This window comes from Papio anubis, chromosome 9 (genome assembly GCF_008728515.1).
Source record: "Papio anubis isolate 15944 chromosome 9, Panubis1.0, whole genome shotgun sequence".
Classification (NCBI taxonomy): Eukaryota; Metazoa; Chordata; class Mammalia; order Primates; family Cercopithecidae; genus Papio; species Papio anubis.
Genome location: NC_044984.1, coordinates 113056688 through 113200866, shown reverse-complemented (window position 1 = coordinate 113200866; position 144179 = coordinate 113056688). Strand labels below are relative to the sequence as shown.

At 42.5% G+C, this 144179-nt stretch overlaps 3 long non-coding RNA genes across 3 annotated transcripts; all 3 read left to right on the top strand.

Annotated features, from left to right (window-relative positions):
• Window positions 1-94906: 94906 nt before the first annotated feature.
• On the top strand, window positions 94907-101822 carry LOC110740770. The gene is made up of 2 exons (XR_002515885.2): window positions 94907-100369; window positions 101554-101822. It is a non-coding gene; the product is annotated as an uncharacterized LOC110740770 (long non-coding RNA).
• Window positions 101823-112728: 10906 nt separating this feature from the next.
• Window positions 112729-116254, top strand: LOC110740769. The gene is made up of 2 exons (XR_002515883.1): window positions 112729-113363; window positions 115920-116254. It is a non-coding gene; the product is annotated as an uncharacterized LOC110740769 (long non-coding RNA).
• Window positions 116255-122304: 6050 nt separating this feature from the next.
• On the top strand, window positions 122305-133942 carry LOC103876106. The gene is made up of 3 exons (XR_002515882.2): window positions 122305-124908; window positions 126338-126441; window positions 132766-133942. It is a non-coding gene; the product is annotated as an uncharacterized LOC103876106 (long non-coding RNA).
• The last annotated feature ends 10237 nt before the right edge of the window (window positions 133943-144179 follow it).

Sequence of the window (144179 nt, the reverse complement as noted above, 5' to 3'; positions counted from 1 at the left end):
TAATCAACACTTAAAGTATCATTATTAGCAATACTGAGCTAACCAGAAGGGAGGGGCCAGGATTAAGAGAAGACAGGCAGGCTAGGCGCAGTGGCTCACACCTGTAATCCCAGCACTTTGGGAGGCTGAAGCAGGTGGATCGTGAGGTCAGGAGTTTGAGACCAGCCTGGCCAATATGGTGAAACCCCGTCTCTACTAAAAATACAAAAAAAAAAAAATTAACCTGGCATTGGGGTGCGCGCCTGTAGTCCCAGCTACTCAGGAGGCTGAAGCAGAAGAACCGCTTGAACCCGGGAGGTGGAGGTTGCAGTGAGCCAAGATTGCACCATCACACTCCAGCCTGGGTGACAGAGGGAGATTTCTGTCTCAAAAAAAAAAGAAGAGAAGAAGAAGAAGACAGGTAGGTCTCACAGGTAACAATAGTGTAGGTAGGCAAGATGTAAAGTCCAGAGAGGTCACCCGTGGCACGTAGAAGAAACACTTGGTCCTGAGACTAGGTAGGGAGCAGAGCCCAGAGGAGGGGAGGGGCAGGTGAGTCCTCCTGAGGGAAATCCCCGTCTTGTCCTGCAGTTGTTCTCTGCACCCAATCAGCCTCCTGCTAGTCAGCAACACTCTGCAATCAGCACCCTTCAAGAAGGTTTTACATACACTCATTACGTTGGTGCAGAAGTAATTGCAGTTATTACCATTGAAAAACTGCACCAATCAATATATGAACTTTAACTACAGACCACCTCAGTGAGGCCATTTTTGAGGGTTCCCAAAATGCTGAAGTCAAGACAGGAAGAAAGAGTCAAATCTGTGCCTGGCATACCCTTGCTGTTTGTTCTTGCTCAGCCTTCACCTCCTCCTCTTCTCGTAACATCATAACATTTCGCTTGTGAAATGGCTCTCCTCCAGCCCCAGTCAGTGTGCAGCCTGATCAAGATCAGGAAACTGAGGCTCATACACAAGTGAAATAACTTGCTCAATGTCGCACAGTGTGGTAAAGCCTGACTCAAATCCATGACTTCAAGGCTACAGGGGTTAACCACTCTGCAAGTCCTCCTAGTCTAAGCTGCAATTCTAAGCTGATCCTAGATTTCAGAGGAGGGTCAGCTTTGGGATGAAGTTCAAGCAGAAACTGGGATTTGTTGGCTCACCTTTGGCCTCAGTCTTTTCTTCAGTCAGTGAGAAAACACTTGCATAGCACAAGCAGGGAGAGAACTGAGTTCATTAAATCGCTAATTCTCTCCTTCCTGTGCCATCCCGAACACAGCCCCCACAGTCAGCAAAACCTGCTATCTGCTTCATCTGATCTTACTCCGTGCCACAATTTATTTTTGAACTTTTTTTCCTTGTTGGATAATGGCAACATCGAAAAGGCTCTATTGATTTCTCGACTGCAGGTTTATTGGGGCTGAGTCAGCCCAGCCCTCCACCTCCACTGGAGTCTCCATTCAGATCCTTATCTCACCTTTTCATAGCTTGAAAGACTAAGTTTAGTTAAGACCATAGGGATGGGTCCTGAGGGTTGCATTCATAGTCATAATGAAACAAAATTAGAAACTACTTTAGATCTTAACATCCTCTGTATTCGCTGTGCTGAATTACACACAGAGGAGGGATGAAAACGGAGGTGAAGTTGGTACTTCGGATAAGCTTGTAGTCTTGCTGCAGTCACATAATTTACAGGAGGGCAAAGCAGACGAAAACTTGAACTTTGCTTTGATGCAGACACCAGGCATCTAGAATAAATGCTCAGTCTCGCTAGGTCTGTTCTTCATCCCCAAATGGGGGTAATATCATCTACCTTCCAAACTACATTACAGACTTATCAATAAAATTAATAGTCCTCGGTAGAAAAATACTTGAGAATAAATCATTATTATTTACATGCCCTCCAGACTCAGTCTTCATACACTGAAGGGAGTCTTAAAATCTTGCTTCCTCCAAGAACCTTTCTGTCTTTTTCATTCATTTATTCAGAAAACATTCATTGAGCAGACACTGGAGATACGAATTATTTTCACTCACCCTTATGCTCTCATAGACAACCTGCTCCCATGCTAGACAATTCATATGCTCTACCTTATATCTTTTTTGGCCCACCTGTCTCGCTGCAGCCATTGCTACATCACTGTTTGCAGGTGTATTTTCATAACATCTTGCTTCCGTGGCGCCACATACTGCTTGCTTTCTGCTCTGGGGCTTGATCCAAGAGCCTTGCCGGTGTATATGCAAAACTGGAAATGTAATGGAGTCAACACCCCTTAGGGCAACCCTTGCCCAAAGGAGGACAGGAGCTGGTGGATAAATTTTCCCCTCACCCATTCTCAGCAGGCCATTGAAATGCATTTTACACAGTTCTCAGAGGGACTCTATTGAATATGAGCCCTAGTTGCCCACATCTTAGCTCAGTAACACACCTTTAGACAGGCTTTCTGTATTTCACTTTTCCAAGTCACCGTTCCCTGTTCCTTGGCAACTCTTCACAACCAATATACCTGCATACAAGCTCTTTTCTCAAGCTCTCCCTTCTGGGGAAAATCTGAACTAAGACTCCATTTTTTCAAAGAGATATTTCTCGTCTCTGCTAGTTAAGCCCCAGGCCACACGATCCCATCCATTCTCCCCACCCCCTGACTCTAGTTGATTGGCCCAGGCGTGAATGATTGGCAGGAGCTAAAGCCAATCAGGTTTTTTCTTCCCTGAGACTTCAGAATGCAAACTATTCAATCTCTGTGGGATGATATTTGAAGCAGAAGGGATTATAAAGCCTGAGCTGGGAACAACCGTGTACCCATGGAGGGGAGAAAACCAGTTTGCAAAGAAAAAGAAACGAAGATCACACAACTTTGGAGAGACACAAGAAAACGGCTAGGTTCCTGGTCACTTTTTGGTTTCTGGTTCAAGTGCCATAATTGAACACTCCCCCCTCCTATTGTTGGGTTCTCTGAGACTCTTTTATTCTTCTGATAAATACATTTTTTTTCCTGCTTATACTAGCTTGAGTGAGATTCTGCTATTTGTAACCCAATAGTTTCTAAATCAGAACATCTTATTATGCCGGGCACTCTGTTAAGTTCTGGTTGTATAATAATGAACAACACACAGTCCCTGCCTTCAGAGAGTTTAGCATCTAACTGATTAATAAAAAATGAGATAGTGTTTCAGTGTCTCACAGCATTTTCTATGTGTCAGAGAGCTAATCTTTTTCATCATAGGTCTGTATATTCCTCCATTCATAATAATCATTTATTAATTCATTCATAAACATTGCAACCATTTTCTAATCCTTATCCTGTATAGGGGACTGCACTAAGTGCTTTATGTGTATCAGATTGCTTCGCTTTTTACTGAAATGGTTCATTTCTTTAGTGTTAGGGATAGAGCAGTAAATAAGATCATTTCAAGTTATGATAAGTGCTGTGAAGGAAATAAATCAAGGGATGTGATAGGGAGAAAGTCACCAGGGTGGAGAGAGTAGAGAGAAAGTGTTTTAGATGGAGAAGGAAGATAGTCAGTGAGGGCCTCTGCATTTGAACTGAGACTCAAAGAATGAGAAGCACAGAGATGTGCAGAAAACCAAAGGAAGAACATTCCAGGCCTAGGGAAAGGTAAGTGCAAAGGCCCGAAGGCAGGAATGAAATGAAGGAATAAGTGAATGACTGGACTCCAAGTAAGACAATGGCCCCTGACCCTTGAATCACATCTGTGGTTCTCAGGTGCACAATGAATTTTTCTTTTTTCTTGAGACAGATCTTGCACTGTCACCCAGGTCAAACTGCAGTAGCACAATTAGTTCACTGCAGCCTCAATTTCCTGGGCTCAAGCAACCCTCTCACCTTGGTCTCTTAAGTATCTGGGACTACAGGCATGCATCACCAGTCCTGGTTAATTTTTTTCTTATTTTTTGCAGATATGGGGTCTCACTATGTTGTCCAGGATGGTCTTGAACTCAAGCAATCTTCCTGTTTCAGCCTCCCAGAGTGCTGACATTAGTTGTAAACCCTGGCCCACAACGAATTTTTTAAACTCACTGCACAGTGAGTTAAAACAAACAAACAAAACAAAACAAAACAAAACATGAAAACTACCCAACCCTAAACCTACATTTAGGCTACTAGTGCTAGCTAGTAGCTAGCTGCTTTAAAGTAGCCAGGCTAGAGGAGTAGCCTAAAAATGGGTATGTTTTAAAAACAGTTTAAAAAGCTATTTTTAACAGTTTAAAAACATGGGTTTTTTTTTAAAAAAACAGTGAGTTTTTAAAAATACCCATGTATAAGCTATTCCTCTAGAGATTTAGATTCTATCAGTCTAGGTGGAACACAATTATCTTTCTTTTTTTTTTTTTTTTTTGAGTTCCCAGCAATTCTGATACAAAGAAAGGGTGGAGAACAACTATACTTGATGGAAATTAGTACAGTAGAATTTAAATAAAAAGGAAACAAGCAACAGGGAAATGTGACGGCTGGGCATCTCCCAAATCTGGGTTCAATTCCTTGGTTCCTGAGGTCATAGTCTGTATCCAGGCAACAGTCTCCCAAATGTGGAATTGTGGAGACTGAGTGAAAGGATGTGGACGCATCCCAACAAGGAAGTGCTTCATTATAAGAAAGTTTGTCAGTGTTACCAGACCCTCCCCAGGCTGGGTCAGGCCCCTACTTCTCTGCTCTTCAGCCTCCTTGCCTACCCCACTAAAGCATTTATCACATGGTGTGATATATGCCATTCCATGAAGGCAAAAACTGTCTTCTTCCTTGTGGCATCCTATGTATCTCTCAGGCCTCCACTTAGATGCTGCTTCCTCCAGGAAGCCATGCTTGACTTCACCCTAAGATGGTTTAGGTGCCTCCATTAGGAGTTCCTTATAGAAATTATTGCCCTATTTTTAAACTGTATTTACATATGTCTCTGCCAGTCGTCTGGGAACTCTTCAAGTTTGCTATTGTACTCTTTATCTATTTCACTGAAGAAAAATGGATCTGGCCGGGCACGGTGGCTCACACCTGTAATCCCAGAGTACTTTGGGAGGCTGAGGCAGGCAGATCATGAGGTCAAGAGATCGAGACCATCCTGGCCTACATGGTGAAACCCCATTTCTACTAAAAATACAAAAAAACTTAGCTGGGCGTGGTGGTGCGCACCCGTAGTCCCAGCTACTCGGGAGGCTGAGGCAGGAGAATCGCTTGAACCCAGGAGGTGGAGGTTGCAGTGAGCCAAGATCGTGCCACTGCACTCCAGCCTGGCAACAGAGTGAGACTCTGTAAAAAAGAAAGAAAGACAGAAAGAAAGAAAGGAAGGAAGGAAGGAAGGAAGGAAGGAAGGAAGGAAGGAAGGAAGGAAGGAAGGAAGGAAAAGGAAAAAGAAAAGAAAAGAAAAGAAAAGAAAAGAAAAGAAAAGAAAAGAAAAGAAAAGAAAAGAAAAGAAAAATGGACCTGCTCTCATGGAGCTATGTCACCATGATGGGAGGACAGGCAATATGCCCACAGTGTGTCAGGTCAGTGCCCTTGGTGTGATGGGAAGACATGGAGGCCATTGGATGGTTCTGAACAGAGGCATGGTGTGACATCACCTTGCTTTTGAAAGCATTGTTGTGGACTCTGTTAAGAAGAGAGTATGGGGGACCTGGTGTGGTGGTTCACACCTGCAATCCCAGCACTTTGGGAGGTGGAGGCGAGAAAATCACTTGAGGTCAGGAGCTCAAGATCAGCCTGAGCAACATGGTGAAACTCCGTCTCTACTAAAAATACAAAAATTAGCAGGCGTGGTAGTACGTGCTTGTAGTCTCAGCTACTTGGGAGGCTGAGGCATGAGAATTGCTTGAAACCAGAAGGCAGAGGTTGCAGCAAGCCAAGATTGCACCACTGCACTCCAGCCTGGGCAACAGAATGAGACTCTGTCTAAAAGAAGGAGAAGGAGGAGAAGAAGAAGGAGAAGGAGGAGAAGGAGAAGGAGAAGGCAGCATGGGGAAGCAAGGGAGAGTGCTAGAAGAGCATGGGTTAACCAGGTGAGAGATGGTGATAGTTCGGATGAAGCAGTAGCAGCAAGGATGGTGAGAACTGGTCAGATTCTGGATAAGTTTTTTAATGGCTTTGCCTGGTAGAATTGGCATATTCATAAACTGTACATACTTGAGAATACAACTTGTCAAGTTTTGATATATGTGTATACCTCAGAAACTACCACAATCCAGGTAATGAACATACCTACCTCCCAAACATCTCCTGTGCCCCTTTGAAATCCTGCCTGTCTCTGCCCATCCCCAGGCAACCCACGATGTGCTTTCTGTCACTATAGATTAAGTTCTAGAATTTTCTATAAATAGCATCATGCAATACTCTTTCATGTCCGGCTTTTTCCCTAAGTACAATTATTTTGAGATTCACTCATGTCGGTCATGTACCAATCATTTGTTCCTTTTTATTTCCGAGTAGTATTCCATCATATGGAGGTACTACATTTGTTTATCCATTTACCTGTTGATGGACATTTGGGTTATTTTTCATATTCTTGATGTATTTTGAAGGCAGTGCTGAAAGAATTTGCTGGTGCATAGGCCGTAACATATTGCAGAAAGAGTAGAGTCATGGATAACTCTGAACTTCTTAGTTTAACAACTGGGAAGGTGGAGTTGACAATTACTGAAGTGGGGGACATGGCCAGCTAGAATGAAACACCTCGAACATCCAGCACATTGCCTGGCACACGGTGAGCATTCTATTGATATCTGTCAAAGAAAGAATAAGCGCAGAGAGAACAAAAAGAGCTACACATTCAGTTTTGGAAGCTGGCAATTGAAATCATAAGCTTCAGGCCAAGCTTTATGTATTCTCTCCCTTTATCCACATCCCCCTCACCCTCCTGAAACCCACGCAGTCATCATCATAAAGAGACTCCTTGGGCACAAAAGAGGTAGAAGGCAGATTCAGTTAGAGCAGGATCCCTTGTTCTCAAATGGCCTCCGGTCCAGGAAGCATTGTTTTCACCCCAGCATGGGGCTCAATGCACCACTCTCCTCTTTGGTTTCTGAACAATAAGCTTCCAAATTACTTTCGGTCTGGCAGATCCACTTGAGATCTACGAGCCTCTGAGAAGTCCCCTCCTTCTCCTCCATCCACCCGATACTTCCCAAACACTCCAACATCACTAACTGATGCTTCACCATAGCCAGGCACTAAGGTGAACTGTTATTAAAAGGCACATACATCAATTATTTCAATAGCAAAAAGATGTAAAAAGGATCAATACACAAATGAATAAATACAAATGGCCAATAAATGTAAGGAAGGGAGGTGCCCAGCCTCACTAGCACTCAAATGAAAATTTCTACAATCTTGAGACAACATCCTTTTCTTGTCAAATTGGCATAATTAAAACAAATGCAAATAAACTGAGGTTAGCAATAGTGTGAGGACACAGAGAGAAATGTGCTTTGCCGGTGGAAGTGCAAATTGGTAAGCCATTCTGGAGGAAGTTTAAAAAGTAGCCATAGTCTTTGATCCAAAAATTCTGCATCTAGAAGTCTGTCCTATTTGAATTGTTAAGGATGTCTGTAAAGATATCCATGCCATCATTATCGATAATAGAAAATGTCGCTAACAACCTTAACGTGTTGTAATGTAAGAAAACACAAACTCTGTTTTCTCTTACTATACTCTCACCACATAATCAACATAATACTTATGGTATCAGATATGTGTGTTTTTATCCCTACACATAAAGTAAGCAATCAGTTCTGCAAGGCACACCAGCTGGGTGTCTTCTAATTCATTTCTGATGCTATCTACCTGGAGATAGCATCTGATCCCATAGGCTGAGGGCTCAGTTGCACAAGACTGCCCCTAACTTCAGATGCCAATTTCGAGTACTAGGTTGCCACCTATGCTTCTGACCAATCAGCTTTAAATCAGAGTTTCCATGATTCTCTCCCTTGGGTTCAATTAATTTGCTAAGACGGCTTACAGAACTCAGGGAAACATTTACTTATGTCTACTGGTTTATTATAAAGGATATTACAAAGGATACAGATGAACAGCCAGATAGAAGAGACGCATAGGAGCAAGGTGTGTAGGAAAGGGCATGGAACTCCCACGCCCTCTCCAGGCACTCTAGCCTCTGGAAACCCTTGTTAATCTCTCTGGAAGCTCTCTGAGTCCTCTCCTTTTGGGTTTTTATGGAAACTTCTTCACATACACATGATTGATTAAATCCCTGCCCATTGGCGATCAGCCCCTCTCCCCTCTAAAGAGGTTGTGGAGTGGGGCTGAAAAGTCCTAACCCTCTAATCCTGCCTTGGTCTTCTCTGCGAGCACCTCCCACCCCCACCAGTCAATCTATTAGCATACCAAAAGGCACTCATCTCTTTGAAGATTGCAATGATTTTAGGAGTGGTATGCCAAGAAAGGGAAACCAGAACAAAGACCAAATATATATTTCACAGTACCACAACATGTAAAGAAATTATGACACTGCCTATCAACAGAATAGATAAATGCATTGTGTATATTCATACAATGACTTACACAGCAATAAACATGAATAGACTAGAACTATATGCAGCAACATGGGTGAATCTTTCAAGCATAACAATGAATGATTCTGATAACGACAACCATTTGTTAAGGATTCACTACAAACCAAGCTCTCTATGCTTACTGCTTTATTCCTATTATCTCATTAACATCTCACAAGAAACCTGCAAAACAGGTACAATTATTAGCTCCATTTCATAGATAAAGAAATTGAGTTTTATGGAGTTAACGTGATGTTCTTAGGTTACATAATTGGTAAGCTGTGGTTTTGGAATCTGAACCCTGATCTATCTTTTTCCAATGGTTCATGCTCTTAGCATTACAAGATACTGCTTCTTAACTCAGAACAGTTAGTTCTGAAATGAATTTAGTAGATCCCAGACATTTAAAAATGAAATAGATGAGAAGAGGAGGGGAGGGGAGAAGGGAGGAATTATCAGAGGACATTGGGTATAATGAAATGTGAGACAAATATCAAACAAATATAAGCATTTATCTCCCACCGTGTGTGTGTGCACACATGCATCACCAGTTTTGCCAAGTAAAATGTATTTTACATGGTCCAATTGCTTTGAGAAACACGGCTTTAAGCTCTTAGTGTCTTCATTCTTTCAACAAAGTTCCAAATAGATGCGAGGTGCTGCCCAAAGTACCAAAAACACAGGTATTAATGCATGAGCCCTGTCCCAAAGAAATCCAAGTCCAGCAGAGGAGACAGACTTAAAGAACGCCATATGCAAAGCCCTATGATGGAGGAAGCTCAGGGGGCTGAAAGGAAAGCTGAATGCAGGTTAGGAGGATGACAACTCCCAGGAAAAGCCTTGCAGAGGAGGGCCCCCCACGAGCTGAGTCCTGAGGTTGTCAAAGCACATAGGTGATGAAATTCCTGGAAGAGAGCATTGCTCCATCATCCACACAGTAAGTGAGAAGTAAGACTGCATCCCCGACTGGGCGCGGTGGCTCACGCCTGTAATCCCAGCACTTTGGGAGGCCGAGACGGGCGGATCACGAGGTCAGGAGATCGAGACCACCCTGGCTAACACGGTGAAACCCCGTCTCTACTAAAAAATACAAAAAACTAGCCGGGCGAGGTGGCGGGCGCCTGTAGTCCCAGCTACTCGGGAGGCTGAGGCAGGAGAATGGCGTAAACCCGGGAGGCGGAGCTTGCAGTGAGCTGAGATCCGGCCACTGCACCCCAGCCTGGGCGACAGAGCAAGACTCCGTCTCAAAAAAAAAAAAAAAAAAAAAAAAAGACTGCATCCCCATACTTGCTTCGTGAGAGTGACAGAGGATACTTATTGAGCACTTACTATGTGCCCCACTTTACAATCACAACAATCATACGAGGAGGGTCCAGGATGATCATCTCCAATTTATAGATGAGGAAACTGGGCTTCAATAAGGTGAAGTGACGTGCTCAAGATATCATAGCTGAAAAAGTTAGGGACAGAATATATAGTTAAACAGGTCACTCCAATGTGCATGTTCTCAATCACTGCTATATTCTTCCTCTCCCACCTATCAATAAAGAATTTAGAAAGGGAGAAGAAAAAGCAAAGGGGACATTAAAGGAATAGGGTAGAGGTCACAGGATCCTGAGGTCGTGACTTTATATACATAAGCCCAACAAGCCTGGGAGGTAGGTACAATGATCATTCCACTATACAGATAAAGACAGTGAGGCTCAGAGTAACAGGGTGATGTCCTTCTCAGCAGCCACATCCATGTAAACCCCGGTTCTGGGTCTGCACTGCCCAGGCTCCTGACTTCCTAATCCAGAGTTTGGGAAACCCTCTTGCCTCCTAGACATTTGTGGGGAAGCCTCCACTGCTAGTCTAGCTGATGAGGCATCCCATCCCTGCCTGGGAAATGTGGGAGCCATGCACCAGTAGCCCCGAGCCCCAGAGGAGATGAGACTTCTAATTAGATGACTGTGTTCTGGTGTCTGCCCAGACTCTAGCAGACAAATGGAGACGAGATGAGAATCCCAAATCACTCTGTCTTTTAGGGCCTGGCATTTGGGCAGAGAAGACAGGCTTTGCAGTCTTATTTCCCCTCCCAGCAGGTATGTGCATCCTCTTCCATAAAATGGATGTAAAAATTGCCACACCTAGCCCTGATATAGAGTTCAGGGTATGCCAGATTTTGTTCTAAAGTGCCACTTTTCATAATTAATTAGTTTAATCCTCAAAACAATTCTTTGCGGTAACTATGTCCATTATTCCCATTTTACAGATGAGGAGACTGAGACTCAGTAGTAATTTAGGTTATAAATGGAAGAGACAGGGTTTGAACCCCAAATGTGGGTCCTTAGCTGCTATTTTATGCCCCCAGAAGAAAGAAATACATTATTGTAGATGGTGCTGCTTACTGAGCACATTCCATACCCATGTGCTCTCATTTAATCCCCGTGGTATCGGTTTCATCAGTCCCATTTTACAGATGGGCCAGCTCTAGGGCTTGGAGAGCTGTAGTAATGTGTATACCGTCCTAGAGAGGCCAGGATACGATCCCAGCTCAGGTTGATTCCCAATCCCAGCTACCTAGCCACCACACTGGTGGGCCCCCTTTTGGCTGATCCTCAAAATCACCTGGAAGAGTGCTAAACATTCAGATTCCATTCGTATAGCCTTTCTGGAGTAGGGCTTAGGAACGTGTATGTTTAAAGTATACCCAAGGGGTTTCTAATTATGAGTCACTTGCAAAATTACATAAAATAATACAGAAATGTGTTGGCAAACTGCAAAGTGACATAAAAATGCTATGAAGTATTATGATAATAATAGCACCTGTCCTTACTATTAATGACAAGCCATGGCAAAAGTGTGCAAAGCTTTAATGAAAGTGGTACCTGAAAAATGGAAGACACACTTCCTGACCTCAAGAAGGTAGAAGTTTATCAATTGAGATGAAAGTTTGTTTGTTTGTTTGTTTGTTTGCTTTTCAGGAGTGAGTTGCTAATAGAACATGCCAAGAAATAATAAGCTAATCCATGCTACTGCCAGCATAGAAAGCTGGTGGGCTTTTAATTACCTGTGTTCACAGAGCAAAAGGAAGCTTTTGTTTGAATTCCTTGAATCCATTCTGTCAGAGGGTGGGGAAAGGGGCCGAAAATATTGTAACCAGCAGGGAGGGGAGCTATATCACACTCTGGGTGCTGTGTCTGGGCATAGAAGTGGGAGGTTCTATCAGAAATGTGATAGAGCCAGCAAAAGAACATTATTGGACTTCCTAGCTCTCTCTGTATAGAAATCACCCAATTGTCATCAAGATAGAAATAAGAACACACTGCAAGCAGTCTAGTACTAACTCAAATTGAACCCTGTCTACTCAGCTAGGGTTCTGCTTATGATGTTCAGGACAACCATGACTTAGCATTCTTACAAACAAACATTTCTCTCTCTCCTTCCATTGCTCAATGTTTAATACTGTTTGCTCATGTTTTCTTTCACTCCTCTGTGATTCATTGAAAACCAAATTAAAACGAAAGATTATCTTTGCCCCTGGTCCTCTCTGGGCGCCCTGTTTATTTCTAACCCTGGCAAAAAGGACCTAGTGGTTTTCCCAGGATCCACCGATATTTTGCATCTGAAAATCCAAGAGGAGGGTTTAGGAAGTCTGTATTTATTTTTTAAGAAACAGGGTCTCACAGTATTGCTCAGGCTGGTCTTGAACTTGTGGGCTCAAACCATCCTCCTGCCTCAGCTTCCCGAAGTGCTGGGATTACAGGTGTGAGCTGCTGCACCCAGCTGAGGAAAGCTGTATTTTTAAAAAGACTCCCCAGTTGAATTTTATGTGTAGACAAATTTGAGGGACACAGGGAACATCAGACTCATTCATTCATTCGGCAATGATTTGCAGAGCACCTACTATATGGCAGGGTCAAACTAAGACCAAGAGACATACTGATGAACAAAACCAGACAAGGTTCCCATCCTCATGGAGCCTAGAGTCAAGCAGGGACAATGGAAGTGTCATAGACAGTGCAAGAAATGTTTAAGGTCAAATTACACGGGAGCTAGAAAAGGGAAAATCAGGGAGTTATGCTGATCAGCCTAATTCAGATGGGAGGTGGGTGATCAGGCGAGGTTATCACCAGATGCACCATTTAATTAAATATTTAGAAGTAAACAAGGAAGAGAATGAGGCTGGGGTGAGAATACAGCTGAGAAGGGAAGAAAGAGCTCCAAGGAAGGTAATAACACATGTGAAGCCCATAAGACAAGAGGCAGAGACGCCCCAAGAAACAGAAGGCAGGCAGGTGGGGCTGCAGTATTTTGATCAATGTATCACAAAAATCAGCATTTTGATCCACGTGTCACAAATTCAGAGTGGAGTGGACGCAGGGCCAGGTCAGCATGTGTCAGGAGTTTAGATTTGACCCTAAGAGAGGTGAGAAGCAGCTGGAAGGTTTGAAGTGGCAATTGACATGATCTGAATTTACAACCTTTCAAAAACAGCAGAGGGCCTCCTCCCACCCCTATAATGCTTTAATCATCTAATGTCCGTGGATAAGACTGCCCTTTTCAAAACTGAAGAGTTCATTCCATTCTGGAATCCTGGGAAGAAAATTAGCCAGGAATTGTGCTCTCCAACCTCCAGCCTGCTCCCGTGGCCACTCTCCCAGAGAGTGAACAGAAGTCTATTTTGAAATTAAATGTGGGGTCACGAGAACAGGAAGGAAAAACCTCTCCATATGGGTGTGTGCTCTGCTCCCCTTCCTACCACCTTTTCAACTGTATACATGCTGGAAACAAGTATCTCTGCTGTGTTCTCTAGAGAGCAAAGTTATCAAAAAACTCCTTGCATAATACACACTAAAGAAGAGTCTATGAAGGGCCCTAGAGGAATGACATGCTGGGCTGGGAAAGGCCTGATTGCCCCAGGACTGACCGAGCATCTGGGAGGCTGCACAGGGCATCTTGCAGTGTCTGCTCAGCATCCAGGACTCCTGGTTTGGGTGGGTAGGGCTGACTCCACACCTGTAGATAGGATAGCCCAGAACTGGCCAATCAGGTGTTCACGTCACCCTGGTCTTACTGATTGACTGAATGAAAGGATTATGAACCAATCACAACCAACGAGACTCTATCCTTTGAATTTGGGGGAAATGCTAGGAAAGGAAAATACCTCCATTTTGTTCTTTGGGTTTTCTTTTCTTTTCGAGACAGTCTCACTGTTGCCCAGCTTGTAGTGCAGTGGTGCGATCTTGGCTCACTGCAACCTCAGCCTCCCGGGTTTAAGCAATTCTCCTTGCCTCAGCCTCTCGAGTAGCTGGGATTATAGGCTTCCTCCACCATACCTGGCTAATTTTTGTATTTTTTAGTAGAAATGGCATTTCTTCATGTTGGCCAGGCTGGTCCTGAACTCCTGGCCTCAGGTGATCCATCCGCCTTGACCTCCCAAAGTGCTGGGATTATAGGCGTGAGCCACCACGGGTTTTCTAAAAGAATAGGATATGAGCCTGGAGCTGCTGGTTATCTTCTTGTTATCACAAAGGGAGAGCCTGCCTGAGAATGTAACCAACATGTAGTAACTAAGAGCTGAGACAGGGGAGGGGGAAAGGATGGGAGGAGACAGAGAGGAACAGAGAGAGGAGGCTACAGAGGATGTCATTTGACCCAAGGGATTCAGCTGGAATAACCAGTGTTTCCGTTGTATGAACAAATATAAATCATTTTGGGGGTCCTAATTATCTTTGAATTAGGTTTCCGTGTCTTGCAACCCAGAGTGCCAAGTCTTGCAGATGCATTCTCCCTTCCTCCTCAAACTCTCACTGCATCTCATTCCAGCAAGCTTTGGGAATGTAGGAGACAGAAGTGGATCATGCCAAGGGCTATCTGCACCAGCTGTCTCTCTTTAGACCTGAGCAACAGGACAATTCGAATGCCCATAAATGGGAGAAGAAATAAAAGTATGACATAATTCAGTTGCAGCATGCAGGATTCAAACTAGACTCCTGGAAAGACATCCTCAACGGAGAGAGTCTCTTGAAAGAGAGTATTCCTATCAATAGTTTCTCCATGATCATTCCTTTAATTGGAGCAGACGGCTGTTTCTCAATTCACCTGTCTGCTTTCGGGATCTGTGTTTCAAAAAGTGAAGGGAAAGAAAAATGAGGAAAGAGAAAAAAAGAGGGAAGGGAAAAGGAAAAAAGGGAGGTACAGGGAGGGAGGGAGGAGGAAGGAAGGAAGGAAGAAGGAAGGAAGGAAGGAAGGAAGGAAGGAAGGAAGGAAGGAAGAAAGAAAGAAGAAAAGAAAAAGAAAAGAAAAGAAAAGGAGAGGAGGCAGGAAGGAAAGAAAAGAAAAGAGATTTCTTAAATCAGCAGTTCTCAATCCTCACTACATGTCTGAATCACCTGTGGAGCTTCTGAAGACAACTCATATGCAGGTTCTACCTCCAGAAATTCTGATTTAATTCATGGTGGGTGGGAAGAAAAGTTGGCATTCTTTGAAGACTACGTAGGGCTGGTATCTTCCTCATGGAAGTGTGGTCCATGGATCTGAAGCATCAGCATCACCTGGGAGTGTATTAGAAACGCAGGTCCCACCCCAAACGTGCAGAATCCCCGTCTGTGTTTTCAGATGATCCCTAGATAATTCAGATGGTTCATGTGCACATTCAAGTTCAAGAAGTGTTAAGAGACAGGAACTCACCTGAATCTAGCTTCCATTCTGGGGAGAAGACATTGCTGTGTGCCCTGTGACACTCAGTGTCTTCAGAGGAGCAGCCTGCCCTGGTGGGGAGGGGCAGGTGTGACTCTTCAAATAGAGAGGAGAGGACCACTTCAGCCAGGGAGATGGAATTATCTAGAGCTCCCATGCCTCTCTATTGCCTCTGCCTTCCAGGAATGACACGCCGTGCTGTGCAACAGGCACTTCAATAACCCACAAACAGAGCAGCCCAGAGTTACCACTCCAGAGCAGCATCCCACAATGACAACCGAGGAAATCATTTTTATGTTTCATTAGTGTTCCTTAATAGAGACAATCTGCTCCCAGGTGTGACTGCCTCGGTAACAAGCTAGACCAGCCGCTTCCCCTTTCTACCAGCCAACTCTGATGTAAATGTGAATCACCAGGGAGATTCTGATTTGGTTCTTCTCGGGTGGGGCCGGGAACCTGCATTTCTAATCAGGTGGTGCTGATGCTGCTGGTTCTTTGAGTCTTGAGGAGGCCTCAGCCTCCACACATATGTCCAGAAGACCCACTAGGAAGCATTCCTGTGCTAAGAGTTTTCTCTAATGCAACCTCATTTACTTCTAATAATGCCACAAGGTGGTGGAATAATTATAAATTATACTCATTCTTCATCGGAGGCAACTGAGACTCAGAACCCACTTGAACACCAGACCTGACCAAGCATTAGAATGGCCTGGGGACCTTTCCAAAATCCACTCCCTGGGAGACTTTGATTCTGGGGTGGGTGCAGGAATATGTATTTTTAAAAGGTCTTCAAGTCATTACAGTGTAACTAGTATGTGGACTGACTTGCTTTGGGGAATTACAAGTAAGACATTACTACCTGTCTAGAGCAGATCAGAGCAATCTTGTCCTTCCTATTTCCTTTAAAGAGTAGCTGTATCTTATTTTCTTTATGTCTTTGACACCTAGCCCAAAACCTGTCAAAAAACAAGAGCTTAATAAGAGTTATTGATTGGCTAAAGGGATTGAGAAGTGGATAGTAGATGGATGCATGCATGCAGGTATGTATACAAGGATAGAGGAGGAAGGGTGGAAGGGAGAAACAAACAAAGGTGGGAGGGAGGAGAAATCAATCTGGGGTCTCCTATAGCTTGCTGTTTACACACAAACTTGCATCAAGTTCTCAGAAGCATTTTTTTAAAAGTCATAGATATAAAACAAGGGGTAGTACCGTAGCAGGTGAGTAATGCAAGATGCAATGACTATATTCACAGGATGCACCAAAATCCATGCCAACTAATGGGCAAAGGAGGGAGGGAATGGAGAGCCTGACTCTGCTGGAAGATGTGAAAGGACTGTGTCAGCATCTGTGCCAACCAGCATGACTGGCTCCCTAGGTGTCTGTGATTAACCTAAAGCCACAGCCTATTTGCAGACACAAGCCTCCCTGGGCTCATTTTTGCCAATTTGAATATAACCTAGTCCTTCTTCTTCTTCCACTTTTCTTCCTGACCTGGCCTCCTTTTTTATCTTGATTTCCTGCCTTTCCCTCTGTCTTGTTCTCAGGGTCTTATTGAACCTTCTGTTCAATGCTCAGTGCTCCTCATCGCTATCTTTCTCTAGAGGTAAAATTGGGACCACTTTCTCATCAAGATCTATCCCACTATCATCAAGCATATAGAACCAGCCTGTCTTCAGCACAACTACAAATTAAGTGAAGGTAGTCTTCATATTCTTACTATCCCCCAACCCCACTGAAACTCAAGCCTCCCTTCTCCCAACCCCACACCAAAGAGTCATTTTCCCATCCAGTGCCATAGCTTTCAAGAGCCTCTATACACTGATGACTCTGAGATATATATTTTATTTTATTGTTTTGTAGAGACAGGGTCTTAGTCTATGGCCCAGGATGGAGTGCAGTGATGTAATCATAGCTCACTGCAGCCTCATATTCCTGGACTCAAGTGATCCTCCCACCTTAGGCTTCCAAGTAGCTAGGACTCCTGATGTGTGGACCATGCTCAGTTACTTTAAATTTTTTTTAAAGACAGGGTCTTGCTGTGTTGGTTAGGCTGGTCTCAAACTCCTAACCTCAAGCAATTTTCCCACCTCAGCCTCCCAAAGCACTGGGATTACAGGCATGAACCACCGTATCTGGCCTGAAATTTACATTTTTAATCGCAACTTGTCCCCTTACTTCCAGGCTTCTATATCTAACTGAGTGATTAGGATCTCCCCTTGGGAGTCTAACAATGATCTTAACCTATCTACAACCAAACCTCTAACTCTCATCCATTCTTCTCCTCCCATGGTCCTCTCCACCTTGGTTGTGGGATCACTATTCACCCAGTCTCAGTCATCCTTGATCATTTACCATCTCTCACTCCCAGAGCTAATTCTCTGGGAAGTCCTGAGAGTTCAACCTTCACCATATATTCTGAATTGGAACCCACATCATCCCCTTCATTACCACCCTGGTCCAAGCCACCACTGTCTCCCTCCTGGATAATTTCATCACCCTCCAAACTGGTCTTCTGGTTTTTATTATTGCTTTCCACTGTGTTCACCCTCTTTACAGAGGCCAAAATGAACCTTTGCAAACTGACATAAGCTCATATCACTCATCTGCTTAAGCCTCTCTTAAAGCTCACCATCCCTTCACCATTTAGCCATTTTACTGTGACCTTCAAGGTCCTAAGCAATCTTGTCCCAGGCTACCTCTTCGACTACACTAACGTTCTTCCTGCTCACGATGCTTTTGAGTATTCCTAACATATCTACAAACAAACCTAACTCTCCTCCACACTTCTCCTCTCATGGTCGTCCCCAGCACCAACCTCCTTCCCACCTCCTTTGAACTTGCTGCTGGTTCACTCTTCACTCAGAGGATGCAGAGAAAGGGGAACTCATATACTGTTGATAGGAATGTAAATTAGTACAGCCACTATGGAGAACAGTATGGACGTTCCTCAGAAAACTAAAAATAGAACTACCACATGATCTAGCAGTCCCACTTCTGGGTATATGCCCAAAGGAAAGGAAATCAGTATGCTGAAGAGATATCTGGACTCCCCTATCTATTGCAGCGGTATTCACAATAGTCAAGACAATAGAATCTACCTGTCCATCAACAGATGAAGAAAATGTGGTGTATATACACAATGGAATACTATTTAGCCATAAAAAGAACACAATTCTATCATTCACAGAAGCATGGATGAGCTCGAAGGACATTATGTTAAGTGAAATAAACCAAGCACAGAAAAATAAATATCCCATATGCTCACTCATATGTGGAAGCTGCAAAACAAAACAGATCTCATAGAATTAGAGAATAGAATAGTCGTTACTAGAGGTAGGGAAGGATGGGAGGAGAGGGGATAGCTAAGGCTAGTTAAGGGAAACAAAATTACACCTAGTAGGAGAAATAAGTTCTAGTGTTCTCCAGTACTAGGAGGTGACTATCATGAACCACAATTTATTGTATATTTTCAAATAGCTAGAAGAGTGAATTTTAAATGGTTTCCACACAAAGGAATGATAAATGTTTGAGGTGATGGATATGCTAATTATCCTGATTTGATCATTACACATTGCATCCATGTATGGAAATATCACATTTTCCCTCTTAAATGTGCACAATTGTTATGCATCAATTAAAAATGACAAAAGCAAAACAAAATAAAATAATGTCTTGTCATTGCTCATTCTCTCTCCTGAACCCATCTTATTTTCCTTCATACAACCTATTACCAACTCATATTTATAAACACACACCCATCTACTCACATTTATTTCCTTATCATCTGTCTCCATCCAACAATAAAAGAGCCTCATAGACCTTTTCTATACTGATCTCAGCTGCATCCATGATTCCTTGGACAGTGCCTGGATCATAGCAGATATTCAATCTAGTTTCGAACAAATAAGAATTGTCTGCCTCTGCCTTGCTCAGCAGCATGATAATCTGGATTATAAGAACCATGCTTTATCCATTCATGTATCCATCATTGTCCTGGCATTTTGCTTTTCAACAAATAAGCTCAGTAAATGCTTGCTACCATATGGCTTGTCAAGTAAATGACGATACATTCACATCATGGAATTCTGTATATTCTTATTCCATTTTTGTAAAAAAAAAAAAAAAAGTCATAATGCTTATAGAAAAGAAGACAAGAAGGTTATACCCCAAAATGAAAATAAGATAATCATTGTATGGTGACAGCTAAAGTTTTGTTTCTTTGTTGGCCTTTCTCCATTTTCTGTTTGTTTGTTTGTTTTTGTTTTTGTTTTGTTTTTTGTTTTGAGATGGAGTCTCGCTTTGTTGTCCAGGCTGGAGTGCAGTGGCACGATCTCGGCTCACTGCAAGCTCCACCTCCCGGGTTCACGCCATTCTCCTGCCTCAGCCTCCCGAGTAGCTGGGACTACAGGCGCCCGCCACCACGCCTGGCTAATTTTTTGTATTTTTAGTAAAGACGGGGTTTCACCGTATTAGCCATGATGGTTTTGATCTCCTGACCTCGTGATCTATCCGCCTCGGCCTCCCAAAGTGCTGCGATTACAGGCGTGTGCCCGTAATGTGCCCGGCTGGCCTTTCTCCATTGTCTAATTTTTCTGCAACAAAAATTTACCACTCGCACAACCAAAATCTAACTGCAAAACATTTTAATGTAATCCTGTTTGAAGGTAAAAACACTAATCATCTAATACTCTGAGAGTTTATATGCTGAGACCTGGATTCTCACCTCTGCTCCTTAGGTTGCTCCCAGACAAGTCACTATCTTCTAGGACCAAGACTCAGTTTATGCCTCTGAAAAATGGGGACATTATTTGTTCTTGATATGGAAATGTGATGAGGCTCAAATAACAATGTCTACGTGCAAATATTTTGAAACAGAAATAGCAGTACATTTTGAGGGCTTATCAATAATGAATCCTTACAGAGCATTGGTAGATATTACAGAGTTTGCTGCCTTGTTAACAAAGACATTTGCATAGCCATGCTTCATCCCAAGGGGGTACCTCATGGTGGAAATGCTAGTCACTGTAGGGAGGTAAATGGAGGAACTAGTTTTTCATCAGGCCACCCTTTGGGCTCCCCTAGATTCCCATTACTAAGTGACCACATACTGTTTACTTGCAAGACTTAACATTTCAGGGCATTCTACTGAAATGACCCCTCTGGGGAGGAGGGACACAGCAAAAGCTAAAAGCAAGCAATTGGACCATGAAACCCCTTTCCTTTCCCTTTCCCTTCCAGTCATACCCAGATTACCAACTATACCCCATAACCTGCCCAAATATGCCAACACACACGAGCATGCATATGACTAAACAGCCTTCATTTAAGTTTTGACAATTCTGCCTTTAAAAATAAAAGTGTGTCTGAGCGTCTGTGATATTTTACCCAAATGGAGCTGAGGGCTGCAGACCAAGGATGATGGCAGACACGAAGGGTTGGCTCATTAACCTTGCCTAATGTCTCCTACCACAGTCTCACAGAAAAAGGCTCATTGAGCAGCCACCAGATGAAATCTCCATTAGGTTCCTTCCCGCTGTATAGGCCTCAGTTTCCCCATCTGTAAAATTAGGAGGATAGCAGGGAACAGGGAAGCGGGTAGGTATCTATCTTACATACATCACCTTGTAGTATTTTTAAAATTCAAAAGAGATTAGCCCAGACCCTCATCCCACACGCAGCAGAAGACTCAGGTTCTTTTCCAAATTGGTCCAGGGAAACTTAAGGGTGAAGGTGGAGCTTGTATTTCTTTATATCCAGATTTCTCTCTCTCTCTCTCTCTCTCTGTCTGTTTCTCTCTCTCTCTAAGACAGGGACTCTCCTGTTGCCCACACTGGAGTACAGTGGCCTGATCCTTGACCTCTCAGGCTCAAGCAATCCTCTCACCTCAGCCTCCAAATTAGCTGGAACCATAGTGGTGTGCCACTGTGCCTGGCCATTTTTTTTTTTCCGGAGAGACAGATCTCACTATGTTGCCCAGGCTGTTCTTGAATTCCTGGGCTCCACTGAAGCTCCCACCTTGGCTTCCCAAATTGCTGGGATTGCAGGCATGAGCCACCACATCCAGCCTGGATTCTCTGTTTTGCTGAGTTGGTTCCTTTTGTGGATCAACACTTCAGCACCTTACACGCTCTCTTCTTTTCCCTTATTATGTCATCTCATACTGAACACTGCTCCCATTCCTTTATTTCCCCAAGTGCCACCAACACGAGTCTCAGCATGTATGAGAGACTAGAATTGTCAGTTTTGATCAACAAATTGGAAATGAGGTATTCTGACTTTTGAAATCTGTGTCTGCTCCACCATAAGGAATTTCCCATGTTCTCTTCCATTCTCTTTGAAGTTCCACTACCCAGCATGCAGCTCAGCCTCTTGTCTCCTACACTTCCCTTCTCTTTTCTGCCTCTCCTGCTCATCCATGATCTTGAATTCTTATTCATTAGGCAGAACAATTGACCTCTTATTTTGTTTTGCTGTTTTGTTATAGCTTATATCCTTCAGGCCCTGTCTTTAATACCTAAAACAACCTGTAAAAATATATCTAAGACAAAGATGGTTTTCTCTCTAAAAGGACCTCTGGATGCCAAAGAGTTGACAGTTTTTTTGATACCTGCCACCAATCTCTGATTCCATGCCCAAAACAGACATCACTAATCAATCTCACCACTCTTGGCTACTAATAGGGCAGGTAACTGTAGGCAGATTGTATTAGTCTGTTCTCATGCTGCAAATAAAATCATACCCAAGACTGGGTAATTTATAAAGGAAAGAGTTTAACTGAGTCACGGTTCAACATGGCTGGGGAGGCCTCACAATCATGGCAGAAGGCAAACGAGAAGCAAAGCTACATCTTACACGGTGGCAGGCAAGAGGGCATGTGCAAGGGGACTCCCCTTTATAAAACCATCAGATGTCATGAGTCTTATTCACTATCATGTGAACAGCATGGGAAAACCCCACCCTCGTGATTCAATTACCTGCCACCGGGTCTGTCTCTCCCATGACACGTGGGGATTATAGGAGCTACAGTTCAAGATGAGATTTGGGTGGGGACACAGCCAAACCATATCATAGACGCTACGAGTTGACAACAGCTGCCACATGAGTTGCAATCTTTGTGCGCTCTCTGATGCCCAGATGACATCCAAGTTTCCTTCTAATTTTGATTTTCTAAGGTTACTGAGAGCAGAATATTCACTGCAAAAAATCAACTGACGACCTCATAGTCATGTGCATGGAAATAGTCCAGGTGATCTGAACAGGACATATTCTTGCCTCAAACGATTCCTTTCCCTTGGCTCCAATAGTGTGCCACAGACCCTAATGTCACCCATATTTGATTACACCTTTGGACTAAAATAGGAAATATCCTCGTTAAATAAGCATAACATACCTTGTTCTCTGCTCAGAATGTTCTCCCCCACCCTTTTCTTTGGTTTGACTTTCTTCTACTCAATCCTCCAGGCTCAGCTGAAACGTCATTTTCTCCAAACAGACATCTCTGATAACCCTTCCCCCAAAATAGGTTAGGTCCCCCTTCCTTTACTAGGTGCTCTTACAGCACATGTACTTTCCCTGTCTAACTCTCACCAACATTTAATTATATCATTTTACTTATATTCTACCATCCCAACTAGACTTTAGCCCTAGCACCAAGACATGCCCGAGCATAGAAGATACTCAGTAAATATTTGCTAAATGATTGACTGGTGATTGATTAATATCTACTTACCAGGAAGATTGTGAGACTTAGAGATGCATACTTTATATAAAATACTTAACAAAGTGCCTGGCACACAGTAAGTGCTTCATAAAGAACAATAATAAGAATATTACTAATAGAGGATCTGTGTTCTCTCTCGCGCTCTCTCTCTCTCTCTCTCTGTATGTATTATCTCATATAATCCTCACAACAACATTTACAAAGGAACTGGCGTTGTTCCCAGTATAAAAATGAGGAAATAGAAGCTCAGGGAAGTGAAATGACTAGCCCAATGCTGTTAAGTGGCAAACTCAGAACCTCTGCCTGTGGGCCATCCTAGAGGGATCAGAGAAGGGGCATTAGGACAGGGACTTGAAGGTGAGTGAGGTCTGCACTGCAAGGAAAGGGTGAATACAGTAGAAGGGCTAACTAAGGCTAGAGCCTTAGAGTCAGAACAACCTGAGCTCCAATCCCTCCCCACCCATTTCTTAGCCCAGTGGCTTGGGCAAGTGACTTTATCCCTCTGAACCTCAGCGCACTCCTCTATAAAATGGAAATAATACCTCTATCTGTAATTGTGATGATGAGACAAGATCCCACAAGTGAAGCACTTGACAACTTGGCACACTGTGTGAATCATTATGCAATACTCATAGAGATAAACATGAAAATTTTTCTTTCTTCTTGATTTTCTTCTCCTCTCTCCTCTCTCTCTCTCTCTCTCTCTCTCTCCCCCACACACACACCCACCCTTTGATTCTTAGAACATTTTTAAGTGAGTAAAGATACTGAGCAGAAGCTTCCCTACCCATTGCTCAGTAGAAAGATGTGTTTTGGGGAGAACAGGGTATTTTCCCTAATGCCCGAAAACAAAGGGAGATTATTGGGTACAATTAATTGTTCAAACTGCCAGAGATGTGAAAGTAGAGGGAGTAAACAGATGCTGCTCTGAGCTCTGTGCTCATTAACTCAGAGAAGGGATTCATTTCCTATGCATGATTAACTCCCCATCGTCGGTGATTTACACAGCAGATGATCAAATGAGAATTCATTATCCCTCAGACAGAGGGTCTGAGAACTCGGCATTCAGCCTCCTGAGACATCTCTGTCCCCTAAATTCCTAGGGTGTCTGTGATTAGCGCCTTGACCCAGGAATATGCTGTGTGTTTTGGTCAAGTTCTCCCAGGGGCTCTAAAAGCGCAGTCGTCAAAAGCAGCTCTGGATGAGCCACAAGACCTCTCCCACGGCTGGAAGGGACCCAGAATTCAGCCACCTTTAGCCTCCACTGCATCTTGCCATTGTTTAAAGGAACAGCTGTATTCTGCAATATAATGCCAACAATGGCAAGGCTCATGTTCAGCAAAGAAAGCTCTCAGGACCAAAAGGAAGAGCTAACATCACAGTCCAAGGTCGAGCCATAGAGACTTGAGAAGTATTTATTGAGCCTACTATAACATGAAAAATCAAGAATATCGTAGTCGCTTTTCCCCACTTTGGACAGAAAATGTCTTCCTGGAAGGCTCAGTGATTACCTTTAGTGCTAAGTAAGTGGCACAAAAATGCAAGGGGCTCTACAATGCCCTTACCTTCCGGAAGAGGGTAATTATACTCTAAGGGCTTTCTTTAGCCATCAATGGTACAGAGATCAAAGGATGAGGAACCAAAACTATTTGAGAGAAAGAGCAGGATCTCTGCCCTGCACTGTCCTGTATCAAATAATCTTACACCACTCACCATGAGACAGGATTTGTTGGGGAGATGGTGGTGATTCAGATACTTCAGAAGCTCAGGCTAGAAGTGGTAATGGGAATATGAAACAAATTTTTCATATTCCTCTCTCTAGATCAGGGCTTCACTGTGATGAATTCTTTACTAGGACTCAGAAACAAGAGAAAAATAAGAATCATCCTTGTAATAATTTTTCATAGAACTAAATTGGTTTGTTAAAATAATTCTTTATTTTGAAATCATGCACTTCCTTCCCTTTCTCTCATGTTTAAATAAGTTTCTTGTCTGAGTGCAGTGGCTCCTGCCTGTAATACCAGCACTCTGCAAGGCTGAGGTGGGAGGATCACTTGAGCCTAGGAATTTGAGACCATCTTGGGCAACACAGTGAGACTCCCATCTCTATTTAAAAAAAAAAAAAAATCTTTAAAAAATAAATATTAAAAAATAAAATAAAAGATAAAGAATTAAATTTCTTTTAGAAAATGAGGGTCATGACAAGATCTGTTTGTTTCAAAGGCTTTTTAGCAAAATCCAAAGTTGCCGAATCTGTGTCAGACATCTTCTTTAAAAAAAAATCATGAAATTTCCAAACCAGACAGCCACAGCTATAAATAAAGGCAGTATAGATAAAGCTCTATGGAGGCTTAGCAAGGAGGGCGATACGTCTCCTCACTCGGGTGAAACCAGAAAAGGCTTCAAAAGAGTTGACATTTGGGTTGAGACTTTAAAGATGGATGGGCTTTGTATACATCGCGTTTGAGGTGAATTCGAAAGGGCATTCCAAGTGGAGGACAGAGCCAGAACAAAGGCACAAGGATGGGAACAGAATCCCAGAATGAATCACGCTGCGGGAATAGCAAAGACCTAGTTTAACCAGAGCAGTGGTATCTAACCGGCGAGCCACCGCCTCCTAGAGGGCTGTAGAGGTATTGCAAGGTATCTGCTAACGTCTCATCCCCAATGCAATTACTTGCCAATGTCTGTATGTCCATCCCTTTGAAAGCATTACTGAATGCGTAGATATATGTGGTTAACAAATGGCTCCTCAAACAAAATTTATTCAGATAGCTGCCATTTTAAAAATCCATGATTTTTTTAATGTCAAAAAGAGATCCCTATGCTCATTCCCTATCCATTCATTCAACCAGAATTCATTGAGAACCCACTATATGCCAGGCACTGTACTCAACAAAACCTGCTTTTCTGAGCAAGATTTGGACCAGGGACACCAATGAGGAGGTTCTTGTAACCTGGGCGAGGGATAGGGAAGAGACAGGCTGGGGTGATAGCAAAGAAAAGGACAGAAAGTGGGCAGATTCGGGCATAATTGAAAGTAAAATGAATCAGACTTGCCAGTGTATTTGATGTAATCAGAGAAAGAGAGGAGTCAAAAATCATTCCTAGGATTTTAGCCTGAACAATTAGGTATGATGTATACACCTACTATGTACTCACAAAAATTATTTTTTTAAAAAAATATAGAGAATGGCCAGAAGTTAAAAGCTCCTTCTTGGGTGAAATAACCCAAGATCAAATTCTCCCCTCATCACTCACTGGCCGTGTGACCTTGTGCAAGTCACTCAACTTCTCTAAGCCTCAGTTTCCTCATCTGTAAAATGGTAATGCACATAAAGTGTGACATACAATAAATAATGATACTACACTATGATGAAAAGGTTGAAAGCATCGGACATTAACATGAGGCTTGTAAAGGTGGGCAAGAGGGTCACAGAGCATAACCCTGGAGGCTAGAACATGACTGTGAAGGGAAGGGGGAGGACCTCAAATGCCAAACCAAGAAGCCTAGACATTCATAACTTAAGGTGTTTTCTCTATTTACTCCAGAAAGTCAACAGCTTGGGATTCCTGAGAATACCCGGGGAAGATGCTCTTCAATCAGCCAACACTTGCTGAGCACCAACTCTCTATAAAAGTTCACCATGCTTGGCACCATGGGGGATGCAAGGGAAGATAAGATATCATTTTTGCCCCTGATGAGTCAATTAAATCTCAAGAGTCACAGATCAGAAGTGTTCATCTTCAACAGTGTTCATCTTTGAACAGCAGCATACTATAAGATAGATCCTGGTGGGAAGCTGGAAGTTGTCGAGATCCTTATGAGGACTTAGCTGGAAATCTCCTGGGTGATATCAGCGTGGGTCTTCCCTTAATCTCTGCATCAAGATGTTCATCCTCACGCTACATAAGAACAGAGGTGATATGCTCACTTTGAGTTCCCATTCATCATCCTTCACCCTGACAACTGTTGGTGTACCCAACTCTGATCCACTTTACTAGCCCAGGACATCCATACCCTAGACGTTGTGAGTATTGGCTGCAAGGCTGACATCTGCCCTAGAGGAAAATTGCTGTCAGCCAAACAGGAGCTGTCTCTCACCCAGAAAGCTCGCTTTGGATACACAACTTCCCCCAAGACATCCTGCATCCAATAACTGACCGACCTGGAGTTTTAAAAGGCTCACCTCCTTGCTTTAATATGGGATCAATTCTGCACAATTCATGCTCCAGAGCTCCCTGTGGGACCAGGCCATAGTTTCCAACTGAGGCCATACCCTTGCTTGGCTGCTTCCCCTGATCACTTCTGCTTCTTTTCCTCCCCTTCTCCTTTTCTTTTAAGGGTCTTACCTCAATATATTACATTCATGAGAATCTCAGTCTCATATTCTTCTTCTATAGAACCTAACCTTAAATCTCAAGCTTGCACTCTACTCTCTAACCCAATGTTATTATTAATAATAGATAATATTTTTGAACTTCTACTATGTGCCAGACAACTCTTTATACACCGCATCTTGTATTATCTCACGGGTTCAGTGCTATTACCCCATTACAAAGATGAAAAAAAGAACAGAAGCTCTAAGAGGTTATCATGTGTGGTATGCCTAACAAGTTTCCTCTGGCCTCTGGGAAAGAAACTGGATCTCCTATGGGATTGCACTCTTCATTCTGCAAAACGATTCTTTCCTCCCTTGCAAATGCTCCTCTGAGCTCCTGTGAGCTCCTCTTCTTTCCGCCTGCCTTTTTACTTCTCATATCCGCCCACCCCCTCTGAAAACCAGTGGTCAATTATGTGGGTTTCACAGCTCAAGATCTCCTAGGGCAGAAAATTCAATTTATTTCCATCTGCTTTAGTTTTCTCTCGGAATGCCTTTTTTTAAATTGGCAATAAGCACTTTAGTCCTCCCAAGGATTGTTCACTCAACATGTTCCTAGCATTTTTAATAGGTATGTGTTGTGGGAGGAGGGACCATACATCCTTCTTTTCCAAGTGCTTAAAATAATTGATGAGATCAGGGTCTACTCTAGAAATCACAGAGGGTTCTCTCCCCCCAAAAAAGGCTAGTGCCAGCAAAGTAAAAAGGTAAATATCCAAACCCTTCCTGGAGGAAGGGACATAAGAGAGTGAGGATGACTTTAAAAAAAAAGAAAGAAAAGAAAGAAAGGACAGGGGTGTGGTGGATATAGCTAAAGGAAGAAGGAAAAAATAAAAGGAAGAAGCCTACATGCTTTAGATACACTGTTCCTTCTGCATGGAATGGCTTCTCTCCTGCTCCAATTACTGTACTCTTATTCATACTTCAAAACCCAGTTGAATTTCATCAACTCTAAGAAGATTGATATGAGCTTCCCAGCCTCCCCACACAGTCCCTGCTGCCTGTGGACATACAGTACACAACCCATTCTCAAAATGTATTAATAGAATGAATGGTTAATAGGTACAAAAAAATAGTTAGAAGGTCGGGTGCAGTGACTCATGCCCATAATCCCAGCACATTGGGAGGCTGAGGTGGGTGAATCACGAGGTCAGGAGTTCAAGACCAGCCTGACCAATATGGCGAAACCCCATCTCTACCAAAAATACAAAATTAGCCAGGTGTGGTGGCCCATGCTTGTGATCCCAGCTAGTCGGGAGGCTGAGGCAGAAGAATTGCTTGAACCCGGGGGGTGGAGGTTGCAGTGAGCCAAGCTTGCACCACTGTACTCCAGCCTGGACAACAAGAGCAAAACTCCATCTCAAAAAAAAAAAGTTGGAAAGAATGAATAAGACCTACTATTTGATAGCACAACAGAATGACTATAGTCAATAATAACTTAATTGTACATCTAAAAATAACTGAAAGAGTATACTTGGATTGTTTGTGACACAAAGGGTAAATGCTTGAGGGGATGGATACCCCATTTTCCGTGATGTGATTATTTCGCATTGCATGCCAGTATCAAAGCATCTCATGCACCCCATAAACATATACACCTACTATGTACCTACAAAAATTTAAAATAATTTTTTAAATATAAAGAATGTCAAGAAATTAAGGGCTCCCTCTTGTGTGAGATACCCCAAGATCAAATTCTCCTGTCACCACTCACTGGCTGTGTGACCTTGTGCATGTCACTCAACTTCCCTAAGCCTCAGTTTCCTCAGCTGCAAAATGGTAATACACATAGAGCACCTCACGCCATGTGTCTGGGATACAAAAAATGCTCAATAAAATGATACTATATTTCTTTATTACTATCACCATCAACACTCCCTCCTCTGAATTCCCTAAGCACCATTTTCCTATTGTTCATTCCATTAATTTGCTATTTACCCTAGATGGCCTTGCTTTGTTAATTAACATTCCGTGTGTGCATATCTCTCTTCCTTAACTACATTGCAAGGTCCCTGGGGACAGGAAGTGCATCTTATACTTTTATATCCTGCACATCTGTGAGAACAGGGCCAAACACATCATACATGCTCAAATATTTGCTGACTAAATTCTTAAAGCTTTGGCTATAAGTATAGGTGCTTATTTTGCTTGGCAACAGGGCAAATAACATTTGTATTTACACTCTTGTTTCCAAGGCTAATTGATGTGGGTCTTAAACTCATAAAAACCCTTTAAACTCTCCCCTAATAATGGCAGAAGCCATCAATTAAACAAATCATTAGATGTATCAACAATCTATTAATCCACTCTTAGTGGAGGTACACTGGTTGATTTTGAGCTGAATGGCTGCACAGTGGAATTGGACTTAACTGGAATATTCTGTTTGGTTTCTAGCTCTTAATCAGCATTGCTTACTCTATGAAATGAGGACTAAATGATAATGTAGCCATACAAATATGGATATAGATAGGGATAGGCAGATAGCATCTCACCCAATTCCTGGCATAACATAAATCCTTAATACATGATGGCTTTAAAATTTTAAATTTAGGAGGGAGAGCTGAATAATAGGAGGTTCAAGCCCTAGCTCTGCCTCTTGCCAGCTATTATGTGGTCAAATCATTTTATCTCTTTGATCTCTTAATTTCCTCATAAGAAAAATAGGAATAAAAGTACTTGCATTGAAGAGTCATTATGAGCATTAAATGAGATTGTATATATAAAATGATAGTGTCCCAATCTATTTCACTCAACCGTCCTGCCTTCAGGCATCTTTTTGTCTATTTCTACCATCCTTCATTCATTCAACAAATATTTACTAACCACGCACTGTGTTCCAGAAACCATGCTTGATGCGAGAGATATAGTGGGGAAAAAAGAACAGAGTGCCTGTCCTCATGAAGTTTATAGTCTAGGGAAAAATACAATCAGTTAGTATAAGAGAGTAGCAAGTGACCTTACAGAAGGTGGTGCTGGGGACCAAGGGTACACATTGGAGACTGAATGAAGGAGGAGGCCACTAAAGGCTTCCCCAAAAGAGGTGAGTGTCAGCTATCACGCTACCAACACTCAGCTTCCACCCACCCTCTGATCATCTGTGTGAGGATGCTGGCCATCCTGCCTTGCTTCCCTGGTAGATTCTGTAAGATAAATGGCTCCAGAGATGACTTCAAGGATGGAGGAGGCTGTATTAGTTTGCTAGGGTTGCCATAACAAAGTACCACAAACTGGGTGGATTAAACAACAGAAATTTGCCATCTCAGAGTTCTGGAGGCTTGAAGTCCAAGATCAAGGTCAGCAGGGTTGGCTCCTTCCTAGGGCTGTGCGAGAGAATCTGTTCCATGCCTCTCCCCTAGCTTCTGGTGGTTTGCTGCCAATCTTTGGCATTCCTTGGCTTGTAGAAATACCTTCTGGCCTTCCTGTTCCCACTGTCTTCTCTCGGTGTGCATGTTTGTTTCCCAATCTCCACTTTTTTATAAGGACATTAGTTGTATTGGACTGGAATCCAACTGAATCCACTTTATCTTAACTAATTACATCTGCAACGACCCTATTTTGAATGATGTCTCATTCTTAGACACTGTGGGGTAGAGCTTCACCATATGAATTTGGAGGGATGCAATTCAACCCATAACAGAAGCAGAATTCTGCATCCTGTTCTTGTCAGTGCCAGATGGCTGAAGAAGCAGCCATCATCTCCTGTTTCCAGGTGTTTTTTTCCTTATACTCCCGGAAACAACCTCATTGTACCCTGTCAGATTTACCAGTATTAGCTGGCCAGGGCCACCTCCTCAGAGTCAATCTCAGCCCCATGGGAACCCTTCTCCAAACATCTAGATTCTAAAGCCACAACCTTTCCTCTTTGTTCTTCCAGCCCTATGGGATTTATTAGTTTCTTTCTGCCTGTGAGGGGCATCCTCTGAGCTGGTCCTCAGTGACCCGTGTCCCCTGATATTCATGCCATTGGGTAATACTGTCACAGTCCTTGAGGAGTCACTTTTCCAGCCAGAAACCTTTATGGCTGGTGGCATCTTTGCCCGAGTTTTGCTCAGGCCTGCTGAGCTTGTCCCGCCCACTTGGCCCAGCAAGCTGAGCTCAGCTCACACTACCAGCCTGGATCCCATGCTTGCCAAGGGTGAACCAGGCGTGGAACTTCGACGGGTGTGTGAGTGAGCACAGGGTCTGGCCACTGCATACACCCAGGCATGCCGACTGTGGCAAGGCAGTTAGCTCCAGGCATTGGTGTAGCTCCAGGCACTGGCACAGGTGCCAGCTCTGTGTGAGGCTGTGGCTGGACAAGGCATACCATGCATGGCTTCCACTGTGGGCACTGGGGATTGTGGTGGCATCTAGAAACTTGGAGATGCCAGAAGCTGCAGAGTCCCAAAGAGAGTGTCACAGCCCTGGCTTAGGGAGCCCCTAGGTCTGGGCTCCCCAAAAGGCCACAGCTCTTCTGTCCTTCTCACCGTTCACAGTGGGGTGAGCAGGGGGCGTGTTTCAGCCCTGTTTGTGTTACAGTTCTTTCAGTCCCACCATTTGGTGGGTCCGGAGTTCTTGTCCCACATCCAGGAAGAATGAAGTACACGGACAACCAGAGGGTGAGCAAGGTAGAGGGGAACTTCACTGAGCGACAAAATAGCTCTCAGGAGACTTTAAGTGGGTCCTTTCTCAGGCAGGTCTTCCCTGACGAGCATCCATCAGTGAGGAGACCCAAAGTGGGCAGCGCCTTCCCACAGTTGGTAAGTCCCAACATCTGTGTGAACCTGGCTAGGGGAAGGGGTCGTTTTATGGGCTCAGAAGGGAGGAAGCGTGTGCTAATTTGTCCATGGGCGGCCATGGGCAGCCCAGAAAAAAATCACCATAAGCTCTCACTTGCAGCTGTGAACTCCACCCAGAACTGGCAGCCCCGTCCCCAGGTTTCAGGCCGTCCCTGGCTTGAAGGGAGGCTTTCACTAGGAATCTGCCCCTTCCCACCCAGGAGCCTGTCTGCCTCCTGCCACCATCAACATGCCATCCACAGCACCCAGGCTGTCCGTGCTGAGGAGTGCCTGCAGTCCTTAACACCTCCCACCTATCCCACCATCTCCCTCCTGCACTCCTCAGCACCCAAAGTCTGGAGGGGCCTGAGGCAGCAGGGGCTGATGTGTCAGCACCACCCCAAGCATGTGCACACCTGGCTGGGATGTGACAGTACCTGGGCTTGGCCACTACTTTGCTCCACCCCAGAGTGGGCACCAGGAACTGGGAGAGGCCAGGGAGCAGGAACAGGCATTTCAGAGCCTACAGGGGCAGGGGGTCTTCCTGAGTCCTGGAGAACACAGGGATACCTGGGTCTGCAGCCGTGGCTGGGAGACTGTAGCTGCGCCCAGGAGCACAGGGCTCCCACCCCGCCAACTCGGAAGGGGACAGAGCTCCTGCCGGTTCCTGGCTCCCGCCAGTTCCATGAAGCACACAGCTCCAGCCACATCTCCCCCACTGCAGCTGGTGTCTCAGCAGTGGCTGCTCCAAACAGGCTGCCTCTGCCATCAATCCCATTCCCTGGAAAGGAGGATGGACTTACCGACTCACTTCTCATAGCACAAGTGATGGGAGGTTACTTCTGAGATTAAATAATAAAACTGCGGCCTCCATCATGGGTTTTCTCTCTTGCTTACTCACTCTGATGAAGCCAGCTGCTCTGTTGCCAAGCTGCTCTATTGAGAGGCCCTTATGGCAAGGAACTGAAGGGGGACTGCAGCCAGCAGACTATGACAAACTAAAGTCTTCAGTCCAACAGCCCATGAGGAACCAAATTATGCCATCAATCACTTGAGAGAGCTTGGAAGCAGCTCCTTCCCTAGTTGAGACTTCAGATGAGACAGCCCCCGCTGATCCCTCAGTTGTTGTCTTGTGGGATATTCTGAGGCAGAGGATCCATTGAAGACATGCCCAGATTCCTGACCAACAGAAAATATGAGATAATGAAAGTTTGTCGTTTTAAGCTGCTAGTTTTGGGGTGATTTGTTATGCAGAAGTGGATAACAAATCCACCACAATTACTACCGGTTGTCTCAATGTCCCCTCTTTACCTTTCCATCTTCCAATAGGTATTTAACCAATTCCCTATATTAAATGCTCTCAGTTAAATTAATTGACATGATTCCTTTTTTCCAGATTAGACACTAACTGACCCAAGATGGCATTTAAGCTGTGAAAGAACTGGCGGTTAGTTAAGTAACAGGAAGGGAAGAGTGTTTCAGGAACCGAAAGCAAGATATGCAAAGATCTGGGCACCATTTATTCTTTAAATATATTTATTAAGCACCTACTATGTGCCAGACTTAAAGCTAGATGTTGCAAATAAAGCTATAAATGAGAGAGCAAGATCCTGGCCTCATGGAGTTTGCCTCAGCAATGAGACAAAAGCTAAGACCAGTACATCAGAGACAGCTCACACTCTAGGCTTCCTCATAAAGGACATCGACACTTGATGTTCTTAATATAGGCATGAGACGAGTAACCACGTTTCAGCATCAGCTTCTCATCTGTAAAGTGAAGAAGACAATCTCTTCCTCACAGGAATGTAGCACTGATCAAAGGAAGTTTGAGGCCTTAAAGCAGCTTTATATAAGAGACAGAACTCTACTGCCGTTAAGATAAAGTAGTCCTATTTTAACAGCTAGACTCAACTCGGAACGATCAAAGTCTCTCCTCTGTCTAACTGGCCAGCATCCCTCTGCTGGCCTGGGGCTGGCTACGGCCAAGGCCTAGGTTAACAGGATTAAACAAAGAGCCTGTTGCTTCTGGCCTCAGCTAGTGGGTTGCTGGCCATTGATTAAAAAAACAGGCTGTAATACAAAGAGTAACCTCCCTGCGGCCACCCACCCCATAAATCATCTGCTACCAAGGGCTATTGAATTACCTCTGGAAGATGGATGACACTGGGCTGGAAGGCTGCTTGATAAGGTTTCCTTTTGAATAATTTCACGTAGAAAGCTGGGTTTGAGAAATAGGGTCTTTCCACCAGTTCAGCCCCATCCATGTCGTCTCTGCCAGGTGCTTTCAAGATAAACACGTTTCCTTACAGGCTGCCGGAGTGTCTGTGATGAAGGAAGAAAACATACTGCCAAGCCTCTGGGAAGTATCTACTTCCACCTGAGGTAAACATGGTAGCTTTGTTTTATTATTATTATATGACATTTATTGTACTAACTTATTAATAGTATCTGTCATTTATTAAGCATATTTTATGTGCCAGGCAATGTGCAAAGTATTTGACGTTGCTAAGTCCTTGAACAATCATATAAGAGAGGTCCTATTACCCTCTTCATTTGACTGATGAGAAAATTAAAGCTCAGAGAGGTGACATGACTTTCTCATGGTTACAAAGCTAGTCAGTGTTGGAGGTGGGACTCAAACCTATGCTCTTAACAGGAGTTGGCAAACTTTCCGTAAAGGGTGAGACAATAAGTGTTTTAGGCTTTGCAGGCCACACTATCTCTTTTGAAACTACTCACCTCTGTTCTTGTAGTGCAAGAGCAGCCACAGACTATGTGCATGACTGTATTCCAATAAAACTTTATTTATACAAACAGATGTCTGTGTGTGTTGGGGGGCAGGACCTGATTTGGCCTATGAGCCATAATATGACAACCTCTATTCTTAACAGTTATATGGCATTAATTCTCACCATTTGGGATTTACAGTTTTTTGTACATATCTGTTTTCACTTAGAAAATGCATGGGCTCTTCCTAGAGTCATCTGGTTTATTCAATTCATTTATAATTTCTTTATCGCCTTCGTGAAGGTGCTAGCTCTATGGAGAAAATACAGATATCCTGCTAGTCAGAGGAGTAAGATGTGTAACATATTTCAATTATTTATTATTTTAGTGAGGAAAAGGTCTACTATGCTGCAGTAACAATAAATCCTCCAAATTTCTGTGCTTTAGCAGAGGGTTTCTCAACTGCAGTGTTATTGATATTTGGGGGCTAGAGAGCCCTGTGTTATCCTGTGCATTGTAGGATTTTTAGCTGCATTTCTGCCTCTATCCACTAGATGTCAATAGCATCTCCCTAGTCATGACAACCAAAACTTCTTCAGACGTTGCCAAATGTACCCCGGTGGGGAAGGGGGGCAAAATCATTCTCGGTTGAGAACCACTGGGTTAGTACAACAAAAGTTTACTTCTCATTCATGAGAAGGCAAATGGGTGCCATCGGCTATCCTTGACAGTTTCCCTGTAATGGTTCACAGGGATCCTAGATGCTTCCATCTACACTCCGCTGTCTCAAAGTTCTTCACTTCCTGCCAAGCATGTGGAAGAGATAGAGAATGGAGAACTCACCCCCTCTCTTGACTTTCTCAGACCAGAAGTGGTGCTTATGCTAGTGGGTCACTGGCCATAGCCTGACTACAAGGCGGAAAGAGCACATGGGAATCGCTCCGTGAGGCCAGTAGAGATTTGGAAATCTCTATTGGTCATTCAATTACTCAATAAACATTTGGTGACTACCTATTCTAGTTGACAGTGTACTAATGCTGGTGATATCTCAGTGGATAAATCAGATTCTGTCTCTACCCATGTAGTGTTCACATTCTTGCTTTAATGTGCTCTCTGGGGTTGCAAAAAACAGGAACATGCTTAGGTTTGATAATAGGGACTATTGAAAAGATACATATAAATGTAAAAACTGAGATCAAATTATCTCCACAATAATGGTGGTTCCAAAGCTCCAAAAGACCCATGAAGAACCTGAATAAATATCTTGAAGTCTGAATCTAGTTGGTCCTTTTTCCCCCTCATTCTTTTACCATTCATATGTCCTAAAAAACAGAGTACGACTGGATCAATTACCATCCAATAATGAGTCTTTGTTGACCACTTTCACTAAGTTATGCTGTGGTTACAAACAACTCCAAAATGTCCATGGGTTACAACCACAGATATTTATTTGTTGCCTGCATACATGCCATCTGCAAGTTTTCCTTGAGTCGGAGTTCAGCTCTGTCCTATATCCATATCTTCCTTATTCCAGAACTGAATGAAGGACAGTCCCATTCTCAGTCATGAGTCAGAAGAAGAAGAGCAGTATTAGAATCACTGTTAGCTCTTAAAATTCCTTCTCTAGGCATGAAATTAATATCTATGGAAATTCCATTGGCCAAAGCAACTCATGTTACAAGTAATGACATCAGCAAGGCAGGAAGTATATTTATTACTCAGGGAGGGACAACAGGAAGTAGCACTAGTTGATAGATGAATCTGTTATTGATAGATGAGTCTATCAACTAGAGAAGGGCTCCGGCATCTAGTCGGTAGAGGTCAGAGATGCTGCTAAACATCCTATAATGCACAGGACAACAAAAAATTATAGAGCCCAACATGTCAAGCAAATATCCTGAATATAACTTATCACAACAGTTCTCAATTTTGTCCCCCAGGAAATATCTGAGAATGTCTAGAGGCATTATTTGCTGTTGCAACAGGGGTGATGCATTTCTGGTAGAGTCAAAGAATGCTGCTAAACGTTCTATGATGCACAAGAAAGTCCCCCACAACAAACAATTACCTCATCCCAACAGTGAGAGATTGAGAAACCCTCACCTACCATAAGAAGCAACCGGGTTCCTTCCTCCCTTCTTTCCTTCCTTCCTTCCTCCCTCCCTCCCTCCATTCCTTCCTTCCTTCCTTCCTTCCTTCCTTCCTTCCTTCCTTCCTTTCATCCTTCTTTCCTTCATTCATTTTCTCATTATTAATCAATGATTGAATGTCTATTGAATGCCAGGCACTGTGCTAGGCTCCGGGGATATAATAGGAGCTAAAATAAACACGATTCCTGTTCAAATGGAGTTTATATTCTACTTGGAGAGACAGACATTAATCAATTAATGAAGTAATTACATAACTGAGTGTTTCATTACAAATTAAAATAAATGGGAGAATGAAACAGATTTTATAACAGCCTGTGGGGAAAGAGGGGAAGGTGGAAGGTTAGGGAAGTCTTTCTCAAGGAAGTGACAAGAATTCTGAAGAGTATGTAGGAATTAACTAGATAAAGAGGAAGGGGAAGAGAGTTCTGGGCAGAGAAGTGGGAAGGAGTATGCTGTGTCAGATGGTCTGAAAAGTCCAGTGGGATAAACATACAGAAAGTAAAGGGTAAGTAGTATGTGATGCAGCTTAAGAAGACAGCAGGGACCAGATCACCCAGGGCTTTGTAGATCCATTTGGATAGTTTTGTGTATCACTTATGAGCAATGAGAAGCCACCAATAAGTTTTCAGCACAGAGGAAATACTGTACTTTGTATTTCAAACAGATCACTTAAGCTTCAGTGTGGAAAATGGCATGGAGTGGGATAGAACAGATGCAGGGAGTTCTATCAGCAGACTTTCAGTCTTTCAGAGGAGGGAGGATGGGAGCTCAAAGGAGCACACTCATAGGGAAGACAGAGAAAAGTGAATATATCTGAGAACTAATTAGGTTCTGAATGGATAAATTCAGAAATTTAGAAGATAGTCTGATGGATAATGAATGTATAAATGGATGGATGGTTGTGAGTTTCAGTGAGACAGAAAATAATGGAAAAGGACCAGGTTTAGGGGCAGGGGAGTAGAAAGGCAATGTAATTTATAATAAAATACCAGCTTAAGAAGTGATTGAGGCAGCCTGGTGAAAATATCAAGAAGGCAGCTGGATATATGTGTGTCTGCAATTCAGAGGAGAGAGAAGGCTGAAGTTATTAATATAAGAATAATCAGGATACAGATGCCCAAACCTCACATGGAAGCCTTTGAGTTGGACCCTAATCCCTGGTTTCATCATTTGTGGCTGGTTTTCCTTGACTCAATGTCAGTAATCATAACAACTCTATGAAGATAGAACCACTTGTCTGCTTCCCTCAGAATTCACTCATTCATTCCACTGTCTTGGATGTCTGTGTGTCAGAGTTTGTCCTTGGGGGCTGGTGATACAGCTGTAAATGAGAACAAACAAGGTTATGGTCCTGATAGGCATTTAATATTTTATGGCTTCTTCCTTCATATAAATTGCACAAAACAACTGATTCTTGGTCTTTCCACGTCTGGTCTGGAGTAAATCATCTCACACTGAAGGAAATGCTTGCCTGTAAAATAAACTCAAAATCATAATAGGATAATAGAATTATAGTATCTCAGCCTTACATTGGTAGGGTCTACTTGGTTCAATGATGTTGAATAGATTTCCTCTCACATGCCAACTTTAATTGATTGGTAGTAGCTGCCTGGAGAGTTAGGCTGAGAATGATTCAGCTGGAATAAAAAACCAAAGCAATTGATTAGTGATGTCTGTCAAGGGTTTGATATGGGAAAGTGAAAGGCAATTACCCACTGCTCTAATCTCATTGATCATTTTTATATATCGCTAAATTCTATGTGATAATATTTTGTTAAGAAATTTTGTGTGTGTTCATGAGAGATATTGGTCTATCGGTTTCTTTTTTTAAAAAAAAAATTAATATCCTTGGCAGGGCACGGTGGCTCACGCCTGTAATCCCAGCACTTTGGGAGGCTGAGTCAGGTGGATCAAGAGGTCAGGAGACTGAGACCATCCTGGCTAACACGGTGAAACCCTGCCTTTACTAAAAACACAAAAAGTTAGCTGGGCATGGTGGCAGGTGCCTGTAGTCCCGGCTACTCTGAGGCAGAAGAATGGCGTAAACCTGGGAGGCAGAGCTTGCAATAAGCCGAGATCGTGCCACTGCACTCCAGCCTGGGTGACAGAGTGAGACTCCTCTCCAATAATAATAATAATAATATCCTCATTAGGCTTTCTTATTGGAGTTATGTTGGCCTAAGGAAATGAGTTGAAAACAATTCCTTTATTTTATAAAGGAGTTTATGTGATATTGGCATTATTTTGTTCTTAAATATTTGATGAAATGTGCCTGTAGTTTTAGGGGAGGAAAGGCAGGGAGAGGTTTTAATTGGAGAATCCAATTTCTTAAATGCAGGGCTATGTAGATTTTCTATTTCTTTTTCTGTTAATTTTAAGTTGTATATTTTGAGGAATTTGTACATTTCACCTAACTTGTCAAATTTAACCCATTCCTTTAAAAGGTGAAGAAACGAAAGCTTATATATGACAATTACTATGCCCTAGGCCACAGAGCAAATGACAGATCAACAGAACTCAGGTCTTTATGGGCTGAGTTCATTGCTCCCAATCTGCCACATCTGGATTCATCCTACTTCCAGAAACCACAGGGGGATTTTCTGAGGATCTTTCCAGAAATGACATACACATGCATTTCAAATGCCCCCATACTGCAGTGTTTAGCATCATCTGGCGATAGAGAGAAAGAGCTGTCCAGGGCAAAATCAACAAACTCGAGCCTTAGATTTTAGCAGTCTTACCTGCCAAAGGCTGAGGCTTTTTGAGGAAACTCACAGATCACAAGGAAGAAAAACCTATTCTGTTTGAGTTGCCCTGGAAAGCAGTCAAGGCTGCCTTTCCCTGTGGTGCCCCCAGTTCAGAGTAGGAAGCCAGGCTGTCCATGCAGATTACTACCCCCTGTGTCTGGGCCTGACCACTGGAAGATAAAGTCCCCAGGAACCATCTCTGCCTAACCTGACCTACTTAGATGTGACAAGCCTGATGAGGTTGGGAGTGGAGCTAATGGAGACGGACAAGAAGGCAGGTCTGGGGTGGCCCAAGGGAGGTGAGCTCACAGGACTTGACTCAAAACACTCCTGGGGAAGGTCTCTCTAGAGGAGAAGGATCTGTTAAATCTGACCACATCAGCACCCTGCTTAAAACTTTTCAGTGATATCCTTGTGTGCTCATGAAATGATCTAAACTCCGTAACGTGGACTTCAAGACCTGACCACGTGATGCTTCTTTCTCCATCCTTCCTCCTGACCACTGTCTTTGAGTGAAACTCAACTGTCTTTAGTTCCAAAATGGCAACATGTTTCCCCTTAACCCAGGGCCTTTGCACAGACTGCTTTCTTGGACTAAAATATGTTCTCCCCTTATTCTCATGTGGCTTATCCTATTGGATCTTCAAGGTTGCAGCTTAAACATCACTTATTCCAATGACATTTCCCAAAAGCACAAGTCCATGTCCCTTCTATGTGTTCCCATGGCCCATTGCACTCACACTATAGTCACGCACATTGTTTTGGAACAATTTGCCCATTTATTTACCAGTATTTCCCACTAGACTGTGAGCTACATGGCCTCTGCCTTGAGCCCCATAGTCTCATAATCCATTGCTTACTCGATGTCTTCATCTGTATGTCCGTTAACTTGATGGACTTAACATATCCAATACTGAACTCCTGATGCTCTTACCAAACCCATCCCTCTGTAGTCTTTCCTATGTCAGCAAATGGCAACTCTATCCAATGAATTGCTCAGGCCAAAAATCCTGCAGCTATTCTCAATGCCTCTTTTTTCATTATCTCCCACATCTTATCCATCAGCAACTCACATTTCAAAATATTCCCAGAATCTGGCTGCTTCCTGATACCTGGTGTTGCTACCCAGATCGAAGCCACCGTGCCCCCTCACTCAGGTTAATGCAACAAGCTTCTAAGCCATCTCCTGATCTACCCTTGCTTCCCTACATTCTATTTATTTTCCCCCTTTGAATTTTATTTTATTTATTTTGGGTCTTACTCTGTTGTCCAGCCTAAAGTGCAATGGCATAATCATAGCTCACTGCAGCCTCAAACTCCTGGGCTCAAGCAATCCTCTCACTTCAGCCTCCTGAGAAGTTAGGACTACAGACACTTGCCACCACACCTAATTTTTAAATTTTTTGTAGAGATGGGGGGGTCTTTCTATGTTGGTTTCCCAGGGTGGTCTCGAGCCCCTGGGCTCAATATTTTATTTTTATTTTAGATTCGGGGGCACATGTGATGGTTTGTTACATAAATACATGGTTTAATGGTGAGGTTTGGGTTTCCAGTACACTCATCATTCAAACAGCGAACACTATATGCAATAGGTAGTGTTTTAAATCCTCACCATCCTCCCCCTTTTGGAGTCCCCAGTGTCTATTCTTTCAATCTATATATCTCTGTGTACTCACTGCTTAGTTCCCACTTATAAGTGAGAACATGCGGTACTTGATTTTCTGTTTCTGAGCTATTGCTCTTAGAATAATGGCCTCCAGCTCCATCCATGTTGCTGCAAAAGACCTCATTTCATTCTTTTTTATGGCTGCATAGTATCACCATGGTGTATATGTACCACATTTTCTTTATCCAAGCATCCATTGATAGACACTTAGGTTGATTCTGTGACTTTACTATTGTGAATACTGCTGTGATAAATATATGAGTGCAGGTGTCTTGTTTATATAATGATTTCTTTTCCTTTGGATAAACATCCAGTAGCAGAATTGCTGGGTTGAAGTCAGTTCCCATCACTTCTCTACTCATGGCACCCTCAATCTTACTCATGATATAAACCAAATCCCTCCTATGGCCAACATGTCCCTGCCTGAGCTGACCCAGCTACCTTCTGTCCTTGCTACCTTCTGACCCAGCTACTTTCTGTCTTTCTCCTCCATACTCCCCTTCCCTCATTCCAATCCAGCCACTTCCACCTCCCTGTTGCCTCTGGAACATGCCAAGCATACTCCTGCCTTAGAGCCTCTGTACCTGCAATTTCTTCTGCCTGGAATGCTCTTCCTCCAGAAAGCCACAGCATTCCTTCTCCCTTTTCTATCAGGTCTCTGCTCAAATCCCACTTTATAAGTGAGGACTCCCCAGCTGCCCTGTGTAAAGTGTTAGTCCTCCAGCCCTTCCTCCCCTTCCTCCTCCATCCTCCCTTACTCTCTTTTATTTTTCTCCATGACACAGATCATCACCTGACTTATATATTCCATGTGTATCTATTTGCTGTTTATACTTCATCTCCCCCTACTAGAATGTAAGCCCCCTGAGGGCAGGGTCTTCTGGTCTTTCACTGATGTAACTCCAGTGAATAGAATCATCCAACCACACTGCTGATTGAAAGACTTTGACTTTTGGGAACACGACCCATTGATGGGCATAGACAACCCCAATGCCACAAAAATGCTATTAGAAATAATTAAGTAATGGAGAGCCAGGCTCAAACGAAAGAACACCCCAAAGGGTCAAAAGTAAAACCCAAAGAACTAAATATTATGTGGGTGAACTCCAACTGAGACCAGGGCAACCCAGGAGAGTCCAGACACCGAACACAAGCTCCAAGAGGCTGAGGGCTGGAGTTCCAATGTCACTATGGCAACAGGGGACATGGATTTGGGGCTCTGCAAAGAGGGAAACCGAATGTGAGACTGTTGCATAAAGTGGGGTCTCTCAAAGGGAACAGAAGCAGAAAGGTTTCCCACCAGCACAGATAAGTCTGGGCTCTTGGTGGGTGTTTCAGTCTGGGTTTCCCCAAAGCAGACTCTGAAACAAAGATTTGGATTCAGCTAGTTTATTCAGGAGGTGATCCCAGGAAGCATAGTGAGGAAATGGGGGAAGAAAGAGAGGAAAAGAGAAAAAAGTCAGTAATGGGTTCATAATAAGCAAGTCACTGTCGTGGGCAATTGAGGTTTAGTCCTGCTGGGGACCTCTGGGAGACTGTAGAACTCACTTAGGAATCATTCCACCTCAGGTGGGGGATGGCACATTTATCCACAAACTCTCGTCCCCCAAATGTTGAGTGTTGCTCTGAGGGTATCAACTTCCCTTGTGTTTCCACACTGTACCAGAACTCAGCCAGAAAAGCTCCTGTGAAACCCAAGATAGCTCCTACACAGAGAAGCAGAAGCAAGCACCTAAGGTAGGCTGAAGGTAAGCCATCAGACACACCCTGGGAAACATTGCAGCTTAAAAACAAAAACAACAACAACAAAAAACCCCAAAAAACTCCCAGCCTGGGCAACATAGTGAGACCCCATCTCTATAGAAAATAAAATTAGCTGGGTATGGTGGTGCATGCCTGTTGTCCTAGTTACTCAGGGGGCTTAGGTGGGAGGATCACTTGAGCCCAGGAGTTTGAAGACACAGTGAGCTATGATTGCACCACTATACTCCAGCCTGAGCAACAGAGCAAGACCTTGTCTCTTAAAAAAAAAAAAAAAAAAAAAAAGTCTTAAAGGGATACAGCTTGGGGCATTACTACAATGGGGAAAAAAGTCTCCTGTAAGAAATTGGAACCCCAAGCATGCACATATCATGGCATGTGGGTGATTTTTATACTCCCCACATGATATAGAAATGCTCAGACAAGAAATTAACATAAATATATAGCTCTTGAGGCCCAGTAGGAAGAAAAGCAACGACACTTTGTAAAGATTGAATTCATTACCAGGAAAGTCTACTGGGGCCTCCACCTACCACACTGAGTTTATGGACAATGAAGCCAGATCAGTGGAAATGACCAGCAGAAGAAGCAGCCCTAACTCCCAGCACAGAGATGCTCCCATGTGGAGACAACAGAGAGGAAAACGATCAGCTCGCCAAGGACAATGTCATGAGGAAATGTCCTCTTCTCCCCATCCTCCTTCCCACTTTAACATAACGGAAAAGAAGCAGGAAAGTGTGTGGAAAGTGTGGGAAGCAGGAAGAGAGCAGGCCAGACCAACCTCGCCAGCCCAGCCAATGCTGGAGAACTGAAAGGGGGAACTTGGAAGTGAATATAAAACTGAAGTTTAAAAATGGACCGGATTGTAAAATTGGGACCCTTGTGCATGGTTGGTGGGAATATAAAATGGTACAACCACTGTGGAAAACAGTACGGTAGTTCCTTAAAAAAAGAGTTATATCTGCAATCCCACTTCTGGGCAAGTTCCCAAAAGAAGTGAAAGAAGGATCTCGAGCTATTTGTACACCCATATTCACAGCAGCATTATTCACAATAGCTAATATATGGAAGCAACCCGAGAGTCCATCAATTGATGAATGGATAGGCATAATGTGGAATGTATACATATTTGACTATTATTTAGCCTTAAAAAAAGAAAGAGTCAGGTACAGTGGCTCATGCCTGCAATCCCAGCACTTTGGGAGGCCGAGGCAGGAAGATTGCTGGAGCCAGGAGTTCAAAACCAATATAGGCAATGTGGCAACACCCCATCTCTGCAAAAAAAATGTTAAAAATAGCCAGGCATGGTGGCATGTATCTGTGGTCCCAGTTACTTGGGAAGCTGTGGCAGGAGGATCATGTGAGCTCAGGAGGTTGAGACTGCAGTGAGCTGCGATCACACCATTGCACTCAAGCATGGGCAAAAGGGCAAGACTTCTGTCTCAAAAAAAAAAAAAAAAAAAAAAAAGAAGGAAAATGAAAGAAAAGAAAAGAAAGAAGAAAAGAAAAGAAAAGAAATTCTGACACATGCTACAATATGGATGAGCCTTGAGAACATTATGCTGAGTGAAATAAGCCAGTCACAAAAAAACAAATACTTCATGATTTCACTTACCTATGAAGTGCTGAGAATGGTCAAATTCACAAAGACAGAAAATAGAATGAAGGTTACCAGGGATTTGGGGAGAAAGGGAGTAGGGAGTTATTTAATGAGCACAGAGTCAGTTTTGCATGATGAATAGGGTTCTTGAGATGGATGGTAGTGATATTTGGACAGTGATATGTGCTTAATCCCACAGAACTGTACACTTAAAAATAGTTAAGATAAATTTTATGTTACATTTTAATACAATAAAAAATAGAAAAACATGGACCAGTAACTAGGCTATTTTAACAGCCCATGGAGATGGAAAAGTTATGGGATCTAATTGACTTACCAGGTAGCAAGAAGGCCAGATGAGGGTGGGAAGTATAACAGAGACTGTCCTTGTGGTAATTATTGGGGAAAATACAAGAATTTCATGTTTTTTTCCCTCAATTATATAGGCTACAGTGGCAATTTCTGAGATCTTTTCCAAATCGGATACATTTCCCCATCTCTATGTCTAGTGTTTACCCTCATGCATGCATGTGTGGGCACACGTGCATGCACACACACACACACAGAGCTGAGGAAGGCCTTTAAGGCTGGCAACATTCAACACACAGTGCCACTTTTGTTGGTAGAACACAGGGCATTTTAACAAGAATATTTCTGGCTCTGCTGAGAAGGAGAGTATCAGTAACCATCACAGTTACAAAATTTCACACTTCTATTCCAGTTTGTTTCAGGAGGCTTAGAACACTTGGCATACTTTCAGTCACGGGTGTGTGCACACACACTCCCCACCCATGGGAGGAACTGAAATTTTGAGATGCTCCTGACCAAGTCTAACACCGTGTAAGAAGATCCCAGAACATCTGTCAGGCGATTACATGGTGCTGTCTCCATCATTCATGTACTGTGTCACGCACCTGTTCCACGATGCTGAGACAACAGCTCCCCTCAAGGCTTTCTCTGTAGCTCGTGGCATATTGAGCTGCCATATTGGTTCTTTAGGCTTCATTCACAGAGGTTCCTTCTTCTCTTTACCTTGACTTGGGTTTCTCAGCTTCTAGGGAAGCATGGAGACATTGGCAAGAGCCCCGGAAAGACATTTTCGAATGAAAGTGAGTTATGGTCATGATTCCACATCTTATAACACACCTTTTCCTCTTTACCAGACAACAGCACAATGGCCCTCTTAATTCATGTGCTGGAAAAACGCGCTGATCCTCTTCACTTTCCAGCATGGGAAAGAGAGATGGAAATGGGTTAAAGTGGGGCTCTCGCTCACAAACCATGTTCCTCCCACTCTGGGGCCTATGCAAGGGCTGCTCCCACTGCCTGGAACACACCCACCTATGCTCTGTTTCTTACTTAATCAATTCTGGCATCTCCTTTAGATCTCAGCACCCAAGTAACTTTCCCACTCTACAACAGATGTCTTTATTAGCTTCTCTTACAGGAGCAAGTCCCTGTGTCCTTCACATTTTGTTCACTTTATAACAATTCACCATTTTTTAGAGAAGCTGAATACAATCTACTTTTTTACCCAGACTCTAATTTCTCCCATCCAAGTACTAACCAGGCTCAGTCCTGCTTAGCTTCCAAGATTAGATGAGATCGGGCACGTTCAGGGCGGTATGGTTGTAGGCAAGATGCTAATTTCTCTGAGAGCAAAGACTGTCTAATTTTGCTCACCAATATATCCCCAGAATTATATGTGCCTGGTACACAGTAGGTACTCAATATATATTTTAATGAATAAATCAACTAATCCTGTTTTGCTGAGAAATGCAAACACATTCAGTAAATGTTTGTTTGAATAAGTTAACCAGTATGTTTAAAACTGACAATAAGTACCTACCTAATAATAGTATCTACTTAATAAGGTTATTAGAAGAATTACATTTGTTAATGCAAATAGCTTTTAAACAGTGACTGGCATATAATGAACACAGATAAACATTAGTTCATTTTATTATTGATATCTTGTGCCCATAATAGGAAGATATTTTGAATTGTTATCTAAAGTGGGCTTTCTTTTCCGTATTTTCTGGTAATCCAGCGCTTCTTTCAGCCTGAGCAACATTTTTCAGATGTGGCGACTGAGGCTCAAAGAGACCCTAAGCCGCACAGACAGGAAATGGCAGAGCTTCAATTCCAGTTTACATCTCTCAAGCTCCAAAACGCTATTGTTTAATCTACTTTTTCTCAAACCATCTGGCAATGGTCAAATAAATAGACTACAACAATTTCAACATTATCATTTTGAAAGATCAACTTTTTGAGGGTAGGGGGGTTGGAGAAAGGCACCTAAAAAGAAGGTATTATTTTACTCAGTAATCACCCCCATTACAAAAGTACCTACAATGCCTGGCGCGGTGGCTCATGCCTGTAATCCCAGCACTTTGGCCTTAGGCAAGTAGATCACGAGTCAGGAGTTTGAGACCAACCTCACCGATATGATGAAATCCTGTCTCTAATAAAAATACAAAAATTAACCAGGCGTGGTGGCAGGCGCCTGTAGTCCCAGTTACTATGGAAGCTGAGGCAGGAGCATCGCTTGAACCCTAGAGGTGGAGGTTGCGGTGAGCCGAGATTGCGCCACCGCACTCCAGCCTCAGTGACAGAGTGACACTCCGTCTCAAAACAAAAAAAAAAAGAAAAAAGAAAAGAAAGTGCCTATAATGATAATAATCCCATGCCTAGCTAAGAAATAAATCTCCTTTTCTTTTTATTATAACAAGGACAATGGTGTGTACTGATGCAGTATTGGAAACAATTATCTTTATACCTGGTCTGGGCTGTAGCTCACCAAGAAGTTGCTGCCTCAGCCAATATTACTTACAGAGGGTGATTTTTTTGTGGTTGTTTTGTTTTTAGTCTCATAAAGTATATTTTAACAGTGAATAGGAGACCTTATTGGAAAAATCGATTACATATTTCCATTTTAATGTAAACATTTAGTGTCCGACGCTTTGCCTCACTATCCCATTAGCATTTGAATGCCAAGAACTATTCCAGAAATTTATTTCAAAGCCCTTTTTTTTTCCAGGCAGGGAGAGCAAGTAGAACAAAACAGTCACCCCAGCTGATAGTTGACTAAACACAATCATCATGATGAAAGGTTGCTGGGGGGTAAACTTTTGGTGAAAAAATGAAAATATATGATCGCTTTAAATTCATCTTCTCCTCCCAGGGAGCTGCTAAGGTGCTTAGTTGGAATTTTTGGAGAATCTTTTCAGTTCTGATTTGCAAATCTTACACTTCTCCCAAAATGATCATGAATAAATGAAGTGGATTTTACGATGGTCAGTCGAGGCCCTAAATGACCAAATTTTTCTATTCTCTATATTAAGGAATTACCACCTCCCGAGGTTACCAACAAAAGGGCCTTTTGCTGACATCTGTAGGGTTTGAAAGGAAAGTGCTGTTTCAAGTCCAAAGCTAGGTTTCGGTCTTATCTCCGTGGTAAGCTGGTGTCCTGCTTCCAAGGCTGGGGAAGACAGCCCATTCTGTTCCGGAGAAATATTCAGCCTGCAGGAGCTGCACCACCTCTACCCAGCATGCCAGGTGCAATTGAGGCAATTTAGGCTGAGTGCAAAGTGCTCCATTTCAGGCTGAAATCATGCCAAAGCCTCCTTACAAACGCTATATTCAGCACCTCCAATTTCACATACCCGCTGCACGTTATCTGCCATTATTACCCAGGATTCCAAAAGCACTTGGCCGCATTAAACAAGAGTCAGGAAGGAAAACAACAGCAAGGAGCTGCTTGAGGACACAAAGCTGGAAAAATGAAGAGGGATGCAGCCAGAGATGTCAACTGAGCTCTGAAAACAGTTGTGGCTTAATGAACACGAGAGGGGTTAGGTTTATCCAAAAACGCAGATTCAACCTGGTAAGAATTTCATCCTCACACTCTACAGATAGAGGTGTACCTTGGTTCAGCCCCTTTGGGGGGCTGTTTGGCAATATTTATTAAAACTAAAAGATGCACATGCCCTAGGATCCAGAGATTTCTTTCCCTGGCATCTATCCTAGAGAAAAATGTAGATGGATGTGCACAATGAGAGCTACACAAAGGTTTTCAACACTGAGTTGCTTGTAATAGCCAAAACATGGGAAATGATCTAATATCCATCTATGGGGAAATAATCACACTGTGAAATACTTTGTAGCAGCAAAGGGACCACGTCCTCTGTCAGATAGATAATAATATCCATGCACAGTTGTCCAAGGGCAGGGATGCTCCAGAAACTCTCCTAAGTGCCTGTCTACAATAAACAGTTTAATCCTTACAACAGTTCTTGGAGAGGTTCCCAAATTATGCTTACAGAACAATTGAGGCACCAAGATGTTAAATAATGTGCCCAAGGTCACATGAGTACACAGGACATTCAAACCCAGGTCATGTAGTTCCAAAAACCATACTATTTTTCAAGGATTTTAACAACATACTTTTGAATTTAAAAAAAGCAAATTTCAATATGATACATACAATGTGATATGATTTACGTTTGTACATACAAAAACACAGGTGAAATAATGGTATATGTTTTCCTTATTTATTTATTATTTGTGATTTTTTAAAATAAAGATGGGGGTCTCTCTATGTTGCCCACGCTGCTCTCAAACTCCAGGCCTCAAGTGATTCTTCCCCTTGGCCTCCCAAAGTGCTGGGATTATAGGTGTGAGCCACTGTACCCAGCCCTACATATTTTCTATGGACACTTTACAACACAGAGAAAGGTGTGGAAGGATACATTCCAGAGGAAAGAGGTGGGAAAGGAACAAAGATTGAGGAGATGGTTAAAAGAGTTCTTATCTGTATAATAAAAAAAAATTAAATTAAAAAATTAAAAAAATTTAAAAAATTTAAAAATAAATTAAAAAATAAAATCAAAAAATCAAAAAATAAAAAAACAAAATAAATAAAAAAATTAAAAGAGCTCTTTATTTATAATGTTTTAATTTTTTTTAAATGAAGAATATAGCCATGTGTAACCTGTGTAACTCAAAAATAATTTTTAAAAATTGGTTCAAAAAATCCTTTCTGAATTACTTGCAGAGACACCTAAATGAGCCAGACAGGAAATGTCTAGTGTGGCTTTCATGTGTGCAGCATTCTATAGTTCAGAACCTTTTCCACCAATATTGTTCCAGTCAATCTTTTTTTGAGACAGATACATTTGGGAACAAGACAAGCAAAATCCTTGCCCTCGTGGAGTTAGACTCTAGAATGTAAAGATGTAAAGACATGATAAACAATTAAATGAATATGACAAGATGGTATTAATTGGCTCAAAATGAAAGGAGGCTCTCACGAGAACTTCCAGTGAAAAAAGAACTGATGAATATCTGTCGAAGGAGTTCGGATCTGCGCGCGCGCAAAAATGCCGCCTGACGCGATCTCGAAAAGTGGTCTTGTCGAGTTGGTCTGATGTCGACCTGCTCGACGAGGACCTCGATCTTTATTCTATTACGACCTCAGCTAACTTTTGTATTTTTATTAGAGATGGGGTTTCACCATGTTGCACAGACTGGTCTCGAACTCCTGAGCTCTGGCAATCTGCCCACCGGCCTCCCAAAGTGCTAGGATTACAGGCATGAACCACCAAGCCCAGCCAAGCTCCAGGAGGTTTTCTATAACAATAGTTCTTAACCAAGAACAATTTTGTCCCCTGCTATGATATGAATGTTTGTGCCCCACCTCCCTCAAATTAATATGTTGAACTTTATCCCCAATGTGGTGGTATTAAGAGGTTGGGTCTTTAGGAGGTGATTAGGCTATGAGGGCTCTGCCCTTATAAATGTAATTTGTGTCCTTATGAAAGAAGTTTGAGGGAGTTTGCTTGCTTCTTCTACCAGAGGGAAATGCCTTCTTTGAAGAAGAAAGCCCACCTGTAATGCCGGCACTTTGGGAGGCAGAGTCTGGAGGATTGCTTAAGCCCAGGAGTTCAAGACCAGCCTAGGCAAGAGGGGAAGACCCTGTCTCTGTACAAAGGTTAAAAAATTAGCCAGGCATGGTGTCACACTCATGTAGTCCCAGCTGCTCAGGAAGCTGAGGTGGGAGGATTGCTTGAGCCTGGGAGGTCAAAGCTGCAGTGAACCATGATCATACCACTGCACACCAGCCTGGGCAATAGAGCAGGACCCTGTCTCAAAGGGAGAGAAAGAGAGAGCACTCACCAGACACTAAATCTGCTGGTCCCTTGATCTTGGACTTCCCAGCCTCCCAAATTGTGAGCAATGAATTTCTGCTGTTTATAAATTACCTAATCTAAGGTTATTTTGTTACTGCAGCCCAAGTGGACTAAAACACCTCCTAAAGGATATCAATGACTGAAGACTTTTTTTATTGCAATGACTTGGGTAGGGTGGCTGGTGTTACTAGCATCTGTATAATAGAGGCCAGGGATGCTGCCAACACATCCTACAATGCATAGGACAGACCTGCATGACAAATAATTATCTGGCTTCAAACATAGTTAATGCCATGACTGAGAAACTCTGTTCTATAGGAATAAACCTAATCTATCTGGTAAACCCAGAATCACACATGCATACAATTGCCCATTTACCCTCTCTACGGAGAACCTTATCTAGTGTTCCTTACCTTATTCAATGGCAACCATAACCTTGTAGTTGCTCAAGTTCAAACCTTCAGATCATCTCTACTACTTTCCTAGGGCTCCTATAACAAACTACCACAAACTGGGTTTCTTCGAACAACAGAAATTGTCTCCCTGTTCTGGAGTCGAGCTGTCTGAGATCAAGGGAACGGCAGGACTGGTTACTCCCCAAGTTTCTAAGGGAGAATCTGTTCCACGCGTCTCTCCTAGCTTTTGGTAGCTTCCAGCAATCCTTAGCTTGCAAATGCATCACTCTAGTCTCTGCCTCCCTCTTCAGTTGGCATTCACCCTGTATCTCTGTGCCTCCCCATGGCTGTCTTCTTATGAGGACACCTGCCATACGTATGACTTCACCATAACTAATTACTTCTGCAAAACCTATATTTTCAAAGAAGGTCACATTCTGAGGTATTGAGGGTTAGGACTTCTATATATATATACCATAATACCATCCTTGGCTGGTCTCCTTCCACTCCCTCTCCAGAGGCGAGTAGTCAGAGCATCCTGCTAGCTCTTCTTGCAAGGTATACCCAGGATCTGACCACTTCTCCCCATGTCCACTGCCACCACCCTGGTCTGGTCCTCCATCACCTCTCACCTGGGTCTTTGCAGTGACCACCTCACTGGTCTCTCTGCTCTACAGTCTACAGATAGCCAGATGGATCCTGTCCAAACATAAGTCAGATCATGTCACTCCTCCACTCAGAATCCTGCAGTGGTTCCCAGTACATTCAGAAGGAAAGCTAGATCCTCACCTGAGCCTACAATGTCCCACATGAGCTGGTCTCTCTGAACCTCTCTCACCTCCTCTTCTAACCCTCTCTTTCTGCTCTCTAAAAATATTGGCTTCCTTGGACTTCCTCCACTCTGCCAAGCTATCTTTCACCTCAGGACCTTTCCACTTGCTTTTCTCCCCGACTGAAATGCTCTGTTTTAAATCATTTTTTAAATGTTGAATAGATGTAAAATAGTATTTATGAAATATATACAAGTCTAATGAATAATACTAGAACAAACACCTGTGTACTCATAACATTTTAAAAAATTGACTACTCTTCTCCTGAATAGCCACATGAATAACCCCTCAGGTTTCTGCTCAGATTCAATATCCAGCACTTGAAGACATTCATGATACATAGCAGGTGCTCTGTGGTCTGGGGACAGAACTTGACCTTGCAGGATTACAGCTGAATGAGTCAGCACATAGAGGGCAGATCTTCCAATGCATTGTGAATGCATATCGACCATGTCCACAAGGCTGAGGAATAAAACCAGAGTGTCAATTTACTAATTTACAATGAGTACTGCACCTGCTGAGAGAAAAGACTTAGAGTTTTGGTCCAACACTGTGGATATACCACATATGAACCATAATTATTCCTATTCTTATTTTGCATTAATAACTTTACTAAAGTATAATTGACATTTTAAAACTGCACATATTTAATGTATATAATCTGATGAGTTTGGATACAGGGATATACTCTCGATACCATCAGATTCTACTGATGGGGAAGCTTAACCAGGGTAAGGCAAAGAGCTTGCTCACAGTCACTCAGCTGGAATCCGATCCCTGGTATCCCAATTTATAAAAATTTTTACTAGTTTATCTACTGCTTTCTGGTGATTTCCAAATTCAGGAGACTGGTATATAATATGTGGATTCAAAGGTATCACTTTGCAATAAAAACGTTGAAGTGGGTTGGACACTTGGGTCCCCTTGTCAGCATTCTTCTCGGAAAACCAATACCACTAAAACTCAGTTTCTCCTCAGAAAACTACCAGTTAAGATTGGATCTAGAGCAAGGGGGATGGTCTTTATAGGGCCGCTTGATGCCGTTTGTGTCCACTACACAAATGCACCTGCCAGCCAGAGGATAAGGTTTCGCGCAGAGCCTCATGGCCCGTGGCCTCCCATTCCCTGAACACTATTGAACACACCTGGCCATCATCTCCTTTCTCTGTTTCCCAGGCTCATCACTCCCTGCTAACAGCTATTTATAATTCCTTTTAGATATGTCCGTTCATTCAGTCAGGTCTCTATTAAATTTGTAGAGCTGGGAGCCCTTTTGTCTTTTTAAGATTTGTCCTGCCCCGAATCAGAAGTGGGAGGAGGAAGTCCATGGAATAGTTAAGAGCATGAATTTTGGAAACTGACAGATCTAAGTTTGAACCTGTGCTCCACCTGTGTCCTTGAGCAAGTGACTTCATCCATGTGAGCCTCATTGTAAACTGGGGATATAAATAGTTCCTACCTTATAGGTTGTGAGGACAACGTATAGGCCATATTTAGTATAATTCTTGGTACATCAGAAACCTCTCTCTGGTCCACACCCAGAGGGAAAAAAAAATCACATTTTCTTATTTTTTCCTTCCTGGAGAGACACCTCATTCTATCCAAAGGAAGATGAGTAGCAAATTGAGTTCAACAAGTAACATTTACTAACCACACTGGACCAGAGACATTTGTCATGGAGGCTATCCAGTAAACAACTCCTCCTGAACTGTTGGCACGTGGATCTCCATTTTGGAAACTCTCCCACTGGGAGTGGTTGTGGATGAGTGCCCCTTCCCACTATGAAAGCCATAAGCGGTGGGACAGAGACTCAGATTCACTGAACCAGGTGCTCTCTCTATGGGCTCAGAATCTTGAGCAAGTACCTGAAGATGGTTAAAGTCACGAACCACACCATTCCCGCTGCTGGACATTTGCTGGAATTCCTGGTGCTTATTGTCTTGCAAACCTGATTCTTCAGCTTCTCATTCATTCATTTCATGCACCCCCAAATCCTTCCTGCATGTTTTCTTTTAGGTGAAGAAAGCCAGAGTGAAATTCCTTTCACTTGCCACCAGGAAGGCTGGCTGATACACCTACTAAGCGCAAGACGCTGTGTGTATAGGAACTAAGATGACACCATCAGCCCCTGTGCTCACACCGCCCACAGCCTTGCAGGGAAGTTCAGAGCATTCTCATCAGGTGTCTGGTTATATAGAGTCTCCCTCTTTCAACACCCCAAAAAGGCAACATCTGATTAGAACTGAGATAAGAAAGATGGGCAGATAATGACTGAACAACTGATATTTGACTTCGCTGGATACCACAGCCCATTCTAGAGACCAGAGACCATCTTATGGGCCTATTTAGAAGTCTGGCTAATTAATGACTGTAAAAGCAGTTTGGACTTTGCAAGCCTTTTATAGTGTGCCTCATTTAGACATAATGGGCCCAAGATTGCCTCTGGCATCCTCAAGAAAATTAAAAATCCAGTAGGCAGCAGAATTGCCTCTATGTGATTTTCCTATTACTTTTATTTTTATTATGATTGCAAATAGCAGCATTACTAATGGTACCTTGGATGAGGATGCCTTTCTGGGGAAGGCCTAGCTGATTTCTCGCATCCACAGAATGATTTATTGGGGTCCTTTAGCCAGCAGCATGCTGGTTCCTTCTGCATGATGTCATTGAACACTGGCCAAATGCACAGGGGAGCTCAAGGGCTCCTGAACACGTGGAATCATTAAGGGAGGGGCCGCTACAAAGGAAGACACCATTCATTACACTCCAGTCATACAACAGAATCCTAGTTGCTATTTCTATAAACCTTGGCTCTGGACAAGAAGGTGTCTGGCGTGTGTGAGCTGGGCAAGATTTGGTATGCTGGAAATCTGGGTTGGCATGCAGTAGAGAAAGATGGCAACAAATGAACTGGATTGGGGAGGCATGGAATAGCGTGATAAAATCTCCAGCCATCTCGTTCTGTCTCATCCGGCACGGGAATCCTCCCTTTGTCCAGCATCCCCACCTGTCAGTCACTTAGTAGCCATCTAGGTCATCAGATCGACTGTCACAGTATTGCAGTGCTTGTGTTCAAGTAACCTTTAGTTTACTTAATAATGGCCCCAAAGCACAAGAGCGGTGATGCCAGCAATTTGGATATGCCAAAATGCTTCCTTAATGTAAAAAAGGTGAAAGTTCTCGACTTAATGACGGAAGAAAAAAAAATCATATGCTGAGGTTGCTAAGATCTACAGTAAGAACGAATCTTCTATCCGTGAAATTGTGAAAAAGGAAAAAGGAATTCATGCGAGTTTTGCTATCGTATCTTAGACTGCAAAAGTCATGGCTATAGTGCATGGTAAGTGCTTAGTTAAGAAGGAAAATGCATTACATTTGTGGGTGCAAGACATGAACAGAAACGTCTTCCAATGGATGGCAATCAGGTACAGTACTATCTGTGGTTTCAGGAATCCACTGGGGGTCTTGGAACATATCCCCCGAGGATAAAGGGGGACTGCTGTATTGTCAGGAATGAAATCTAACCTGCAACACTTCAGCAAGGACAACTGCTACCACTATGCTACAGACACCTGAGTTTAACTGTTTTAAACACCACCTCTGTTAGGGGTTTCCATTTCGAAGCTGATCAAGGAAAAAGATATGACCAGCAGAGGCAGTAATACACCACAAGCATTATTGAGCAGTGCTTGAATGTGGCTGCATGACAGGTGAAGTCCTCGCAGCAGGAGACATCCAGAGGAGAGGAGGGCAAGGGGGCTCCTTGAAGAAAGGGGATCAGACAGCAGGGTTATTTGTCTAGATGATGGGGCTCATTAGCACAGTAGGGGGTCTCTGAGTCAGAGAGCTCCAAAGGGCAGCAGTGGCCTGGGGCCTCATAACTACAAGGCCCTTCCTTATCAATGGCTAAGAGCTGAGGTTTTCCAGCATAGCCTCTAAATGACTGGAAATCTGTTTGGGCTATTTTTAAAACAATTGGATGTGCAAAAATTTGAATTTCGCTTCTTGGGCTTTTTACCTAATAGGTCTCAGCCTACAGTGAAAAAATAAACAACCAAGGGCCAATATACAGAGGCCAACTTGGGGTTAATATACAGAGGCCATTTATGGCTCATTTATATCACAACTCCCTTGTCATTGCTCCCCCTGAAAAGCTGAGTGTGTCTTCCACCATGCTCACCCCCCAAAAAGTGACATCACTTGTATTTACCTACCTGTGCTTCTCACTTTCAGATTGATGTCTTTCATTGGTTAATCAAATTGGTGAGATTAAGTTTGTGGCACATTAAGGGCAGTGGGACCAGCCTGCCCCAGGTGCAAAGAGTGACAGGTGCATGATTAGTAAAAATGCAAAAGGGCTGGCCACGGTGGCTCATGCCTGTAATCCCAGAATTTTGGGAGGCTAAGGTGGGAGGATTGCTTGAACCCAGGAGTTCAAGACCAGCTTGGGCAGCATAAGGAGACTCCATCCCTACACATGCTTCAAAAATTAGCCAGGCATGGTGGTGCACACCTGTGGTTCCCAGCTACTCAGGAGGCTGAGGCAGTAGGATTACCTGAGCCTAGGAGGTCAAGGCAGCAGTGACCCATGATCGTGCCACTGCACTTCAGCCTGAGTGACAGAATGGGACCTTGTCTCAAAACAAAAAAACCAGAAAACAAAAATTTTAAAGCAATATAATCATACTGACTACAATCAGTGTGCTTTATATTACTGTCATGAGCCAGTAATTCTAAACAAAGTCAATGATAAAATATATCTTCCAGGTGGGGCAAACCGTGCCCACTCTTCTTCCTTGGTAGACCACAGGATTCATTCACATTCCTGTGCCCCAGCTACACAGGAGGAATGTATTTGTCAAGTGGGATAACAACAGAACCTACTGCACAGGGTTATTGTGAAAAAAATTCAATACTGTTAGGACATCAATCCTCCCCAAATTGATATAGACACTGTAATCAGAATGAAAACCCCAGCAAGTTTTTGTTTTAGTGGAAATTTACAAGGTGATTCTGAAATATGTGTGGAAAATCAAAAGCCAAGATTATCACAAAGAAGAACAAAGTCAGATGATTTTCATGACTGGATATCAGGAGTTATAATAAAGCCAGAGTAATTAAAGGAGCACGCTTTGATACAGAAAAAAAAAAATAGACCAGTGGAACAGCATAAAGAGCTCAGAATCAAACCCCTCACACATAGAGACACTTTATTTTATTTTATTTTTTTTGAGGCAGGGTCTTGCTCTGTTGCCCAGGCTAGAGTGCAGTGGTGTGATCGTGGCTCACTGTAGCCTTGACCTCCCAGGCTCAAGTGATGCTCCTGCCTCAGCCTTCCAGGTAGCTGGGACTACAGGTAGATACCACCAAGTCCAGCTAATTATTTAATTTTTTATAGAGACGGGGGTCTCCTTATGTTGCCTAGGCTGGTCTCGAACCCCTGGCCTCAAATAATCCTCCTACCTTGGCCTCCCAAGGTGCTGGGATTACAGGCATGAGCCACTGTGCCCAACCTAGGGACACTTGATTTATAAAAAAGGTGCCATTGGAGACCAATGGAGAAACAATGGCTTTCTCAATGAAAGGTTTTGGGTCAATTGGCCATCCACATGGACAAATTTGAATCTTGGTCTCTACCTCATGTTATATACAAAATCAATTCCAGGTGCCTTGTAGATCTCCATGTGAACGGAAACATGATGAAACTTCTAGAGACTATATAGAAGTATATCTTGAGCTTGAGGTAGGCAAAGGTATCTTAAACCAGACACAAAGAAACTGGGATAGGTGAAGCCCTATGGTGCAGTTGGCTTAGAATAAGGGGAAATCCACAAATTAGACTTCTTGTCCAAGTCTTATCCCTTAAAGTTTCCCTGCTTTAGAAACATTTTAAATCTCAAAATAGTCAGGCTGAAACATTCCAAAGGGGAGAAGAATTTCCCATGATGCTCTTCATGACAAGCCTCTATGTCTGTGCTGCTTTAATAGAAGTGGTGATTGTCCACTATGTTCCTGGCACTGTGCAAAGCACTTTGCCATTTTTTATTTTAGAGACAGGGTCTTGTTCTGTCACCCTGATTGGAATGCAGTGGCATGATCCCAGCTCACTGCAGTCTCAACCTCCTGAGGTGTGAGCCTCTCAAGGAGGCTCCCAAGGAGCTGGGACCATGGGCATGCACCATCACATAGGGCTAATTTTTTACTTTTTTTTGTTGAGACAGGGTCTCCCTATGTTGCCGCAGCGGGTCTTGAACTCCTGTGCTCAAACAATCCTTCCACCTTGGCCTCCCAAAGTGCCGGGATTATAGGTGTGAGCCACCGTATCCGGCCACTTTGCCATCTTTTTCTTACTTATCTGTATTTCAGCCAGCAGTTAATGCCTGCAAGTTGGTCACCATGGAAACAACAACACAAGAAACTCTCCCTCCACTACCTCATCCTTTAATATCTGAAATTTTAAATTTACAAAATTAAGACACAAAGAATTAATCATGAAGCTGAAGTTTACATGAGTGCTTTCTGCTGTTGCGTGTTGCTCGAGGTACAGTAAAACCTTAACATCAGGTTGATGACTGTAACTTTAAAAAGTCTATTTGCATGCATTTTCTTCCTGAATCTCTGTGAAATAGCCATCATCGGCATTGAATTTCCGTTTTCCAAGTGGGTAAACTGAGGCACACAAAAACTGTCTCTAGTGTCTGGAACCAAGGCTAAAAACATTTTCAGTCATATCCCCCATGAGTGAAAGCACTGGGTGGTCAGTTTGGCAGGGGCCTTATCAAGTGAGGAATGGGGCTGCTATTTCTAGGTTTGCCTCTGTGCAGGTAAATCACTGCAGCAGGAAGACAGATATTCACTTAGCCTTTACTCTAATTATCCGTGTTCAGAAACCCTATTCCTAAGCTGCTCCTTCTGCCTTCAGTTTTTCCCCATTCCACACATCTCACGGCAACACTCCCAGATTCCCCTGTGTATAACCGAGTCTGATATGTTACTTCTTTGCCCCCCAAACCCTCCTTTTACTTCTGTTCACTTATTTTTAATACAGCATCTGTAATCAAACACCACCAGAAATGATCTTGGCTCACATTTTGACACCAGCGCTTACCAATGATGTTTTTGGTCTACTTCCTTAACTTCTCTGAGTCTCAGTTTTCTCATCTGTAAATTGGGGATAAGTCTAGCATTGATGTGAGGGTGAAGAGGAATATTTTAAGTATAATGACTGAATACATTGGTGGTTTTAAAAGATAGGATGGAACTCTTCATTCAGTTGACAATACAACCTTTCTTTTTTCTTTTTCTCGTTTTTATTTTTTGTTTATTTTTATATCTAGTTTTGTGCCAAGTCTTCTGTGCTAGCACTTTTCACGCAGTCCATTATCAAATCAGCACAACTACCTCCTGAGGTAGGAATTACTATTTTCCACGTTTTTATATAGACAAAGAAACTTAAAACTCAGGTGCCACCCAGCTGGTAAATAATAGAATTTAGTTTTAAGCTCAGATCTGATTGACTTCAAAACTCATACTTTTCGCAGCTATGCTTGTATCACCTATATCAAAATCTCCTGGGGGGTTGCCAAAATGCAGATCTCTGTTCTTTGCTCCAGAGTCAGTATGATGGCAACGGCTAGACTTCCAGCAGCACCCATTCTTCCCTCCCCTCTTCGTGGATGGAACATGGCTGCATGTCTAGAGATTGCATCTCCCTGTCCTCTTTGCGATTGAATGCAGCCACCTGATAAGTTCTCACTAATGAAGTAATGCATGCCAGGCCTAAGCAAACTGGATAAGAAATATGCATGGCCTCTCTACGCTCTCCCATTGCCTAGAATCGGAATATGGTTGTAACCTAACCTTGACTAAGTAAGTGATAACTAACCTTGACTAAGAAATGTTTGTTGAGAATGGGGGTGGTGTCTCAAGAGGAAAGAAACCTGGGTCTTTGAATGCCTATGTGGTTTAGTTATCTACAGCTGCCTAATAAACCACCCTACATCTCAGTCACTTTAAATAACAGTCATTTATTGGACCTGTGAATGTACAATTTGGGCAGAGATTGATGAAGATGGCACCAGGTGGGAAGGCTTAACTGGGGCAGGAGAATCCACTTCCAAAGTAACTCTGGTAAGTGACAAGGGGGTCAGTTTCTGACTGCCCAATGCCTCTGAGGTAATTAAGCCCTTGCACGTAGTTGGCAAACTGAGCTCATCTAGGGCTGACAGCTAGGAACTCCACCTCTTCTCCACATGTGCCTCTGCACAAGGTGTTGGGCTTCCACACAGCATGGCTGCTGAGTTCTAAGAGTGAGTATTACAAGATCAAAGAAGTGGAAGCCTACCGTCTCTTACATCCTGGGCCCAGGAACAGGCACAGTGTCACTTCTACAACATTCTCATGGTTAAAGCAGTCACAGAGCCTGCCCAGATTCAAGGGGAGGGGACAGCAACCTCATTTCTCAATGAGAGGATTGTCAAATAATATGTGGCCCTCCTTACTCTGCCACATCACATGAAACAGATGCCACCAATAAGGAAACCTCTCTTTAGATTGTTTGTGCATGCAGAATAAATAACTTCTTTGTTTTCTAAGCCATGTTATTATTGGGCCTCTTGCTTAGCTTTTTACTATAACAAACACTCCCAGTGAATCAGACTCTCTAGATACCGGGATCAGGAATCTGCCATCTAAAAAGCAACCTGATGGTTTAATACACACCAGCATTTGAGATTCATTCTGCTAAGCAACAAGGGAGGTCAGTTTCTGACTGTCTAATGCCTCTGAGATGTGAATAGTTAAACCCTTTTATCAGATTGTTCATGGGGTTCAGATCTTAGAACAGACAACACCTCCACAGGGATGATCTGCAGATCCGCAACTTGGCGAAATCCCACTTGGAGACACTCTGAGGGGCCTCGGAGCCCGTCTGGCGAAATCCTCATTGATACGGGAATTCCTGATACACTAGTGTTATAGGATGCTCACTTCAGTGGCAAAAATGACAGAAGTCTGTGGTTAAGGAAAGTGTTTTTTGACCATCTTTTCTTCTTTTCTAAAATGGAACTCCTACAGACAATTAAATCAAACGATTTAACTATTTCAGAGACATCAAGAGAGCAGAAACTGACGGTATAGTAGTGTTGCTCAGCCAGGTGGATCTGAAATCACACAGACACGACATTAATTAATAGTGAAACACTTTATGAGTTACATTCATTTTACATAACAGGGGAGACAAGTTCCTATCCCAGGGTGTTAAAACTCTCTAGGCAAGAAAGTTGCAGAAAAGAGCAGTGGTATTTAAAGCAATTAAAGAAGATTCCCAAACAACAAAAGGCTGGTTTCTAGACAATTGTCTGGTTATTCAAGGCTCTTTCCACCTGAGAGTCTTATAATACCAGGTCTCTAATTCAAAACCACTCTCCTCTTCTTAGTTTACTTCTAATTCTGTTTGAATACTAAGTTCCTTATGGTTAATATGGAATCCCTGCAGACTTAACTTGGTAATCTTCCTCAACAGGCATTATGATAACCGTCCCATGTGGTTGTTGCAATAATTAAATCAGATAACAGGAATATTCCTGCAATGAATATTCATGATGAAGATCCATAGAACATGTAGTACAAGGTTCAAAACAGCATGGTTGCATAGTAAATATAAAAGTCCCTTTCATTCCTTCCTCATTTGTAGGAAATAACTTCTAAGTCTGGAACAACAGCCAAATACAGCCATAGATATCTGATTTGCTACGTGTAAGATTTTTTTAAATTAGATTCCAACATAAAAATTAGAAAATTTTACATGAAAATTCAGACTTTTGGTTTTTTCTAAAAGAACAGAAGCTCTAGGAACACAAATCAGCATGGCCTCCAACAGGCATGAGTTTGAACACCTCGGACTTAATGTTCTCTCTCACCTATTTTTGCCTCCTAGGCCTGTTTTCCTGGGCTCTTCTTTGTCCCCTTGGTCTGGGGCTAGTAAGTAGGAAAACAATTTGCTGAAAGCTTTGACATTACCTGAATTTTGAGTGGAGAAAACTGCATTTGATTCTTGGTCAGGTGCTGGGTGCAGGCATTGACAAAGGACATGCTAACAGTACTGTTTCTGAAAAAGATAATACATCTTCATTATAGCTTCCCTAGTCAATTACCACTCAACCAGAGAACTGCTTTCAGAATCATTGTGTTTTATTCATCTGTTGATTTAGTGAATCCCTACTACGTTCAGGCTCTATCCTATGGAATAAACAAAACTGATAAGAAACAGACCTCATCAAATTAACCCCTGTTCACCTCTTAGGTCTCAGCATTAATGTCCCTTCCTCCAGAAAGCCTTTCCTGATTCTTCTAAGTTAGACACCCAGGTGTGCACTCTTGAACCTTTCCTTTGTCATGTTCCATGAACTCAGTCAGTATCTTTCTCTATCTTCCTCCTCTGAGTTCCTTACGATGTCCTTTTAATTACATCCCCGGTTCCTAACACAGTGCTGATGCCCAGGAGTTCCTTAACAATATGCTGGAAGAAAGAATAACTGAATGATTTCATGAGTGAATAAATGATTGAAAAATGTGATGTTTATTCAAATAATTGGAATAGAACTGAGAAGTGGGGCAAATGTTTTCACTGGTCAATGGCAGTCGGTTACCATTTATTAACCATTTAAATATCACCCCTGAATATTAGGAGTTAAGTGTCCACTGTTTTAATAATAATTAATTAATCACTAAAATGATTACATGCAGATTATTAAAGTATTTTCCAGTAAAGGGGAAGTTCTCTCCCCACAAGAAATTCTGGTATAAAGTTTCTTCTATAAATTAAGCTCCTAGAACACAGTAGGTACTCAATGCATGGCATGATAGTTATTATGAGTGTTGAGATTTATAATATTACATTTTAAAATCTTCACTGCTACATTCTCAGAACAGAATCTGGTTCATAGTGTGTGCAGTAAATATTGGGTAAATCAAATATTTAATTAATGATGAATTAACAATATTAGCTCAAAGAAAGAAGTTAGTCTGATCTTTCTGAGGACTATTTAAATGGGTCATAAACCCCCAGAGTACACTCTGAGACGCTTAGGGTCAATAATAGAAAGGTCACTTTTCCACCTGAGGGATGGGGTCTCTCCAGGATCTTGGAGCCTGTGCTTTTTATCTAGTGTGTTGAGGGTCATGCCCAAGTCATCTCTGCCACCAAGGGCACCTTATCTCTGGCAGCACAGGAGGCTGAGGGCCCCAGATAAGCCCTACAGGAGAGTGGGTCAGACTCCAATGGGGGCTCTTGATTAGAGCTAAACATTCTGAAGTCTACAGGAGTCTGGGGGTCTGACCTGGTATTCCAGGCTTCTCCACAGGAGACTCTTCTTGTATTTCACAGGAAAAACTGCAGAGCTGCAGGGCTGGGTGGGAGAGGGGTGAGGATTTACAAGAGAGAAAAAGAAAAGGAATGAAGATAGAGAATAACAGAGACTTATGCATCACACACACACAGGCTCAGATGTACAGAGAGATGCACAGCAGGGCAAGACCAGAGAAAGGCAAAGGGCCTCAGAGTCAGGCCAAGAGAGCCAGGGCAGAGACCACAGCACACAGGAACAAACTTGAGAAAAAGAAGAAATGAGAGAGATGTTGAGAGGCAGTGTTTCAGAGACATCAACCAGAGAGATGACACAAGTATAGAGACAGATGAGAGAGACAGAGTACGTGTGCACATGAAAGACAGACAGACAAAAAAAGGGACCAACACAGAGAGTGATAGAAACACAGAGAGACAAAACAAGAGATATACAGAATGAGAGAGAAAAACATAAGGAGTGGAGACTTAAATATTTACCTGATGATATGGTTTGCCTCTGTGTCTCCACCCAAATCTCATCTTCAATTGTACTCCCATAATTCCCACGTGTTCTAGGAGGGACCTGGTGGGAGATAATTTGAATCATGGGGGTGGTTTCTCCCATACTGTTCTTGTGATAGTGAATAAATCTCTCGAGATCTGATGGTTTAATCAGGGGTTCCCGCTTTGGCATCTTCTTCATTTTATCTTGCTGCCGCCATGTAAGGAGTGCTTTTTACCTCCTGCTATGATTCTGAGGCCTCCCCAGCCATGTGGAAATGCAAGTCACATGGGACTCAGTGTATTAAAATGACTTGAGACTATTCAAGATGAAGGTTCTTGGGTCCTTCTAGGGCTATGAGTCAGACCTATGGGTGTGGAGCCCAAGAAACTGTATTTTTACAAGCTCCTCCAGGGATTCCAAGGCGTACTTCATTTTGAGAACCATTGTTTGAAGCTGGAGGATTTAGGGAAGCCACATACACACTCATATGCACACACATACACACATCTCAGGATACACTTGATGATGGTGTCCCCACGTGCTTGGGCTGGCCTTTACAAAACTTCCCTAGCCCAAGCTGTCTTTATTTGTGGAAGCATAAGACTCATAACTACTTTATGACACAGATATTTTACTATGATTATGTCCACTTTACAAATGAGCAAGCTGAGGCTCAGAGAGGTGTAGTATTTTGCCGAGGGTTACAGAATAAGCAAACGGTAGAGCCCAGTCCCTTATCATTTTAGATCTAAAAGGAACCTCAAAGACGAGTGTATATAACAACTTCCCTCTATAAGTGAGGTCCCCCAAAGTTCAGTGAGATTATGAGATTAGATGTCTGACCAAGGTCATAGAGGGAGTCTGCTATATCCTACCGCAAATTATTTTAAACAAATGTCAACCATGACAGACAACATGCTTTTATGTGTAGAAAATCCTAATGAATTAATCCAAAAAAATCTACTAGAATAAATGAATTTAGCAAGATCACAAGATCCATGTCAATATATAATAAACATAAATTTTATTTCTATTAGCAACAAACAATTGGAAAACAAAGAATAAATGGAATTTATTAAAGCATATAAATATACAGGTCTTGCACATTTTAAATTAAATGAATTTCTAATTATTATATCTTTGCTGAAAAATATCTTTGCTGATATATCTTTGCTGATATGATAATTAGAAATAAATTTAATTTAAAATGTGCAAGACTTGTACACTGAAAACTAAAAAAGGATGCTGAGAGAAATTAAAGAAGACTTGAATAAATGGAATGATATGCCATGTTCATGAATCAGAAGACACAATATTTTCAACATGCCCATCTTCCTCAGACTGAACGGAATTCAAATCAATATCCCAGACAGAAGACATTGACAAGCTGATTTTAAAATTTCACAAAAGAGCAAAAGACCAAGGTATGAGTTTTCTAGGGTAGTTATAATGAAGTACCACATACTGGGCAATAAAAACAACAAAAATGTATTGTCTCACGGCACTAACCATATTTTTTTAAATTCATAAATTGGATGTCATAAAAATTTAAAGCTGCAGCTCATTAAAAAGATACCATTAAGAAAATCAATAGGGAAGCCCCTAATTGAGAGAAAATAGCCACCATAAATGTGTCTAAAAAAGTACTTGTATCCAGAATATAAAAGAAAGTCCTATAACTCAATAATAAAAAATAATCCAATTAAAATGGTCAAAAATCTTGAACAGACACTCCACAAAAAAAGATATACAAATAATCAGTTAGCACAGGAAAATATACCCAATGACATTAGTCATCAAGGAAATGCAAATTAAAATCACAATGAGAAAACACTATGTGTCCATCAAAATGGCATACTCAAAACCAGACAGCATAATATTGGCTAGGATGTGGAGCAGCCAAGTACTCAATCATTCCAAATGGGGATATAAAGTGTACAATCATTTTGAGAAAAAAAATCTGGAAGTATCTTGTAAAATTGAATGCATATCTACCCTATAACCCAAAGAAACTCATTCCTAGGAGATTTTCAGATGTGGTTTGGCTGTGTCCCCACCCAAATCTCACCTTGAATTATAGTAATTCCCACACATCAAGGGCAGGGCTAGGTGAAGATAATTGTTTGTTTGTTTGTTTTTTGAAATGGAGTTTCACTCTTGTTGCCCAGGCTAGAGTACAATGGTGTGATCTCAGCTCACCGCAACCTCTGCCTCCCAGGTTCAAGCAATTCCCCTGCCTCAGTCTCCCAACTAGCTGGGATTATAGGCACCTGTCACCATGCCTGGCTTTTTTTTTTTTTTTTTTTTTGTATTTTTAGTAGAGATGGGGTTTCACCATGTTGGCCAGGCTGGTCTCGAACCCCTGACCTCAGGTGATCCACCTGTTTTGGCCTCCCAATAGGTGGAGATCACTGAATCATGGGGGCAGTCTCCCCCAAATTGTTCTTGTGGTAGTGATAAGTCTGTTGAGATCTGATGGTTTTATAAATGGGAGTTCACTTGCACAAGCTCTCTTGCCTGCCGCCATGTAAGACATGACTTTGTTCCTCATTTGCCTTCCACCATGATTATGAGGCCTCCCAGCCATGTGGAACTGCGAGTCAATTAAATCTCTTTCCTTTATAAATTACCAATTATCAGAATGCCTTTATTAGCAGTGTGCAAATGGACTAATACGTTACCCAAGAGAAATGAAAACATATGTTCACACAAAGACTTGTGTGCATACTTTGTTTATAATAGTAAAAAACTGGAAACAACCGAGGTGTCCACCAATGGAAGAATGCATAAATAAACTGTAGAACATCCATACAATAAAAAACTATACAGCAATAAAAAGGGATGAACTGTTGCTTCAGGATTTTATGTGAAGTTCAAAAACGGGCAAAATGAATCTATAGTGTTAGCAATTAGAACTGATCACCTCTGGAGATGGAACATTAGCTGGGAAGAAGTATGGAAGGGTCTCTTAGGGTACTGCAAATGTTGTATAACTTCATCTGGGAGGTGATTATAGGTTTAAGACTTACACACTTCAATTATGTTATCCTTCATCACATAGAGAGGAATAACACACAATGGGGCCTTTTGGAGGGTGAAGAGTGGGAGGAGGAAGACGATCAGGAGAAATAACTAATGGGTACTAGGCTTAATACCTGGGTGATAAAATAATCTTTACAACAAATCCCCACGATACCAGTTTACCTATGTAATGAACCTGCTCTCGTATCCCTGAACTTAAAATAAAAGATAAGAAAATAAAATAGTAAAGATAATGGCAACTCGACCTCACATTTAAAAAAATAAAATGCCAGTACTTCAGTACCATATAAAATAAATGCCAAAATACTGAAACGTCATTTTAGTCACAATTTCAATCCCTATCTGTGAAAGTGATTATCCGACAGGTAGCTGAGAACTGATGACAACAACACCTGTGTCTTGGTCAGAAAACATGCAGAACTTAGAACCCCAACCAGTTCACGAAGGTAATAGTGGTTTCCCAAATGAGAAGGACTCGCCACCCTTATTAAAGGAAGTGGGACATCACTGGAGACTACCTGTAAAAGGACTCACTACGTAGACAAATGTGAGAGAAAACAAATACAAAACCATGGTAGTGAGTTCTCTCCATAAAGATGGCAGGATAGTAAAATTGGAACTGCCTTTGAAAAGCAAAGGGGCACAAATAAGATTGATAGATTCTAGCTAGACTAATGAAGAAAAAAAGAGAGAAGATCCAAATAAACACAATCAGAAATAACAAAGGGGACATTACCACCAGTCCCTCAGAAATACAAATACTCCTCAAAAACTATTATGAACATCTCTATGCACACAAACTAGAAAACCCAGAAGTAAATAAATTCCTGGAAATATCCAACATTCCAGATTGAAAGAGGAAGAAACTGAACCCCTGAACACACCAAAAATCAGTTTAAAAAACTGAACAAGTACTAAAATGCCTACCAGTGAATAAAAGCCTTGGACCAGACAAATTCACAGACATACAAAGAAGGACCGATACCAATCCTACCAAAACTATCCCAAAAATTGAGAAGGAAGGACTCCTCCCTAACTCATTCAATGAGGCCAGCGTCCTAATACCAAAACCTGGCAGAGACAAAACAAAAAATCTTCATGCCAATATCCCTGTTGAACACAGATGCAAAAATTCTCAACAAAATACTAGCAAACTGAATCTCCAGCAGCACATGAACATGCTAATCCACCATGATCAAGTAGGTTTTATTCCTGGGATGCAAGATTGGCTCAACATACACAAATCAATAAATGTGATTCATCACACAAACAGAACAACAAGAAAAAACTCACATGATCTTCTCAATAGACACAGAAAATCCTTTTACTTATTAATATTTTTTTTTTCTGAGACAGGGTCTCTCTCTGTTGCCCAGCCTGGAGTGTAGTGGCATGATCTCAGCTCACTGCAACCTCTGCCTCCCAGGCTCGAACTATCTTCCCACGTCAGCCTCCTGAGTAGCTGAGACTATAGGTATATACCACCACATCCAGTTAATTTTTGTTTCTTGTTTGTTGGTTTTTTGTTTTTTGTTTTTTGTTTTGCTTTTTTGGTAGAGAAGGTGGTTTACCATGTTGCCCAAGCTGGTTTTGAACTCCTGGGCTCAAGCAATACGTTAGCCTTTGTCTAAAAGTGCTGAGATTATAGGCATAAGTCACTACACCCGGACAGAAAAGGCTTTTGATTAAATTCAACATCCCTTCATGTTAAAATCTCTCAACAAATGAGGCAGTGAAGGAACGTACCTCAAAAAATGAAGCCATCTATGAAAATCCCACAGCAAACATCATATTGAACAGGCCAATGCTGGAAGCATTCCCCTTAAGAACTGGAACAAGACAAAGATACCTATTCTTACCACTTCTATTCAACATAGTATTGGAAGTCCTAGCCAGAGCAATCAGGCAAAAGAAAGAAATAAAAGGCATCCAAATAGGAAGAGAGGAAGGCAAACTACCTTTCTTCAAAGACTGTATGATTTTATACCTAGAAAACCCTACAGCCTCTGTCCAAAAGTTCATAGATCTGATAAACAACTTTGCCAAAATTTCAGGATACAAAATCAATGTACAGTTGGTTTTTTGAAAAGTTAAACAAAATTGACAAACCTTTAGCCAGACTAAGAAAAAAGAGAGAAGATGCAAATAAATAAAATCAGAAATAAAAAAGAGGCATTACAATTGATATTGCAGAAATTCAAAGGATCATTAATAGCTACTATGAGAAACTATACGCCAGTAAATTGAAAAATCTAGAAGAAAAGGACAAACTCCTAGACACATACAACCTCTCAAGATTGAACCAGCAAGAAATCCAAAACTTGAACACACCAATAACAAGTAATGAGATTGAAGCCATAATAAAAATCTCCCACAAAAGAAAAGCCTGAGACCTGATGGCTTCACTGCTGAATTCTGCCAAACATTTAAAGAAGAACTAATGCCAAACCTACTCAAACTATTCCAAAAAATAGAGGAGGAGGAAGTACTTCACGGAAATAGAGAAAAAAAATCCTAAAATTTATGTGGAACCAGAATAGTAAAAGCTATCCTAAACAAAAACAACAAAACTGGAGAAATCACATTACCTAACTTCAAATTATACTACAGAGCTATAAGTAAACAAAACAGCATGATACTGGCATAAAAACAGACACATAGACTGATGAAACAGAATAGAGAACCCAGAAACAAATTCACAAGCCTATAGCAAGCTCATTTTCAACAAAGGTGCCAGGAACGTACACTGGGGAAAAGACAGTCTTTCCAATAAATGGTGCTGGGAAAACTGGATATCCATATGCAGAAGAATGAAACTAGACCCCTGTCTCTTGCCATATAAAAATCAAATAAAAAGGTATTAAAGACTTAAATCTGAGACCTCAAACTATGAAACTACTACAAGAAAACTTTGGGAAAAATCTCCAGGACATTAGGTTGAGTAAAAATTTCCTGAGCAATACCCCACAAGCACAGGCAACCAAAGCAAAAATGGACAAATGGCATCACATCAAGCTAAAACCCTTCTACACAGCAAAGAATACAATAAACAAAGTGAAGAGACAACCCACAGAATGGGAGAAAATATTTACAAACTACACATCTGACAAGGGATTCATAACCAGACTATATAAGGAGCTCAAACAACTTTATAAGAAAAAATATAATACTCTGATCAAAACACGGGCAAAATATTTGAATAGACATTTCTTAAAACAAGACGTACAAATGGCAAACAGACATATGAAAAGGTGCTCAACACCATTGATCATCAGAGAAATGCAAATCAAAACGACAATGAGACATCATCTCATCTCAGTTAAAATGACTCATATCCAAAAAAAAAAAAAAAAACAGGCAATAACAAATGCCAGCAACAATGTGGAGAGAAGGGAACCCTTTTACACTGTAGATGGGAATGTAAATTAGTACAACCACTATGGGGAACAGTTTAAAAGTTCCTCAAGAAACTGAAAATTGTGCTATCATATGATCCAGCAGTCTCACTGCTGGGTATATACCCAAAAGAAAGGAAATCCGTATATCGAAAAGATATCTGCACTCCCATGTTTGTTGAAGTGCTGTTTACAATAGCTAAGATTTGGAAGCAATCTAAGTGTTTATCAGCAGATAAATGGATAAAGACAATGTGGTATATACACGCAATGGAATATTATTGAGGTGTAAAAAAAGAATGAGATCCAGTCATTTGCAACAACATGGATAGAACTGGAGATTGTTATGTTAAGTGAAATAAGCCAGACACAGAAGGACAAATTGCATGTTCACACTTATTTGTGAGATCTAAAAATCAAATCAATTGAACTTATAGACATAGAGAGTAGAAGGATGATTACCAGAGGCTGGGAAGGGTAGTGGGGCTCAGGGAGGTGGAGATGTAGGGATGATGAATGGATACAAAAAAAAAGAATGAATAAGACCTACTATTTGATAGCACAACAGGGTGACTATAGCCAATAATAACTTAATTGTACACTTTAAAAGAGTTTAATTGGACAGTTTGTAACACAAAGGATAAATGCTTAAGGGGATGAAAACAAAAAACAAAAAACAAAAGCAATGTATAAAAATTAGTAGTATTCCTACACACCAACAACTTGCAAGCTGAGAGCAAATCAAGATTGCAATCCCATTTGCAGTAGCAACACATACACACACACAAACACACACACCCACCCACACACAATACCTAGGTGTAGTACAGCTAATCAGGGAAGTGAATCATCTCTACAATGAGAATTACAAAACACTGCTGGAAGAAATCAGAGATGACACAAACAAATGGGAAAACATTCCATGCTCATGGATAGAAAGAATCAATATTGTTAAAATGGCTATACTGTCCAAAGCAATTACAGCTTTAATGTTATTCCTATCAAACTACCAAACTACTAATGACATTTTTCACTGAATTAGGAAAAACTATTATGAAATTTATATGACACCAAAAAAGAGCTCGAATAGCCAGAGCAATCCTAAGCAAAAAGAACAAAACCAGAGGCATCACAATATCTGACTTCAAACTATACTATAATGCTACAATAACCAAAACAGCATGGTACTGCTACAAAAACAGACACATAGGCAAATGGAACAGAATAGAGAACCCAGAAATAAAGCCGCACACCCGTAACCATCTGATTTTCAGCAAAGTCAACAGTAACAGGCAATGGGAAAGGATTTCCTATTCAATAAATGGTGCAGGTTACCTGGCTAGCCATATGCAGAAGATTTAGATGGATGCCTTCCTTTCACTATATACAAAAATCAACTCAAGGTAAATTAAATACTTAAATGTGAAACCTAAAACTATAAAAACCCTAGAAGAAAACCTAGTAAATATCTTTCTGGATATAGACCCTGGCAAAGATTTCATGATGAAGACTCCAAAATAAATTGAAAAAAAAAATTGACAAGTGGGAACTAATTACACTAAAGAGCTTCTGCACAGCAAAAGAAACTATAAACAGAGTAAACAGACAACCTACAGTATGAAAGAAAATATTTGCAAACTGTGCATCTGACATAGGTCTAATGTCTGGAATCTCAAAGGAACTTAAATTAACAAGCAAAAACCAAACAACCCCATTTAAAAATAGGCAAAAACATTTATATATACTTCTCAAAAGAAGACATACATGTGGCCGACAAACATATGAAAAAATGTTCAACATCCTAATCATTAGAGAAATGCAAATCAAAACCACCATGAGATACTGTCTCTCACCAGTCAGAATGGCTATTACTAAAAAGTGAAAAATAACAGATGCTGGTAAGGTTATGGAGAGAAGAAAAGCTTCCACACTGCTGGTGGGAATGTAAATTGATTCAGCCATTGTGGAAAGCAGTTTGTAGATTTCTCAAAGAACTTAAAAATGGAACTACCATTTTACCCAGCAATCCCATTCTGGGAACATACCCAAAAGAATATAAATTATTCTACCATAAAGACACACGCACATATATATTAATCACAGCACTATTTTGTTGTTGTTGTTGTTGTTGTTGTTGTTGTTGTTGAGATGGAGTCTCCCTCTGACACCCAGGCTGGAGTACCGTGGCACAATCTCGGCTCACTCCAACCTCCACCTCCTGGGTTCAAGCAATTCTCCTGCCTCAGCCTCCCAAGTAGCTGAGATTACAGGCATGCACCACCATGCCCAGCCAATTTTTGTATTTTTAGTAAAGACAGGATTTCACCATGTTGGCCAGGTTGGTCTCGAACTCCTGACCTCAGGTGATCCACCTGCCTTGGCCTCCCAAAGTGCTAGGATTATAGGGATGAGCCACTGTGCCCAGCCCACAGCACTATTCACAATAGTAAAGACCTGGAATCAACCTAAATGCCCATCAACAGTGGATTGCATAAAGAAAATGTGGTACATATATACCATGGAATATCATGCAGTCATGAAAAAGAATGAAATCATGTCCTTTGCAGCAACATGGATGGAGCTGTAGTCCATCATCTTAGGTAAATTCACACAGGGACAGAAAACCGGACACCACATGTTTTCATGTATAAATTGGAGCTAATCGTTGAGTACACAGTAACACAAAAAAGGGGAGAATAGATACTCTGGCCTACTTGAGGGTGGAAGACGAAAAAAGGGTGCAGACCAGAAAACTGTCTATTGGATAGTATGCTTATTACCTGAGTGATGAAATAATCTGTACACCTAACCCCCACAACATATAATTTACCCATGTAACAAATCTGCATATGTAACCCCTGAACTTAAAATAAAAGTTGGAAAGAAAAAAATCATTAAATAAATTAAAATGCTATATTAGAAAATATTCACTTAATGCAAAAGAAAGCAGTAAGACAGGAGAAACAAAAGATATGAAATATTTAGAATACAAACAGTAAAATGACAGACATAAATTCAACTATATCAACGAGAACATTAAATGTAAATAGATTAAGAAATCCAATCAATAGACAGAGACTATCAAACTAGATGGAAAACAAGATCCAACTATATGTTGTCTTTAAGAGACATACTTTAGATTAAAATATACAAATTAATTGAAAGTAAAAAAATGGGAAAGATATATCATGCAAATAAAAACCACAAGAAAACTAGAGTGTCTATACAAATATCAAACAAAAGAGACTTTAAAACAAAACATGTCACTGGAGATAAAGGGAAATTTTTATAATGATAAAAGGGTCAATCCATCAAGAAGATATAACAACTATATAGGCACCAAACAACAGAACACCAAAATATGTGAAACAAAAACTGATAGAAATGAGGAAAGAAACAGACAAATCAACAAAAATGGTTAGAGACTTTAATAACTTGCTTTTAATAATGGATAGAAAAACTAGGCAGAATACCAACAAATAGAAGACTTGAGCAACATTATAAACATATTAAAACAGGCACTATTGAACACTCCACTCCAAAACTCAGAATATACATTTGTCTCAAGTGCATATGGAACATGCTCCATGATAGACCATATGCTGTGCCATAAAACAAACCTCAACAAATTTAAAAGGAAAGAAATAATACAAAGTATATTATCTAGCCACAATAAAATAAAATTAGGAATGAATAAAAAAAGAAATGTGGGAAATTTAAGCATATATTGAAATTAAACAACCTATTCCTAAATAACAAATGGGTCAAAACAGATATCAAAAAGGAAAATAGAAAATACTTTGAGATAAATGAAACTGTCAACACAACATACCAAAATTTATGGAATGCTGCTAAAGCAGTGCTTGGAAGGAAATTTACAGCTGTATGTTAAAAAGAAGAAAGATACCACGAATAACATAAATTTCTGCCTTAAGGCACTGGAAAAAAAAAAGAGCAAACTAAACCAAAAGCAAAGAAAAGAACAAAATAATAAAGATTAAAGGAAAATTGATGAAACAGAGAATAAGAAAAGAATACACAAAATTAATGAAACCAAAAGCTGATTCTTTGTGCAGATCAACAAAATTGACACACCTTTAGCTAACTTGCAAAAGAGAAAAAGAGAGAAGCCTCAAATTACTAGAATCAGAAATGAAAAGGGGAAATTACTACTGACCTTACAAAAGTAAAAAGGAATTATAAAGGAACATCATAAACCATTTTATGCCAATAAATTAGATAATGACATGAAATAGACACATACCTGTAAAGCCATGAACTACCTAAACAGACTCAAGAAGAAACAAGCAATCTGAATAGACCTATAATGAATAATGAGATTGAATTAGTGATCAAGAAACTACTTTGACAGAAAATACAAAGCTCAAATGGCTATGTAAGTCAATTTTGTCAAACGTTTAAAGAATGTAGAAGGGGAAGGAATACTTCCCAACCCATTCTTTGATACCAAAACTAGACAAAGAAAAGAAAACTAAAGACCAATATCCCTTATGAATATGGATGCAAAAGTCCTCCAAAAAAATAGCAAATCAAATCTAGCAACATATAAGGAAGTTATACACCATACCCAATTGGGATATCATTTATCTTAGGAGTACAAGGGAAAAGTTAATCTAACATCTGAAAATAATTAACGTAATACACCATATCAATAGAATAAACAACAAAACACCATAGCAATAGAATAAACAACAAAACCACATAATCATCTTGATAGATGCAGGTAAAGCATTGGATAAAATCCAAAACTCTTCATTGTAAAAACACACAACAAACAAAGACTAGAAAGAAACTTCCTCAACCTGATAGAAGACATCTATAAAACACCTCACAGCCAACATAATACTTAATGGTGAAAGACTAAATGTTTTTCTTTAAGATCAGGAATACAAAAAGGATGTCTGCTCTCACTTCTTCTCTTCATCATCATACCAAATTTCCAACAAAAGCAATTAGGCAAGAAAAAGAAATAAAATATATCCAGATTGGAAAACAAGAAGTAAACTGTCTTTTTGTAAATTGCATGGTCTTGCATATAGAAAATCCTAAGAAATCCACTAAAAACTATTAGAAAAAGTAAACAAGTTCAGTAACAGTGAAGGATACAAGATTAATATACAGAAATCAATTGTATTTCCATGCACTTTCAATGAACAATCTGAACATAAAATTAAGAAAATTTCATTTACAATAGACACCAAAAGAATAAAATATATACTTGAATATATTTAACAAAAGTATAAAACATTCTCTGGAGGCTACAAAATATTGTTGAAAAAATTAAAGAAGATGTAAATAAATAGAAAAACATCTCATGTTCATTGATCAGATGACTTAGTATTGTTAAGATGGTAATACTCTGAAAATTGAACTATAGATTTAATGCATCCCTGTCAGAATCCCAACTGACATTTTCTGTAGAAATTGACAAACTGATTCTAAAACTCATATGGAATTGCAAGGGACCCATGATAGCCAAAACAATTTTGAAAAAGAAGAACAGAGTTGGAGAATTTATATGTCCTGATTTTAAATTTTACCAAGAAAGAACAACTATCAAGACAATGTGGTCCTGGCATAAGGATGAACACATAGAAAAAGACAGATTAGAATTGAGAGTTCAGAAATAAACCATGTGTCTATGGTAAACTGATTTAAAGACAAGGGCCAAGGCCATTGAATGAGGAAAGAATAGTCTTTTGAACAAATAGTGTTTGAACAACTCGGTAGCCACATGCTAAATAATGAAATGTGAGCTACCTCAACCATACACAAAAATTAACTCAAAGTAGATCAAAGACCTAAACGTAAAAGTTAAAACTGTAAAACTCTTAGAAGAAACAGAGGAATAAATCTTCACAACCTTGGATTTGGCATGGATTCTTAGATGTGACACCAAAAGCACAAGTAACAAAAGAAAACTATAAATTAGACTTCAAATTTTAAACTTTGTGCTTCAAAGGGTGAATCCAGAAAGTGAAAAAGCAAAGTACAAAATGTGAGAAAATATTTGCAAATCATATATCCAATAAAAGACTTTTATCTAAAGAGTGTAAGGAACTCTTACAACTCATAAAAAAACAAATAACCCAATTAGAGATTGGGCAAGGGAAAATAGACATTTCTCTAAAGAAGATGTACAAATAAGCACATAAAAATATGCTCAGCATCATTAGTCATCAAGGAAGTGTAAATGAAAGCCACAGTGAGGCATCCACTTTATACCTACTAGGATTGACTGGAATAAAAAAAGTTGGATATAACAATGTCGACAAAGATGTGAAGAAATTGAATCCCCCAAACCCTGCTGATGGAATGTAAAATGGCACAGCCACTTTAGAAAACAGTCTGGTAATTCTTCAAATGGTTAAGCATAGAGATATCATATGATCCAGCAATTCCACTCTACAGATCTACCCAGGAGAAACGAAAATATATGTTCATGCAAAAATTTGTACAGGAATCTTTATGAAAGCATTATTCATAATAGCCAAAAGTGGAAACGACTCAAATACTCATCAACTGATGGATAAACAAAATGTAGTATTATATATGCATACAATGGAATATTATTTGATTATAAAAAGAAAAGAAGTTCTGATACATGTTATAACATGGATAAACCTTGAAAGTATTATGCTAAGTGAAAGAAGTCAGTTACAAAAAACACATATTATGTGATTCCATTTAAAATTACCAGAATAGTCAAATCTATAGAGACAAAAAGAAGATTTGCAGTTGTTTATTGATGGGGAGGTGGAGGTTTGGGAAGGTGATAACTAAACAGTATGAGATTTCTCTCTAAAACTGCTAGAAGAAAACAGGGAGAAAGTTCCATGACCTTGGTCTGGGGAATAATTTTTTGTATATGAACCCACAACCACAGGCAACAAAAGCAAAAACTAGATGAATGGGAGTATATCAAACTAAAAAGCTTCTGCACAACCAAGGAAATGATTAACAGAATGAAGAGATAACCTATGGAATGAGAGAAAATATTTGCAAAGTATACATCTGATAAGAGGGTAATATCCAAAATACATAAGGAACTCAAACAACACAATAGTAACAAAACAAATAACCCAATTAGAAATTCAAAGGATCTGAATAGACATTTCTCAGAAGAAGACATACAAATGGTCAAAGGGTAGATGACAAATGCTCAAAATTACTAATTATCAGCAAAATGCAAATTAAGACTACAATCAGATATTACTTCACAACTGTTAGAATGGCTATATCAAAAAGACAGAAGATAAGTGTAGGAGAGAATTTGGAGAAATGGGAACCCTGGAAAGTAAATTATTACAGCCATTATGGAAAATAGTATGGAGGTTCCTCAAAAAAATTAAAAATAGAACTACCATATGATCCAGCAGTCCTACTACTAGGTCTATTTCCAAGGGAAATGAAATCAGTGTGTTAAAGAGATATCTGCATTTTCATATTCATTGCAGCATTATTCACAGAGCCAAGAAACGAAACCAACTTAAGTGCCCACTGATGGATGAATGGATAAAGAAAATGTGGTACAGACCTGGCAAGATGGCCAAATAGGAACAGCTCTGGTCTGCAGCTCCCAGTGAGACAAAGGCAGAAGGTGAGAGATTTCCACATTTCCAACTGAGGTAACCAGTTCATCTCATTGGGACTGGTTAGACAGTGGGTGCAGCCCACGGAGGGTGAGCAGAAGCAGGGTGGGGCATTGCCTCACCCAGGAAGTGCAAGGAGCCAGGAACCTCTCTCCCACAGCCAAGGGAAGCTGTGAGGGACTGTGCTATCCAGCCCTGATACTGTGCTTTTCCCATGGTTTTTGCAATCCACAGACTAGGAGACTGACTCCCCGTGTGCCTACACTGCCAGGACCCTGGATTTCAATCACAAAACTGGGCAACTGTTTGGGCAGGCACCGAGCTAGCTGCAGGAGTTTTTGTTTGTTTGTTTGTTTGTTTGTTTGTTTGTTTTCGTACCCCAGTGGTGCCTGGAACCCCAGCGAGACAGAACCATTCACTCCCCTGGAAAGGGGGCTGAAGCCAGGGAGCCAAGAGGTCTCGCTCAGTGGGTCCCATTCCCATGGAGACCAGCAAGCTAAGAACCACTTGCTTGAAATTCTCACTGTCAGCACAGAGGTCTGAAGTCAACCTGGGACAATTGAGCTTGGTGGGCAGAGGGGCATCCGCCATTACTGAGACTTGAGTAGGTGGTTTTCCCCTGACAGTGCTAAGGAGGCCAGGAAGTCTGGACTGGGTGGAACTCACCACAGTACAGTAAAGCAGCTGTGGCCAGACTGCCTCTCTAGATTCCTCTTCACTTGGCAGGGCATCTCTGAAAGAAAAGCAGCAGCCCCAGTCAGGGGCTTATAGATAAAACTCCCATCTCCCTGGGACAGAGAACCTGGGGGAAGAGGCAGCTGTGGGCACAGCTTTAATGGACTTAAACATTCCTGCCTTCCAGCTCTGAAGAGTGCTGGAGACAAGGAGGATTCTCTCAGCACAGCGCTCAAGCTCTGCTAAGGGACAGACTGCCTCCCCAGGTGGGTCCCTATCCCCTGTGCCTCCTGACTGGGAGACACCTCCCAGCAGGGGTCAACAGACACCTCATACAGGAGAGCTCCGGCTGGCATCAGGCTGATGCCTCTCTGGAACAAAGCTTCCAGAGGAAGGAGCAGGCAGCAATCTTTGCTGTTCTGCAGCCTCTGCTGGTGATACCCAGGCAAACAGGGTCTGGAGTGGACCTCCAGCAAACGGTAGCAGACCTGCAGAAGAGGGACCTGACAGAAGAAAAACTAATAAACAGAAAGCAACAGCAATAACATCAACAAAAAAGACCTCCAACAAAAACCCCAACCAAAGGTCATCAGCCTCAAAGATCAAAGGTAGATAAATCCATGAAGATAAGGGAAAATCGGTGCAAAAATGCTGAAAATTCCAAAAACCAGAATGCCTCTACTCCTCCAAATGATTACAACTCCTCTCCAGCAAGGGCACAAAACTGGACAGAGAAGGAGTTTGACGAATTGACAGAAGTAGGCTTCAGAAGGTGGGTAATAACAAACTCCTCTGAGCTAAAGGAGCATATTCTAACCCAATGCAAGGAAGCTAAGAACCTTGATAAAATGTTACAGGAACTGCTATCTAGAATAACCAGTTTAGAGTAGAAAATAAATGACCTGATGGAGCTGAAAACACAGTACGAGAACTTCGTGAGACATACACAAGTATCAATAGCTGAATCAATCAAGCAGAAGAAAGGATATCAGAGACTGAAGATCAACTTACTGAAATAAGGCATGAAGAAAAGATTAGAGAAAAAAAGATGAAAAGGAATGAAAAAAGACTCAAAGAAATACAGGACTATGTGAAAAGATCAAACCTACAATTGATTGTTGTACCTGAAAGTGACAGTGAGAATGGGACCAAATTGGAAAACACACTTCAGGGTGTTATCCAGGAGAACTTCCCCAAACTAGCAAGGCAGCCCAACATTCAAATTCAGGAAATACAGAGAACACCACTAAGATACTCCTCGAGAAGGGCAACCCCAAGATACACAATCGTCAGATTCTCCAAGGTTGAAATGAAGGAAAAAATGTTAAGGGCAGCCAGAGAGAAAGGTCAGGTTACCTACAAACGGAAGCCCATCAGACTAACAGCAGATCTCTCTGCAGAAACCCTACATGCCAGAAGAGAGTGGGGGCCGATATTCAACATTCTTAAAGAAAAGAATCTTCAAACCAGAATTTCATGTCCAGCTAAAGTAAGCTTCATAAGCAAAGGAGAAATAAAATCCTTTACAGACAAGCAAATGCTGAGGGATTTTGTTACCACCAGGCCTGCCTTACAAGAGCTCCTGAAGGAAGCACTAAATATGGAAAGGTAAAACCAGCACCAGCCACTGCAAAAACACACCAAACTATAAAGACCAATAACACTGTGAAGAAACTGCATCAACTAATGTGCAAAATAACCAGCTAGTATCATGATGACAGGATCAAATTCACATGTAACAATATTAACCTAAAAGGTAAATGGGCTAAATGCCCCAATTAAAAGACACAGACTGGCAAATTGGATAAAGAGTCAAGACCCTTCAGTGTGCTGTATTCAGGAGACCCATCTCATGTGCAAAGACACACATAGGCTCAAAATAAAGGGATGGAGGAAGATTTACCAAGCAAATGGAAAGCAAAAAAAGCAGGGTTTGCAATCTTAGTCTCTGATAAAACAGACTTTAAACCAACAAAGATGAAAAAAGACAAAGAAGGGCATTACATAATGGTAAAGGGATCAATGCAACAAGAAGAGCTAACTATGCTAAATATATATGCACCCAATACAGGAGCACCCAGATTCATAAAACAAGTTCTTAGAAACCTACAAAGAGACTTAGACTCCCACACAGTAATAGTGGGAGACTTTAACACCACACTGTCACTATTAGACAGATCAATGAGACAGAAAATTAACAAGAATATTCAGGACTTGAACTCAGCTCTGGACCAAGTGGACCTAATAGACATCTACAGAACTCCCCACACCAAATCAACAGAATATACATTCTTCTCAGCACCACATAGCACTTATTCTAAAACTGACCACATAATGGAAGCAGAACACTCCTTAGCAAATGGAAAAGAATGGAAATCATAACAGGCTCTCAGACCACAGTGCAATCAAATTAGAACTCAGGATTAAGAAACTCACTCAAACTGCACAACTACATGAAAACTAAACAACCTGCTCCTGAGTGACTACATGGTAAATAACGAAATTAAAGCAGAAATAATGAAGTTCTTTGAAACCAATGAGAACAAAGAGACAATGTACCAGAATCTCTGGGATACAGCTAAAGCAGTGTTAAGAGGGAAATTTATGCCCTAAATGCCCACATCAGAAAGTGGGAAGATCTGAAATTGACAACCTAACATCCCAATTAAAGGAACTAGAGAAGCAAGAGCAAACAAATTCAAAACCTAGCAGAAGACGAGAAATAAGTAAGATCACTCTCAGCAAACTAACACAAGAACGGAAAACCAAACACCACATATTCTCACTCATAAGTGGGAGTTAAACAATGAGAACACTTGGACATAGGGAGGGGAACATCATACACCAGGGCCTATCAGGGGATGGGGGGCAAGGGGAGGGAGAGCATTAGGACAAATACCTGATGCATGTGGGGCTTAAAACCTGGATGATGGGTTAATAGGTGCAGCAAATCACCATGGCACATGTATACTTATGTAACAAACCTGCACATTCTGCACATGTATCCCAGAACTTAAAGTAAAATAAGATAATAAAAAAAGGAAAATGTGGTACAAACATTATGTATACACATTGGAATACTATTTGGTCATTAAAAAAATCCTCTCATTTGCAACAGCGTTGATAAAACTGGAGGACATTATGTTAAGTGAAATAAGCCAGGTATAGAAAGACAAATAGAAATACATAGTCTCATAGATATGTGGAATCCAAAAATGTTGAACTCACAGTAGACAGTAGAATGGTGGTTCCCAGGACTGGGCTTGGGCTGAGGGTTGGGGAGATGCTGGTCAATGGGTACACAATTTCAGTTAGGAAGAATAAGTTCAAGAGATCTATTGTACAACATGGTGACTACAATTAATAACAATGTATTGAATGAAATACAAATTTCTTGAAAATTCAGATTTCTTGAAAATTGCTAAGAGATTAGATTGTAAATGTCTTCACCACAAAAATAGATATGTGAGGTAATGCATATGTTAATTAGCTTAATTTAGCCATTCTACAGTATATATGTATTCAAAACAACATGTTGTACATGATAAATATATACAATTTTTGATTGTTGATTTGAAAACTTTTTATTAGAGTACAAGATTTCTTTCTGCAGTTATAAAAATGTTCTAAAATTGACTATGGTGGTGTTTTCACACATCTCTGAATATACTAAAAAACATTGAATTGTATACTTTGGGAGAATTTTATGGCATGTGAATTATTTCTCAATGGAGCTGTTATTTTTTTAAAGATTTCCTAGGAGATATATGCCAAAAAAATGACCCTAGAAGATAAAATAACCACTAATATTTACAAAGTGTTTATGATGTGGTAGGCACTGTGCAATATAACAAAAGCTTGCTAAGTGCTTGCTATGCACCAGGCACTACTCTAAACCCTGGGATACAGCAATAAAATATACAAATTTTTTGCCTTTGTGCAACTTACTTTTAAGTGGAGAGAGCTAGACAATGACTAAATATATATTAAGTGGTGATAGCTTAAGGAGAACAATAAAACAAAATAAATATATAAAAATGATAGAGAGCTGCCATTTTGCAGGAGAAGCACATGAAACTTTTGCTGATAAGCTGGTATCTTTGCAGAGACAGACCTCAAGGAAGCAAGACCTAGGAAGCAAAGGGTTCAAAGCATTAGGAGCAGCTGGATGCAAAGGCTTTGAAATGTGGACATGCTTAATGTGTTACAGGAAGAGCAAGCAAAGGGGTCAACGTAGCTGGATGAAGTTAGCGAGAAGGAGGATGGTGGGAGAGGTAGTTAGACAAGAAGGCTTCTGAAAGGCAGTAGAACTTTACAAACATCTAGTGCAAGGGTCTATCTCACTCCAGTTGATAGACTTGCCCTTAATCCTGTGGCAACACTTCAAGGGCATCTTCCCAACTGCCCTGCAATATCTGAGTGTCTCAACATATGGTTTGGGCAAACACAGTCTAATCTAAGGTTTTCCAAACTGTGGGCTGCAACATGGTGCCACAGTGTCATGAAACTATTTTAGTGGGTTGAACAAGCATTTTAAAAAGTGAAAAAATAACCCAATGCAAGCAGTTATATATGTATGCCTGTGTGTGTGTGTGTATGTGTGTGTGAGAGAGAGAGAGAGAGAGGAGATGTATTTGTTGTGATGTAAAATGTATTTCTTACTGAGGGTCACATGGAAACATTTGAAGCTGACTCTAGTCCATTCCCCCCTTGCACAGTGCCGCTGGAGCACACACCACATGCACACATCTGCACCAAAAGGCACGTTGGCTGTTGATTTGTGTGTAGCCTCCTATACAGGCTGTCAACAATTTGATCCAAAAGATGAACTTGCCTGCAGCTACAGAACCAAAAAAGTCTTCTGTGTTAATTGAGATGTTTACTTTAAGCAAGGCAGCAATTACATTGCAATGACTCTTTGTCTTTTTGCTTTTGTTGAGTTATCATAGACCTTGGTCTGCAGAAGAATCCCCTAGATTCAGCCAATGATATCTCTCTGAGTCCCCATATGCATGTAGGGGAGGGGCTGGTGGCTCCCTCTCAGGAAAGAACAGACCCGTCAAAAGTGGAGTTTTACTGGAGTCAGACAGGTATAAACTCCAATCCTGATGCTGCCACCTCCTAACTGTGTGACCTGGACAAGTGACGTCATTCCTTTGTGTCTCAGTTTCCTATTCTGTAAAATGGGGGTGATAATAGTACCTATGTCATATATTGTTATGGGTTAAATAAAAATAAAAGCTTATAACTAACACAGCACTTGACTATGCCTATTAATCCAGTTAATTCTCACTACTACCCTGAGAGGTGAAGAACCTATTATCCCCCATTTTACAGATGGGAAAACTGAGGCCCAATAGGTTCAGTAACTTGCCTAAGGTCACATAGCTGGTATGTTATGAGAGCTAGGATTCAAACCAAGGCAATTTGATATCAGAGCTCACCCTTGCATATTCCATATTCTGTTTACTTCAATGAGATAATGTTGGTGACAATGCCTGGCACACCAAGGTGCATAAATTATTTATTTAACACTTACATGGTGCTTACTAAGCAGTGCTTAAACAGTGCTTATTAAACACATCTGCAGATATTATTTCATTTAAACCTCACAACAACCTTAGGAGATAAAAGTCATTGCTGTCTTCATTTTATAGATGAGAAAATTGAGACAGAGAGAGGTCAGGTAACTTGCACAGGGTCACTCAGCTGATAGCAGAGTTAGGATGCATGCCCAGGCAGCCTGGCTCTGGAGTCTAAAAATCTAACTACTTTACTATGCTGCCTCTCATTTCATTGAGCAAGCTGTGTCTCACTCTCCAAGACCCTCACCCTACTCTCAACCCCTTGCTAACATAGAATAGTGGTTAAGGATAAGGACTATGTAGTCAGCCAAGTTGGTGCTGGAAATGTAGCTAGTAACTGATGGCTGTGTGACCTTGAGCAGGTGCTTTCTCCTCTCTGGGCCTCACATTCCCCCAGATAGGGATGAAACTGATAGCGCCTGCTTCATAGGATTGGTATGACGAGTAAATGAAGTGATGCATATTGAGTCCTCAGCGCAGGGCTGGCATGCAGTAGGTGCTCAATACACATATTTGGTTATAGCTCAGCAGTGCGGTCTCCATTCATTCCTCTCTCCCAACTGTACTGGGGATCCTAAAACCCAGGGGTAAGGGGGCCCTGGCTTCAGGGGGAGAGCTGAGATGTGGAACTGAGAGGGCCTAGATAGAGGAGGAAAGCAGAAGGACTGCAGTCCATGACTCCTTCATTGATTCATTCATTCATTCTTTTATTCATCAACCACATGTCAGTCCAGCCCTGTTCAGAAACAGGGCTCTGCTGGGCATGCAGACACCAAGATGAAAATATCTCAGAGAACTAGACAAGAATGGAGGAAAAAGTATAAATGACTTTTCATGTTATTAAATACTCCTTTATACCAGCAAGTTCTAAGATATGTTCAGGTGAATTGACCACTAATTCCATAAGGTCTCAAGAGCTAAAGTGTTAATATATTCCCTCAAAAGTTTCCAAGAAAGAAAAAAAAGAAAGAGAGAAGAAAAGAAGAAAAGAAAGGAAGAGAAAGGAAAAAAGAGGTTTGATTACTTCTGCGTTGGGACTCCTAGGAACGTGCAATTGTGCATTGTGAATTAAAAAAAAAAAAAGGAAAAAGGTGCTAGAGTGTGCAGTATTTCCCTTTGTTGACACTTTGTTGGCCAAGGAAGGTATCATCAAATCCTCTGGCAAGTATATGTTTCCACTGGCTAAGCTTGAGTTTTTCCAAAAATAGATCCCAAGGCAAGGATGTAAGAACAAGTAGTTTATTTGAGAGGTACAGGAAACAGCAGTGGGTGAGGGAGGGAAGTGAGGGGAGGGAAGGTGCATTGTCAAGCCAGCCATCACTGTAGGCAACTAGAGATTAATTCCAGTGGGAATTAGGGTAAAACGCACACCTCAGGATTATCCCATTTGAAGGAAACTGAACTGGAATATGTATAGACAAGAGTTTCTCAACCTCAGCATTATTGATGTTTAGGGCTATATAATTCTTTGTTGTAGGGCTGGCTGTCCTGTGTATTACAGGATGTTTAGCAGCATCCCTGACCTCTACTTGCTACATGCCAGTAGCACCCCCACCTCTCCACAGCCATGACAACAAAAAATGTCTTCAGGCATTGGCAACTTTTCACCTTCAGTTGAGAAGCACTGTTATAGATCAGCTCCTGCCAGTCATTGGTTGAACGATATTGGAGAAAGGGATGTTATTTCATTAGGGAAGGCAAACAAACATTCAACGACCGGCCAGAGAAAGCCTTCAGGCAAAGAAGTCAGGCGGCAGTTGGAATCCTGCTAGCATACACCGAAATCGTGAGGGAGGGGAAATGGGTGAGGCACTGACCGTGTACATCTCCCCCAGCACAATTTGAGAAACACTTTTCTATAGGACAATTTTTGCAATTTCGTGAAACTCTATCACATAGACAAAACAAAATGTATTTAGCCAATCACTTGTCACTAAACATTCAGGTTAATTCTAATTTTTCAATATTATAAATAATAGAATAATGAAAATATCCTTAGAGCTTAATCTCTGCCCATATTTATGATAATCTAGGATAAGTTCATAACAGTTGAGTAAGTCAGAGCGTGAATATTTTTTAACTCTTCTATATTATAAATTGCCCTCTTGTCAGTAGTATATGAGAATATCCATTTTCTTACACCCGTACCAGTACTAGGTATTATATATATTTTGGCCTTTGCCATTTTGGCAAGCAAAAATGGATATGTGTTTTATTTGCATTTCATATAAGTGTAGGATATTCATACTTCTTATTTTGTAAACTACAAGTCTAAGGCTTTGCCCATCACTCCACTGTAGGGTTTGATTTTGAGGCCGGGGGAGGTGTTCTCCCCCAACAGATAAGATGCCTTCTCAGAGCTTTGCTTAGTCTCCTAGGCCTCCCCATTATCCTGTTGCCAGGAGTAATTGTCAACTTCTGGCATAATTAATTGTGAACATGAATCAGCCCAGTTGACTCACTAATTAATTCTGATCCCTCCTGAATTAGATATTTTGAATCCCCCACCTCTAGGACACATTTTTCCAGACCAATTGGGGCTACTCGGGACTTGAAACTTCTGGTACTAGATCCTGCCCTCCACTGTATGGGTCTAGCTGCTTCAGATTCCCCTTCTTAGCTTCAAAAAGAATGGGGAAATGGGGAAATTTCACCACCTGAAAATCAGATTAAAACTGATAATTTATGTGGACTCTTTGCTGTCAAGAAGGGCGAGCACAAATCTCCACTCTTTAAGTGTAGGCTACACATGGTGACTTCCTGCCAAAAAAAATACAGTCTGGAAAGGGTGAGGGAAGAGTAACTTTACAGTTGAGAAGTCTGACAAACAGTACCTCAGTCAAGTGATCAAGTTCAGCATCAACAGCAATAAATCATTTTGATAGTATGTATCCTTGATATGACACAATAAAATGGCACCTTAGCCCTGTGCTCTTCCTCCCAAAAAATGCGTTACCACAGCCTAACCATGAGAGAAACATCAGACAAATTCCAACAAAGGGGTATCCTACAAATACTTGACCAGTGCTCCTCAAAACCATCAAAGCCGTCAAAAACAAGGTGAGTCTAAGAAATTGTCACAGCCAAGAAGAGACTAAAGAGACATGGTAAATAAGTGCAATGTGGTATCCAATGGTATCCTAGAACAGGAAAAGACATTAGGCAAAAACTATGGAAATCTAAATAACCCGTGGACTTTAGTCAATAACAATGTATCAGTATTGGTTCATTATTTGCGAGAAATGTGCTATAGTAATATAAGCTATTAATAACGGGAGAAACTGAGTATGGGAGATATGGGAACTCTCCTGAATACCTTCGTAATTTTCCTGTAAATCTAAAACTATTCTAAGAAAAAAAGTTCTACTAAAAATAACTTTTTTATGATAAAGGGAAATAATTTTGTACCAAGAGAAGGCAATACACTATCAGCTAAGGATACAGTCTACAACTGAAGTGGGGCCCAATTCATGGTCTCTCCCAGAGGAACTATCTCTTGTAGAACTTCAGATGAGCACTGGGTCATAGAGTCTGAAGATGGGAATGTAAGTCCTTCATCTGTGTGACCTTAAGCAAAGTCACTTGGCCTCTCTGAGGCTGAGTCATCATCTGTAAAATGGGACCAAGAACACTCACATACTTTCCTGAGATGCTGTAAGGGTACTCATAAGAGCAGGTACCATTTACAGAGCACTTACTAGGTGCCTAGCACTGGAAAAACTTTTATTATCTCATTTATTTCTTACAATGCTCCTATGGAGTAGCTACTATTCTTAAGCCCATTTTACAGATAAGGAAAATGAGGTTAACTGAGATGAAGCAACTTGTCCAGGGCTATATGGCTGGGAAGTAACCAAGAAAAGACTTGGTGGCAAGCTGTCCCCAGAGCCCATCCACATAATCATGACACTATGGTTCCTTTAATCAAGAGGCATGAGACTGTATGCTCAACAAGAACAGAAATTTTAGCCTATTTAGTTCACAGCTATATTCCCTTTCCTGGGCACATAGCAGGTGTTCAGCAAATATTTATCAAGAGATTCAATGTTGAATAAGTGAATAAATGGATGAGAAAAATTTATAAACTGTAGAAGCATATATTTTCATGAAAATTATTACCAGTTGTATTAGTGATCTATTGTATCACCCCAAACTTGGTGGTTTAAAACAATGATAATCATTTATTACCTCTCACTCTTCCTGTGGGTCAAAAACTTGGTTCTGTTTTGGAATCTCTCATGTGGTTGATGTTGGCCAGGGCTGCAGTCATCTGAAGCTTGACAAGAACTGGAGGATCAGCTCTCAAGGTTGTTCATCCATATGACTGGCAAACTGGTGCTGACTGCTGGCAGGAGGCCTCAGTTCTTCTTTGTATGGATCTCTCCACAGGCCTGCTTGAGCATCATCACAGAATAGTGGCTGGCTTCCTTCAGAGCAAGCGATTCCATAGACCATGAAAGAAACTGCAGTATTTCTTATGCCCTATCCTTGGAAGTCATACATGTTCTAATGGTCCAGTGGTATAGTCCTCATTCAAATGATGAGGAAACTACAAAAAGTCATAAATGCCATGCAGTAAGGATTACAGGGGGCCATCTTGGAGGCCACCATTCATCTCTTAGATTTGAGTCTTGAAGTTGAAGTTCTCTGAATTGCACTTCTAATATCTAATTGTGATAAAGACAGCAATACCTCACTTCTTCCCAGCTCATCCCTTAAAGACCAGCACAAGCTTATGCAAGGGAGATAAGGGCTATCAATTTATTGCAAACAAATCCTTTTTGTTTAACCCAAACACGTAATTTCTGGTGATATATCTTCGGACCGAAGTCAGTCTCCTCCTGGCTTGGCCACGGTAACTTCTCATCTCTACTCTTGTTCCCCATATGGAAACATTAAAATGGCTCTAAAAGCAGGGAAATGAAGGTGTGACATCTTTGGATTGATGAGGCTAATTCTAGTGGAAATTCATTTGGAACAAACTGAAAAATGGAAAGAGATTGCCTCTGAATCCTTTTTCCTTTGTCTCTCATCCTTATTGTCTTTCAGTAAACCCTGCCTTCACCCTTCATCAACCTGGCCTATTTCCTTCTGAATAGTATGTTTCACAGTTCTAGGTTAAGTGTGTCTCCTTAGTGGAGCAATGGCATTGTCAGCTGTTGACACTTTAGTATGAATTATGTCCTGTGACTCCAAGTCCTATACTCTTTACTTGATGCCCGTCATGACTCCCATTGTAATACACCACCATGTTTTCTTTCGTTAACCATCCCAAAGTGGCCAAAAAAGAAGCAGTTGGCTAAGTAGAGGATTTCACATATATCTCCACCTCAACTTCCTTGTTTTCTTGACTTCTCCAGCCAAAGCTTTCTTTAGGTGTGTTCTGGGTAACCAACATAGAACACAGACCTTATACCGGTTATCTCCCCTTTCGGAATTACCATCTGCTCTTCTCTGCCCTGCCCTGTCCCTAGGAAGTTGATGTCTATGAACCACATGAAGGTCCAACCTTGTCCTCTAGCTTTCAGTTGGGTTACAGCAATGGGAGGCAGCAGCAAGAGAACAGGTGGGGAAGGAGGGGGAAGATATTTCTTCCCCCTACTCCCTCCCTGCCAGGCTATAGTTTTGGCAATGGTTGTTTGCCTTCCTATGGCCATGGATCCTGTCAGGTGAAATCCCTTGCACAATCACAGGCCATGTGGAGGGTTCCAGAAACACCACTCCTTCCCTGGCCCCTTTAGATCTGGTGTGTTAGTAGCTACCCTCTGAGGCCAGCCCCTCAGTGCTTTCCCATTCCTTGGTTGTCTCCTTGAGCCTGCCCCTGTCCCTGCCCCTGTAAATAGATCCCTAAACTCTCCTTGTCTTTTTTGAGTATACCATATGCTTCCTGCTGGGACCCTGATGAATGCAGATCCCCTTCCTCATCCCCACCTGCCTCTTTGTTATCTTACTTGGCAACAACTGCAGAAATATGCTCCCAAATTCCAGAATGTAGCAGCCACATCAACCAAGTGTTAAGAAGCTTTGCCAAAGCACTGGGGCCTGTGGAGAGGATGCCTTAGAAGGTGAATAAGGTAAATGCTTCAGGAGAGATGCACTCTAGCTGCTGAATGTGGTGATATTGAAAGAGAGAGGAGCTGAGTGGGAAGAGAAATTTGGCTCACCTGTCTGTGAAGATTGGTCCTCCACTCAGTTGGAGGCAACGGCTGCTTTTTTAACCTCATTCGGCAGAAACAACTGCTGCAGGTGTTGGAGAAAGTACATCTAGAGCAGAGAATCTGTATCATTTAGGGAAGATTCCAGAGACAAAGAGCCAAAGGTAAGAGATGGAGGGGGTTAAAACCAGCCACCTTCATATCCTCACTTAAAATATATAGTGTGTGAATAGAAAATTTGAGGTGTGTGAGGCCAATAGATCAAGGGATGACTGCCATTGAAAAGATAGTTTGCTACTAACAGTTCCCAAGAGGAGGATGCGTGCCATTGGGCAGTGGGGGGCATGTGGAGAAGCATTAAAGTTGGTCAGGAGGCAAGGGAGAGAGGGGAAGCTGTGGTCCAAAGACTTTGTTGTGGTATCACAGGCAGGAACAAGCAAAGCAGGGTAAGCAAGCTTATTATTGGCTAGTTTGAATAATTTCAGCAGTCTCTGGGGTATAGGGGCTGTCCCTGGTTGTGTGGTACCTGGCCTTGGGTAATTATAGCGGTGATCCCAGAGTATGAGAGCCTGATACAGAAGATGGTTGGAGTGTGGGCTCTGGTGGTTGGTCTGCAGATGAAAAGCATGCTCAGTAGCCTAGTTGTTTATTACCTCTAGTAATTGGCTAACCCCGGGAGGGACAGTCCCTCAAGGATCAGCAAGGCCTCAGAAGTCAAAGCATCAAAATACAGAAAATAAAAGGCATGGTTAATACACCCCAAGATTACTTTTCCAAGGCTCTTCTACCCCGAATGGAAAATCTAGATTTGTTGAAAGGCAGCCAGGGGCCATACAATATTTCAGACAGGGAAACAGTGTCATAATATAGAGACTAGGGTCCAGGACTCATCAGGCCTAGTGGAAGTTCTGATGGACAGGCTTACTCTTATTAAGTAAGCTGCTTTCCTCCCACCTCAAACCCCATCTTCTTTCCCCTCTGTCCACTCAGCAGTGATGGATAGTCTTATGCTTGGGGTCTCCCAGCATCCATGTTTCCTTTCCAAACAGTACCCTAAATATCCTTTCCAAAGCCAGCACTCCCCTCTTCTCAGCCATATGATTTTGGTAGACTGGTTTGACCCCATTAGTATAGCCCACCTCCTGGGCACACGATTGGTTTAGGAATAAATACATGTAGCCAGCCTCAAGATCCATGAGTTATTGGAACATGTTTGCAGAGGTTCTTAGGAAAGAAAAGTTTTCTCTCTTTTCCACAAGCACTATTAGAAAGAACTGTCCCTCATCCCTCACACAACACGGTGGGAAGAACTCTGACAACCATCCTGTGGCTCCACAAAGGAGATCCTGGAGCCTGGGAAGAAGCAAAGTACCTAAATTCTTGGTGACATCCCTTGTGCGGCTACAATAAAGCCAGCCTGCATCTTGATGCACCTCTGGACTTTTCAATTACCCTAGGCAACAAATTCTCCTGATTGTTTAAGTAAGTGTGAATTGACTTTTATGTCACTTGTAACATAAAGTCCTGACTGATGCACCATCCACCTCCAAAATCCAGCTCTGAATGATTCCTCACCCCCCGCCGTGGCCCCAGAGCCGCTCTACTCCCCGTAGTGCTTCCCTCCTCTTGATGCCTCCAGCTTGTGCTTGGTGGGGACTCCCCTTTCAAAGACTCTTAGGGATGTGTCCTACCCACATATGACCAGCACCTTCCTCTGGCTTAAACCCCTTCATTAACATAACTAGTGTGTACCTTTCCAGCTCCACCTGCTGTACCAGTGATCCTCATAGAACAAGGATGATGTTTGGGGTGGTGGACTTTCACTAAGGGGAAGGTGCACTGGACTGGGAGTTAGGTCTCTGTCCTATTTCTGACCTTCATCTACTGTGTGACTTGAGCTAGGTCCCATAACCCTCTCAATATTCTTATCTAAAAAATGAGATTTGGAACAAGATTTGCAGGTTTTCCGTCATGTTCTTTGAGATCCTAGCATTCTAAATGGTTGTCTCCAGGGCCTCTGTGGAAAAACAGGGATTGACTAGAGGTGTAATGCCCACTCACATTTTCTGCTTAGTTTCAGCCACAGCTGCTTAATGAAAAAAATTAAAAGCCACTAGAGAAAATGATATCTAAGAGCTTAGGGTAATCATCAAGGCTGTTTCCCAAGAAATTCTGGTTCTCTTTCCAGGCACATGTTAGGATTACTCTGCTTCACCCTCTTGAATTTGTGTATTGCCATTTGCTTGTTTCAGCTAATAAAATGTAAGTACAAGTGATATATACCACTTTCAGGTGAAAGCTTTAAAAGAGAGCATGCAATTCAGCATATCCCCTTTTCCCTGCTATGGAAATGATTGTGAAAACACATCAACATGAAGCCTCGATTCACCTACTTTCCTGAAAAGCTTTGATGAGCAAAGACCACCCCCCCCCCCCAACAACAACAACACCACCAAAAAACCCATATGCCTTTGTCACACCACATGAATGAGAAATAAAGTTTTGTTATGTTAAGACTCTGAGATTTGGGGTTATCTGTTTCTATAGCAACACCCAGCCTATCCTGACTGATATACAGATGGTGAAACTGGGGCACCAAGAGGTTAAGTAAATTGCCCAGATTGCCACAGCTGGTAAGTGGCATGGTCAGGACCTATACTCAGACCAATAATAATAATTGCTTCCATCGCATATAAGAATTGAACCCAGTCATGTCTGAAGCCAGCTCCTACGAGCTCATGAGAGCTGACTGTGGGTATCTCTTCCCAAGTTCATATTTAGTGACTTCATATGGTAGCTTGAAATTGACCATGGTGGCATTTATACCATGGATATGAGTACATGCTACAATTCAGGGCTTTTCTGTGGAAGTCCTAATTCACTAAATTTGTTCATGGAAATTCCCAGAAGCTCATCCAGGACACCTTTTGGGGTTCCGTGAAGTATATTTCATTAATGAGAAAGAATCTGCAGTGAGACTAGCATCATGCAGTGGAATCACAAATTGAGTTGTTAAGAGAAAGAAGAGAGAAGGTGCTCTGCAGGATGGCTAAACAGTATGCTATGAGAGCAAGAGGAAGAAAACAAATCCAGTGGAGGAAAGAAAGATCTTCCAATAAAAAGAACAGAGATTTTTAATCTTTGCCGCACACATTTTGTCAAGTCTGCATAATTCATGAAACACAAGAACATCCGGAGGACAGCTGAAGTTCAGGGCAGAAGATCAAGTTGACAAGATTGGCTTTGGGTTAAAACAAGCAGGTGGGGGCTTGGCTGTTGGAACTGACCTATTTTTCTCTGTGTTTACTCTCCGGCAGGAGCTGTCACTGTTCATCCATCACCCGGCCAGGCTGCACCCGAAGTCCATTTTTCCCTAGGGGCCTTCGGAACCTGGAACCACAAGGATGGCTATTGTATTGGGTTCTGGTCACTGTTCCCACATATCCACACCACTGTATTCATTGATAATGACAGTAGCTCTGCCACTTATAGGCAGGGTGACTTTGTACAAGGGATCTTACTCTCTAAGCCTCAACTTAGTCTTTATAAAGCGGGGCTGATAAGAGCTCCTAAGTCATAGGGCTGCAATGCACAGTGCCTGGAATATAGTAAGTACTTAATAACTGTTGGTTATCAACTTTTAGTACTACAATAATTACCATATCTAACAATGCCAGCACATTTTAAGAGCTTTGCTTAAAGTCCATTTTTTAATTGTCACAGCAAGTTTATGAGGTAGGTACTATTATTGTCCCCGTTTTCCAGATGGGGAAACTAAGTCAGGGGAGAAAATGTTATTTGCACAAAGTCAGAGTAAGTGGTAGAGTCAAGCAGTTATGGAGCCCCTGCTAAGTGCCAAGCAGTTTATAAATATTATCTCATCTCTGCCAAACAACTTTGAGAGTTAGGGATTATTGCTTCCCTTTTAAAGATGAAGAGATGGAGGCTCACAGAGTTAAATTAGCTAAGCCTAGGATACGAAGCAAGTAAGCAGCAAAGTGGGAATGCAAGCCTAGGTCTGTTTGCCTCTTAGTGCCAGTCTCACTCAACCATCCTTCATTCCCAGAAATAAATAAAAGCAGCCACACTTATTTTTTTTAAATTATAATAGAAATGTTTATTTTATATGTTGTGATCATATAAAACTTGGAAAATAAAAATAGAAACAAATTCAAATGACGATTTGTAGTTTTTTAAGGTATATACATTGTCTTTTTGATAAACACATTTTGGGGGTTTTTAAAATTATTATTATACTTTAAGTTCTAGGGTACATGTGCACAAAGTGCAGGTTTGTTACTTATGTATACACCTGCCATGTTGTTGTGTTGCACCCATTAACTCATCATTAGGTATATCTCCTAAAGCTACCTCTCTCCCCTCCCCCTACCCCATGACAGGTCCTGGTGTGTGATGTTCCCCATTCTGTGTCCAAGTGATCTCATTGTTCAATTCCCACCTATGAGTGAGAACATGCAGTGTTTGGTTTTCTGTCTTTGCGATAGTTTGCTCAGAATGATGGTTTCCAGCTTCATCCATGTCCCTACAAAGGATATGAACTCATCCTTTTTTATTCAGCCACACTTATTAAGGCTAATTCACATTTATTTCATTTACGATATGCAAGACACTAAGTTAAGCCTTCTACAAGCATTCTCTTCTGTAATTATCTCCACAGCCCCAGGCAGTGGGTATTTATCTTCATTTGACAGAGCTGAAAACTGAGGCACATAGAGGTTCTACTTGGCCAAGGTCACACAACTAGAACGTGGCAATGTGGGGAATGACTCCAGAGCCTCTTCACGTAACCAGTGGGATGTACTCTGTGAAGCTATAGGGTCTACTTAACAGACATCCTCCACCTGCCATGAGAATCCCAGGTCCTCTCATTCCCTTTGACCAATATCTAAGCAGGTGTGCTGAAGAGGGAATGGGTGGGGGGAGAGGTACTCAAGAATTAGAGAGAGAAATGTTGGGGGAGGGGCAAAGTTAGGGCTAAACCTGATGGACAGAAAGCTAAACCAGGGGCCAGCAGGCTGGGCCAGCCCTCCTTCCTCTTTGCCTCACTCCCCCAACCCCCAAGAAGGAATCCTAGTACCTTGCCAGGTGCATCCTGGAGGTCATGGAACTGCCAATTAAAGCAGGTCTGGGGAGTTAAAGAAAAAAAGAAAGAAAGAAAAAAAAAGAATCCCTTGGTCTCCTTGGAGACAGCGTGGATCTCCCTGTGCTCCAGAGACAGCAGCTGGGCCCTAGGCTGGGGACTGGCAGAAGCTGGGGGAGGCCTCTCCTCAGCTTTCTGGGATAGAAAGTTTAAAACTGAACCTTCTGAAATGACTAAATAAAGGTCAGTGGCTGCCAGCTGGATGGACTTCCAGGCAGTGTCTGATAGAGTCAAGACAGGAGCTGGAGGAACACTCAGCTCCATGAACACTACCTCCATGGGAGGCCTGCCTTGGAGGTGACCCAGAGGCAGGGCCGCCACCCAAGGAGGAAGTTTCATGTCTTCTGTGGGACCCAAACTGAATGTCAATGTGGAGAAGAAATCAGTCCTACACTGAGCTCACCCTCTGCAACCTCCAGACAAGTTCAGGATGACTGCTGTGTCTCTTTCTGGCTTACATGCCTCAAAGGGCTCCCTGGTGTCTGCACGAAGTCTTGAAGTTTCTCATGTGGACTTTGGGACCCTGAGGAATCTGGCCTCTGCCTACCTTCCCAGCTTCATCTCACACCTGTCCTGCATCATTCTAGAAATGCTGCCCCTGCATTGCTGGTGCCTGCCTACCCCCAATCTGTTTCTCTTCTCCTGGGCTATGTTCAGTTTCTCTGCTCCTGGACTTAGCCCCTGCTTTCTGGAATGCCCTTTCCCTATTCCCTCTCACTGGCCACTAGGGTCTAGGAGGATCCTAATCACCCTTTAAAATTCACCCCAGACTTTCCATTCTTGCCCTCGTCCCGCAGTGCTGAATTAGGTGCTGTATTAGTCTCCAAGGACTGCTGTAACAAATTACCACAAACTGCTGCCTTGAAACAACAGAAATTTATTATCTCTCAGTTCTGGGGCCTAGAAGTCTGAACTCAGGATGTCAGCAGGACCATGTTCCCTCAGACGCTCTAGGGAAGAATCTTGGCTTGCTCCTTTCTAGCTTCTTGTGGCTGCTGACAAACCCTAGCATTCCTGGGCTTGTGGCTACATCATTCCAGTTTCCGTCTCTGTCTTCAAACGGCTGTTTTTTTTCTGTGTGTCTTTGCACCTTCTTATTAGGAGACCAATAACTGAATTTAGGACCCAACCTTATCCAGTATACTTCATGTTAACTAATTACATCTCCAAAGACCCTATTTCAAATAAGGTCACATTCTTAGGTTTCCAGGAGGATGTGAATCTGGGGGAATGCTATTCAACCCAGTACAACCAGTTTAGAGAGGGGAACAGTATTACAGGCTGGGAAGATCAAGGAAAGGTTCAAAGAGAAACTGGGTCTCTGAGGTTGAATATTATTTGCACAAGCAGAGTGAAAAAGAAAAGATATTTCATTTTGGGAAAATGGCTTTGAGCAAACACCCAAAGGTGGGGAGCCAGTGACCCCTATAAAACTTCTCCAGTAGGTTCAAGCTTGTGCCTGATAATATGTTTTCCCAAGGCCCTTGGGACTCCTCCCATTTGCTTCCCCCACTTAAAACAATCTGGCAGCAGAGGAGGACTACTCAACACCTTTAAACAGAATCCATCTGCTAATAAAACTGAAAGCAATAATCTGTCGCTTTGAAAGTATGAGCCAACATGTTTCTCAAGAAATGTTCTATTCCCTGCAATAACATTGAGCCAGTAAACTGCTTCCTTTTCTCTCTCTCTCTTTTTCTCTCTCTCTTTCTCATCTATACATTTTCAAATAATCAATGTCAAGTCATCCTTGGAGTATTAAATAACTAGGTAGCCCATGCAATTAGAGAGCAGGTACCTTCTTAATGCCAAAAGACAAGAGGAAAAAAAATAAAACCCAAAGTACTTGAAAGTAATGGAGTCAGATAGTTGGGGATTGAAATACTGCCTTCATCACGTACTGACTTGTGACTTTGTGACCTCTGAAACCTCAATTTTCTCATGAGCAAAATAGGGATGATAATCTTACCACCCTCCTGGTTTGTTTTTGCATTAAGCAATGTGATGTATGTACCATGCCTGGCACAAAGTCAGAAACTGAATAAATGCTAGCTGATAATCTTTGTTCAATGATATTTTTAGTAACAATATTGTTATTGCAATTCCAGAATATATTTGTATTGTAAAATAAAGCAATGAGTGCCTAATTTCATGACATTAAAAATCAAGGTTTTAAGTTGAAAAGAGATATATGATCAAACACTGTATCCTGATTTTGAATGAGAAATATCAGTATAAACTCATGACATGTTTTCTCCTAAAAAATATGCATTTTCTAACTGTCATCTTAAAATACCTAGAGCCAATAACTAACCCAGGAGCAGTGAGCACTCCCACCACCCAGATTATGGTCTCAAATACCATTTTCCCACCCAAAGAGGTCAGAGCTCCTTGGAGAAATGGCTGACTCTGGCTTTGAGTAGAAAATGTATAAGTCTGAAAGGATTGTCATACCAAAGTATGAGAAAGCTGTTGATATATTAGGGTTATTTCTAGAGAACTCAAAGACCAACTTTAGTAGTCTTCCACCAGCCAAAGATGAGATCATTTGAGCATCAAATGTCCCTGTATTTAAGTTCCTCCACTAAACCCTGGTCTCATTCAGTGTCTCCAGGGCACAGTGCCATTTCAGTTGGAGTTGACAGGTGTTTGGTACAACACCTTCCTTGGTGCTACTGTCTGAGTTAAGCCACCTCCTCTAATCCCATTACATCTCTCTCATAGCACATCTTAAAATACGTAGTGTCTTGCAGGCTATGTGCCTGGTGCCTCACCCCCTTTGAGTCCCTGGAGAACAGAGGTCATGTCTTTTTCACCATTATATCTTTATCATCTTGTATAGTTTCTTGCACATTGTAGGCTCATGGGGCTTATTAAATGGGTGAGTGAGAGAATGGAGGATTGACACCCTCCTCTTCATTTTCATTTCGTCATGGTACACACTTTAGCTCAATTATCCTCTGAACTCTTCCTTTCTTCACTCCCTTGTCAATAACAATTTTCTTGCACGCTGCCCCATTGGCCTCAGGCCATGATCTTGGCAAAGGAGGTGAACAAGGACACTATGGTTTTGTCATCCAGATACCACCATTTAACCTAGGTAATGACTTGCTCTTCTGTGGCACTTAACACTTTGCAAACTCCTTCGATAAGTATGAGCTCCTTACAACAGCCCTGGAAGGCAGGCAAGGTTACTCTTGGTATCCCCAGGATAGAAGTGAGTGAGTTTACATAGATAACTCATGATGTCTGTCCCATCCACGGCACCTGTTTTGGCAGCCCCTGCTGAAGAACTGGCCACAAGTCAATTGGCCACTCATGTTGTATGCTAAGGGCCTGACCCTTGGTCAGAATTGATTGGATCAGAACTGTATACTTGATTTAAGTGAGCCAATCAGGCTGTCTCTTGAAAAATGTAGACTGGAAAAGAAAGGAGACTTCCTTGAAGGTCATTTTGGCAGTTTTGGAACTGAGCCAGTGTGCAGACAGAAGCAGAGAGGAGCCACCAGATGGTCTCAGAAAGAGAGAGAAAGAATAGTCTCCATGACTTCTGAGCTCTCTGTAATGCCCAGTGGAGTTTCTTGTGAAAACCAGCTCTGATTCCCGCCCTTGGGTCTCAGGAGTCTCTTTACTGTCCTTCTGATAAATCCCCCATTTCACTAGAGTTAATTTGTGTAGGCTTCTGTTCCTTGTAAACATATAAGCCTTGGCCCAGACAGGGATATAAGCAGAAGGAAGAACATCAGGCTAGAGATCAGAAGACCTTAGTGGCTTTGCCACTGAGTAACTGTGTGACATCAGGTAAAATATTTCATCTCTCAGAACCTCAGTTTCCACTCTTGTAAAGTGAGAATGCTGACAATACCTAGCATATAGGAGCAATTGAGCAACATGCTTAACAGCATTTTGTTGCTATATAATTACTAAGTGAGTTAACTTGTCCACGATCACTGTAATGGTGGGAAATTCAAGCATCATAGTTGGCAAGCCATAAGAGAGCTGTTAGGGAGAGACTGAGCATTGTTCAACCAGAAGTCACTTTGTACAACAGCCTCCTGGGAGTGGAGCTGCATGTGGACACTGTCTGGAGTCAGGAGGAAGGGTATGATGGCTTTGAGAATGCCCTACCCGTAAGTCACCAGCTTCCAGGAGACAATCACCTGGAGAGAGAGCCCCAGTCACCCCAGGGGAGGCAGCGGAGCATCTACCTCTGGCTCTATCTCTAGAACCATTCTTTCTCTCTAGGCCTCTGAGTTCTTAGGTCAGGGATGGTGTCTCTCTTGCCAATAGCCCTGTCTCCAGAGGCACACAGGCCTGGCACACAGTAACTGAATGAATGCCTCCGTGCCTCTGTCTGTCTCTATGAGCCTCTGTTAGCTGTTTTTTAATGTGACCCTCTCGCTTGCTCTCTCTTCTCTCTTTTTTTTCTCTCTCTCTCTTCTCTTTTTTTTCTTTCCCTCTCTCTCTCTCTCCCTCTCCCTATTATTTCTCTCTCTCTTGTCTCCTCTGTCTCTCCCTCTCTATCTCCCTCTGTCCTCGCTGTCTCTCCCGCATCCTCCTCTGTCTCTCCCCACCTCACGGGCACACGCACTCACACCTGCCCCAGACCTCTCCCTCTCCCGGGCTCCCTTTGTCTTGGTCCCTCTCCCGTTGCCTGGTAACCGCCCTCCCCTTCACCAGCCCCACGGAAACTATAGCAACGGGCAGCCGGAAGATGCGGCCATTCCTCTCCCTTTTGTCCCTTGCATTTCAGCGGCGCCCGCGCACGTGGACGCTCCAATTACAGGTACTTGGGAGGGGACGCCTTTGTCCGCCGCCCATTCACGGTGCGGAGCCGGCTTCGGGCGGAGAAGCTGTCGGGCGCTGTCGCACAAAGCGCTTTTGTGCCTCCTCCCGGCGCCCTCCTCCACTCCCTGCCGCGTTCAAGGACAAACAAGGACCTCCAAACTCGTGTTCAAACGCCCCGCGTGGTGGGCAGCGTGGGGGGTCAGGGGAGAATCTAGAAGGAACCCAAAGGATGAGCAGACCTAGCCAGTGAAGAACACACAGACATATTGACCCAGCAGCCCCCAGAATAGAACCCAGGGACCAGAAGCGCAGGGCACAGGAATGTGTCATGATTGGCGCAAGGGCTACGGCTCCACCACTGCCTGCCTTATGCCCCTCTGCACTCTGACCTTCCACTCCTCCAGCACCGAGGTCCTTCCCAAACCAGAGGCTTCGCACCTGTTCTTCCCTCTTGGCTCAGATTTCCCATCCCTCTTTGAACAGTTAACTCCCGCCCCACCCTCAATCTCAGCTCCAGCGTGCCTTCCTGGAGGAAGCTTCCCTGCCCATCCCTCCATTCCCCCTCCCAGGTTCCCACAGCCCCCTAAGCTGTGCTTTCCACATGTACAATCATACATATTTCTTAAAAGCCGTGTAAGTTTCCAGGGGCTCCTGTAACAGATGACCACAAACTGGATGGCTTAAAACAACACGTATGCGTTGTCTCCCAGCTCTAGAGGCTAGAAGTTGGAAGGCAGGATGTGTGTAAGGCCACGCTCCCTCGGAAGGCTCCAGGGGGGATCTTTCTTTGCCTCCTCCAGCTTCTGGTGACTGCCAGCATCCCTGGCATTCTTTGGCCTGTGGACACATCACTCTAATCTCTGCCCATGGTCACATGGGTTTCTCCCCGTGTCTCTCTGTCTTAATTTCCCTCATCTTATAAGGACACCAGTCATTGGATTCGGGTTCACCCTAATCCAGAATGACCTGTCTTAACTTGATTATATCTGTAATGTTATTTACAAATGATACGGACAGGAGACAGGGTGACACTGGGTAGAAGAGGGTGGTTCTCCAGCAAAGGCCCCACCCTCAAGCCTGGATACCTGAGGCCCTAAATGAGAATGGGAATTCCTGTTTTCAAGCCCAAAAAGTTGACTTTTGGCCTGCCACGCCTCCTATCCTGCCCCCATATAAACCCAGAACCCCAAGCTCCAGAGAAGACCAGCAGGCGAGGAGGCGAGGAGGCAAGTAGACAGATGGCAGAACAACATGGCAGAGAAACAGAGAAGAGGAGAGATGTCTGGATGCCAAGAGGAGTTTGGCTGGAGGCGGTCAGAGAAGAGTCCAGTGGCTGGGCAGTCCGACTCCAGGGAAAGATCACCTTCCCGTTCCATCTCCCTTCAGGCTCCCCATCCATCTCACTAAGAGCCATCTCTACCACTCAATAAAACCTTGCACTCATCCTTCGAGCCCTTATGTGATCTGATTCTTCTAGGACACTGGGCAAGAGCTCGGGATACAGAAAGTTGTCACATTGGCCCTCTACCCTTATGATAAGGCAGAGGGTCCATTTAGCTGGTTAACACTCAAGCCATCTGCAGATGACAAAGCTGAAAGAGCTTTGTAACAATAGGGTTGCAAGCACCCACCCCTAGACACTACCGTGGGGCCAAGAGCCCAAAGCACTTGCCCAGCCTCTGCACCTGCCTATCTGCATGCTCCCCCTAGGGGTTTGAGCTGCAGGGTGACTGAACAGGCAAGCCACACCTCTGTCGTACATCCTGCTAGGGGAATCAGGGAACTCTCCCATTTCACAGCGGAGGTCACATTCCAAGGTCCAAGGTAGAAATAAGTTTGGGGAGAGGAGGCACTACTCAACCCAGTATAGATGGTTATTCATCCTCCCTCCTCTAAACTTATAAGCCCTGAGATCTCTGCAAATCTTTACCCATGACTGTCCCCCAGTGTCTGGTCAGCTAAGAGGCCAGTCAATATTCAGTGAAGGAATGAGCAAGCAAGAGTTGCTTCTCCTCCATGAGACTTAGTAGTCCTTATCCATAAAATGGGCATAATAGCATTACTTCAAAACATCCTTGAGGAGAAATCCACACCTGACAGGTAGAGGATGTGCAAAAATCAATAACCATGTATATCAGTTTCTTGCCACTGCTGTACAAATTACCACAAATTTCATGGTTTAAACCACTGCAATTTATTCTCTCACAGTTCTAGAGAAATCCAAAATCAACATGTCAACAGGGCCATGCTCCCTCCAAAGGCTCTAGGAGAGGATCCTTTCTTGCCTCTTTTAGCTTCTGGTGGCTCCAGGCATTTGTTGGCTTGAGGTTGAATCACTCCAATCTCTTTCTCCATCTTCACATGGCCTGTCTCCTGTCCTGTGTCCTCTCCTTTTCTTCTCAGGACACTTGACATTGAATATAGTGCCTACTCAGACAATTCCAGATGGTCTCATCTTGAAATCTTTAATAACACCTGCAAAGACTCTTTTTCCAAATAAAATTACATTCACTGATTCAAATGATTTGACATGGGGACATATCTTTTGTGGGAGGGAGAAAACCACCATTCAATCCACTACCATGATTATTATTTCCATAATTAATGTATGAGCTGTGGTTGCTGACAATTTATATTCAATCAATATTTATAAGGACCACATAGTTGCAGTTCTAAAATGTCCTGATTTTTACTGAATTTTCACAATGACCCTGAGGAGTAGGCACTACTGTTTGCATATTAAGAGTTGAGACAAATGAGGCAGGAGAGGTAAGGTGATTTCCCCCTATGCCACAAACAGGGCAGAGTCCTCCAATGTACCCTGCCCCAATCCCAGCCCAGTGTGTGCACAAACCATTCCTCTGCCCAAAGCCTTTTCTTTTTCCCACCTTCACTAGTTAGGTCTGCTCATCCTTCTGGTTCTTTTCAGACTCTCCTCTGACTGTGCAGGGCTACATTAGGGTTTCTCTGGTTTCCAGGGCATTCTTTACTTTTTCTCTCTGTGTCTATTTGTGTCTGCTTCCTCTGAACTGTGAACTCCTTGAGGATAAAGACTGACTTTTGTTCAATATTACACCATCACAGCTTAGCATGGAACCAACCATAGAGCAAGAACTCTATAAATATTTATTGAAGTGAAATTGTATGTGTGATGGTATTGATATGGACTTATTCAACTGAAACATATCAATACCAGTTATATTATTATGATGACTTCTTGTCTGAGACCCAGATCCGACAAAAATCCTGAGTTAGAGAAAGCTAGTGAGTACTTACTCCTAGGATTCAAGTGATTGCAAAGTTTGAAAGACTGAGCAACTGGAAAAAACCTGGTGCCATTAATAGAAATCAAGAGAATCGATAGTGTAGACCAATGCTTATCAAACATTAATATGCACGCGAGTCATCCAGGGACTTGTTAAAAACACACATCCTGATTCACTTGGTCTGTGGTGGGCCTATGATTCTGCATCTACAAGCTCCAAGGTGATGCTGATGAGACTGGCCCTGAAACACACTTGAGAAGCAAGATTGCAGCTGATTTGAGCAGTAGGTCAAGGATGGTGAGTTGGATTTGGAAATGCTGAGCTTGAGTTGCTCAAGTGATTATCTGATGAATATTATTCAGTGAGGCAGTGCTAAAAACACAGGACTAGGCACTGGAGAGAGGGGCAATGATTACAGCTTTCAATATAGCACATGATATAGGATGTTGGTGAGCATGAGTATGGTCAAGGAAAAAACAAAGAGATATTTGGGAAATATCCACATTTGGGGAAAAGAAAAAAAAAAAGAAATAGAAAAGGAGCAGCTGGAGAGAGAGACAGAGAAACCAGGATGGCAAAGAGTCCCAGGACAGTCAGTTGCTGCAAAGGGTGAGGACACTGAGGCAAGGACCTGCTCATGGAGTCTACAACCTTGAGAAAAGATTTCGCGAGGGTGCAGGAGGGCAGAGCAGACAGTGTTGATCCCTACCCCTGCCTTTGAGCCATGGGAATTTACCAGCAGCTGCAGCAGATTATTCCCCCATGCAGAAACTTCCCACCTTGAACAACTGTGTCCAGTTATCCTCTTCACCTGAGGACCTTCTCCAACTCCAGAGAAGCTTGCTTGGCCTCAAGTAGTCTCAACTCAGATGTGTAGGGGAGTTAACATCCGGGGGGACAACCCCTAACCAGTCTGGTATGGGAATGGGTAGATAAGAACCCCAGTTCCTCAGTTCTCTAAGGAAATGTTTCTGAAGCCTGGTTTCTCAGCAGAATTAAGCTACAGTTGCCCACAACACTATACCTTTGATTGGCTTATACTTCCTGGAATCACCTCCCTAATGAATTCTTTGTGCCTAAGTCTTTGTTGCATAGTCCACTTTGGGGGAAACTCACACTAAGGCAGGTCAGTAGCCACATTGCAAGAGTTTAAATCAGGACAAATACAAGAAACAAGTGTATTAACACAAGAATGGAAGTTATTTTAAACTAGCCTTGCAAATAGCCCCTCATTCACCAACCCTAATTTGAGCAAGCAGGTAATCCAGTGATTACAATCACTGATTTCTCACTGGATAAGGAAAAGCCTTAGAAGGCTGGTTCACATGAGCGCCCCCAAGCATCACCACCATCACCAATCCACTTTAATACTTGCCCCCGCCCACACACACACACACAAAGCTGATATTATCTCGGGAAATGGGCAAAGCTTGAGGAAGAGGATAAAGTTTGCCTGGTTCAGTTCACATCTCTGGAGACAGTATCTGGGTGCAGCTGAGGTTGCTGCTATATATAACACACAAGCACAACTAATAAAACTGATTGTAAAGCACTTTGCAGATCCAAAGTGCCACATAAATGCTAAATAAGAAAATTCATCTTAGCTACAAAGAACTCATGTTGTGAGATTGGAGTGGTTTTTGAGGCCGCGCCAGGGGAAGGGGAGTATGTGCCATCTCTCATCTCTCACTCCTACTCTCTGCCCTCATTCTCCCCCCAACAAATATATGCACACACACTCCTGAGAAGTGTGCAGGTGCTCCCATATGTACCCCGACACACGCTCCCCCCCAACAAATATACCCCACATGCATACTCATTACCCTGCACATATATACATCCAAGGACATCTTTATAGCCATGCGTATATACCCACATGCACTCCAACACAGACACACACACACACACACACACACCAGCATATATATCACACATGTATTCAGAGACATCTTTATAGTCATGAATATATACCCAGAGGCACACACATACATAGCCTCTCAGGTACATGGCATCTTCTAAATATCCTCCTCAGATATTCTGTCATACATGTGGCCACAAATGCATCCCCTGAAAACCACACACATACAAAACATTCTCTAACATACAACCCACCACACACAGTCTCACACATGCCTTTATACATGTTGCAGTATTTTAAATCATTGTTTGAAATTCCTGTCTGGCCGCAGTGGCTCACACCTGTAATTCCAGCACTTTGGGAGGCCAAGGCAGGTGGATCAACTGAGGTCAGGAGTTCGAGACCAGCCTGATCAACATGGTGAAACCCCATTTCTACTGAAAATACAAAATTAGCCAGGCATGGTGGCGGGCACCTGTAATCCCAGCTACTTGGGAGGCTGAGGCAGGAGAATCGCTTGAACCCGGGAGGCAGAGATTTACGGTTAATAAACACCATTGCATTCTAGCCACCAGACAACAAAGAGCAAAATCCAGATCCTAAAAAAGAGAGGAAGAAAGAGAGAGAGAGAGAAGAAAAGAAGAAAAGAAAAAGAAAAGAAAAGAAAAGAAGAAAGAAAGAAAGAAAGAAAGAAAGAAAGAAAGAAAGAAAGAAAGAGGTCACATCCTGTTTGCATTAAAAACATATGTCCATGCCCTTCATCACATAATTGCCTCTCACTGTGGCCCTACTTTACTTCCCCACCTACTGATGGTGGACTTGATCACATAAATTGCTTCGGCCAATGAAACATTAGCAGATGGTTATCTAAGGAGGGTTTAAATATGTTTGTAAGCTTTGGGTTGTTCTCTTGGTCTCCAATGGTCTGCCAGAAATAGAGCATGCCTCTTCAGCTGGGACCACAGGATGGACACAGAGCAGATCTAAACTTCATGTGCAGTGTGTACAACAGCTCAGCTGGACTCACAGTCCAAAGTAGAAGCACCCAGATGAGCCCAACCTAGATTAACCACAAACTACAAACCCGGAGGCGTGAGACTAGACCAGGGATCAGAAAACTATAGCCTATGGGCCAAAACCAAACTATTCCCATTTTTGCAAACAATGGTTTAATAGATCACAGCCATGCCCATCATTTATATATTGTCTACGGCTACTTCCACTTTACAAGGGTAGGGTTGAATAGTCGCAATAGACACCACATGGTCAACAAAACCTAAAATTGTATCATCTGACCCTTTATGGAAAAAGTTTTCCAATCCGAGGATTGGTACTAGTTGTTGTAAGACATTAAGCTTTGGGGTGGTTTGTTACACAGCATGATTGTGACAGTGGCTAATTCATACGTACAAATACAAACACTTCAGATACTTTCTCATATGCATATGTTTTTGTTTCCATGTACCTACAGTTGCACAAGCTTCATCTCATAAAGTCACCCATAGATATCCTCAACAGACACATAGAGATACAGTGTTTTTTTGTTTGTTTGTTTGTTTTTTGTTTTTTGTTTTTTGTTTTTGACGTGGAGTCTTGCTCTGTTGCCAGGCTGGAGTGCAGTGGCATGATCTCAGCTCACTGCAACCTCCGCCTCCCAGGTTCAAGCAATTCTTCTGCCTCATACTCCTGAGTAGCTGGGACTACAGGCGCGCACCACCAAGCCCCGCTAATTTTTTGTATTTTAGCAGAGATGGGGTTCCACCATGTTGGCCAAGATGATCTCTATCTCCTGACCTCATAATCTGCCCACCCCAGCCACCTAAAGTGCCGGGATTACAGGCATGAGCCACTGCACCAGGCCCATAGAGATATACTTTTATGGTCTGTATACACATGGATCAACACACACAAACATACGTAAATACGTACCTAAGACATTTCCACACAAAGTCACACATGCAATGTCCCTACAACCACACACACATTCATCCACATGCCCCTCATGTGTTCATGCTACCTGCCTTCACTCATGCCTACATATTCCCACACACAAAGGAACACATGGGGACAGGTGTAACCTTTTCAGTTCAACTTCAGGTCTTCTGCCCATTTGTGTAACGAAGCTTGAGCAATCTGATAAGCCTAGTTTCTTCTGCAAAAATTACTTGGCCTGAGGCCTGGTGTGGTGGCTCATGCCTGTAATCATAGCACTTTGGGAGGCCAAGGAAGGCGGATTTTTTTTTCTTTGAGGGGTCAGAGAGACTGCCTGTTCACAGACTGTCTTTACCTCCTGCCCCAACAACCCTCGATCCTCAGGTTTGCTTCCTCTGAGCACCTTTAGCTGGCTCTGTATGCTTCTTGGCTTCTCCTCATTGCTTTAAAAAAATCCTGATGCTCAAACCACACTCCAGATAACAGTAGCTGGCACTTGGGAAAGACTCAATACATACTCATTGTTATCTTCCTTGATTACCACAGGAACATACTCTCTTGTCTTCTTTCCAAAAGCTGTAGAGGAAGAAGAGGTTTCTTCTCTGCAGGCTTTTCCAGCACCCTAGCTCCACCCCTCCAAAACTCACTCCTCTGAAATTTTATTTATTGGCTTAAATAAAATATAGCTCCAGAGTCAGCCCTGTTTTTCAAGCACAAACAGGAAGTCAAACATCAAATTTTTCATGGATGGAGAGCAGCCAGCTGAGTCCGGACAGGAATATGGATGCTCCTCACAAAAGACTCTCGAAAGACCCTGAGAATTCGCAAGCTGGACAAGCAGGAATGCCCAGAGCTTTGATCAATCAGAGCAGCAGCCGGTACCTCTGCCTGGTCTGGAGAGGGAGGAATTTAGGGTCTTGATCACCGTCTACTCCAGTGACCATGTTTCTACTTTGCAACGGAAGCCAGGTTGGATGGCTGGTGTAGCACACACAGAGTTGGAATCCTGGAAACCAGATCAGCAGGGCAGATAAGAAGTTGTGGGGTCAGCCAGACCTAGGTTCAAATACCAGCACTACCAGGTTTTAGTTGAAACGCTTTGGGTAAGTCATTTCACTTCTTCATACCTCCAGTACTTCCTCATAAAAGCAGCATAATAAAATATTTCCCTTGTAGGGTTATGTTGAAGATTTAAAAAATGAAATAGGTCATTATGCTTGTCACATAGTAAGTACTTGATAACTGGCCCTAATTCCTCCCTACATGAGTGTCAACATTTATAGATGTTTTTGTTGTTAAGTATCTGAGGGACCTAGACTTCTCTGTCACATGCATTATCCTATTTAATTTTTGTTCCTGTTTCCTTCTCTTTCGTTATGTAGCATTTTAAAAACCACATGTTCATTCAGCTGTTTCTCATCAGCTTCGTTCTATTCCCAAATAAACATATTCACATAAAATAAAACAATTTTAATGAAAGGAGAATTTTTTTCCTTAAAAATTTTTCTGATGATGAAATGTATGTAAATGATGAAAATGAATTCTATTTAATTTTTTGTGGAATATTTTTCACCAGAAAAGTGTTTGCTGAAGGAACAAGCTACGCAGGCGATATAATCCTCCTTTCCTTGTTATAATAATAAGTGTTTACCATGTCACACCACATGTAACCCCCATCACCTCCTGACAAAGTAGGTACCATTTGGGTCCCAGCTTTATTCTGTTTAATTATTTTATTGAACTATAACATATTACTCAGAAAAGTGCACATCACAAATTTACAGGTTGGTGACTTTTCACAAGGTGAACATACCTGTATAACCAGCACCCACATCGAGGGTCCCCACACGTTCCCCCCAAGGCCTAATGACTCTCCCGACGAGATTGATCTAGCCTGTATTGAACTTTATATAACTGGGATCACACAGAATTGCAATAGACAGAATAATGACCCCTCAAAGATGTCCACATCCCAATCCCCAGAATCTCTGAACATGTCATCTTGCCTGGCAAAAGGGACTTTGGAGATATGATTGAGGACTGGGAGATGGGGAGACTATCCTGGATTTGGACCCATGTTTTAAAGATGTGGCCCAGATTGGTTAAGTCTAAGGCCAGTTGTCACACACCAGTGATGAGGCTGGGATTTAAACCCAGGCAGTATCTAAAATCTACATTTTGAGCACTGTTCCAGGTGAGGAAACCGAGGTTCTATGAGACAAAGTGCTTATCTGTGATCACCGAGGCCAAAGGGCAAAGCTGGGCTTTGGCCTGGACCTCTGCCTCCTGACTGCGTGGTCCATCATGTCTGAGCTAACATGCCGTGGGCACTTCCAGTCTGGATCCGTGGCACTGGAACCTTCTCCTGATGACAGGCTCCTCCCAGTCCGCCACTGTTGTGACAGCCCCAGGACAACAGCTGCATGAGCCACTTACCGGGGAGGCTGAGTGGACTCCCAGGTGTCACTCTCTGTCCCCAGCCCTTTAGGGGAAAGAAAATGCCACCAGACACCTGGTGCTCTCTGAGGAAGGCTGTGGTCTCTAGGCCCCTCCACACCAGCTTCAGATAGCACTGACCACCTGGAAGGAAATGTCAGGTGGACTTTTTGCATGGCACATTGACTGTGGAAGAGCTTAACAGAGAGATGGAGCTGAACATTGTGGCTGCCTGGGAAGATTCTCCCTGGAGCCAAAGGGATATCAACAGTCCCGTCTTCCAGAGGAGCAGTGAGCTGACCGCACGGCTGAATGCAAAGCCAGGGTCCCCGAGACCAAACAGGATTCATAGACCATGTGGACTCAAAGGAATATTTTACGAAGTCCCTAATTCTTAAGATAAGAAACTTACCACCTAGAGTAATACTGACCAGTCTTTATTACGCACCTACTAAGCACTAGGCAGTACGCTAGGTGCTTCTGCATTGTTTTCTGTATAATCCTCACTAGTCTAGAGACATGGACTATTATTAGGCCCCCTTTACTGAAGAAGAATGAAGGTTGAGAAGACTTGCTTATGGCCACACAGCTGGAATTGGGAACCAGCACTTTCTGACTCCAAAGGTAGAGTGCAAATAGGTAGGGTTTACACCCTCTAGAGAAGGAAAGTTTCTTGTCCCAGTTATACTCCAAGCAATGACATCTAAGACCTTCCAGCATTCTAACTCCAGATTTATCTTACATATCATGAAGTCTACTTTGCAACTAATAATAAACACAAATAGAGGATGAGTCACAGGCCCAGAATTAACAGTATATTAGTTACAAACATGGAGGCAGAGGACAATTCATTGCCCATCAGGCTCATTTCTCCCTCTCTCTCTTGATTCAGATGTAAAGTCTAATAGTCTAAAGAAGTCCCACTCCCTTGCCAGAGACTGGTCTGGGAAAAAGACATGGGACCTAGCTTCTGACCAGTGGCTTCTGGGAAGTGTTTCCTTGCACTTAAAGCAACATAATTAAGAGCAGGCTTCTCAACTTCCCTGGATGTTGTATCTGCATATGACACCCGGAACCACAGCAGCCACTTTGTGACCTTGAGAGGAGCTGACATGAGGGTAAATTCCATGAACTCAGAGATGGAAGGAATCCAAGTCAGATGACATCATTGAAATGCTGACTAACCACAGAACCAAATGACCTCCAGACTACCTGTTATGAACTTTATGAAAGTCTTTCTTAAATATATTGAATCATGGTTTTCTATTACTTTCAACCAGAAGCCCCCTCCCTAATACAATGAACTTTAATTCTGGTGTTAGACTGCATGGGTTCTAACCTTCATTCCACCAACCATTAGCCATGTGACCTTGGGCAAGTCTCTTGACCATTCTGACCTTGGTTTTCCTCTTCTGTAGAATATGGTAGGTGAGAAAAATTCAGGACCAGTAGGAGGCTACAATAGGAGGATGAAAATCAAAGCACTTTGCAAATGGAAAAGCCCGAGGTATTGCTGGATATTATTGTTGATGTTATAGATTCAGCAGGACCAGAAGAAGCCTGCGGCATCCTGGGGGGCTCAGAGCCTGCTCTTGTTCCTGGGGATGGACTCTAGGAAGGGAGCAGCTGCAGCTGCTCAGATAAGAGCACATTTGCATTCTCCCAGCCTCCCTGCCCAGAGCTCTGCAGACTGAGCCAGACAAACAGCCTTTCTTGGGGGCACAGGGCCAGCAGCATGCATCTGATAGAGGCAAGGATGCTGAGTCGGGGGCAGAGAGGGGGCTGCACCCCAGCCATGTAAGTCCACCAGGGAAGGTCATGCACTAGTAACTGTGTAATAGTTCAACTATCACTTCCCGACAGCCTACTAGGTGTCCAGATTCTTTGTTTTTAGCATCTCCTTCAACCCTGGCAATAACTCTATGAATAGAAGTAGCTTTATTCCTATTTTATGGATGAGAGACCCAACGTTCAGAGAGGTTAACAAACACGTCCAAGTTTACACAGTCAGGCGTGGAAGAGCCAGGTCTGTCTGACTCCAAAGCCATGCTCTTAATCACTATGCTGTAGCCAAGAATATTAAATGCCCCTCAAGCAGCAAGGAAAGAAGAAAGCAAGAGCGTACTGGAAAGAGTGGGGCACTGTGTTTACTGACCTCTTTGCCTTCCTGGAGCTCACTGCCCAGCCTATGACTGAAGCATTCAGACTCCAACTCTTCCTGCCTTTTGCTTTTAACATCCTGGCCTCTCTCAAAACTTTAATTTTCTTGTGTCAGCTCTCCTAAGAGTCCCCAAGGGAGACAACGCTGCTCTGAAAATGGCTCCATTAAAGTGGAGACCCTACCTTTCACATAGGGTCTGGGGGCCCAACAGAGCAAGTGAAGGGGGAGCATCTGGGATTGGACCGGTTATTCTCTGTTTGTGACACTCCCCCAGCCAGATCCACTCTCTGCCGTGCTCTGCACTGCCCCATGTCCCAGGAGGCTGGCCTATATGGATAGTATCAACAGGCTCCCTTGTCCTGTGGCTTCCCAGTGGATTTGACCAACAGGATGTCACCAGAAAAGATTAAAAAGCTGAAAGGGAGTTCTAAGTATTTCTCCCTCCAACCCTACCATGATTCCCCCTAGCCTCAGTGCTGCAACTCCAGCTGTGGCAAAGTCCTTCTTTTTTTTTTTTTTAAACAGAGTTTTGCTCTGTCACCCAGGCTGGAGTACAGTGGTGTGATCTTGGCTCACTGTAGCCTCCGCCTCCTGTGTTCGAGATTCTCCTGCCTCAGTCTCCCGAGTAGCTGGGGTTACAGCTGTGGATCACCACGCCCAGCTAATTTTTATATTTTTAGTAGAGACAGGGTTTCACTGTGTTGGCCAGGCTGGTCTCAAACTCGTGACCTCAAGTGATCTGCCCGCCTTGGCCTCCCAAAGTGCTGGGATTACAGGTGTGAGTCACTGCTCCCAGCCAGCTGTGGCTAAGTCCTTCTTGACTGTAGCTCCTGCTGGCTCCCTCCCTGGTTCTACCTGTCACCAAGTTCTGGTAGGCCCACTCCTCTCTGCATATTTAAGCCTAGGGGTGGTAACAGTTCCCAACTATTGCTAGTCTCTTGGTGCCTCAACATCTCTCATTGGTTCTTCCAACCTTGCCTGCTCCTCTGTGAGTAGCACACTCATTAAATTTTCTCTAAACTCCCATCTTTCTCTTTCCTCGTAGGGCCCTGAGTATGAGGAGATGGGATAGAGAGTGGGTGGCAGTTTGTAATATGTCCTTAAGGAGTTGGACTCTCACTGCTCAGCTAATCGAGTATTAATAAATTTGCCAGTGGAAGGAGCTTTAAGAAAATTGCAGTGATTGATTCTACTCTTTGTGATGTCATCAGAGGAGGGTGGAGATTTGTGGTTAGGGCAGTCCTCCACTTCCAGAGATCCAGGCTCCAGAAATAGAGAACTTTCAAGCTTCAGGATTTCAGAAGACAAATTCCATCTGGCTTAGTCTGCCTGGCTCACAGTAAGCTTTAGAGTGGTGAAGAATAGAAAGTCTATGGTGGCAAGATGATATGTAGCTCTCACACACAATAGCTCCCTCTTTTCCACTATAGGGCACCTTTCAAATTTACAAGGCATTTTCTCATGAATTTGTACGTTTGAGCCTCATAACAATCCTCTGAGACAGATTAAGGCTACTTACTTCCATTTTACAGATGTGAAAATTAAAAATGAGAGAAGGGAAGGGACACATCTAAAAATCACATAACACCAACGGGTCTCAACCTCCAGCCATGGTGATCTTGAGTCTGGGGCTCTTTTGAACACACCTCACATTTATAGCTGGCTGATGAAATATCTGCTTCAGTAGCCACAGGATCACTTGTCAACCCTAAGAAGGCTGTCCTTCCCTCAGACTCAAAAAATAAATAAGTGAATAAAAACTAGCATTTGTTCATTGAAAATCTATTAAGTACAACACATTGGGCAAAGTACTTTGTATACACTTTATCCCTTTTAATCCTCAATAATGCTGTGAGGTAGTTATAATTATCCCATTTTAATGAAAAGGAAACTGAGGCTCAGAGAGGTGAAGTGATTTTCCCAAAGTCACAAAGATATAAGTGATAGACTCGGGATTTGAAATAAGTCCATCTTATGCCTCCTGTGCTCAACCATTGCACGAAACCTCCTCCTAAGAGGAAGCATTGTCATGATGGATGAAAGCCATGTCCTTCTCCTCTGCCAATGCCTGGAGCTATGTTTGCAAATGGAGTGAGCTGTATGTTGAAACCTAATTATTCTACAGGCAGCACCCATAACAAGGCAACCCCTCTTCTGGCAGCTTGTCTTCCCTTCTTTGCTCCCACACAATATTGCCAGAGGCTCAGGGGCATGAGAGTCAAGTTTCCATGGATGGAATGAATGAAACCTCAGTCATCTGCAGCATTTCATATTTTTGGATGTGTTTGAACATCTATTGGGTCACTTCATCCTTGCAGTAAACCTGTTGAGCACATAGGACAAATATTTCCACACTCCATCTTTCTTTAGAGAAAATTAAGCAAAGAGACCTTATCCAAGGTCACACAGCTGGTATAGGTAAAGCCAGGATTTCAACCTACATAGATTGTGTTCCAAATCTTTGGTCACTCTACTACCCTGTGCTCGTCATCTTGAAATAAGAATCTGAGAGGTAACGTGACTTTCCCAAGGTCACACAGCAAGACATAGTTACCAGAATGAAACTCAACCAACATACCTGTGTAGCCTAGCCACTCCCACCATTCCACAATGTCTCCTCTTTACCTCCTTCTCCATTCCTAGAAATTCTCCCCTCTTGGTGATTTCCCACTTCAAGTTCTCCCTCTAGAGGTAGTTCAAACTAAGAGATGTCTCTCACCCCATGACCTCCTTGAGAAAAAATACAGAAAGAGAACGGGAGGGAAGCCATTGCAGGCAATGCTTGTGTGAGTTGGCGATGGCACTGTTTCTCAAACTCTTGGCAGCATCTGCCTGCTGTCTGCCTGCAGGAAGGAGGTGGAACAGCTGTGCACACATCTGCCAGAGGAACTCTTTAAAGAGCAGAGAGGATGCTATTTCCTACCAGCAGTAGCAGCAGCAGGGCAAGCGCTTGAGGCTCATTTTGGGTTCATTCTCTCTCTGACTAAGGTTCATGTCTTCAGAACAGCTGTTCACACAGAGTGGAGTAAGGCTGTCAAGCAAGGAGACCTCTGAAGCAATCTCAAAAGCCCCCTGGTCAAATTCATGTGAACTGACTATTCACAGAGGTTGCTTACAAACAGAATATAATAACTAAGACTCACTGTGTATGCCAGATGTATAACTTAGAACAGCTATCACATGTGTATGTGTATACTTACTAAATATATATATATATCTACTATATATACAATATAGATATCTACTATAGATTATATAATATATATACATATACGTGTGTGTGTATATATATACACATATATGTCAATAAAACTCTACATCATGGCTACTATTATGATCATCCCCATGTTTCAGAGGGGAAAGCTGGGGCAGAGTCAGGCTAAATACCTTGCCAAAGGTTACACAGCTTTGTTTTGGTGGAGCCAGAATTAAAGCCCAGAAAGCCGAGTTCCAGATTCAGTGTCCTTTATCTCTGCACTATATTGACTTGAGTGATTCTAAAAATGTAGTGTGTATAAGAATTACACTGACACTGTTTAAAATTCAGATTCTTGAGCTCCTGCCCTCTAAATTCAGGAGGGATGGGCTAGAGAGCTCAGGGATATGCATTTTAATAAGTTCCCTTGCTTGGCTCTTGTACATATGGTTGATAGACCACTCTTCGAGAAAGACTTACAAAGAAATGTGTTCATTCACATATTTCATAGGGTAAGAACTGTATGTCAGGACCCGGGATAGGCATAGGGGATATGAGGAAAAGTAATTATAATGCCAGCTGTAATTTCCTGAATGCTAATCATGTTCCAGGAACCTTGCTAAATGTCTTGCATTCATTAATGTTTAATTATCACCACAACCCCATAAGGCAGGTGATATTATGACCTCTTCATTACAGATAAGAAAACCGAAGTTCACAGAAGTAAAGTGACTTGTCCAAGACCTCACAGCTATCAAGTAGAGAAATTGGGATTTGGATGCAGGTCTGTCTGATTCCAGACACCGTGATCTTAACCATCGAGGCAGAGTTTCTACCTTTTAGGAATTTCCAAATAGAGGGGACAACCTCAGGACCTAAACAATGTGGCAACACAGTCAAAAACACAAAGAGCCAGGGAGTGATGCCCATACTGTGCTGTGAAGGTTAATATCACTTCCTGTCAAAGGACAACCTCAGGGAAGTGGTATTTATTAATATACAGGGTTTTTTAAAAAGAAGGGGTCAGCTCTGAACACAGTAGTGATTGCAATTGGGAAGAAGAGCAACCAGGAAAAGGATATATCATAAGCAAAAGCACTGGTGTGGGAAAGAACAGGGATTTAGCGGGAAATGTGAACGGTATCACTGCTTGGTGTGAAAATATAGGCAAACCCGAGTAGCTCACTTCCTCTCAAATATTTATTCAGAAGCCACCATCTCAGTGATGCCTCAGCTGACAATCCCATTTACAGATGCATCAAAATTTGCCCTCCTTGTTCCTCTTTTCTGCTCTATTTTTCTCCAAAGCACTTTTCTTTTCTTTCTTTTTTTTTTTTTTTCTTTGAGACAGAGTCTCGCTCTGTCGCCCAGGCTGGAGTGCAGTGGCACAATCTCGGCTCACTGCAAGCTCCGCCTCCCGGGTTCACGCCATTCTCCTGCCTCAGCCTCCCGAGTAGCTGGGACTACAGGCGCCCGCCACCGCGCCTGGCTAATTTTTTGTATTTTTAGTAGAGACGGGGTTTCACAGTGTTAGCCAGGATGGTCTTGATCTCCTGACCTCGTGATCCTCCCGTCTCGGCCTCCCAAAGTGCTGGGATTACAGGCGTGAGCCACTGCGCCCGGCCAGCACTTTTCACCTCTAATGGACAATGTACCTTCCCTGCCCGCACCCTCCGCCCCACCCCTCAATTCTTAAAAATCTCCATTCACTAGAACATAAGCTTTAAGAAGGCAGGAATTTTTGTCAGCTTCGCTCATTGTTGAATTGCCAGGGTGTATCACAGGATCTGGAGTGTGTTGAGGGGTGATAGGTGCTCCATAAATATTTATCAAGATTTGAATGTAGAGCCAGGTATGGTGGCTAATGCCTGTAATCCCAGCACTTTGGGAGGCCAAGGCGGGCAGTTCACTTGAGGTCAGGAGTTTGAGACCAGCTTAGGCAACACGGCGAAACCTTGTCTCTACAAAAAAACACAAAAATTAGCAGGGTGTGGTGGTGCATGCCTGTGGTTCCAGCAACTGAGGAGGCTGAGGTGGGAGGATTGCTTGAACCTGGGAGGCAGAGGTTGCAGCAAGCCGAGATGGTACCATGCAGTTCCATGCCTGGGTGCACAAGAGTGCAGACCTCATATAGGACCCTAAATTTCTTCCCTCATTCCTTCCCTCCTTCCCTTCTTTTTTTTTTTTTTTTTTTTTTTTTTTTTTTTTTTTTTTTTGAGACATAACAATCTTGGCTCACTACAGCCTTAACATCCCGGGTTCAAGCGATCCTCCCACCTCAGCTTCCCGAGTTGCTGGGATTACAGGTGTGTACCCACACCTGGCTAATTTTTGTATTTTTAGCAGAGACAGGGTTTCGCCATGTTGGTCAGGCTGGTCTCGAGCTCCTGAGCTCAAGCGATCCACCCACCTCGGCCTCCCAAAGTGCTGAGGTTACAAGCATGAGCCACTGCGCCCAATCCGTGTCTCCCTTCTTTCCTTCCTTCCCTCCTTTCTCCCTCACTTCCTCCTTCCTTCTTTCCTTCCCTCCCTACCCCATCCCTCCTTCCCTCTTTCTTGCCTTTCCTCCCTCCCTCCTTTTTCCATCCCTCTTTTCCTCCCTCCTTCCTTCTCTCCTTCCTTAATTTTTCTAGCTCTCTACTGATGAGTTTAATGTATATCCAGAATGACATACCACCACATCATATCCAGATGTGGCAGCCCACACAAGCCACCCCAGCTGCAGACGTCAGTAGATTCCAGGGTCCTGGCATTCTGACCACAAGTGTGGGGAGTGCAGATGGTGTTTTCTCATTAAGGCAAGCTTAGGAAGCTCAGCTCAGTCCACTGGAGTGATTCCTAAATCAATCCTCCACCAGAAGACAGCCTTCTGAACTCTTTTCTCCACCAAAACATCTTTGACAAATCCTCTTTTCCTCTATCTTCCTTTCTGATGAGTCCTCAGGGACGCTAACCAGTCTGTTTTGATCCATGTTTATCAGCTTGGGGCTGTCTTCCCTGCCACCATCATCTTCATACTCTCCCCCAAGTTAATTGGAGAAGACGGATGGATGATGGCGCCCCATGTAACTTAATTAAGATAAAAGCTTCCACTAATCTCCCTGTGAGAGAGACTAAAGATGTTGCCAGCAATAACTCCTGGGTGTGACGTGGTTGATTTGCGCAGCCCAGTGAAGGAGCCAAGGGTCTTAGTAGCTGCCTTTGGTGCCAAAGGATCTCAGTTACACAAGCCCCCATGGCCTGGACAGCTGTGAAAAGTGGAGAAGACAAATCTCAAACTCATGCTTGTTGGAAACTCTTCATCTCTGTATTCCAAATCTGGTCACTTCTCACTAACTCCATGTGGTCCAATCCCCTATCATCTCTTACCTGGATTCTTGCAGTAGCCTCAGCATTGGTATTCCTGATTCTATCCTTGCCCTTCTATAGCCTATTCTCAATACAACAACTTTGTTGTATTATGTGTTCCATGTGAAATATAACTCAAGTTAAGACACACCTCTTCTCAAAACCTTCCAGTGATTTTCCATATCACTCAGAGGAATAGCCAAAGTCTTTGCAACAGCCCTACCTGTTTAGCCCCAGCTACCTCTGTGATCATCTCTCTCACTACCCTCTTCTTGCTTACTCTGTTCTGATCACACTGATTTCCCAGCTGCTTCTTGGACACACAGCATGCTTTGGCCATCTGCTTTGCACTGACTGTTCCCTCTGACTGGATTGCTCTTCCCCCAGGTAGCAACATGGCTCATTCCCTCACCTCCTGACCACCTTATTTAAAATTGCAACACACACTGCCAATGACCCTTACCTTGATCATTTTTTTCTATAACATTTGTCATTTACTATAGTGGCTAATTTGTCTATTTTCTGTCTCCCACCACCCTCAACAATATAAGTGCCCCAAACACAGAGATCTTGTCTGTTGCATTCCCTGGCACATCTCCAGCCCCTTGAATGGGACCAACACGTAGTAAACACTCAATAAACATTTGTTGAATAAGTGAATGAATCAGTAGGAATATAAAAATGTGTTTCACTAAAGATGGTTGGAAGGAGCAAAGTAACTGTGGTACCAGAGTTTGGATATTTGACCCCCCAAACCTCATATTAAAATTTGGTCCTCAGTGTTAGAAGTTGGCCTGGTGGGAGGTGTTTGAGTCATGGGGGCAGATCCCTCATGAATAGCTTGGTGCTGTCCTCCCAGTAATGAGTTCTCACTCTGTTAATTCCCTTGAGAGTTTCTCCAAAAGCTAGTTGTTACAAACAGCCTGGCACCTTCCCTTTCTCTCTTGCTTCCTCCCTCATCATGTGATCTGCACATGCTGGCTCCCTTCCACCATGAATGGAAGCAGACTTAAGCCCTCACCAGAAGCAGACGCTGGTGCCATGCTTCTTGTACAGTCTGCAGAAATGTGAGCCAAATAAACCTCTTTTCTTCATAAATTACCCAGCCTCAGGTATTTATTTATAGCAACACAAACTGACTAAGACATGTGGAAAAGACATGAAAACCAACATAAGATAGTCCCTGGAGTGCAATCATCAACTTTTTCATGGCCTAAAGGTGTGCAACCTGATGTGTCAGAACTGGCATCCTGAGAGTATACCTGACTGAGGTCATATTAACTTCCTGGCTGTGTGACTGTGGGCAAGGCAAGTTACTTAACCATTCCGAACTTTGGTTTCCTCATATGTATTATGTGGATAATAACAGATACCTACTTCATGGGGTTGTTGTAAAAATTAAATTACTTAATACACCTAAGGAGTTTATAATAGCACCATAAGCATAGTAAGCAGTCACTCCACGACACCCCCATGTGCTGGCACAGGTCCTGAGCCACTGGCTGGAGGAGGGTAGAGCGCAGAAAGCTGGGTCTTATAGTCGCTCAGTGCTTTCTGTTTCACTTTTGCCCCCCATCCCCAACCGTATCCTCTAAAGGCCAACATGAACCTTCAGCACTGAGGCCTCAAGCAGAGATGATGAGATGAAATTTTCCTTAAGTCAAGCTCTCACTTTATCCCCAAGAAGCCTTGTTTGGGTCCACGGTCTGACATATTCCTTGAACCAGACAGCTTTGACTTTTCATCACAGCTGCTGACTTTATTGGACCTCAGAATTAGGCCACTAGGCTAGATGCGGAGAGTTGGTAAAAAGAGGGACAGACACTCAGCTGACTTTATTTCTGTCTCATTCCTCCCCAAGGTCTCTGGCCTTAAATCTCCCTTGTCCTTAACCACAAAGCAGCAGTCCCCATGCATGTCAATGAAAGGAACACACTGTGGCCAAGAGAGTAACTGTGTGTTGATTAAGCTGCTAAGGTTTGGGATAATTTGTTTTGCAGCAATAGATAACTAATACATCTGGAATGGGGACCCAAAACCTGCATTTCTAACAGCTCCCTGGTGATACTCATGCCTCCATGTACTACACTTGGAGTAGCCAGAAGATTAGATGATTTTCTCAAGAAGACACAGCTAGTGGTAAGTGGTAGAACATGACTTTGAACTCAGATCAGTCAATCCATATATCCTTGGTGCTCGCTGCTCCAAGAGTGAAGTGTTGCACTGCAGGTCTCTACCTGAGGGCTTCCTCCCTGCTGGAAGTTCTGGGAGTTCATGCCTCCGTGGCAGCACTTACCCCATAGTAGGAGGGAGTTGGAGGATAAATAGCCCAGCCTCTTTACCTCATACGTGAGATAACTCTGAGAGACGTTCTACCACATTTCCCAGAAGTCTGCAAAGAGATTGAGCTTCAGTTGCCCATAGTGTTAGTTTATCCAATAATAACCCCGTGTTGACTTTTTTCCCTTTCCTTTGTAACTTCACTCACTCCCATGGGTACTTCTTGGCTTCACCTTCCAAATACACTACTGACACCCAGATCCTTATCTTGGGATAGTGTGTGCCAATCACTATGCAAAGAGCTCTAAGTATAGCATCTCATTTTATCTCTACAACATTTTATAGACCCTTGAGGCACAGAGAGGGTGAGCAACTTACCCAAAGTCACCCAGCTGGGAATTAGCAGGGAAAAATTAGAACACAAGCCCTTCTGACCTGAAACGTTAGGTTCTTCTACTTCTATTCACCCTCTACCCATTGCCATCTGCCTTCATCACAAAGCTACCCATCTCCATAGTCAGGTCCTTTCGCTCCCCGTGTGAAATCTTCCATGCTCCAGGCCCCATCTCACTGTAATCCCTCACCCTGCAAGGGAAGAGGCCAGTAAATCAGTTCGACCATTCCCAAAACCTTCACTAAGTAACTAAGACCTTCTTAACACATGTCCCAAAAAAGTAATCCCAGAAATAGGGAATAGCATCAGGTTTTATGGCACATTACTGGAGAATCCAAACAGAACAGAATCCACTATGACAAGTGGATTATAAATCCATCCTTACATGTGACAATTGAACTTGACAAACAATAGGGTTTTTCCAGGGGGTGGGGGCGGGGAGTAGGAGCTTCACTTACCACTCTCTGCCCCAACTGATTCCCACAAATTTCATTTCTTTCATTTTTTATATATATATTTATCTTTATTTTTATTTTTATTTTTTGAGACAGAGTCTTTCTCTGCTGGAGTGCAGCGGCATGATCTCGGCTCACTGCAACCTCTGCCTCTCAGGTTCAAGTGATTCCCGGGCCTCAGCCTCCCGAGTAGCTGGGATGACAGGTGCACACCACCACGCCCGGCTAATTTTTGTATTTTTAGTAGGCACGGGGTTTCACTATGTTGGCCAGGCTGGTTTTGAACTCCTGACCTCAGGTGATGTGCCCACCGTGGCCCCAAAAAGTCCTGGGATTATAGGCATAAGCCACCACACCCTGCCTATTTTATTTTATTTTATTTTATTTTTTATTTTTGAGACAGAGTCTCACTCTGTCACCCAGACTGGAGTGCAGTGGTGCCATCTCAGCTCACTTCAACCTCCACTTCCTGGGTTCAAGCAATTCTCATGCCTCAGGCTCCCAAGTAGCTGAGACCTCACGTGCATGCCACCACGCCCGGCTAGTTTTTTGCATTTTTAGTAGAGACAGGGTTTTGCTATGTTGGCCAGGCTGGTCTCAAACTCCTGGCCTCAAGTGATCTGCCCACCTTGGCCTCCCAAAGTGCTGGGACTACAGGCATGAGCCACTGCACCCGGCCCATTCCCACAAATTTTAAATAAAATCTACCTAGTGTTTAGCTTAGAGTAGGCACGTTGTAAATAGTTCTTGAATAAATGAATCAATCGGTGAATGGATTAATGAGTCAGTGAATATAGATGTACCATCCAGCTAGGCACAGAGCCTCCAGCTAAGACCCTTCCCCTTCCGGGACATCCCCTGCCCATTGGACAGAGGAGCAACATGCTAAACCACATGCACTAAGAATCATAACCCTCTTCATGTGAACTGCTTCCCAAAATTTTCAAAATGATTCCTCATATGATGTCTCGTTAACCTCTCCCTGCCAACAGCCTTTGAGCTTGTTGGAATGGGAATGGAAGCAACTGAGTGTGGGAGGAATAACTTTGGCCTCTAAATCCAAGAGATGTTAATCTTCAGTCCTGGTTTTGCCACCATGTGTCATGAAGTTATGTGACTTTCAGATAGTCTCTTTCCTACTCTGAGGCCAGTTTCCTTGTCTATAGAAAGACAAGGGTTAAGCTAATCTAACATCAAAGATTCCCTTCTGATGCTAACATGTTCAGATTCAGATATCTATCCAGGTAAGAGGGGAGGGCAGAAGAGGGTCAAATTTTACACATTACAAATTTCCCAATGCTTCCTCAAATCTCACCTGTGAATCTCTTGGCACAGCTATTCCTACCAATAATAAATGCTGCTCTTTATTGTATGCTATCATGCTTGTGGGACTATGTGGGAAATTCTTCATATGTTATGTTATTTATTTCTCATAACAACCTGTAAGCCTGGGATTGATATATTATTTAGAACAGATATTTCTCTGCCCATAACAGGAAACATGACTGCGAATGGCTTAAGCAATAAACACATCCTGAACAAAGAAATAGAATGCCCCACTATTGGTTCAGCATCTCAGTGACATCATCAAAGATCCAGGTTCTTGTATCCTGCTCTTCCATCATCCTCAGAGTACTAATTGTAAATTCACAAGTGTGTTGCCTCATGGTTACAAGATGGCTACTATGGCTCCGGACATCACAACCTCACACAACAGCATTCAAAGCTGAAAGGAGGAAAGGGAGCAAAAGATCTCTTCTTGAGCACTGCTCTGTTTTTTATTGGAGAAAAATTATTCCAGAATCCTCTAAGCCAACTTCCCTTTTATCTCATTGGCCAAGACTTAGTCACATGGTTACCCTTGGCTACAAGAAAGGCTGGGAGTATATCTGGCTTTTTCAACCTCTATAGTGAGAGATAGGCATGAGAGGAAGAAAAGTGGCATAGCTATGGAGTAGGGACCAACAATGTCTGCCACAGTATTTATCTCTATTTGAAATGAAGAAAACAGTCTTAAAGAAAATTGCCTGCCCTTATTCAAGGTCACACAGGGAATAAGTGGCAGAATTATAAACATGGTTATGCCCAGCTCCACAGCCCATGCTGCTATTAACTACTGTCAAATCCTGTCCAAGACAATGATTAGATTTTAAAAGTCGAATGGTGGACTGTTTTCTAAAGGATATTGAAAGAGAAGAAGGATTTCAAGTCAAGCTTGAGGATCCGGTGGTCAGAGAGATGGGAAGTGGATCTCTAGCAGGGAATAGGGCTCTGCTCAGACACCTGGGAGGATGTTGCAAAAAAGGCAGCATTGTTCTAAGCCCTTGGCACCCTCCCCCAACTACGAATTTGGCTTCCCAGGGATTTGACTTGTCCTTATCAGCATAAACAGCTGAGTCAGAAGAAGACTGTCCTAGGAAGAGTGGCAGAAACCCTGGGAATAGGCCTGGTCACTCCTGGGCCATGTGTCAAGGGGCCTTTAATAGCATAATCACTCTCTTCTACAGAGGCCAGTGGTGACATGCCTTTTAATGAAGGGTAATGGTATTTTGCATTTAAATATATTCAGCCATTGACTCATTACTGCAGTCTCCACTGGAAACACAAGCAAATGAGAGGGAAGGAAGAATTTGTCGGCTTCAGGAGAAACCAGACTAAAATGTAGACCACTCATGGAACCTCATGGCTACTGCATAAAGCACAGGCAGCTCTCTGGCCCTCTTTGGAGAAGTGGATTCTAGAGCTCATTTCTATCATCACAGAAAGTCCTATAGGACAACCCTAAAATGGAATGAGGATGGAAGAGGTTTCCCCAAAGGAAAATCAAGATGCTGGGACCTGAAAAAGGGCAAATGGATATTGGTGAAGCAAAACAGATGCCCACTGTACATCATTTAATTTGAGAGTTGCAGACTTCGGAGGCTGATGAAAGCTATGGATCTTCTCTCCAAGGGAAAAAAATTTGCAAGCAATTTTATAAACACAGAATTCTGCTTAGAGTTTCGGAGGGGTCCCTGAAGCCAAACAATGAGCAATGACCCCAGTTCAGAATGTCTGACATTCTGGGAATTTTAGCAAGAGAGGGTGGCTGGAGGGAGTAACTTTTAACAGCTTTCAAGCCTGAGAGACATCTCCAGAGATTCCTTTCTTCGCCACCCCAATGCCCTTAGTCTGGGAACAAGAAGAATTTGTCTCTACTCCTAATTATCCGGTAAGACACAAATGATGCAAATATTATGCTAAATGAGGCCCCTTAAAATAGCAGAGAGCAAACCAGCAGCAAAAGATGCCTTGTCATTTGCAATTTGCAAACGAATTTGATGCCTTTCTTCATCCTCTCTCCGCCTCCCCACCCCTGTTGTTGATGTTAATCTGAACTCCTGAAGGAGTCACCTTCCCCCAGAAAGGTGTCCCTTGAGGGGAGGAGAGAAGGAAAATGGGGGGATGGAAATGCTTCTTGATTGCCTACATCTGATTAGTAATTACACTCCAAGAGCCGCTCTGGAGAGAAACACTGTCTCCCTCTGATGAGGAAGAAATTTGATAAGGCAGTTCTTCTAGGTGGAGGTTGGGGTAGGAAGGTGATGAGGAGGAGAGGAAGGTGGTAATGGAAATACAGCTGGGGGACCTGCTGCTAGTCGGTTGGGGTAGAGGTAGGCAGATTATTGCATCCTTCACCAGCATTACCACTTCTCCATTTATCAGCATGAGTGACCTTGAGCTTTGTGGCTTAAACTCTGTGCCTCAGTTTCTTTATCTGTAAAATGGGAATAAAGCTGGTACTGTCAGAGGCATGTGAACCAGAGCAACTCCGTCTTGAACAGAATCTGGGTAAAATAAGGCTGAAACCCAGATGGTTAGGCATTCTCAGTCACAGGATGAGATGGGAGGTTGGCACAAAATACAGGTTATAAAGACCTTGCTGATAAAACAGTTTGCAGTAAAGAAGCCGAAACCAAAACCCACCAAAAGCAAGATGGCCACGAGAGTGACCTCTGGTCGTCCTCACTGCTACATTCCCATCAGCGCCATGACAGTTTACAAATGCCGTGGCAACATCAGGAAGTTATCCTATGTGGTCTAAAAAGGTGATGCATGAATAATCCACCCCTTGTTTAGCATATAACCAAGAAATAGCCATAAAAATGGGCAACCAGCAGCCCTCAGGGCTGCTATCTATGGAGTATCCATTCTTTTGTTCCTTTACTTTCCTAATAAACTTACTTTCACTTTACTCTATGAACTCGCTCTGAATTCTTTCTTGCGCAAGATCCAAGAACCCTCTCTTAGGGTCTGGATCAGGACCCCTTTCCTGTAACAATGCCTGCTTTTCAGAGCTGTTGTGAAGATCGAATAGAGTCTTATTAGAGTACCTGCATCCAAACAACTCCAGTTTGGCCCCCAATTGACAGGATATTGTGCTTAACGCACTACAAGACCTTAGGAAATCTACCTGGTCTCTGCCAAGAGGACTGTAGACCCACATCCTTAATAAAGGAATTGTGGCTTGGGCAATCCTAGATACAACTAACCAAAAATTACTTTTGACCCTTGAATGTACAGTTGACCTGTTAACAACTGGGTTAGATTGCACAAGTCCATTTATACTTGGATTTTCTTCTGCCTCTGCCACCTCTAAGACAGCAAGACTCGCCCCTCCTCTTTCTTCTCCTCCTCTGCTTTATCAACATGAAGACGATGAGAATGAAGACCTTTATGATGATCCACTCCCACTTAATGAATAGTAAGTATATTTTCTATTTCTTATGATTCTCTTAAACATTTTATTTAGCTAACTTTATTATAAGTATAAAATACATATAACATACAAGATACATGTTAATCGACTTTTATATTATTGGTAAGGCTTCCCATCAACACTAGGTTATTAGTAGTTAACTTTTGGGGGAACCAAAAGTTATATGCAGATTTTTGACTGAGCAGGGGGTCAAGTCAAGTGCCTCTAACCTCCATGTTCTTCAAGGGTCAATTGTAATTGATTTTAACTGTTTTCATGAACTTCCACCATCCCTGGAGAATGAGAAAGATATCACTCACTTCTCTATCATTCTCAGTTGTTCAAAAGGCAGACAAAACCCCGAAGGAAGGACCTCCATCAAGCACTCACTAGGATGGATGGATGGATGGATGGATGGATGGATGGATGGATGGATGGATGGATAGATGGATGGCAGAAGGCCCAGTGAATGTTTCTCCCCACTCCTTAAAAATCTGAACATGTGACTCAGTCTATGGATTGCTGAGTGACTTTGGGCAACTGGCTCTACTTCTCTAGGCCTCAGTTTCTTCGTGAGTAAAAATGGACACAAAAAAAGTAGGCTTCTCCTCTGCTTTCTCTTTCCTCTGCATTTCCTTTTTCTTCTCCAAATGACTTAGATCAGTGCCCACCCCCTCTCACTTTCTGTAGAGTACACCTACCTTCCCCCAATGCTAGGGAAACTAGGGGGCATTGACTAGCTAATTAATTATCTAGAGTGATAAAGTCTTAAATCCGCTTTTTTTTTTTTTTTTTTTTTTTTTTGAGACGGAGTCTCACACTGTTGCCTGGGCTGGACTCACTGCAACCTCTGCCTCCCAAGTAGCTGGGATTACATGCACCCACCACCATGCCCAGCTAATTTTTTGTATTTTTAGTAGAGACGGAGTTTCACTATGTTGACCAGGCTGGTCTTGAACTCCTGACCTCTTGATCCGCCCGCCTCGGCCTCCCAAAGTGCTGGGATTACAGGCATGAGCCACCACGCCCGGCCTTAAATCCACATTTTTAACTTTTAGCATGAAGAAAATATGTATATATTTGATCAAGATTGTTTTAAAAACTTAAAACTTTTTTGCTTCTCCAAAAACCATAAGCTAAATTAGAAGGCCAAACACCAACTTCTTAAGAATAAATTTTAATAAAGATAAAGGGTGAAGGAGAAAGTGTTCATTTCCCCATCTAGCCCAGACAAATAAAAACCTCTGTCATATGTAAAGAGCTCTTACAAATCAATAAGACATATAAAAGAAAACTAAAACTCCAATAAAAGATTAACAAAAGACATAATTCTCAGTAGAATAAATATACGTGTCTAATAAGCTTTGAAAATTTGTATTAAGTCAGCCTTTCAGTATCAAAAAATGCAAATGGAAACAATAAGACTGCCTTTTAAACATATTATACTTGCAAAGACAAAAAGAAAAAAAAAAAACAAGAAACTTCTCTACTGGCCAGTGTGAGGGATATATGCTCCAACACTGCTGGTGGGAATGTAAATTAGTTCATCCTTTCCGAAAGGCAATTTGGCAGGACAATCCCAATTATGTTAAAAATATATATGTATGTACATTTAGGCATACAAAAAAGACTGTTGAGAGATAAAATAAATGTTAACAGCTATTTTCTTTGTGTAATAAGATTAGAGTGATTTTTATTTTCTTCTTTATATTTTTCTGTGTTTTCCAAATTTCCACAGTGAACATGAATTGCTTTCATAATAAGGAAAAAAGAAAAACAATGAAAAGACATTTAAAAAAAAAACAAACCTCGTTATGTTCTTTTGAAATGTATTTTTTACAGTTTCATTACAGTTTCATTCCAGGATGCTTGGTTTTGCAACGCTAAGCTTTTTCTGAAGAGTTTTGTATTTCATCCTGAGATAGTTAGAGAATAAAAGGAACTGCCAGTTATTCTAGTCTGTCTAGCAAAAGAGAAAGCACATCTGCTTTGTCCTCAGCAGACCTGTGTGGGTACGGCAGCCTTGCCCCTTCCTGGCTATGTGACCTTGGGTGACTTGTTTAATCTCTCTAAGGTTTAGATTCCGCATCTTTAAATGGAGACATATAATCATCACTTCTACCACATAGGATTGAGTGAGGAAGCACATGTAAAGTGCCTGGGACAATGCCTGGTGCATAGTAGGTGCTCAGTAAACGGTAACTAGTACAACCAGATGGTGAGGAAAAGGCACAAAGTCTTCATAAATGAGAAGCAGTCATCCAGAGAGAAAAATTCATCCCTTTTGGAAAAAAATTATTCTGATAAGGAAGCCTCATGTCATCACTCCCATTTTCTGAAAGGTCTTTGGAAGCTCTCACAAAGGTAGAATTCCCTGCTCAAGATCTCCCAGGACTTCAAAGATTAGGGGCTGAACAAGCAGCAAAGCCCAGCTTTCTTTACTCTTAGAATAATGTTCCACTGCTACTTCCCTAGCCCAGAATGGTATGTGGTCCTTCTTCCCACATCTCCGCAGACCAAGAGCAATATCTTCTCCCACTTTCCACCAACATGATCCTCTAGGGCTCATTGCTGTTCATTAATCACAGGAGATCTTGCACATTACCTAATTGAGCAGTATCTTCAGTTTCCACTAGGTTGGGGGCATGTAATGCCACCCTTTTATGATACTTGGGAGCACTTCAACAGGGAGACTTTACCTGTTCAAATGTGCAGGAAAAAAAACAGTCCCTCTTTGGTCTTCTTAACACTAATATGTCCTAATATCAGGCTAGGTGTCAGGTATCAATTCATATGCAATCTCCCAAGGCCAGAGGGCTCCCTCATTCATCTCCCAGAAACTGTTTTTCCTGATGCTCATTACTATTGTTCTTCCATTATTGCTACCTATGCAGCCACCCCTGCTCTCTAAGTGACTAGAGACTTCGCTCTCAGGCCAAGCTAGAGATCCTGGAATGAGGTTTCTATACCCTGATGCAGTGATCCATGTGTTGCTCCTGCTAAGAGAAGCAATAGCCTTTTCCAAATGTGGAACAGAAGGACCTACAGGAGGCAAGAGAGATGGGGACCCCAAGTGTCATCATTCTACAGTGATGCAGTCATGCTTTCGCCATGATCAGGAGGGGCTTCTAATGAAGCCACTTGCCCCTGTTCATTAAGCCACTTAGGCAGGCCAATAAAAGCCAGCCATATGATCCTATCCTACAAAGTAGGAACTGCTGCCCTCACTTCATATATAGAATGCTTCTCATTGCTTAAAATTCACTGTTTCACTACACCCTATTTTCTGCCCCAAGGAGAAAGAAGAGACGCTATTTTGTTGTATTTATGGCGAGTGTTGAAAAAAAGGAGGCACATTAGACTTTGCCTTTTCACTGAGTTTTAGTGACGAACACCAAGGCTTACTCTATTCTCTCCCTAGGTTGTTTTATCCATGCCCAAAATTAAACTGCCACTTATTGACAAACAACTTCTGAATATCTATCTTCAGGCCAGATTTCTCTTCTCAGCTACAGACTCATATAAAATATTTTGTATTCAACATCTTTTGCTGAATATAATGCATCATATTTGTTGTCTAAAATGCATTCCATGCTCAGCATGTCCAAGGTTAAATTTGTGATCTTCTTCTATTCCAGCACACCCTATCTTCATGAACAGCAGAACCATCCACGTAGTTCCCTAAGTCACTCGGCATCATTCATGGTTTCCCCTCTTTCCCCCTCCCCACTGCTCCTCTTCTTCCCCCTTCCCTGTCTCCATCACCCTCTCCCTTCCTTCCCCTCCCTTCCTCTTTCTCTTCTCTCTCTCTCCTTTTCTAACCTATTGCTGGGCCCTATTTTCTCTATTAAATAGCTTTTGAATATGTCAAATCCATCTTCTTATCACTGTCTCAATCTAAGCCACACTAATCTAACCCACTTCCATCTCTTGCCTGGACAACTGCAAGTACTGCCTTTCTGACTTTGCTATAGTCACTCTAACTTCTAATCTAATCTTCAGGCAGAGAATCTTTTCAAAACACAGATATAATCATGTTGTCCCCCCACTTAAAGCCTGTTAAATGGCTTCCCATTGTCCTTCAGATAAAGACCAACATATTCATCATGGCTCAGAAGGCCACGCATACAGGCTGTGCCCCGCCTCCCTTCTTCTCGAATCACCCACCTGATCACTGTCTGCCTACCTGCCACACTGGCCTCCTCATGGTCTTTCAGACATCCCACCATATTTGGAAGCAATGAGATTTTTCAAATGAGGAATAGGAGGCCCTTAGGCAAGAGAGATTGGGACTTCAAACGTCCTACCATAGGACTTTTACATAGGCTGCTGTCTCCTAACACCCTAGGCCCCTCCCTCACCTGGTTAATTTTCTACTTTTATATATCAACTCAGATGTCGCTTCCTTCCTAACTCCCCAACCTAGTCTCATTTTGTTACTGTGCATTTTCATGGATGTGTTTCTTTCCTTCACAGCATTATCTCCATTTATAACCACAGATTGATTGGTGTGATTATTTAGTTTATCTCTCCACTAAAACTGTAAGCTCTTTTAAGACAAAAACTGGTCCATTTTGTAATCCCCATTTTGTATCCCTAACTTCTTTGCATGATATATCAGTCTGTCTTGATGCTGCTAATAAAGACATACCCAAGACTGCGTAATTCATAAAGGAAAGAGGTTTAGTTGACTCCCAGTTCCACAAGGCTGGGGAGCCCTCACAATCATGGGGGAAGGCAAATGAAGAGCAAAGTCACATCACACATGGCAGCAGGCAAGAGAGCTTGTGCAGGGGAACTCCCATTTATAAAACCTTGAGATCTTGTGAGATTTATTCACTACCACGAGAAGTGTGGGGGAAACCACCCCCATGACTCAATTATCTCCACCTAGCCCTGCCCTTGACACATGGGGATTATTACAATTCAAGGTGAGACTTGGGTGGGGACACAGCCAAACCGTATCATATGAGTCAGAGATGAGTCGGAACTAGAAAGGAGAGAGGATTCAAATGGCTCCCAGGCCTTTGCTTATTGGCCTTTCCAAATAAGAACTGTAATCCTTCCTCCAATTGCTACCAGCAAAACTGACAGGCAAACTAGACCACTAGGTAAATGTCAAGCTGCTGAAAAATCAAAGATTGACTACTGTAATTGGCACCATTGGTTGGCATCATGAATAGTCATAACAAGCAGGAATTTGTTACCAAAGGACATTGTGTTTTCAGAGGGGAGATACCTCCCTGTTCTCTATTTCACTAAAAAAAAAAAAAAAAAAAAAAAAAAAAGTCCAATTATCTCTTTAATTGAAAACAAAGATTTTTCTGATTAGGAAGTCAAGATGGAAATCCCACACCGAACACTTAGATAGCAGATGAGAAGCCTTATTATATGTGTGTGTGTGTGTGTGTGTACATATGTGTGTGTGCCTTGCCCATGCACATGCATGCATAATCAGTGTTTAAACGGGATCTTACAATCGCCATACCCTTAACCACCACAGCAGCCATGTTTGTACAATGGGACTATTCCTGCTGCTGATTGGACCAGGGATGAACACCTCATCCAAGCTCAGCCAATCAGATTCCATTCCCTGGGAATACAGAATTGGAACTAAGAAAATCAGTCTCCCTGGGTAATTGGACCTGTAATGCATGAACTTGGTCGGGAGCCATCTTTTGCACCCTATGTGGACTAAGCAGCAGAGACATTCCGTCTGCTAAGAAAGCTGAAACAAGTGTGCAGAAAAAAGTAGAGATGGACTGCCGTGTTCTAGTTTGATCTCCAGTTTTCTGTGTCAACCTTTTCGTGTCCCAGGCACACACCCGCCTTAGGAGTCCATGGGTCTGCCCAGCATCATCCTTCTAATAAATGTCCTTTTAGATTAACAAGATCAAGGAAGTTTCTGCAACTTACAACTGAAGCAGTACTAACAAATGTGCACACCTCGCTCAAATGTCTCTCTCCATGAGTCCTTTCCCGATCATTCCATTTAAAATTACACATACTCTTTATTATTATTATTATTATTATACTTTAAGTTCTAGGGTACATGTGCATAATGTGCAGGTTTGTTACATATGTATACTTGTGCCATGTTGGTGAAATTACACATACTCTTTATCCCCTTCCCTCTTTATTTTTCTTCCTAGTACTTATGTCCTTCTAATATTTGTATATACATTAAAATATATGTGTGCACTATGTAACTATTTTTTATTCTGTTTGTCTCATTCCACTAAAATGTAAGCTCTACAACAGAGATTTTTTTAAAAATTATACACAACAAAACAAATCATAAGTAAAAGCAAACCATATTTTTTTTAAAAGCCACAGACCAGAGAAAATATTTGCAATGCACGTAACCAGCAAAGAGTTAAAAGCAACGGTACACAGAGAGTTCCTGTAAACTATAAGAATTAAATAATCAACTGAGGAGAAAAATTGGCAGTTCACAGGAGAGGAAACACAAATGGCCAATAAATATATGGAAAGCTGCATAGCTGCATCTATAGTCAAGAAAATAAAAACTAAAACAAGATAATATTTATGCCCATCATTTGGGGAACCATATATAAGCTGACTTGTTTGCATTCATTCATTCAATCAGTTTAGCAAACATTATTAAACAACTGGTATGTGCCAATTCTGGGCCCTGGAGATACAGCAGTGAGCAAAACAGACAAAAATCCCTGCCCTTAGGGAGTGTATACTGTACTGAACACAGTAATAACAAAGAAAAAGAAATAAGATAGTCTGTTAGTGATACCTACTAAGGTGAAATTTTAAAGCAGATAAGGGTATGAATTAGTTGGGTGGAATTAGACATTTTAAAGAGGGTGGCCAGAGAAGGCATTGCTAAGAAGTAAAGACTTGAAGGAAATCAGAGTGATCCATGTAATATCTAAGGGAAGGCTTTGAGACAAAGAGACCAAGTGCTAAGAGTCTGACACAGGAATTTCCCTCTTTGCCTTGTTCAAAGAACAGAGAAGAGACAATTGTGGCTGCATCAGAGCAGACAAAGAAATGTGGCAGGAGATGATGTCAGGGAAACAACATGGAGGGCAGATCACATAGAGTCTTGTAAATCACAGTGAGGACTTTGCTTGTACTTGGAGGACAGCGATGTTTGTCTTTTTGTTCACTGATGTATCGTCAATACCTACAATAGTGCCTGACACACAGTAGGCACCCAATAACTAGTAGTTAAAACAAACCAATTATGCAGTCAACAAAAATTTCTGCTATAAAAATATATATAATATACCACTCGGTTGGGTTTTAAATTTTTTTTATTTCAGTAGGGTTTGGGGGAACAGTCAGTGTTTGATTACATGAATAAGTTTTTTAGTGGTGATTTCTGAGATTTTGGTGTACCCCCTACCCACTTAGTTGCTTTTTCATTAAAAACAGATTACAGAAGAGGATAAAAGTGGGTAATTACAGACTTTTTTTTTTTCAGATAGAGTCTCTCACTCTGTCACCCTGGCTGGAGTGCAGTGGCACAGTCTCCGCTCACTGCAACCTCCACCTCCCAGGTTCAAGCAATTCTCATGCCTTAGCCTCCTGAGTAGCTGGGACTACAGGTGCCCACCACCACACCCAGCTAATTTTTGTATTTTCAGTAGAGATGGGGTTTCACCATGTTGGCCAGGCTGGTCTGGAACTCCTGACCTCAAGTTTTCTGCCCCCCTCAGCCTCCCAAAGTGACAGACTGTTAACAGTGATTGACTTGGGGTCATGAACTTGGGTTCCACTTGTTTTCCATTTTTATAACTGAATTTTTCTTTAAAATGAGCTGTAATATTTGAAAGGAGAAAAATAAATGCATAAATTGAATGAAGGAATGGGAAGGAAGAAAGGAGGAGGCTAAGAAAAGGAGAAACTAATTCAGGCTGTGGAAATTCAGCCTATGTCCCCCAACCTCCATCCTCTATCTCTTTCATACATAAACACACACACACACACACATCTGGAAGCTCCCCCTCCCGGACTTGGCCTTGCCCTTGGCTGCCTTCCAGGCTCTCTCTGCTCTTGACAGTCCCTCATGTCCTCCCTGAAGCTAGATGCACAGCAGCTCCCTGCTACCCTAGCCACAGTGGAGGCTGCATCAGATCCACAAACAAAAGCAATTCACAAGGGCCGGCCACCTGGCTCCTCTAATTGCCCAAACCCCTAAAAAGAAATAAACAATGGCTCTGAAAAAATAGAAATGACTCAGCCATTAGCCCCACATGCCTGCAGAGAGGCCTCCTTGAGCAATACACAGAAATGGGAATCACATTACCAAAATAGTCACCACTGCCCCAGGAAGGATGTAGTCAACTGACCACAATGGCCCCTGGACTGGAGACTAAATATTAATCCCCTTAATGTGAAATCAAGGCCTCTGGAGGCTGATGGAACTAGGTGCAAACCCCATCTTTACCATCCATTAGCTGTGTGGCCTTGGGCAAATCACACTGCCTCTCTGAGCCTCGTCTATAAAATAGGAGCAGTGACAGCACCAACTTTAAGGGGTTGTCATAGGAGCTAAGTGAGAAAAGTACCCAATAGAAGCTACTAATTTTTTTTATGAGCATCCTTCTCCCTCAGCCTGTGTACCCTTCCCCCATCCATTTCTATATCTTATTACTCCTCCAAGATTCAGTTCAGATGTTACTTCCACCAGGATGCCTTCCCTGACCTCTTCAGGCTCAACTGGGTGCCCTTGCAGTGCATCCCTACTGCACGTACTGCTTACCTGTATAATTTAGGGCTCCTTGGTTGTAAGTGACAGAGACTGCCCTGGCTAACTTAAAACAGCAAGGCAGTTTAATGGAAGAATATCAGGGCTCAAGAAATCAATGTGAGTTTGGAGACTGGGCCTTAGGAATGAACCAAGAATGCTCCAGGAAGCTGGGATGGAAATAGAACCTCAGACCTCTCCAGCCCCTTGTCCCTCTGCTCAGCATCAAGTCCCGGGGAGGGGATAGTGGACTGGCCTTGTTAAGAGCAAAGGCCCACTCCTTGGCCAGAGTAGAGTAGAGCCCCCAATATGGCCCCATCATACTGTCTCCAGTGGGGAGAGGTTACTTCAATAAAGGCAACGATCTGTGAAAAGAAAGTGGGTGCTAGTCAGTGAACAAACAACAGAAATCTCAAATATAAGCAGGGATTTCATTTCATTCACTCATCTGAGTCTCCACCACTTCATGCAGTGTCTCAAAAAGTTTGCTGAATGAATAAATGATGGGTAAACCACAGTTTACAAGGCAAACAGTGCTAAGAGCACCAACTGAGGCACAAAGAATGGGAGGCAAGTGGGAGGCTTGTTTAAAAGCATAGACTTAGGAGTCAGACACAGGTGAATTCAACTCCAGCTTCGCTTTCACCTTTGACTCTGCTATCTTCGACATGGGCCAAATTGCTCTCTGGACTTCAGTTTGCTTGTTTGTAAAGGGGTGATAATTATAACAGTATCTTTGTAAGGTTGTTGTAAGTATCAAAGGAAAAGATTTATGTAATGAATTTTTTGCAATGCCTGGGTCGTAAGTGCTCAATAAGACACACTGTTAATATTCTATTGTTTTGATCAGTGTTGTTATTACTATGGGAAGTGTGGAGAGAGAAGGGAATTGGCTGACTTGAGGATGCGGAGGCTGATGCAGAAGGAGTCATTGTGATGAGCAAGGTGGGAACCCTGCCCTATTGAAGCTCAGAGTTGAGTGAGGGAGACAGGTGAATTCTCACCCAAGAAAAAGTGTGAACCTCATATTTTTAAAACATTGAAGAAAGATGAAACATATGATGAAAAAATTATGCAGCCCAAGCATCCTGAGGTGACCCGTGAAAATGGTTCTCAATTTACCTGACCCAGAAAACTGCAGAAAACTATACAAATCAAGGGGTTCAAATCTTCATGTTCACTTTAAGAACAGCATGGAACTGCCTGGGCCATCACAGGCATTCAAATACAAAAAGCCACCATGTATCTGGTTTTTTTTTTTTTTTTTTTTTTTTTTTGAGATGGAGTCTCGCTCTGTCGCCCAGGCTGGAGTGCAGTGGCGTGATCTCGGCTCACTGCAAGCTCCGCCCCCCGGGTTCACGCCATTCTCCTGCCTCAGTCTCCCGAGTAGCTGGGACTACAGGCGCCCCCCACCTCACCTGGCTAGTTTTTTTGTATTTTTTCTAGTAGAGACGGGGTTTCACCGTGTTAGCCAGGATGGTCTCGATCTCCTGACCTCGTGACCCGCCCGTCTCAGCCTCCCAAAGTGCTGGGATTACAGGCGTGAGCCACCGCACCCGGAGCCACCAGGCATCTGAAAGATGTCACTTTACATAAACAGTGTACACCATTGCAACGTTACAAGGGTAGCGTTGTGGGTATGCCCAGGCCAAACGGTGAGGTTGGACACAGGTACAGTAACCCAAAAAGAGTGCTAAATTTTTGTTGCATGTGCATAAAAATGCAGAGTCATGCTGAACTGAGGAATTTAGATGTAGACTGTCTGGTCACTGAGCTTATGCAGGTAAACAAAGCACCTAAAAATGCACTGCTAGATTTAAAGAGCTCATGATTGGATTAAGCCATACATGACCTCTCCCTGCCACATCAAGTTGATCATTATGGAACAGGAACAGATTGTTACTAAACCAGAAGAGGAGGTTGTACAGAAGAAAAAGATATCCCAGAAGAAACTGAAGAAACCAAAACTGATGGCATGGGAATAAATTCAACAGAAAATAAATGCAAATGAAAGTAGAAGAAAAAATTATGCAGGTGGTAGAACCAGATGCAAGATGAAGGCAAATCAAATGCAGTCAAAGACTGAATTAAGTCAACTCACTAAATGCCTTGATTAATGATGAAATGCCTAAGCCCTCAGAAGGGGAGAGGACTCACTCATCAAGCCTTCCAAAGTCAGAACTTGAGCTGGTGTTTAGGATAAGCTTGCAGAGGTCAAGAAGGAGAGAATTCTGGGCAGAGGCACTGCACAAGCAAAGGCATGGAAGTCTTAGAAGGCTATCTTAGCCCAGGGTGCTGTAACAAAATACCATAGACTGGGTGGATTAAACAAGAAACACTTCTCACACTTTTGGAGACTGAGAAGTTCAAGATCAAGGTGAGGGCAGATTCAGTTCCTGGTAAGCACCCTGTTGCAGGGTTGCAGATGGCTGCCTTCTTGCTGTACCTTCACATGGTAGAGAGCTCTGGACTCTTCCTCTTCTCATGAGGACACTGATCTCATTATGGGGGCCCCACCCTCATGACCCATCTACACCCAATTACCTCCCAAGGGTACCACCTCTACATAAATTACATTAGGGTTAGGGCTTCAACATATGAATTTGGGGCAGGGTGGGGGCCACAAACATTTGGTGCATACAGGGACTTAAGGGAAGCAAAAAGGGAAACTATCATTTTGCACATGGCTTAAATTTTTGACAGATCCTGTGTCTCTGTATCTTTTTTTTTTTTTTTTTTTTTTTTTTTCAGACAGGGTCTCACTTTGTTGCTCAGGCTGGAGGGCAGTGGTGCAATCATAGCTCACTGTACCCTCAACCTCCTGGGCTCAAGCGATTCTCCTGCCTCAGCCTTCAGAGTAGCTGGGACTATAGGTACACACCACCATGCCCAACTCGTTTGTTTTTTCTTTTAGTAGAAACACAGTCTTGCTTCATTGCCCAGGCTGGTCTCAAACTCCTGAACTCAAGCGATCCTCCTGCCTCGGCCTTCCAAAGTGCTGGGATTACAAGCATGAGCCACCATGCCCAACCGCCTTCTGGATCTTTATGGCTTTAGTTCTAGCTCAGACTGGGGGCTCTCAAACCTGGCCTTGCATGAGAAGTAGCTGCTAAGGTTTCCTTCTACAATTCAGAGTCCTGGGCTCTGCCCCAGACACACTAAAGCAAAATCTCCGAGTACAGAGTCTGGGAATCTGGCTTTTTTTTTTTTCTTTCCTCGAGTAATTTAATTTTTTTAAATTAATTTTTGTTGAGGTGAAATTTGCAAGGTAAAATTAAGCATTTTAAAATGTGCGATTCAGTGATGTTTAGTACGTTCACAATGTTGTGTAACCATCACTTCTATCCAGTCCCAAAACATATATCCCAAAAGGAAAGCCCATATCTCACTCTGTCCTCCCAGTACCTGGCAACCACTAACCTCTTTCTGTTTCTATAGATTTGCCCATTTGGGACATTTTATATAAGTGGAATCATAGAATATTTGTTCTTTGTGACTGGCTTTTCTCACTTAGCATAATGTTTTCAAGGTTCATCCATATTGAAGCATGTATCACTTCATTTATTTTTTATTATTAATTTTTGTCTCACTCTGTCGCCCAGGCTAGAGTGCAGTGGCACAATCACGGCTCACTGCAACCTCCACCACCTAGGCTCAAGCGATCCTCCCACCTCATCTTCCTGACTAGCTGGGACCACAGGCACATGCTACCATGCCCATGCCACCATGCCCAGCTAATTTTTGTACTTTTTGTAGAGACAGGTTTTCACCATGTTGCCCAGGTTGGTCTCAAACTCCTGGGCTCAAGTGATCTGCCTGCCTCAGCCTCCCAAAGATCTGGAATTATAGGTGTGAGCCACAGCACCCAGCCTGGATGTACCACAATTTGTTTATTTATTCATCAGCTAATGGATATTTGGGTTGTTTTCACCTTTTGGCAATTGTGCATAATACCGTCCCCAAGTGATTTTGATTTTACCAAGCTGAGAGTTGGTATTTGGGAACCAGTCTTGGGGTTACAATCGCTTTAAAAAAAAAAAAAAAAATCAAACTTCTTGAACGTCAGCATGATTCCCTCAGAACAACCTGAAGAGTTTGCTAGAGCCACTTCCCGAAGATACCCTGATTTAGCAGATCTGGGTGGGACCTGGGAATCTTCATTCATAATGAGGCCCCCGCCCCTCATCCCTGACGCAATTCTGATGCAAGTGGTCTACCCACCACTCTGTAAGAAACAGTGATTTAAAAGGAAGTTATCCATGGTGGCTTGCATGCTGGGACATTTTTTTCCTGTTCTTTAACATTTGCCAATATTTGTTAAATATTCCATTGGGAGCATGATTTACTTTTGTATTCAGAATTATTTTGAATATTAACAAATAAAGAAAAAAGGGAAAGGATTCTAATGCCTGGCCTGATTCTGCCTCTTCCCAGCCCTACCCTCACCGACTAAGACTTCTTAGACGGAGACTGGCTTTGTCACCCAGGCTGGAGTGCAATGGCGCCATCTCGGCTCACTGCAGCGTCCACCTCCTGAGTTCAAGCGATTCTCCTGCCTCATCCTCTCGAGTAGCTGGGATTACAGGTGCCCACCACCACGCCCACCTAATTTTTTGTATTTTCAGTAGAGACAGGGTTTCACCATGTTAGCCAAGCTGGTCTCGAACTCCTGATCGCACATGATCCACCCACCTTGGCCTCCCAGTGCTGGGATTACGGGTGCGAGCCACCGAGCCCAGTCCGACTAAGACTTCTTGACCCCACCACGATGCTTCCCCAAGCTCAAGCCTTTCTGAAATGCACGCACACGTGTTAAGAAAGCCAATGGCTGATATCTATGCACAGGACACTTTTGCTTACGGCATATCATACAATTTGCTTACTTACTGTATGCCTTTTGGAGCATCTAAGGAAATCAGAGCTGGGGGCTGGATCTCTGTTTGTTTTCCTACAGGTAATGATATTCTCCCACCACCTAAGTTAATAGATTGAGGCTTGCAGGCATTTATGAGTGGTGTCTTTAATATGGCTCTGGAATATTTGTCCTATAAATTCTTAAGAACAGACTCATAGATTGCCCATTACCAACATTATGGGCTATTAATAAATCAGTTACAGTCACGTATTTTTTAAAAATTGCATTTCCCCCTTTGTGTTCACATTCTAAGCAGCTAAAAATTGGCGAGAAAGAAAACACCGGTGCTGGATAAGGGCTGTGATTTCCTGTAGAAAGATGGCAGGGGAAGGGAGTTGACAGCTAAGTCTGAAAAGACAAACAGTTTGAAGCAAGAAAGGAAAGGGAGTTAGGGGCCCCCACCAGCTGGGTGTTGTTGTGACATTTCAGAGCCACAATCTATCTTCTGGTGTGCTCAGGCAACAAGGATGAGTCTGCTAGTGTCTGTCCTGCTGTTTCCTTTGCTATAAATCCCCTCGGTATTTCTCTGTGTTCGCTTTGCATTTATGGATATGCTGCCTGGTGTGGACAGTACCTGGGCATTGCCAGGACTCTACAGCTGGTATGTACACAAATGCAGTCACATGCAGGGACAGACTCGAGTTCACTAGCTCCATAGCCCCTTCCCACCAGCATAACTGGCAAAATCACTTATCCCCTCAAGTTTCTCATTCCAATCTAGAAGTCCCTAGGGGATGATGTCACATTAGTGTTTGGTACTCCTGGAAGCTGCTGTTTTTATACCACCACTGCCACAGCACTGTTTTCCACCTGTGGCACTCAGAGCTCCCTCGAATTGGCGCTGACTTTTCTAGTGGTGTACAGTTTATCCACCACCTGCCCCACAGGAGGACCCCACTGCACTGGTGCTGGGGACCACAGTGTTGCAGCACTTTGTATTTTTACCCATACAATCCTTTTCTCCAACAGTGTTAAATCTATGATAATAAAAGTAAGAATCACATTTTTTTTTTTTTTTCAGAACTGCTCTTTTCCTTGAACCCCCAGGACTTGTTACTGAAACTGAGTCACAACGCCCATTGAAATTTTCCCCTCCCAGTGGATTCACCTGAATGGATCATTTGGTCACTTTACAACTTTTCATTATTCAGCCCCATCTGCCCCTACCCAAGCTATCATCCACGGTGTTGTCTGAACACCAAGCCACTGAGACTGGTGGCATTTTTCCCCCAGAAGGCTCCAGTGCAAATATGTAGCTGCAAATAGATAGCAATTTCTGGCATGACAGACCCTGTGTGATATAAGAAGACATTGCTGGCTGCTGTAACAAACCAACTTAACATCTCAATGGCCTAAGACAATCAAGGTTTATTTCTCAGTAACTTTACAGTCATTGGCAGCTCAGGAGGCCTTCCTGATGGCTCTCCTCCAAGCAGTGACTCAAGGATCCAGGCTCCATTAGTTTTGTGTTGCTGCAATCTGCAATGCATGACCTCCACTGTCACTGCAGAAGAGGAGAGAAAGGGGTTAGCGGTGGAAGATATCTGAGACATGGCACCAGTGTGGTACCAGTGGTGAATCCCTACAGGTCTACTGCAACCTTGATTATTGCCTCCTCAGAAGAAAGAGCTCGATAGGGGGCAGAAGGCAGAGAGAGAGGCCAAAGCAAGTTTTAGAGCAGGAGTGAAAGTTTATTAAACAACTTTAGAACAGGAAGGAAAGGAAGGAAGGTACACTTGGAAGAGGGCCAAGAACAGACCACTTGAGAGATCAAGAGTACAGTTTGACCTTTTGACTTAGAGTTTTATACGTTGGCATAATTCCAAGGTTTTTGTTTGTTTGTTTGTTTGTTTTTTCGAGACAGTCTCACTCTGTTGCCCAGGCTGGAGTGCAGTGGCGTGATCTCTGCTTACTACAAGCTCTGCCTCCCAGGTTCACGCCATTCTCCTGCCTCCACCTCCCGAGTACCTGGGACTACAGGCGCCCACCACCACACCCAGCTAAATTTTTGTATTTTAGTAGAGACAGGGTTTCACCGTGTTAGCCAGGATGGTCTTGATCTCCTAACCTCGTGATCCGCCCACCTCGGCCTTCCAAAGTGCTGGGATTACAGGTATGAGCCACCGCGCCTGACCAGTTCCAAGGTCTTGAGTTACATCGCCCCTGATTTTTCCCTTGGGGTGGGCTGTCCACATGTGCATGCTTAAGCCCACTTTCCCAACTCCTGAGATCTTACTGGGAAGCTGCTAATCACCAGTTTCAGATGTTTTCATCTATTGAGAGCTTGCCTTCCCCTGGCACCAGCTGTGACCAATTATTACTTTACAGAGACAGTTAACAACAGCCTGACCATCACCTGATGATCTCCCGACACTCCTGGCATGTGTGTGTGTGTGTGTGTGTGTGTGTGTGTGTGTATGGTGTAGGGGGAGCCCTCTCCTGCCCTGCTTATGCCAGACTAGCTACCCACTATAACAAAGGGAGCATTAAGGGACCTTCAAAGAGACACCCACATTCCACTGGCTAAACCCCCGTCATGTGGTTCCAACCTAATTGCAAACAAACCTGGGAAATTTGATTTTCCTGCATGGCTAAGAGGAGGGCATGAGATTATTGAGCATGTAGGTTGTCTCTGCCACATACCAATCTCCATTTAAACTCAACCAGGAATCCAAGCGTATGTGGATTCTTAAAGATTTTGTTCTCCTAATGAGATTATACATTTCCTAAGAGTAGAAATTATTATTCTCTTGAGTATCCCCAAACCCACAAGCAGTGCTTAAGTACAGTGGTCTCTGACCTTTTTGGCACCAGGGACAGGTTTCATGGAAGACAACTTTTCTGTGGATGGTGGAAGTGGTGGTCTGGGAATGAAACTGTTACACCTCAGATCATCAGGCATTAGATTCTCATAAGGAGCACGCAACCTGGATCACTGGCATGCATAGTTCACAATAGGATTCACACTCCTATGAGAATCTAATGCTGTTTCTGATCTGACAGGAGGCAGAGCCCAGGTGGTAATGCTCACTCATCCAATGCTCACCTCCTGCTGTGCAGCCAGTTCCTAACAGGCCACAGACTGGTACCAGTCCATGGTCTGGAGACTGGGGACTGCTGGTTTAGTATACACTGAATGTCCACATGGCCACAGACTTCTAGAAACCAAGGACATCTCCAGAAGTAATTTGGGTCAATTATCTGTCTTCAATTCCTGAATATGTCTGGACCCACATATTGCCTTAAAAGATACCAAACATATTCATAAGCATTATCTCATTTATGCCTCATAACATCCCCAAGAGGGCAGACAGGATTGGAATTGTTATTCCCCTGTAGGAGATAAAGAAACTGAAGGACAGTCTAGACAATAAAAATAACAATATGGATTAACAATTGCTGAACACTGTGATGGTTAATTTTAGGCATCAACTGGATTGGGTCACAGGGTGCCCAGACATTTGGTCAAGCATTATTCCGGTTGTATCTGTGAGGGTTTTGGGGGGGATGAGATTAACATTTGAATCAGAAGACTGTGTAAAGCTGAGGCTCGCCTCTCCTATTTGACATGGATGGGCCACGTCAAATCAGTTGAAGGCCCAAATAGAACAGGAAGGCTGAGAAAGAAGGAATTACTCCTGCTTAACTGCCTTCACGTTGGAACATCAGGGTTTTTTTTCCCTGCCTTTGGACTTGAACTTGAAACATCATCTCTTCCTGGGTCTCAAGACAACCTGCGATTGGACTGGAACTACACCATCAGCCAGCCTGAGTCTCCAGCTGTCTAACTGCTGGTCTTGGGACTTGTCAGTTTCCATAACAGCATGAGCCAATTCAATAAATAAATGGATATCCTATTGGTTCTCTAGTGAACCCTGTCTAATACAAACACCTAGGATGCATGAAATGTTTCAAAATATATGTTATCTCATTCCATACTCTTAACAGTTGTCCAAGGTCATTTTTATAATTGTTCCAAAGGCCGCACAGTAAATAGTGAAACTGAGATTTTAGCCAAGGCAGGAGATTCTAGAGGACTGGCTGTTAATTCCTACCCTAACAAATGTACAGTCAAAGTTGTCATTTTTTAAGATTCTACTC